Source organism: Schistocerca cancellata, chromosome 1 (genome assembly GCF_023864275.1).
Source record: "Schistocerca cancellata isolate TAMUIC-IGC-003103 chromosome 1, iqSchCanc2.1, whole genome shotgun sequence".
NCBI classification, from domain to species: Eukaryota; Metazoa; Arthropoda; class Insecta; order Orthoptera; family Acrididae; genus Schistocerca; species Schistocerca cancellata.
The window spans coordinates 416,309,223-416,453,401 of record NC_064626.1 but is presented as its reverse complement, the minus strand read 5'-3'; positions in this window follow the sequence as shown (position 1 = coordinate 416,453,401).

Sequence of the window (144,179 nt, the reverse complement as noted above, 5' to 3'; positions counted from 1 at the left end):
TCTCTCTCGTATATCGCACAAATAGCAAACATTCGCCGAATACGGCGTATCCATTTAACGTGACATTGACATGTAAACGCCACTTGACAGTTTCGCAATACAACACTAATAGGAATGTTAAGACTAATATCGTCGAATCAAGCGAATGTGAATGATGTATTCCGTCGAAGAACAAGTTGATATGCTTCTCATTTACGGAGAATGCCAACGAAATTCAATGAAAGCTAGAGCTTATACGCTGAAAGATATCCTCAACGTACTCACCCTACACGCCGTACATTTAAATATGTGAATGATAAATTAAGAACAACTGGATCTTTAACGCATCGGAAATATATCCGGCAAAGGGAAGTTACTAACGAGGAAACGGATATTGGTACTCTTGCCACTGTGGTTCGAAATCGTTGTGTTAGTTCGCGTCAAATCGCAAGAAATCTTGCATGAGCCAGAGTAGTGTTGTTCGTGTTCTGCATCGCCATAAATATCGTCCTTACCATATCAGTCTCCACCAAGAATTAACTGGTACAGATTGTATGCGTCGCATTGAAATCTGCCGAAGGGCTCAACTTCAGATTCAGAGGGATGATACATTTATTAATTTGATTTTATTTACTGACGAGGCTACCTTCACGAACCATGGAAATTTTAATATGCATAACATGCAACTGAAAATCCATGTTGGCTGCGGCAAGTTGCACACCAAAAACCGTGGTCGGTGGATGTATGGTTTGGGGTTCTGGAGAACACACTTATAGGCGCCTATTTCAGCCAAGGAAGTCTTAATGGTAAGAAGTACACCACATTCCCGCAAGAAACATTAGGTCTATTATTGGAAGAAATACCTTTAGGAGCAAGGAAATGAATGTGGTATCAACACGATGGGTGACCGGCACATTTTTCGCTGATGGCTAAAAATGAGTTGCAGAGACAATTTTCAAATGGGTGGAATGGACGCGGAGGAGATGTGTCGTGGCCGGGTCGTTCGCCAGACTTGACGCCTCTAGATTTTTTTCTTGTGGGGATTCGTAAAAGACATTGTTTACAAAGACGTTCCAACTACACCTGAAGATATGCCAGAGAGAATTGTCAGAGCATGTGCTTCGGTAAATGCTGATGTCATAAGGAATCTCAGTCCATGATAAGAAGATTGCAACATTGCATTGACACCAATGGCCATCACTTCTAACACCCTCTGTAAATAGACGTTCATGCCACCTTTGTGACCGTCGTTGACCTTCAAAGACCTTACTGTTACGCATCAGTGGATTCGTCTCGATAGCTGCTGTCAGAAAATAAGTACCAAACTATAGCATCCCATTTAAGGAAACAAAGATGATCTTCATATTTCTGAACCTAGCAACAAAAAACCAGCGAGTGATAAAAGAACGGAAGAGGGGTTCCTGGAAGAAATTCACGACTTCCATTAATCGGTCCACATCCAATGTGCAAGTTTGGGAATCAATAAGGCGGAATTGAGGCAAGGGCAGTTCACGTCCCCTTACGGCCTTGAGGTCTTGGTGCACACGCCAGAAGGAATGGCTCAGGTTTCAGCTGGACACTTTTTTGCTGTCACTGCATCATCCAAGCTCCTACTTTTCAGGTGGTCTGTAGGACTGAGGAGATGAGGCACCTCCATGTCTTCTTGCGTAATGAAGAAGTCTACAACCTCCTTCTCCATGTGAGAACTTAATCAGCTCTGTCTGCGGCCAGAGACACTGCTCCTTGTACCTGAAGAGATCAATTATACCACGCTTCGTCATATTTGCCCCGAAGCGAAAGGACAGCTCCTCTCTTGTTTCAGTTAGATTCCATTCTGGGAATAAGGCAAAGTCTGTGGCGTCCCTAACAGAATGTAGCCCTTACCAGTTGTAAGATTCTTGAATGCACGCTCAACAGCCGCCTCGTCTGGTTGTTCGAATCCCGAGGTCATTTGAGCCGCTCCCAGTGCGGTTTCCACCCTTGACGACTTCATTCTATTGGAGGCGGCGATACACAAGTCCCCTTTACGCCGAAACCATTTGGAATCTTCTACTCTTCCTCCACTGTTACACTGACAATGAGCCAGCTACAGCTGACCGTTAGGGGTCTGGAAACCTGGGCCACGGCAAAAGGTTTTCGGTTATTACCAGAGAAGACTACATGTGTCAATTTTAACCGTGCTCGCTGAAGTTTTAACCACTGCTCACAATTTTATGTTTTCAAGAAACTGTGCACTTTTTCGGTTTATTATTTGACTCGAAATTAACTTGGCTGCCACAATTGTAGGACCTACGAACAAAGGACTTCCAGTCATTGAATATTTTGAAATGCCTTAGGAGAAAAAAACACGGGGAACTGACCGGTCCCGCCTCCTGCAGTTTTATAGGACATTTGTTCGATCAAGTTTAGATTATGGCAGCGTGGTCTATGGATCAGCCCATACTTCCTAAGTCAAGATGTTAGACGCTGTCCATCATGAGGGCATTTGAATATCGACTGGAGCCTTTCGCACATTGCATGGGGGCTTAATTAAAATAAAGATATATGAATGCAATGCAAATACTTTTTAATTTTCTGTCGCTGTATGTCCGATTACGCTGTTTCGTAAACGGCTGGCCCTGACTAGTATTAGTACGCAATCTGACTGCATAGAACAACAACAAAGAATGAAATGAAAATTTCAGTTAATACAATTAATTAATTAAGTCCCCAGCAACTATAAATTCTACGAAGCCAACAAGGCACAAGTGTAGCTGTTCTGTGTGTGGTAGTGTGACTCAACGCACATCTGGCACGGTTCTTCTTCAACAAGACAAGAAATTTTAAATACCATTTATACTGACGTGATAAAAGAAAATTAGAAATACTATAATTGTGCAAGAAAACCAAAATTACACTCTAATACAAGAACACACGCCAGATGCTTTGTTGACTGAACCTGTAATAACACATTATTCAGGTCACTAAAAGAATAAAAGAATAAAAGAAAATACCTCCATATATATTGACGAAATGCACTCTGACCATTACAATATCTCCATTAGAACAACATCTGATATCTCTCCCATCAAACCACTGCATAAAACATGGAACAACACTCTCCACTACCACATCTCACTTCACGACCAGCAGTCTCCACCACAACTTCTCGGTAAGAACTGCCTGCCGCTACGTCTCAATAATCACTGCCAGTGGAGGCGGCGGAACAATACTCTCTGGCGCGATTTCTGGCGCTGTGGCTCAGTGTAGCCACCTTTCAACATGCACAGTTACGAGTCTGTGTGCAGAGGATGGTGAACCACCACTCTGGATTCGGCGACGTGTCCTTTTGGCTCGACAGGCGCTGCAAATCTCAGCGTCACTTCAGTCATTGGCATTTAGTGCAGTGGTCCAATCCACCTTGAACGGATATTCAGAAATGGGCCCCATGCGACCAAGCCATTTGGGATTCGTCCTACAAACACTCAAGTATCTGGATCTATCAGACATCCAAATACGCAGCCAGAGATGGAACGCGTTGCCACCTTGGTGTCTTCAGAGGCCCAAATTGATTTTAAGCTTGACACGGTACCAGAGAACTTGTACTCCATATTATATTTTTACAAGTTCGTTTTCCTCCATTTTAAGTACGTACCACATACCAAGCGGATAAGCTACTACGAACAGCATAGTGAACGTATTATTGTAGCCAAGATAGACGCGAAGCCCACGCCTACCACAGTAGTAAAAGTTTATATGTCAATTGACTCTGCAGATGATGAAGAGATTGAAGAAATGTATGATGAGACAAAAGAAATTATTCAAATAGTTGAGACGAAAGTTTAATAGTCATGGGGGAATGAAATTCGATAGCAGGAAAGGGAAGAGAAGGAAAAGTAGTAAGTGAATATTGACTGGGGGTAAGGAATGAAAGAGGAAGCTGTCTGGTAGAATTTTTCACAGATCGTAACTTAATCATCACTAACACTTGGTTTAAGAATCATGAAAGAAGGTTGTATACGTGGAAGAGATCAGGAGACACCGGAAGGTTTCAGACAGAGAGTTAAGAACCAATTTTTAAATTGTAAGACATTTCCATGGGCAGATGTGGACTCTGACCACAATTTATTGGTTATGAGCTGTAGATTAAAACTGAAGAAACTGCAAAAAAGGTAGGAATTTAAGGAGATGGGACCTGGATAAATTGAAAGAATTAGATGTTGTAGAGAGTTTCTGAGGGAGCATTAGGGAACGATTGACAAGAATAGGGAAAAGGAACACAGCAGAAGAAGAATGGGTAGCTCTGAGAGATGAAATATTGAAGGCAGCAGAGGAACAGGTGGGTAAAAAGACGAGGGCTGGTAGAAATCCTTGGGTAACACAAGAAATATTGAATTTAATTGAAGAAAAGAGGAAATACAAAAACGAAAAGTATTACAAATGTCTAAGAAATAAAATCGACCAGAAGTTTCCCTGTCACTTTAGCCGAGAGGCATTCTGAAATCTTTCAAGTGTCACATCCGATTTCTAGAGCCATATTTGGTCATACCAACCTCTCCAGCGACATGTTGAGGGACGTTGACCGTTAACCTTCCTTTCTTTAAATAACAAGACAAAACATGTTACATATTCTAATAGAAGGACTTGTAAGTTGTTAGCTGTGTTTAGCGCTAGTGTAGTTGTAGCATTGTCATTCTCAAGGCATTTGTTTACGGTTATTATGTATGGTATTGCTCACAAACTTGCTCAGGTAAAGGTGCTGTAAACAAATTTCTTCGGTATCTAAGATTTTGTTTATGTATTCCTATCTGCCAATTCCACCCGTTTACTAGTACGGTACGTATCTCATCTCCGTCGTGAATCAGTGACAGAAATATTAGAAAATGCATCTATATCCAGTTTATCTAAATTATTTCCGTTCAGTTACTTTGTATATGTATTTTTGATTAAAAAAGCCAGCCCGACCAAGTCACATAAACTATTTTCTGTGACAAGCTTAAAATTTATGTTAAGCCTAATGACTCAGAAGACCCTAAATAGCTAAACTGAGAGATCAATTATGTTTCAGATATTAGTTTTCATTTATGATAATCATGCAGATAAGAAAAATTCCTCTACATCGTAAACATTACAGGGCTATCAGCTGAGGAAAATAAGGCCTTAAATATTAACAATATTTAACTTCGATTCATTATTTATTCGATTAGTGCCGAGATACAGCTCTATAACAAACTGCATGTATGTTAAAATAAATATAACATGGTTATTTCAGAATGTTTGGTCAAGTACAGTTAGTCCAATGTAAGTTAGGAAAATTTCTGCTGGGAGCGATGTATTAGTTACTCTGTTAGAAAAGGATTATATGTATAGACCATACAAAGTAATTGGTTTCATTTAGTTTTAAAACAACACCTTCCATGTGCACTTTGCCCAGTAACAGAAAAACAGAAGCAGTACGTGTATCAAAAAGTTGCAAATAAGAAAAAGATACAGAAAGTTTAGTGCGAGTTCAGTGTAGCATATGTCGCCAAAAGGTTCAACTTGCGACGTAGTAACAATAAATGTATTTAACTGAACGAAGATTTTATTATTGTGCTTCATGCGCATACGTGAAATACCGTTTACCGTGTGTTGCTTTCCGCTTTTGTTTTGTTGTGCTCGAGCTAATTTTTTCTCATTTCTTTCAGTTTTACGATTTCCTGTGGCTCTGAAGTTCACTGACTGCAAAACTGAGAGAAAAAATAACAGTAACTTAATAACAGGGTACCAGATAAGGTCTACGCGGCTCGCTGTGTATTCCTTCACTGGGCGCGTAATAGTATGCAAAGCACCCTCGTTGGAGTGGAGATAAGGCCACGATTCGCCAGGTAACTTCTGCCGTCAGTTATTTAAGATATGCGGTTTCTCGCAGAACACGAGCAAGAGGTAACGGAGCGGTAGAAAATGCCAGAAAAAAAATCACAAATTTTAATATTATCTGTAAGAATTGTGCAGTCCAGTGGGAATGTTACCGCATACGTGTATAAATCTGCAAGACTTCAGATATTCCAAGCTTGTAACAGTACGTCGAGTTCTTCGGAATATGATAACACACCGCAAGGTACATCCACTTTCGGAGTTGTTACCGAGTACACAGAAAATTGTAGATTTTCGGCATTTAGCCGTCATTTGCATACCCTGCTAATTCACACATTAGATTCGTTTTCGTGCTGGAGTGTTGTGCGTTATTCGTCACTACAGGGTCACATGTCGCTGGGATTGGTAGGTTTGGAGTGAAAGAGACTAAACTGCAAGGTCATCCGTCCGGTTGCATGTCGCCCGATTTTATCGTAACTATTCCTATGAGAATATAACATCTTTCCTTCCCTCCAAGACCGTATTATTGAACGGCGTTAACCCTGCCTGGTTGCTGAAACACTGACACAAGACGAGAACAGGACATTATTGTCTGAAGGAAATTCTCGTCGTTATTTGACAGAACAGACACAAATATGTACAGACAGTGGTTCCGTAACGTTTGATTAGTATCAGCCGAAGGAAAACGTTTATTTTCATTTATTTATTGGTTTATTTAACCTGGCAAGATAAAGGACATCGGGCCATCTCTTTCATCAAACCAGGCATTATACGTATTTTGTATTACATTAGTTACAGTTAGCATGTTGTAAGCTACATCTAACACGCAGGGTGACCGGAAAGTCTGTCAACATTTGGAAATTTAATACTTCGTAGAATAATGTAGATAGAGAAGTAAAAAATTGATACAAATGCTTGAAATGACATAGGGTTTTACTGAAATCAAAAAAGTGCTCAAAATTACCAAAAGATTACCGTTCATGTGCTACAATAGCAATAATTAACGTAACAATTGTCTTTTGGCAAATTCTGTGTTCTTTATAACAAATGCTCAATATGTCGGTGGTCATTCATTAACAATTGCTATAATCGAGGGACAATGTTGTGAACAGCACTGTAGAACATATCAGTAGGTATGGTGAGAAATTGCTGTCAGATGTTGTCTTTTGGCATCCCTAATGAGGTCGCACGATTACGGTAGGCTTGCGTATTCAGGTCACCGCACAGACTATTATCACACGGATGCAGGTCAGGGGGTATGGGAGGCCAAGCATGGCGGATGTGGCGACTCTTCCTCCCCCCTCCCCCTCTGACTCTCCTACTCCTCCTGCTCCAACCCTCTCTGTCTACCTATGTCACACTCAGTTCAATGGGAGTCAGGTAGTTCTTACGCCCATAGTACTTCTTTCGAAACAATAAGTGTTATGTGTACTAAGCTTGGTAGAAATCGACCCAGTGGTTTCTTTTAAAACAATTCTACTCTCTGTCAGACATTTTATTTCCAAGGGTAGAATGTCAAAGAGCTACCAGCTAGCACACGTTACACTTCGTTAGGCTCACAATATATGTTGACTTTCGACTACTACAGCTTTGTCACCAGCGAACTGTATCACGCTGATTTCCTGTCCGTGACAGACAACTCTCACATCGATGTAGTCTTCGCTTCCTTTGTTGTTCCTTCAATAAACAAACTAATATCAATCATAAAAGTGAGCGTATCCGCCTTACATCTTTCTTGATTTTGTCCTGTCGTACCATTCCCCCGTTCGATCTACTAAATAGTGATATAATTGACATCGCGTCATCGAGAACTGCTCTGAAGGCAAAACGCAGCATGTTTTAAAACGACGAAGTTGACCCTCATATCTCGTCCATTCCTCGTCCTAAGCACAAATCATCAACGTTGCCCTACGGTGTTCCACACCCTCACTGGAGGAGACGTTGTGGACTTCATTCGAAACTGTGGCACAAAGTCTGACGTAAGGCATCGTACACTATCACCTCTCCTCCCATGCTGAACAAATGCTGGCGATGAAAACTTCCTCCAGTACTCCAATGGGGTAACCCCACCACTTCCTTAATTCCTTATCTCAATATATTCAGTTTAATAAATATTTCGTCATTACTGATTTTGGCTGATTCGATACGGCCCGCCATGGATTCCCCTTACGTGTCGAGATCTTCATCTCAGAGCCGCACATGCACCTATTCATTAGATGTATTCCAATCTCCCTACAGGTTTTACCCTCTACAGCTCCCTCTGATACCATGGAAGTTATTCACTGATATTTTAACACGCAACACATTTTTATACTATCATATCCCTTCTTCGTATCAGTATTTTCCATACGTTCCTCTCCTCATCGATTCTGCGGGAAACCTCCTCATTCCTTATCAGTCCATATAACTGTCAAGATCGTTCTGTAGCACTGCATTTCATAGCGTCGATTCTCTTGTTTATAATTTTTCCACAGTCCACGATTCGCTGCCATACAATGCTCTTCCCCATATGGACATTCTCAGAAGTCTGTTCCTTAATTTAACGCTTATGTTTGATACTAATAGGCTTCTTTCGGTCAGAAATGCCCTCTATGCCTACCACTCTGATTTTTACATGTCCTTACTTTTAGTCGTCATGTGCTCTTTTGCTACTAAGCTAGCAGAAATCTTTCACTTCGTGTACTTCGTGATCCCCAATTTTGGTGTTTAGTTTACTGCTAATCGTCTTTCTTTGGTTTACTCCCAATCCATATCCTACACTCATTAGACTTCATTCTGTTCAGTAGGATCTGTAATTCTTCTTCACTTTCTCGGCGTATAGTAATATCATCACTGAACCTTATCATTAGTATTATGTAACGTCGAATTTTAATCACACTATCGAGCCTTTCTCTTGTTTCCGTCATTGATACTTCGATGTATAAATTGAACAGTAGGGGCGAAAAGCTGCAGCCCTCTCTTACACCTTTTTTAATCCGAGCAGTTCGTTCTTGGTCTTGTTGGTTCTTGTTGTTAAGGTACTCCTTCATCTGTATACTTCTGACCGTAGTAGTTGGGTCTGCCCGTATATCTCGTAATCCATTGTTCAATACAGGATGGAAATACAGTGTTTCAATATTAGCCAATCTCTGTCCTATTACACACCAATACGTTGGAAAAGAATGAGTGAATGTCTTCATAGATGACTTAATTCCTCTTGTGTTTCGAATATCCGTATGTGGTGAAGGTACTGGAAACTCTGCATAGTCAATCATGAGCGCCGATTACCTTCATGGTCTTCTTGCGAGATGTGCGCAAGAGAAAGCAATGCATCGATTGACGTTTCTAGGAACGTACACACTCGGAATTGTAACTCATATTACCTCGTATTAAGAGAATTGTGACTGAGTTGCCGTTTGGAGCAGATGAAAATATGACACATTCTTTCGTTCACATAATGTGTTCACGTAAATTCAATAACAAAACCTGTTTCCTGCAGGCCGAAAACTGAATTTCATCAGGGAACTTAAAAAAAGTGGTTCAAATGGCTCTGACTACTATGCGACTAAACTTCTGAGATCATCAGTCGCATAGAATTTAGAACTAATTAAATCTAACTAACCTAAGGGCATCACACACATCAATGCCCGAGGCAGGATTCGAACCTGCGACCGTAGCGGTCGCTCGGCTCCAGACTGTAGCGCCTAGAACCGCACGGCCACTCCGACCGGCCAGGGAACTTCCTACACATCGTCTTAATATCAGTTACCGTAAATAAATGCGAACTGAAAAGACAGTGCAGCTTTTCCAGAAGACACTGGTGACTGTCCCATCTAGGTAAACTGAATAGTTTGCAAGTTTGAGCGAGCCGAGTGAAATGTATGTACACTATTGACCATTAAAATTGCTACGCCAAAAAGAAATGCAGATGATAAACGGGTATTCATTGGACAAATATATTATATTAGAACTGACATGTGACTACATTTTCACGCAATTTGGGTGCATAGATCCTGAGAAATCAGTACCCAGAACAACCACCTCTGGCCGTAATAACGGCCTTGATACGCCTGGGCATTGAGTCGAACAGAGCTTGGATGGCGTGTACAGGAACAGCTGCCATGCAGCTTCAACACGATACCACAGTTCATCAAGAGTAATGACTGACATATTGTGACGTGCCAGTTGCTTGGCCACCACTGACCAGACGTTTTCAATTGGTGAGAGATCTGGAGAATGTACTGGCCAGGGCAGCAGTCGAACATTTTCTGTATCCAGAAAGGCCCGTACACGACATACGGTCGTGCATTATCCTGCTGAAATGTAGGGTTTCGCAGGGATCGAATGAAGGGTAGAGCCACGGGGCATAACACATCTGAAATGTAACGTCCACTGTTCAAAGTGCCGTCAATGCGAACAAGAGATGACCGAGACGTGTAACCAATGGCACCCCATACCATCACGCCGGGTGATACGCCAGTATGGCGATGACGAATACACGCTTCCAATGTGCGTTCACCGCGATGTCGCCAAACACGGATGCGACCATATGATGCTGTAAACAGAACCTGGTTTCATCCGAAAAAAATGATGTTTTGCCATTCGTGCACCCAGGTTCGTTGTTGAGAACACCATCGCAGGCGCTCCTGTCTGTGATGCAGCGTCAAGAGTAACCGCAGCCATGGTCTCTGAGCTGATAGTCCATGCTGCTGCAAACGTCGTCGAATTGCTCGTGCAGATGGTTGTTGTCTTGTAAACGTCCCATCTATTGACTCAGGGATCGAGACGTGGCTGCACGATCCGTTACAGCCATGCGGATAAGATGCCTGTCATCTTGACTGCTAGCGATACGAGGCCGTTGAGATCCAGCACGGCGTTCCGTATTACCCTCTGAACCCAACGATTCCATATTCTGCTAACAGTCAATGGATCTCAACCAACGCGAGCTGCAATGTCGCGATACGATAAGCCGCAATCGCGATAGGCCACAATCCGACCTTTATCAAAGTCGGAAACGTGATGGTACGCATTTCTCCTCCTTACACGAGGCATCACAACAACGTTTCACCAGGCAACGCCGGTCAACTGCTGTTTGTGTATGAGAAATCAGTTGGAAACTTTCCTCAAGTCAGCACGTTTTAGGTGTCACCACCGGCGCCAACCTTGTATGAATGGTCTGAAAAGCTAATCATTTGCATATCACAGCATCTTCTTCCTGTCGGTTAAATTTGGCGTCTGTGGCACGTCATCTTCGTGGTGTAGCAATTTTAATGGCCAGTAGTGTATGTTCCATGTGGGATGGAGCAACTCGACACCGCGCCTCCATGTTCTCCTTCCACGTGTCAGTCCCGTAGTAACTGCGATTAGAGTAGAATGTACGTGAGGGTTTGCTTGCCTGTGATTGTGTACGGAGCACAGTTGATGACTTCCTCGCCATGTGCATTGTAGCCGGATCGAAGGTGCAGTGACTTGAGGAATATATGAGTATGTGTACATGCTTGGAGAGAGAGTTCCGCAAAGTCAGAGAGCGAGGGGAGTGGGGGAGTGGGAGGAAGGGGAAAGAGGGGTCTCGCATCAACGAAACAGAAAAGAAGGAAGGGACTAATCCCATGGCGGTGGGCGTGCAGACCTCGCTAACGGTGCAGACTTCCACAAGGCGAGTCCGCCGGCGGTGGTCGCGGCTTAGTTTACAAACCGAGCTCCTGCCGCTTCCTGGTCCGTGTAACGCTCCATCTCTGTACAGACGGCAATCTGCTAACAAAACGGGACGTGCTTTAGGGCCAAGCGGACGCCAGGCAGATAAGCCGACACGCTGCTCGCAGTTCTCTGGCCGCTAGAACGGCAGCCGGCTCTGGTATACTGCTGGCGCGCTATCGCGCTACCGCCATTACGCAAATGCTGCTAAAACTGATCGTTAGTACTGCTAAGTCATTCCATTTTTGGACTTGGCTGAAATATTTACTTACTGTTTGAGGCTGCTACCATATAAGCAAGTGATCTCTACCACATCCATCTGACGGTGTGTGGCGGAGGGTTTTTCTGGTAACACTAACTGATCCCCTCTTCCATGTTCCTCTCGCGAATGGCGCGTTAGAAAAATGATTTTCGGTAAGCCTCTGTATTACCTCTAAATTCTCAAATTTTCTGATCATGGTCATTTCGCGAGATGTATGTGGCACTCCGTCTTCAGGCCACGAGTGGCCTACCGCGGCCATCCGACCGCCGTGTCATCCTCAGGGATGTTGCGGATAGGAGGGGCTTGGCGTCAGCACACCGCTCTCCCGGTCGTTATGATGGTATTCTTTACCGAAGCCGCTACTATTCGGTCGAGTAGCTCCTCAATTGGCATCACAAAGGCTGAGTGCACCCCGAAAAATGGCAACAGCGCATGGCGGCCTGGATGGTCACCCATCCAAGTGCCGACCACGCCCGACAGCTCTTAACTTCGGCGATCTCATGGGAACCGGTGTAGCCACTGCGGCAAGGCCGTTGGCTAGATGTATGTGGGAGGAAGTAATATGTTGTCTGAACTCTACCCGAAACTTCAGTAGTAAACTTCTCCATGATACATAACGCCTATCTCTTAGCATCTGCTATTGGAGTTTGTTAAGGATTACAGTAAAGCTCTGGCGCCGACAAAACGATCCCATGACGAAACACACCGTTAGATTTTCTTCATCTCTTCATTCAGTCCTACTTGCTATGTGTCCCAGACAGAAGAACAATATTCAAGAATCATTCGAAAAGCACTTCGTAAGCCACTTTCTTCGTGAATCAGTTACATTTTCTTAAGATTTTTCCTGTGATTTCTGTCCGGCATCTGCTTTTCCCACTGCTAGTTTTATGCGGTCATTACACTTACGGTTGATCTGGATAATTACTTCTACAAATTTTACGATAGGTACTGTTTCCAGCAATTTGTCATCATTAGTGTAGCTGTGCAGTAGGGGATTTCTTCCCCTATTTATGCGCAATATCTTACATTTATTTACGTTCACGGTCGGCTGGCAAAGCATGCACCAATCATGAATCCTCTGTAGATAATTCTGCAAGTCGATATTGTCATCTGGAGTTGCGCGGAGTGGCTACGCGGTTTGAGGCGTCATGTCACGGATTTCGCGGCCCCTTCGGTCGGAGGTTCGAGTCCTCCCTCGTCCATGGGTGTGTTGTTGTTCTTAGCATAAGTTAGGTTAACTTAGGGTAAGCAATGTGTAAGTTTAGGAACCGATGACCTCAGCAGTTTCGTCCCTTAGAAATTTACACTTTCGTATAAGCAACCACATCATCTCCGAACGGTCTTAAAGAACTTCCAGCGCTATGTACTAGATCATCTTATTGCTGCGCCACGAATAATACAGGCGTGGATTTGGGGAATTATTTTAAATTTTACGCAGCGATGGCTGGAAGGCAGTAGTTAAGGGACCGATTAGCACATCGGATGGTAGGCGCAGGCATATTGATTCTGCAGGGCAGGTTTACGGCAGGCTAGAATGGACGGCCCGGAGGGCACTATATACAAATGTGAAGTAATCAGGGCAGTTTAGGCCACAGACATGCTATGAATAACCCATACGTTGCAGTAACAACAGCGCCCAGTGAGCTGTGTGTAGGGACCGAAGCGGACTAAGGAAAGCTGACGTAAGTAGCAAAGAGCACTCCACTTGTTCCCTCCAGAGGAACTACGTCTTAGGTGAAGGAAAAAGACTAACAAATAAGCGAGCCCGGAGGCTCAAAGCAGGTAGTTGTGTTGCCATTTTGTCTGCGTCTACTACCGGAGAGAATGACGATTATTTAAGTTGCAGGCCAACCACGACGACGTTTTGGTGATGGTTAGCGGCGGCCAACCGGCCCGCTGCGGCCATCTCCAACCTCCGCTGCACGGACGCTACATTGCTGTGGCGGGGCGGGCCGCACCTTCGAGCTACACTGGCGCGAGGAGCGAGAGGGCTGCTAGCTTCTGCTCTCTGAGTGGTATCGTCCGGGGGAACGCAGGCTGCCTTCCTCAGCGGCGGGGCCGGGGTGCGAACTCGCGGCCTCCCGGGTGCAGAGCTGTCAGCTATCACTGAACGAGCTGCCCTGGGCGGACTGCCGGAGCTGCTAAGACTCATTACAACGATGGCAGTCGGCTGCTTCCCTTCGGCGCTCTGCATGGAGTCCACGAGTCGCGCTTTTGAGCGACCAGTCAGCCGTGTTCCGGCACGGGCACAGTTGACGCACACTGTGTATCTTCGTCCGCCGCTCGTGGTCTCGCGGTAGCGTTCGCGCTTCCCGAGCACGGGGTCCCGGGTTCGATTCCCGGCGGGGTCAGGGATTTTCACCTGCCTCGAGATGACTGGGTGTTTGTGTTGTCCTCATCATTTCATCATCATCCAGGAAAGTGGCGCAATTGGACTGAGCAAAGATTGGGTAATTGTACGGGCGCTGATAACCACGCTGTTGAGCGCCCCACAAACCAACCATCATCATCACTGTGTATCTTCGATGTAATAAAGTCAATGACACACTTGTCTTTGTTTCTCTGCATGCTTAGGCGTGAGTCATCTCTATATACCAAATCATACCTCTCAGTCGTTCTGACATTTAACAACCCTTGAGCTCGGGATGTTGTAACAATTTGGTGGCAGGAAGGGGTCGTTTCTCTTATCCAACACAATACGTTGCGCCGGAAAGTGTCCGTCCTCGTCCAACACTACGTTTGGATTAGAGTGTTGGTTTTGGTGAGTGGTGAGTGAGGTAGTGGCACTTGACGTGGGTTACAGCTCAGCTTGTTTTCAATTACAATAGTACGTTAGCTAAAAACGATAACGTGTTGCAGTTTTCATCTAGTCATCTAAGAAGCGTTTCGTGGGAGATTTCCAGTGTATTATGTCATTCTGCCTAAAAATTAAATGACATTCGAAGCTGCATCGCTCCTCTGCTCGTCTCTTTTTAAATGTTAATTGCAGCTTGTCATGTCACTGCAGGCTATCTGTACCAGCTGACCAGCCAGTGCTGTCCATGTTAAATGCGACGGTAACGCTGTTGTCCCGTATTATCGCTAAGTCGATGTGCACGTAGCGCACAGCACAAAACGTAACCTTATAATTGTATTTGACAATTGTATTGTATTGTAACCGGAGACTTAGAAAGGACGGAGAGGCTCCGTCCCCGCCGCAGCTGCAGTGGTCCACAACCCCACGACGACTACCGCAGTCCACTTCACCCCTCGCCACCCCACACCGAATCCAAGGTTATTGTGCGGTTCGGCCCCCGGTAGGCCCCCCAGGGAACGTCTCACTCCAGACGAGTGAAACCCCTATGTTTGCGTTGTAGCGTAATGGTGGTGGACGCGTACGTGGAGCACTTGTTTGCGCAGCAATCGCCGACACAGTGTAACGGAGGCGGAATAAGGGGAACCAACCGGCATTCGCCGAGGCAGATGGAAAACCGCATAAAAACCATCCACAGACTGGCCGGTTCACCGGACCTCGGCACAAATTCGCCGGGCGGATTCGTGCCGGGGACCAGATGCTCCTTCCCGTCCGGAAAGCCATGCGTTAGACCGCACGGCCAACTGGGCGGGCACTAAGTTTTATTTACTTTGTTTTTTAAGTTTGCTCTCGTTGTCAGACTTACTTGTGTGAGCTGGGGTACAAGATATTTAGAGTTATTTTTGTGAAGCCACAGGAATCCGTGGGCTTATCTTTAGAGGTAATGGTGGACGTGATAATTTAGCTCAAGTGAGGTGTCCATTTTGCAGTTTGTCTGGGAACAAGTTACCGTGTACCAGAGGTGTAGCAACTGTCTAGTAGTTGTACTGAGTGTAGATGGGCGCTGATACGTCGGAGGAATTAATTTGTATTTACATTTTTTTGTGTACGGTAGAGTGGGAATTTGTGTTTTGTCTTGTTAAAAAAATCTGTTGCGTTAATGTGAAAGTAGAGCATGAAAAGTGGTGGGAACATGTGCTACTACCGCAGATGCAGCTGATGCTTTAAGTCAGCAAATGCAAGCATTAACAGAGCAGTTTGAGAGCATGAAGGACAGGAATTTCGAACTTAATCGTGAGATAGAGACTCGTAAAGTGGGTCATGATCAGTCGCAATCGGAGTCTCGGTGAAGTAAATCTGTGTTGAGAGTGCCTTCTGTTCCGTACGAACCGGCAGTGGTCGCACCGATTAATCCCTTCTCGGGTAAGGCAACGGAGAACACGACAATTTTCATGAAGGATATTAGGGACGCTGCGTAAGCGCTTGGGTGGTCGAATGAAGCAACCCTCTATGTTGCTAATATGCGTTTCGCGGCGGATGGCAAAACATATGTTGTATACTACGAGACACTGAGTAAAGCACATACATTCCAGGAGTGGGCCGCGGGGTTATGACAGCGGTACTAAAAGCATGGGTGGAAACCTACCTATCCACATTTATATTTTGGTATTGATGCCCTTCTGGCAATGCAGGAATGTCGCACTTCTTGCTAGGCGCTCCCAGTCTGTTCTGTTGTAGTTCAATAGCACCTCCCACCCCATGTCCCAGTGGCACTCTCTGCCACCTCTCGTAAATGTGATCAGATTGTGGTCACTTGTGGTGGGCCGGCCGGTGTGGCCAAGCGGTTCTAGGCGCTTCAGTCTGGAACCGCGCGGCCGCTACGGTCGCAGGTTCGAATCCTGCCTCGGGCATGGATGTGTGTGTTGTCCTTAGGTTAATTCGGTTTAAGTAGTTCTAAGTTCTAGGGGACTGATGACCTAAGATGTTAAGTCCCATAGAGCTCAAAGCCATTTGAACCATTTTGAACTTGTGGTGGTATTATCTTCTATTTTCAAATTTCTCACAATACTTACGGCATTAAGTGTGGCGAGTGTTACATCGATGTTTGTGCCTTGCCCCAGTCCTGCTGTATAGATGGGAGGGTTACCAGACTTGTTGGCCACCACAAGTTGCAAAGCCATAATTGTTTTTTCCGCCTTACCTCCGTTTGCGTCTCTTTTGCCACTGAACCATAGGGGGGGGGGGAGGGAAGGGGGGGATTTCGCAATTATGTCAGTAGTCACTATCACTTTTCGGCCTCGCAACGCTGTGATTGCCCCAGTGAGATGGTTCAGATGCCGATTAATGTCGTCTCCATACTGAAAGTACATACCGACGAGAGATAGTACTCCCGCGAGATATTGTATATCCACGACGTTGCAGTGAGTGTTTGACAGCTGCAAGAGAACTGTTAACCGTAGTACTCTGTTATTATTATCGCCGCTCTTGGCTCATCTCCGCTGCTGACTAGCTGGCACGTCGCAGCTGCAAAGGCTATTCGCCCAGCTTGGGAGTGCGGCTCCTGCAGTCAGAGCACATCTGGTCTCTTTTCCTCCACCACCCTGCGCAGCTCCTGCATCACCCGTAAACTATTGTGTGTATATAGCTGTCCAATAGTTACTGCTGTCATTATGGAAAATAGGTATGTATATGGCTTTCTGGCCAGTTCTTTCGCCAGTCGAGCGCAGTGCGCCCATTTGCCAACACTGATTGTACATCAATTTCATCTAGATAAAATTCTTCCCATCTTCTTTCGAATACTTTCTTTTCCAGATCTCGCAGGACTCCGAGTCTGTGGGGAGGTTGACTGACTTAAGCTGTGTTCTGTTACCAGCCTCCATCACCGAGAAGGTGACTTTCCTACCATATTTATGCCCCACCCGGACCACATGTCGCAACACAGTGGTCAGGGTAATCGGTTGCTCCAGCTTTGCCGGTGGCATAGCGTGTTTAAGGTTTGGGTGTACTCCAACAGGGTCTATGGGATTCCTGCACAGATAGAAGCACACTAGTGCTTGTTATTGTATTTTTCTGGATTGCATATTGTCCTTCTCTGCACCTTTCGCTCCCCTGCATAGCCACTGGTCGTGACACTATCACAGGATGCCCTTGCCAACCTTTGTCTTCTGTCGGCCTACATCCCCGGCTTTGGGAGGAGTAAGCTTCAGGCAGTGTAGACAGCTCCGTTTGTATTCCAATGTCAACCATTTCTGTTTTTTGGGTGCCTGAAAGCATCCTCAAAAAATCTTTGAATTTGATTGCCCTCATCGCCTCCCTCCTCCTTTTGCTCGGGGATTTTCTGTTCTCAGCCATAATCAATTCTTGAAATTAATCTCTGTTCAAGCATCCTGTAGGTAGGGCAGTTCCACCCAGTGACACCGCATGGTCTTTTGCCCCTTTTTTAGCATGGGATACATACCCCTACTGCATTGCAATCTTTTCTTGTGTGGTTTTCCGCACCACACTTGGAGCAAGCCGACGCCCTGGTACAATGCTTGGGTATGTGGTCCAGGTACACACAGTTGTGGAAACGAGCTACCACAAGATAGTCTCTTACGTTGACTGCATGAAAGCCTATATACAGCTTTCCCATTGTTGTTATTTTCCTCCACATAGCTCCAGCGACCTCAGCAACGTGATGGACAACATCACGTTCCCGAGGTCCTGTTCTGAATCTCAGCTTAAAGCTCTTTCTGAATTCCTCATTCTCCATGTCTTCAAAGTTCTGACTTTTTATCAGTTCATACAGTTCCTCCTCCTTCATTATAGAGGCTACATCATATAATATGAGAAGAGGAATTCGCTTTTTAGGTGGTTCACGTTTTACCACCTTACATAACTTTTGGTTGCTTAACAACTTTTCCTTGTCTTCCTCCGTTGCCACGACTACAATTAGAATTCCTGGTTTAACCTTGTTAATTTTAATTTTGTCTTTTAACGGGTTCACTACTGTTGTAAAAAACTTTTGAACCTTCTTTACGTCTTGGCCAGGCAGGGGTCTGAGGAAGACCGCAGTGTCTGGCCGCTTGGTAACCCTTGCAGTCGTATATTTTGTAGTTTGTGGTTTGGGCGGCGCTAGCGCGGCCACACCCGTCCATGTCTTTATCGGTTGTTTGCGCGGTCTCTCGTTTTCCTTGTCCAGTTCTTAAACACCGCCTTCGAGTTTTGCATCAATGGCCCATGCTTCCAACTCATTTTTGATAGCCGTTAGAGCAGCTTGATTTATCTTCCCGTTTTTAACGTTCTCGTCCAGGAGCAGTGTAATTCTGGCGTGCCTACTAGTAGCGTTTTCGTCTATCCCCTGTCCCAGCTCGTCCTGTGAGGAGGGATCAGACACCACAAATGGCTGTAAAGGTGCACTCGTATCACTTGTCTCTATGTCAGCCATCATGTAGTTTAACGAGTGAAAAAAGGTTCCGGGCCAGTTTGCTCGTCCAGTAGTTATCAGTTGTGTTAACAATGTTCTCTGGAGGAAAAAGTAAATGGCGAGAGTGATCCTTTCAATTGCTGTCCCGGATTTTTGGCGCTGACTTCAAAATTTTGTCTTCAGTTATGTCGCTGACGACCCCATTCGTCAGGGCGCTGATGACGGTGATGTTGAGCGTCCCTCACCCATAATAGTCATCATCATCCATTAGTTTATTGTGGTCAGCCATCTGCTGAAGGAAGGTTGGAGGTTCGCGTCTCGTCCCCGTGGAGGGCATTAGAGACGGAAAACCGACATGTTTAGGGACCAACAGAAAAAGAAATCGACTGTAGCCTATAACAGAGACTCAATTTGGACTCCCCTGCCGTCATTATGCTGAATTTGAGCCACTGTACGATGATTTGAACCCTGTTGCTTGAGAGTGCGAGTCCATAAGTTTCATTAGTGTCACACGAGAAAATTAGTACACAGTGTGAGGGAATGGGCGAGTCGTCGCGCCCTGAAAATATTCTAAGCACCATGCTTATAAATATATTTATTCATCTATGTCTTTGTTTATATCCGATATATACTATTGATGAAGAAAGTGGTTAAATATTTACTCTGTTTAGACGCTGGCCGAAGCCAGAGGGGTCCATCCGCGTGGCTGGGAATTCCATGGTGACGCTATGTCGATGAAGGAGACACGCCGGGAGTGCCAAAGATGGCGGACTTTGTGAAACCTTAATGGCAACATTTCACAGTTCGTATAGAAATTAATAGTAGCCAGATGAATCATGATACCTCAAAAGGAAACATGGACATTACCATTTTTTGCACGACGATTCTGATGGTGTAATCAGATTTTCAATATATTTATTAGTTTAAAGTTTAGTATCTGACGATAAATTATACAAGTAACATGCAGCAACGAATTTCCAAAATCTAAACGGTTCATCCGATTTCTTCGATCTGTGTGTCTTTCCAAAGCTATTAGTCTACACCTAAATTGGTATGAATTACAGGCATGTAACTTGAATAGTACATGAGTTATTGCGGGTCATAGCGGCCAATTACCATCGATCGTCGCAGGTCATAAGCACCCCACAGTTATACGAAAAAACGGTAGCACCATGCTTATAAATACATTTATTCATCTATGTCTTTGTTTGTATCCGATATATACTATTGATGAAGAAAGTGGTTAAATATTTACTCTGTTTTAGAAAGCACAGAGACATTAGGCTCCTGGCCTACCTTTTGCTTCTTTTCTTTCGATATATGTTTATTTAATTGTTTATGTATTTAATAATGTATGTTAGAGCGTATTTATGGTCCAGCCACAGGAATATTTATTTAATTTCAAGTATTTAAATGTAGATCCAGTAATTCGTTTGTGCTTAAATAAGTTTGTGGGTGCGTTAGCTTGAAGACATGGCGCAAGCGCTCTAGCCAATCACAGCGCTCGTCGGAGTGCCGACCTGTGCTCTTGTGTGATTTCCGTGGCTTCTGCAGTGAAGACGTAGTGTGCGTTCAGAAGTGAATATCTCGCGAGCTCTGTTGTTGTTCATAACTATTGTTTCCCTGTTATTCAACTTACATTTTATTTAATTGCAGGACCATCGACACCAATAAGTGTTTTGCAGAAATATACCGCATTCTCAAAAGCACTTCTACTATCGTACTCGTCATTTAAAGTTGTTAAGATAGTACCTGCAGATTTTATTTAATTGCAATCTTTCATTTATAAACGTCTATGTTACGTTCAAAATTCGCAATTGCCGAGTGATAGGAACTTCGACCAATCGATTCATGTGTGTATTCTTATCGTATACTGTAGACTCAGCAGTATTTGGCCTGTAACGCGGCAACTACGTGTCCAAGCCCCTAGACAACGAAACCAGCCAAAACTTTTAATATTGCAACTCTGAGTCTGTGGGTGCGTAGTTGAGGGCCACCACATCATTTTATTTTTAATTGAAAGCCCGCAACACACACCGCTATAATGCTAATAAAAGCATTTCTACTGGTTTTTATTGCTACAACGCAGACGCCAAAGTACTTCTTCAAGGCTAATATTGAAGCAGGCATCGATGGTTGACTATAGCTCTTCGCGAAACGTACGGGCCTACGCTACGGCTGTGTGACGTGCGTCGCTACGTAAGAGCCCCTGACAACGTGCACGCCCACACGTTTGCCGGGCGGCGCACGTGTAAGCCGGCGCGAGGGGACTCACACGCTGGGCGCGGCCTGTTAAAATATTTGTTGCAATTTACGCTGTTTAATAAGCGGCTCCCCGCGGCTGCACGCCAGACGTTATTTATTGTCCCGCAAATTAATACGCCGGTTATTGGCGTTTTTTATTAATGGCGAGGGAGGTGCTGGGGGGCCCTGCGGCGCTGCGCGAGGGAGATGGGGGCGCCGCCGCCTCAGGCTGCCAAGAGTCGCTGGAGACGTGTATCACTTTGCGACACGCTTTTTATTTCACTACTTAGTCTACGAGGATTGCCCAGAAAGTAATGCAAGGAATTTTTTTCTACAACAATTCTTTGTTGATCGTAATGGGAACTACACACATAAAAGAATGGTGTTTCATTTACACACCCTATTTTTCCATGTAGTCTCCGTCCCGTTCTATGGGCTTCCTCCAGCGCGAAACAAGAGCGTGTATGCCCTGACCGTACCAATCCTTGTCCTCGTGGTGGAGCCACTGCTTCTCTGTGTGAATCACCTCCCCATCGTCCTTAAAATATCTTCCACTAATGGCATCCTATAATGGCCCAAACAAGTGGAAGTCCGACGGGGCTAGGTCAGGGATGTAAGGTGGATGGAATAATACTGTCCAACCCTGTTTTGCGATGTGTTCAGCAGTCCGCAGATTGATGTGAGATTTAAAACTTCTGGAACAGTCCTCAGATTGTGTGGGACTGAGCGTTATCGTGTTGCAGCACCGGAACCGCATCTTGAGTTTTGTTAATGTGTTGACATATGCTTCTCATCACATCGATGAGAACCACACCTTCACACTCCCAGAACACGGTGATCATGACCTGAATATTTTCTTCTGTGGGCAGTGGGAAAGGCGCCATTCCATCACTGTCGTTTTGTTTCGGGCTCAAAATGGTGAACCCAGGTTTCACCTGTCGCAATCCGGGACAAGAAGGCAACAAATCAAGACGATTACTTTTTCTGTACCGTTAGACACCGCGGGACCCATCTTGCACCCACTTTTGAATATCCAAGAGTGTGGATACTTGCATCCACAATTCATTTGCTGATTGAGAGATACAGCGCCAACTGCCGAGTCGTAAAGCGTACGTCTTCGCGAATGACAGTATCACCTCTCTGCAACATGTCAGGTGTGACAGCCATGGACGGTCTCCCCGACCGCTGCAAATCGTGGAGCTCCGCCGAACCACCTTCTGATGACCTCACCCTCCATGCCCCGCGACTAACTGTCGACAGCAGATGCTCCATAGACATTGCACAATCGTTTGTGAACATTTCCCACAGTTTCTTTGTCTGCAGTGAGAAATTCAATGACGGCAAGTTGCTCGTAACGTACATCACCTACAGACGCCATTTTGAAACAGTCCTGCAACTATGCTGTCTGCCGGAAGCGACGGAAACTTGGCTTGCTCACTTAGGAGACTTCAGATAATACATACGTGACGTTTCGGATTCGTAGCATTGTTTTCGGCTGAGAAAAGAAATGCGGAGCATTACTTTCTGGGGCACCCTCGTACAAACTGCAATGAGACAGGCACGCTATCTGGTCAAAAACATCCGGACATCTATTAGTGGGCAAGTTGGGTCGTTTCCATCCTTCGCTTTTATGACGATTTGAGTTCTGATGGGGACGTTCAATGATGTGCCTGAATGTCTATGAACGAATGTCACCACATTATTCCTCAGGAGTCGAAATCAGACGCCGCGGTCTGGAGCAAAGTTTATGCTCGAACTCATCCTGAAGCTGTTCCACTGGGTTCAGGTCGAGACTCCGAGGAGGCCATTCCATTTCGGGAATATACACCTTTTTAACATGGGCACCCACAGCCGTTGAAATTCATGGTAAATTGAAAGTGAATAAAATCGCAAACAGCTATTAATCGATAATTTATTCACACGACTGGTTTCGCCGCGTTAAAGCAGCATCCTCAGGTGATAAGTAGTATCACATAGATTAGCACACAGAGACGTCCCTAACGTTGTTAGTCACAGTATGCAATCCCATGAAGAGGGAAAGTAGTCAACACATAATAACCGGCATAACATTGGGGCAAACAATGCAGGGGATGAGACACAGTAACAAACTAGTCCGAAACCGAGCCTGAATATATCATATAGTGGGAGACTCCACTTATAATGCCAAATCCTGTTTCTAATTGCCGCGAGGGTAAAACACTGGAGGCGGTCAGCTGAATATTAAAGTTTAGAGTTTAGTATACAGCTGACTGCTTCAAGTGGTTTACCCTCGCGACAACTAACTACAGGAATTGGCATTAGAAGTCGGGTCTCCTACTGTATGATATATTCAATTTCGGTTTATTTTGTTACTGGGCCTCATTCCCCGCGTTATTCGCCCCAATGCTATGCCGGTTATTATTTGCGGACTACTTGCCTTCTTCATGAACTGCAAACGTTGTGGAGGTCCCTGTATGCTAACCTATGTGACACTAATTATCACCTGAGGATGCTGCTTTAACGCAGAGAAACCAGTCGCGTGAATAAATGATCGATTAATAGCTGTTTGGGAATTTATTGAAGTTCAGTTTACCATTTCTGCCATGTTGTTCCTCGCAAACCGATGCGTTATTGATCCTGATTTATGATACGGTGCACTGGCACACTGATACAAGCCAGTCATCATCTCCGAACTGTTCCTGTACCGTACGCAGTACTCAGTGCTGAGAAACGTGTTCATGTCCTATAGCATTTAGAGTTTTCTCAAGCGCAGTAACTGGACTACACTCTAACAAAAAGAAAATGCCCCAGTACCGCCTCCTCCGTACTTCGGCACTGCACATGACGGCAGGTAACATTCTCCAGGCATTTGCGAAACCCAAGCGTGAAAGGCTATACAGCCCGAGTCGTCACTCTAAATCACACGTTTCCAGTCATCCACTGTCCAGTGGGGTCGCTCTTTACATTGCCTCAAGAGTCGTCTACCGCTGACTGCGAATTGTGTGGTTTATGAGAAGCTACTCGTACGCACAGTCACTGTGCAAGCCGGACTGCTGGTGGCACTTTGGAACTCTCGAGTGAGTCCTTCCACTGGTTTCACGCGATTTTTACAAGTTCCACCGCAATGCTCGACGGTGCCTGTCCATCAGTGTAAGGCGTCTGCCTACTCGTCTAACTGCGGTTGTTTCTTGTAGTATCACAAGAGAATCTGATATTTTTCATTGCATACTCTGTCTTACGACGCGTGTGCGGGGGGGTTGAAAGGGTCAACGCGGTGGATATGTCCTTTTATTCTTGTTTAAACATTGGATAGTCAAATATTTAATCCTCACTTGATTTGACATGTGTAAATATATAATCGTTAACATTTCATTCGATCTGGATATATCATGGAAGCTAAGCATTGCCGCGCTTCATTTTACCTACGCATATAAATTTCTCTCAGTCTACGACAATAATATTGACATTCAAAGATATAGTGGCTGCGAGTGGCAGCAGCGATACTAAAAAGAGACTGTTGTACGTTGTATCTCTGGCTTCGTTAGCCGACTTAGATGTAGTTTTGTTTCTTTGTGATGTATTCCTAGCGAGAGTAGAGAGAGGTATATATTTTCACGTGAAAGGGATAGTCGGCCATTGTAATCAGAATTGTGACTTTCATGTTTGGTGTCTATATAGAAAAAGGTGGAAGGATTAAAAACCACTGCAATTCGAAAGAGCTCATCTTAATGAATAAACGGTGAATATAATCATCGTCAAAAACAACAAAACAGGAAAAGGTAATTTAATCTTTTAAAAATCCGACGCTTCACAATGGAGATTTTACCAGCAAGATTTACATTCCGTGACGAAAATAATTTTAAGAGCCTGCATCGAATTTATAATAACATGGATCAAACCAAGCGACGTGTAGCCCGGACGTGTATTTATTCTCGCTACAGCGATTAAGGATCTGCGTCAATTTTCATTCCCCTCCCGTTTTCTTTGAGATTGGGCAGAACCATCAGTACTAAATCGGCGTCACCGCAGCTGTGGAGACCCGGGATCGACATCGCCGAGATTCAGAAGAAGAATTCTTCCTCCAGCAGATTTCTATTGCTGGAGATACATTAATAATAATAATAATTTCCGAGAATCTTCAAGGTTTTTGTTAAGAAAAGTCCTGCAATTAACTTCACAAACATTCCTGGTAATCTTGATTTTTTCCCCATTTTTTCTGCATAGTTCATCCAGTATAACACACATTCATTCAAGAGAGAATTAGTATGTTATTGTAAGTAACTTGGGGAAGGGGTAACATATCCTTCGTGTTTCCAGTTGATGATCATCAACAGTCGACTTGAGCAGCTTTAGAATGGTTTTAGTGTCCCTGATGGACTTCTTAGATGACATTTAACGACCAGTCCACGTTCGAAGTCAATGAGCTCTCCCGACTGATCCATTCCGCTGTAACTGCTTCTCCACTCAGAACACTGCCTCCCACTGCCTTTCACAATGGCGGATCCGCCTCTCGTTATATCTAATGGTCAGTTTCGCATTAAATAGCGGTGTGCGAGTATTTTTGATCAGATAGTATAGAAAGATATTTTCTTCTTCCCATAGATCCAGAAGAAATAATTCCTGAAAGGTTTAGAGCAAATCCAGATACATATTTACTTACAAAGCGAGAGAGAGAGAGAGAGAGAGATGCCAATGCTCCTCCAAACCATCCAAAGGAAATACACTTCAAGTAGTTTAACTTAGGAAAAGATCTGAAACATATTTTCATGTAAAATGTGGTAACCAGTATGTCACAAATCTGAAAATGTGTATACACTGAAGTGCGTAAGGTAAAAAAAAAAAAAAATGGAAATGAGGATGTGGCCTTGTCGCCCGGAAGGCCCCATCCGGGGAAGTTGGGCAGCCGAGTGCGTTATTTCAGTCGACGCCACATCGGGCGATTTGCGGGCCGGTGATGATGAAATGATGATGAGGACAACAAACACCAAGTCCACGAGCGGAGAAAATCTCCAACTCGGCCGGCAATCGAACCCGGGCCCGCTACACGGGAATCAAACACGTTACCACCCAGCTAAGCCGGCGGACTGGTGCGTAAGGTAATTTTACATCACTTACACAGAGCGCATCACTGCAGTGAAGATACATTGAGGTGACAGAAGTCATGGGTTAGCGATATGCGTATAAATACATGGCGGTAGTACCGCGTACACAAGGTATAAAACGGCAACGCATTGGCGGAGCTGTCATTTGTACTCAGGTGATTCATGTGAAAATGCTTCCAAAGTATCATTATCGCAAGACGGGATTTAACAGACTTTGAAAGTGGAATGGTAGTCGGGGCCAAAAGCATGGAACATTCCATTTCGGAAATTGTTAGCGAATTTAATATTTAGCGATCCACAGTGTCAAGTGTGTGCCGAGAATACCAAATTTCAGGCATTACTCCTCCCCGAGGACAACACAGTGGTCTACGGCTTTCACTTGACGACCGAGAGCAGCGGCGTTTGCGTAGTTTTCATAGCTAACAGACAAACAACACTGCGTGAAATAAGTGCAGAAATGAATGTAGAACTTACGATGAAAGTATCCGTTAGGAGAGTGCAGCGAAATCTGGCGTTAATGGGCTGTGGCACCAGACGACCGTCGCGAGTGCCTATGCTAACGGCACGATATGGCCTGCAGCGGCCCTCCTGGGTTTGTGACCATATCAGTTGGACCCTAGATGACTGCAGCACTGTGGCCTGATCAGGTGAGTTCTGTAGGAAGGAGACTACGTGCGGTCAACGCCGAGTTTATCAGCGGTGACTCCCGATTTCAGTTGGTAAGAGCTGATGGTAGGGTTCAAGCGTGGCGCAGACCCCACGAAGCCGTGGATCTAAGTTGTAAACAAGGCACTGTGCAAGCTGGTGACGGCTCCATAATGGTGTGGACTGGTTCCTCTGATCCAATTGGACCGATCATTGACTGGAAATGGTCATGTCTGACTACTTGTAGACCATTTGCAGCCAAACAACGATGGAATTTTTATGAATGGTTGAAGCGTGGCGCAGACCCCACGAAGCCGTGGATCTAAGTTGTAAACAAGGCACTGTGCAAGCTGGTCCTCGTCACCGGGCCACAACTATTGCGATTGGTTTGAAGAAGATTCTGGACAATTAGAGCGAATGGTTTGGCCAAACAGATCGGTCGACATGAATCCCATCGAATATTTGTGGGACATAATAGAGAGGCCAGTTCGCGCACAAAAGCCTGCACCGGTAACGCTTTCACAATAACAGACAGCTACGGATGCAGTATAGCTCAGTATTTCTGCATGGGGCTTCCAACGAGTTGAATCCATGCCACCCAGAGCTGCTGTATTATGTCGAGCAGAAAGAGATCCTATAAGATATTAGATGGTATCCCCCGGCTTTAGTCACATTTTGTATGCAGAAGTCTGGTCTTACGTAACACTCGCATTGCTTGATATTATATATACGTCAAATGGTTCTAGTAAGAAAGTCGTCAATGGAATACTATAAGTTGATCGTCAACAGACCTTTCAGAATTCTCTTGAGCTGTAGTTAGTAACTTAGCCTTTTATGGCTGCTAGCAAGTTGCAACATCTCCACTCATCGTTATTTCCTAAAACATAAACATGTGGGCTTGTTGTAACAGGTTGACGTTGCACACGGGAGTTTGAGGTGGATACGTGCACTTCAGGTTTAGGTCGCGAATGTTCTTTCCATTAACATTGCGTATTTCTTATGGAAAGATAGAACACGGTCTTAGTTCGTTTGAGAAAACTCACCTTGACTGTAATCAGAGCGATTAATTGGCTGTTTGGGTATTGGCAATGAATATTTAAACATTTTTGAGAATGTCGACATACTTTCCCTTTTCTCGAGATTTATCCCCGTTTAGTGCGTAGCTCTCGTATTGACAATCGCTTTGAATAATAAGCACACACAATGGAAGTAAACCAGAATGAAAATCCATACCATTTACAGCATGCGCTCACGCTATGTCTTTCTCCACCTACATTTACCCTCATATTTCCTCACCAGCTCTTGGCTTCAGGCCGTTCCGAAGTCATTATTCTAGATAATCAGAGGTCAGAAAAGGCAAAGTTTCATTATAAGGTAGTATTCTGCACAGCCGATGAGAGACGACAAACACATTGCTCAGTCGTTTCAAGTGTTCGACCATGTACGCAGTGCGTGATTAAAACGAAATAACTGTCTTACAATTGATTTCATTCCGTGTTCTACAGCGTTAAAATATTTTTGATGATACCTGATTTCGAACTGACTAGTATCATCTTCAGATCTAGTGTTCGCTAGTTGTGGTTTCTCAGTGATGGTAAGAATGTAACATAAAACTATTATGTCAGTTTCTTACCATGAATGATAGACTGAACCATGCACCTCTAGATCTCAAGATGATCTGCTAGCAATTTCGGAACCGGTCGTTATTAATAAAAAACAGTCATCAAGACGGTGATTTTCCATTACACCAGTGGAGATTACGGTTTCCTGAGACTTAGATTCAGTTATTGAATACCAGTGACGAGCTGGAACAGGCCACAAATACATAACACATTATACAGAAAAGACTATGTAATGACAAAAGTAATCTATCTTTTTTTCTTTTAAACACATGTTCTTTAACAGCTGCAGTTAAATGTAAGAAAACAATGAAAGGAATGGAAAGATTTAATAAATGCAAACTAAGAATCTTTAAGTTGATGTTTGAAAGTGTTTCAACAATTCAAATTAAATGTAAGACAACTAAAGTAGCAGGAAGCTGGATGAAGATTGGTAAGGTGCAGGGGAAATTAAATCGTATTTCCATAAATAACAATTTATTCTCGCTTAAACGAAAGACTCCAAGCAAAGGCTAACAGTTAAGGTGGAAGAATCAATGACATTTAACCAAGGAATTAACTCAAAAACTATTATGTACAGTTCTCTAAAATTTTAGAATCTGTGGAAGGCGCACGGATCAATAAAATTCAAAAATTTTAATAACTCAAAACAGAGAAACTTTCAGTTGATGTTTGGAGGCACTAGATAGCGTGGACCTTCCATCAAAACAATTTCAAGTGGTACAGCATGAAGTCCAGACCTTACTAAAACACACCAAGAAGGCTTGAATAAACAAGTGTTGCAAAGGAACAAGTACGTCAATAGTCCACATATCAATTGAGGCCTGTAAGCTCAATAAATGAAAATAAGGCCTGGACAATCGTAAAATACGTATAGGCCTAGCTGAATCATGAAAATATTACTTGACATCTTTGTGTAAAATAAGGCGACTCAGGCTGATTGCATAAAAGAACGCATAAAATTTAAACATAGTGCCAACAAGGTTTCCACTAAAACAACAAACGTTCTTCTTTATGGAATATACTGTCGGTTCTTGGAGAAGTATAGATATATTAAAACCTTGAATTCACGGTGTTAATGTTTCACAATAATATTTATTTAATAGTTCGTTAAACCGACTTTCGGTTTTCTAGGCCCTTGTCAGATATCGTAATACTAAACAGTCCACAAAACTTCTGCCAGAGTTCACAGCTGTGCTAAGATTATTTTTCGAATATATGTGACAAAAAAAAATAATGGTTCAAATGGCTCTGAGCACTATGGGACTTAACTTCTGAGGTCATCAGTCCCCTAGAACTTAGAACTACTTAAACTTAACTAACCTAAGGACATCACACACATCCATGCCCGAGGCATGATTCGAACCTGCGACCGTAGCGGTCGCGTGGTTCCAGACCGTAGCACCTAGAACCACTCGGCCACTCCGGCCGGCTATATGTGACAAATTGGTTCAAATGGCTCTGAGCACTATGGGACTTAACATCTATGGTCATCAGTCCCCTAGAACTTAGAACTACTTAAACCTAACTAACCTAAGGACAGCACACAACACCCAGTCATCACGAGGCAGAGAAAGCTATATGTGACATTTCACGTCTATATCAATACAAAAACACATACATAATGTAAAACCCAAAGCGGCTCTTAACAAATAAATTTATATCACAGTACATTCAAAGAATGCGCAACAGTCTGGATGTTTGATCTGGCCTTGTAACATCAACCAAAGCGGTCTTGCTGTGCTGGTACTGCGAAGGGCTGACAACAGGGGGAAAGTACAGCCGCAATTTTTTCCGAGGACATGGCAGCTCTACTGTATGCTTGTATGATGGCATCCTCTTCGGTAAAATATTCCGGAGATAAAATAGTCCCCCATTCGGATCTCCGGGAGCGGAGTGCTCAGCAGGAGAAACAAAACTGACGTTCTACGGAGAGGAGCGTGGAATGAATGATCCCTTAATCGGGCAAGTAGGTTAGAAAACTTAAAAAGGGAAATGGATAGGTTAAAGTTAGATATAGTGGGAATTAGTGAAGTTGGGTGGCCGGAGGAACAGGACTCCTGGTTAGTTGAATACAGGGCTATAAGTAAAAAATCAAATAGGGGTAATGCAGTAGTAGGTTTATTAATAAGTAAAAAAATAGAGCCGCGCATAAGTTACTATGAACAGCACAGTAGCCAAGATAGACAGCATTGTAGCCAAGATAGACACGAAACCCACACAGTAGTAAAAGTTTATACGCCAACTAACTCCGTAGATGAGGAGGAGATTAAAGAAATGTATGATGAGATAAAAGGAATTATTCAGATAGTTAAGGGAGCTGAAAATTTAATAGTCATGGGGACTGGAATTCGACGATAGAAAAAGGAAGAGAGGGAAAATTAGTAGGTGAATGTGGACTGGGGGAAAGGAATGAAAAAGGAAGCCGTCTGGTAGAATTTTGCACAGGGCATAATTTAATCATAGCTAACACTTGGTTTAAGAATTATGAGAGAAGGTTCTATATGTGGAAGAGACCTGGAGACACCGGAAGGTTTGAGATTGATTATATAATGGTTACACAGAGATCTAGGAACTAGATTTTAAATTGTAAGACATTTTCAGGGGCAGATGTGCATTCTGACCACAATTTATTGGTTATGAACGGCAGATTAAAACTGAAGAATCTGCAAAAAGGAAGAAATTTAAGGAAATGGGACCTTGAAGAACTGAAAGAACCAGAGGATGTAGAGGGTTTCACAGACATCATTAGGGAACAGTTGACAAGGACAAAGAACAGGATAAAGGAATCCAATAGAAGAGGAATGGGTAGCTTTGAGAGATGGAATACTGAAGGCAGCAGACTATCATGTAGGTAAAAAGACGAGGGCTAGTAGAAATTGAAAGAGATATTGAATTCAATCGATAAAGAGAGAAAATATAAAAAAGTAATAAATGAAGCAGGCGAAAGGGAACACAAACGTCTAAAAAATGAAATCGACAGGCAGTGCAAAACGGTTAAGCAGGAATGTCTAGAGGACAAATATAAAGATGTAGAAGCATATATCCCTAAGATTAACATGGATACTGCCAATAGCAAAATTAAAAAGACCTTCGGAGAAAAGAGAACCACCTGTACGAATGTCAAAAGCTCAGATGGGAAACAGTCCTTAGCAAAGAAGGGAAAGCAAAAAGATGGAAGGTGTATATAGAGGGTTTATAAAAGGGAGATGTACTTGAGGGCAATATTATGGGAATGGAAGAGGACGCAGATGAAGATGAGATGGGAGATACGGTAGTGCGTGAAGAACTTGACAGAGCACTGGAAGACCTTAGTCGGAACAAGGCGCTGGCAGTAGACAACATTCCGTTAATGCTACTGATAGCCTTGGGAGTGCCAGCCATGGCAAAACTCATCCATCTGGTGAGCAAGATGTACGAGACAGGTGAAATACCATCAGACTTCAAGAAGAATATAATAATCCCAATTCCAAAGAAAGCAGGTGTTGACAGGTGTGAAAATTACCGAATAACCAGCTTAATAAGTAACGTCTGTAAAATACTAACAAGAATCCTTTACAGAACAATGGAAAAACTAGTGGAAACTAACCTCGGGGAAGATCAGTTTGGATTCCGGAGAAATGTAGGAACATGCGAGGCAACACTGACCCTACGACTTCTCATAGAAGATAGGTTAAGAAAAGGCAAACCTACGTTTCTAGCATTTGTAAACTTAGAGAAAGCTTTTGACAATGTTGACTGGAAAACTCTCTTCAAATTCTAAAGGTGACAGGGGTAAAATAGTGGGAGCGAAAGGCTATTTACAATTGGTACAGAAAACAGATGGCAGTTATCATAGTCGAGGGGCACGAAAGGGAAGCAGTAGTTGAGAAGGGGATGAGACAGGGTTGTAACCTATCCACGATATTGTTTGATCTGTATATTGAGCAAGTCGCTAAGGAGACACAAGAAAAATTTGGAGTAAGAATTAAGGTCCAGAGAGAATAAATAAAAACCTGGAGGTTTGCCGATGACGTTGTAATTCTGTCAGAGACAGCAAAGGATTTGGAAGAGGAGCTGAAAGGAATGACAGTGTCTTGAAAGGAGAATATGAGATGAACATCAACCAAATCAAAACGAGGGTAATGGAATATAGTCTAATTAAATCAGGTGATGCTGAAGGAATTTGATTAGGAAATGAGAAACATAAAGTAGTAAATGAGTTTTGCTATGTGGGAGGGAGGTTATAAAATGTAGACTGACAACGCAAGAAAAGCGCATCTGAAGAAGACAATTTGTTAACGTAGAGTATAGACTTAAGTGTTAGAAAGTCCTTTCTGAAAGTATTTGTATGGAATGTACCATGTATGGATGCGAAATATGGACACTAAAGAGTTCATACAAGAAGAGAATAGAAGCTTTTGAAACGTGGTGCTACAGAAGAATGCTGAAGATTAGATTAGTCGATCAGGTAACTAATAAGGAGGTACCGAATAGAACTGGAGAGGAGACAAATTTCTGGCAAAACCTGACTAAAAGGACTCAAGGGATCACCAATTTAGTACTGGAGGGAAGCGAGGCGGGTAAAAATCGTAGGGAGAGACCAAGTGATGAATACACTAAGCAGATTCAGAGGGATGTAGGTTGCAGTTGTTACTGGGAGATGAAGAGGCTTGCACAGATAGAGCAGCATGGAGAGCTGCATCAAACCAGTCTTTGGACTGAAGACCATGACCACAACAAAAGCTCACATGAGAAACTGTCCTAAGCAAAGAAGGGAAAGCCAAAAGATGGAAGGTGTATATAGATGCTCTATAGAATGGAGATGTACTTGACAACAACAACAACAACAACACTAACACACTCAAAGATTAAAAGTTTATGATTGTATAAGCTAAACATGTTGTAGAAGTGAGTAATGGCACAGACTGTATGTTACGTGGACAAACCTCGCGAATGTGATGAACAAGTCTTGTCGAACATATTTGGCTTATACAGTTATGTAATTTTAATCTTTGACTGTACTATAATACGAGATATTTTTCTTAAGTACCTGTTTGGCTTTTACATTATGCTTGTGTTTTTGTATCAATATATGTAGTAAAATGTTACATGTCTTCTCAATACAGTATTTGTACAGCTGTGAGCTCTGGCTGAAGCCGTGTGGACTATCTATTTATTATTAAGTTATCTGACGATGGCCTAGAAAGCTGAAATCCGGTTCATAACGAACTGTTGAACAAATACTATCGCTGAACATTAATACTGTACATTCAAATTTTTAACAAGCAGTCAGATGAATCCTGAGTACATACTTAAATCATAGAAAGGCAGTCAGAATACTGATAAATTAATAACTGGGATCCAGCCCGCTAAATAAATTGACTGTGCCATGAACATAAAGAAACTTTAAAGAATGTGGGTAACTTAACCCTAAAAACACACGACATAATTATCTCTCCAAATATTCATACTGCCTACAGACTTGCGAGCTCATTGAGCAAGTCAACCGGAGCCAATGCTTACAATCCGCAATTTTGCTTTGTCTGCGAATCCTGTAGCCATAAATAGCAGGTTACGTTCCAGGGTTGTGATCCATCAAATCAGAGTGACGTGCTACTAGGGCAAATGAGGTGATATAGTAGCGCCACCCACTCCTCCGAAATAACATTCTATTCCTTCAACTGCTCATAGCGTCCATGTTCACATGACTGCCAACACTTGCCCTTGGACGCCCCCCTCCCGCCCTCCCCCCCCCCCCCCACCCATGGCTATAGATGGTAAACTACAAAGGGTGAGCTACTGAGGGTCGGCGCCATAAGTCAATGCGCTAGAGCGCGGATGTCCACTGGAGAGACGCGAAGCAGGCCGTTGCTTGACTAGGGGCATGTAGAAACAGCGCACGGGTCAATAATGAAGCAACATTGTTTTCATGTACCGCATTATTTTCTTGGAATGACTGTGTCTCAACAAATCAGCATCAATCATGTTTCAATGTAGCCGACATATTCGTCTTGAGAAATTCAGCAACTGTATTGATACTTAGAATAAGTCTCATTTATTGTTCTGTCTTAGTTGCACATGTCAAATTAGATTATATGTTTCGATAACTCAGAATCATCTTCAAATCTAAGCGGGTACGTTAGCAACGCGTCGTATCTCCTTAGAACCACGTATCAGAGTAAAGTACTCTGATATGTGGTTCTGAGTGATCGTCTTCAGATCTAAGTAGTTGCGTTAGCAACCCCTCTTGTCTACTCAGAACCACATATCAGAGTAGTTTACCCTGATATGTGGTTCTAAGGACATACGACGCGTTGCTAACGCAACTTCTTAGATCTGAAGATGATCCTGAGTGATGTAAATATGGAATCTAATTAAATATGTCCAACAGAGACGGAACAGTAAGTGAGAATTATCTTAAATCATGTTTCTGTTTGGATGGTCTCAGCCTAATGTCATCAGTTAGCCAAAGCGACTAATTTTCTTGACTGAGCGAAGGCTAAATACGATGTCTGACAAGGCAGGCTGCATCTCTTCTCTCTCTCTCTCTCTCTCTCTCTCTCTCTGTCTCTGCTCCTTGTCGTCCCTCTTATTTTGTCTGATTCTCTCTTTCTCTCTCCCTGTCTCTTTCGTTGCAGATCATACGCAGGAGCTATCAGAGCAGATTTTTACTGTGAAGAGGGCCATGCCTGCGTAATCACATTTAAGGTAGGTAGTCGGGGAGCGACTTTATTTAATTACCTGGCGGAGGGAGGTGGGTTTATAACTGCATTAAGTGCAGTTACTTATTTGTTACGGAGCAATTAGGCGGCCGGTATGTTCGGCGAACGAGCGACCAGATAGATGAGGCCGATAAGTGGAACTAGCCCAGGGCTGTCCACAGACTAACTTTGCGCTACGTCGCTCAAAGACTCATATGACGGCACTACGGAGGCCACGCTTCGCATACACAGTGCTTGTTGCAGAGCTAAACAAGCAAGACAGCTAGGGGTCCACCACCTATTACAGTAGCTGTCTGCTCCACAAATTAACCTGCAGCTTACTCTTGTCAAATACCTTTCCCCCATCACTTTTCTGTCGCTCTTGTCACAGAGTCCTCTACTGACATTTCTTTCTTGACAGCTGTTATCACTGTCATTTCCATCTTATCGTCTTTCAACCTTCCTATTAACTAAAGAAGGATTCAAATGTTCTAAACTAATCAATCTTGTTAACCTTAACGCCCTTTCTTCTACTTCTTATTATTATTCTTGTTGTTATTAGAACTGTCCCCGTAATTATGTACATAATTGAACCATAAGTGTGTATAGAAATTGAGACAGTTTCTCCTGGTCCTATGTAAGGGAGAACCTTAAGACACTAATAAGTTCAGGCTATGTAAACAATAAATACATATTCATCTGAAACCCAACTCTCTGTTTTCAGTCAAGGTATTATAAAGGCAGGACGGGCAATTCTGTATAGGCGAATTCAGCAACCACCTAGGGTGTGAAAATTTCGGGGGCCGTCTAATTTTGAGAGGTTGTCTAGAAAAGATCAAGAAATTTGGTTTTCCGTTCTTTTAAGCAGCTGGCGGTTTAGCCTCTTGTTCAGCATAATGTAATACGCTGCTTGACCTATGCTCAAAAATGGTTCAAATGGCTCTTAGCACTATGGGACTTAACATCTGAGGTCATCAGTCCCCTAGAACTTAGAACTACTTAAACCTAACTAATCTAAGGACATCACACACATCCATGCCCGAGGCAGGATTCGAACCTGCGATGGTAGTGGTCGCGCGGTTCCAGACTGAAGCGCCTAGAGCCGCTCGGCCACTGCGGTCGGCTGACCTATGGTAAGGAACAACTGACACTTGCTAAGGAACAACTGCCAGTTGTTGCCGAACAACCGACAATCAATACGGAACACCCGACTCATAACAGATAAAGGGAATGTAGAGGGTTGGACGTGTTGAATGCAGTGTCTGCCGTACACGAACTCTCTGCAGGCATTCGATAGTTCGTGCAGTACGGTGTTTGACGAAGATGGTTGTGGAACTGATTAGTGCGACATTCCGTGTATTACGGCAACATGTCTGCAAGACATCATTTGAGTGCTTACGATCGTGGACGAACAGTTGAACTGCTCGAAGCCGGTCAAAGTGTCACTACTCTGGTCACAGTAATGAGTGTGACCAAAACTATTATCTCGCGATTAAAAAAATCCACTGGAGCTGCTATGTAAAAGCGTGCTTGGTGATTGTAGACGGACCACCAAACCGTAAGAGGATAGATAGGTAGCCCTAGTGGCGAAAAGGAACAGACATCTCACACCTAGGTAGATCGATGCAGACCTCGCAACAGCCATCAGTACACACATGTTTGTCAAAACCATCTCGCGGCGATTAAATAAGGCTGGTCTGTAGGCTCGTTAGCATGTTAAAGGTACTCCGCTTCAACCACGCCATCATCGAGAAAGAGTAACTTGGTGTAGGGAACACGTCGGTTGGGGCCAGCAGGAGTGGTCTAGAGTGATGTTTTCGAATAAAACCTGCTTCACTGTGGCAAAAGATTGGGCCAACAGTTAGTGTTGAGAGAGGGGATCACGTTACACACCACAGAATATTCATCAACGTCATCGGTAGGGCCAGGGTTTGTGGAGTGGCCAGCCATTATACACTATGACCGAACACCGTTGCATATCTTTGCACAAGGTGCCGTTACAGTACACCGAAATTGCAACGAGATTATTGTGGACTATATCTGTCTGTTTAGGGGTGCGAATTTATGTTTATTTACGACAATGGCCGCCCACACAGGGCCGCTGATGTGCCGGACACACAAGCGAAGATACTGAACGTAGGGAATGGCCAGTTTACTCCCCGGACCTAACCCTTAAAGGGCAGGCCTGGGATGCTCTTGACAGACGTGTTTCTCAGCGAACACCGCTTCTCCGAACCGTGCAAGAACTGAAAACCGCTTTGAGAGATGGTTGGTACAATATCCCCCCCATTACTCCTCAACATTTTGGTAACCAGCATAAATAACAGGTCTAAAACTTGCATTAATAGCCATCATCATCATCATCATCATCATCATCATCATCATTTAAGACTGATTATGCCTTTCAGCGTTCAGTCTGGAGCATAGCCCCCCTTATGCAGTTCATCCATGATCCCCTATTCAGTGCTAACATTGGTGCCTCTTCTGATGTTATACCTATTACTTCAAAATCATTCTTAACCGAATCCAGGTACCTTCTCCTTGGTCTGCCCCGACTCCTCCTACCCTCTACTGCTGAATCCATGAGTCTCTTGGGTAACCTTGCTTCTCCCATGCGTGTATCATGACCCCACCATCTAAGCCTGTTCGCCCTGACTGCTACATCTATAGAGTTCATTCCCAGTTTTTCTTTGATTTCCTCATTGTGGACACCCTCCTGCCATTGTTCTCATCTACTAGTACCTGCAATCATCCTAGCTACTTTCATATCCGTAACCTCAACCTTGTTGATAAGGTAACCTGAATCCACCCAGCTTTCGCTCCCATACAACAAAGTTGGTCGAAAGATTGAACGGTGCACAGATAACTTAGTCTTGGTACTGACTTCCTCCTTGCAGAAGAGAGTAGATCGTAGCTGAGCGCTCACTGCATTAGCTTTGCTACACCTCGCTTCCAGTTCTTTCACTATGTTGCCATCCTGTGAGAATATGCATCCTAAGTACTTGAAACCGTCCACCTGTTCTAACTTTGTTCCTCCTATTTGGCACTCAATCCGTTTATATTTCTTTCCCACTGACATTACTTTCGTTTTGGAGATGCTAATCTTCATACCATAGTCCTTACATTTCTGATCTAGCTCTGAAATATTACTTTGCAAATTTTCAATCGAATCTGCCATCACAACTAAGTCATCCGCATATGCAAGACTGCTTATTTTGTGTTCACATATCTTAATCTCACCCAGCCAGTCTATTGTTTTCAACATATGATCCATAAATAATATGAACAACAATGGAGACAGGTTGCAGCCTTGTCTTACCCCTGAAACTACTCTGAACCATGAACTCAGTTTACCGTCAACTCTAACTGCTGCCTGACTATCCATGTAAAGACCTTTAATTGCTTGCAAAAGTTTGCCTCCTATTCCATAATCTTGTAGAACAGACAATAACTTCCTCCTAGGAACCCGGTCATATGCCTTTTCTAGATCTATAAAGCATAGACACAGTTCCCTGTTCCACTCATAACACTTCTCCATTATTTGCCGTAAGCTAAAGATCTGGCCCTGACAACCTCTAAGAGGCCTAAGCCCACACTGATTTTCATCCAATTGGTCCTCAACTAATACTCGCACTTTCCTTTCAACAATACCTGCGAAGATTTTACCCACAACGCTGATTAAAGAGATACCTCTGTAGTTGTTACAATCTTTTCTGTTTCCATGTTTAAAGATTGGTGTGATTACTGCTTTTGTCCAGTCTGATGGAACCTGTCCCGACTCCCAGGCCATTTCAATTATCCTGTGTAGCCATTTAAGACCTGACATTCCACTGTATTTGATGAGTTCCGACTTAATTTCATCCACCCCAGCCGCTTTATTGCACTGCAATCTATTGACCATTTTTTCCACTTCCTCAAATGTGATCCTATTTCCATCATCATTCCTATCCCATTCTACCTCGAAATCTGAAACATTACTGATCGTATTTTCACCTACATTGAGCAACTCTTCAAAATATTCCCTCCATATGCCCAAGGCATCCACAGGATTCACCAGCAGTTTTCCTGACCTGTCCAAAATACTTGTCATTTCCTTAGTCCCTCAGCCGTTAGGGGTAAAACCCAATGGGACTTGGGGCAAGTAAGGCTAGCAACCTGCTTCCCTGGTACTTTAAATATGATGCTGGCAATAATCAGTGCATTAATAGCCGTGGAGGGAAAATTCCTTACTGAGAAGCTGATATGGACCGTTACGTTGTGAGTCTGTCCTGTGTGAAACATGAACGTTATTTATATTTGTCATCGTGCATTCACAACTGGTAAAATAAACACCATTTTTTCGTCAAAAATATATCACTACACCTCTGTCACGCATAGATCTATGTTTCATGTGGTTGCCTGTGATTATTCCTGTCCAGAATGTCTTTGTTTCTTAGCAACTGTACAACAGTGTACCATTGTGCTGAGCGAGATGCCGCAGTACAAGCATATGTCGGTGCGTATCTGATAGGGTGGAGTGGCCTGGTAAGGCTGAGTAATTCCAAGGCAAGTGAGCGTCTGCTACACACGACCAACTCATACGATTGCGTTGACTGACTTAATGTAATTGGTCGTACCAAGAAGGAAGGAAGCTCGGGTTTAACGTCCGTCGATATCGAAGTCATTAGAGACGGAGCACAGATTCGGATTCTGACAAGGAAGGGGAATGAAACCGGCCGTGCCCTTTCAAAGAAACTCTCTCGGTATTTGCGTGGAGCGATTTAGCGAAATCACGGAAGACTTAAATCTGGATGGACGGACGCGGGTGTGAATAGTATTCCTCCCGAATGCGAGTCCAGAGTGTCAACCACTTGAAACTTCTTAATAAAATTTTCCTTACTTTGACTGAAATAACTGAGATGGTTTTTAGTTAAATTCCTTAAGGCAACTGAACCTTCTTAAATTGCTGAGTGAAACTGAACGCACCGAGTCTACTTTCTGTTTACTTATTCTTATTATCTCAGAACTGACCCACAATATCCTGGCGCAACGCAATCTGACGGCTCAAAAATGATAACCTGACTTCAAATAATTAATACAGAAGAAAGGCCCTGAATAAGAAGAAATCCTAGCAATAACCTATACATTTCATAAGTCACTTACCTCACAGAAAATCTTCATTACACCAATTACAGCAGTGCAGCAAACACCAATAAAGCCAGCTAAGTAAAACATTTTAACTACTGATGGCTCTAGCTACTAATAGACATGTGGTTAGCAAAGGAAAGATTTTGTTGCAGAGCAAACAATGTATTTACCAGATTTTACATTAATCACGTGACAACCAGTTCAAAAAATTCTATAATAATCAGTAATAAATCTTTATGACGGATACACATTCAGACCGTCCGCTCGCGCTAATACTGCAAACCTCCAACACTGCTAATTATTAACCTCTAACCTCCATCACTGCTGACTACTCACTGCCGACTTCCATCACTGCTGGCTGCTCACCTCCAACTGCATCCGACCAGCCACAGAGTCTCTTACGGAGTGCGCACAGCGCTGTCAGGGTTATTAATGTAAAGCGCTGCCAACATACAAACACATAAACGCCATACTTACACACTGCGCAACCTCGCTCGGTGTGGTCATATCAAGCTACATAAGTTGATACAAGCGGGCGTCTGAAGCTGCTTGTGTCTGTGTTTCATACGTAGTTATTCATCATGAAAGCATTACTTAAACACAAAATCGAGGAGAATACAGGTAATGGGGCATACATGCTATATAAACAGTAATGTGTAAACCACTCAAATCACCGAGCGAGGTGGCGCAGTGGTTAGACACTGGACTCGCATTCGGGAGGACGATGGTTCAATCCCGCGTCCGGCCATCCTGATTTAGGTTTTCCGTGATTTCCCTAAATCACTCCAGGCAAATGCCGGGATGGTTCCTTTCAAAGGGCATGGCCGATTTCCTTCCCCGTCCTTTCCTAATCCGATGAGACCGATGACCTCGCTGTCTGGTCTCCTTCCCCGAAACAACCAACCAACCACTCAAATCGAGTTCATGGTTTCGTTCCTGCGTATTAAGGAAACTAAGTATGTCGAGAGAAACTAATTTGACAGAAAGAAATAGACTTAGACATCGAAGTACTGAGCTTGGTTTATGTTACCCAGGTATGGATGTTGTAATGTGTAACTTCTCCTTACGTTGTTGCAAATAAAGCACTTGCACAAGTAGAAAAATAATTATGCAAACATTCTGCTGCACTAGAACATGGCAAATGTTTTGTCTGTGAGTCACCACAGTGTAAACAACCTCAGTGTAAAATTTATGTTGAGCCACGTGCGGCTCGCGTTGATGCCGTTCATAGCTTGGTATCTTGAAATAGCGATAGTGGCGTCTCGTTTTCTTAGTGTGTTGACTGGCGCCACCACGTTTGCTCGCCTTGTCTCTCCGTGAATGGCAGCAGCAGCGCTTATCGGTAGCGCGTACTGCGGTACCATCTTTGGAGCAATATTTCCAGCTCGTCGTGCGTCGAGCGAGAGGAGTTGGGACGGAGCAGCAGTGTGGTCCGGATAGCCAGTACCCGCCCGACCGCTGGCGCCACGCGTTGACTGTCCGACGGAAGGATGTGGTCGCGAGAGTGCACGACCACGTCAAGGAGCGGATTCAGCGAGTTTCGTTGAATGGACCGTGATATTCGTGTAGTGCAATTTTCACCTGTGTGTGTATGTCCGCCCGTCGAAGTGCCCTTATGGCAATAAGTTGTCAGTCGACGATTTATACTGGGATCTTTCCGGTGCCTGACTTGAGTGGGGACGACCGTTGGTTGGTCGGTCGTCGGCCGTCGCAGCGGATGACGTGCATTTTGTCTTCCGACCGCTTCTGGCTTCTCTGTGTTTGTGTCGACTTGTAATTCGTCCGTCTTGTTTCACCGTGACTGGTTTTAGTATTGTGAGTTGTTGGCGGAATTGCTTTCCCTTATCCGTGTGTATCTTGTGGTTTTGAAGGAGCAGTTATTTTAATGCTGTCTGTGTACTGCATTCGGTGAGGTGATGGCGAACGGACATCAGTTCTGTTGTGGCGCAGCAGCGAGCAGGTCCGTGCAGCGCGAGGTTTCCTGAAGACGTAGTGCTGTCTGTCTGTCTCTTCGCCCTTGCCGAAAAATATACCATCGTTGTACTGGTTCTAATAATGTGTGTGAAATCTTATGGGACTTAACTGCTAAGGTCATCAGTCCCTAAGCTTACACACTACTTAACCTAAATTATCCTAAGGACAAACACACACACCCATGCCCGAGGGAGGACTCGAACCTCCGCCGGGATCAGCCGCACAGTCCATGACTGCAGCGCCTAGACCGTTGTACTGGTGATCAGACGTTAGGCGGATTGGTTGGTCGGTCGGCGCTTAAGCTGCCCCTAGTTTGAGTTGCCATCCTGTTACGTGAGTACAACTCTTGGCTGCCTGTCTCACCTTACCTTATGTTTGAGTTACCTTTCCAGGCCGACCCTTGGAACACTTGTTGAGAACCGCTTGTCCTGATTCCCTAGATTGTGATGTTTGTTTGTTTTAAGGATATCTGTAATTTTCTAATTATTGTTGGTGTGGCCTTCAGCCGAGCAATATTTTCACTTCTTTCATGATAAAGCATTCAGCCGTGTTACAGTAAGTTTTTTAAGCTAACTTGTTTTAAATGCAAGGTATTTATTTTTAAAGGTGCTATTTGGAATTGTTTTCCTCACTTCTAATTCAGGCCTTCAGTCGAGTAATAATTTCATTTCCTTTATAATAAGGTCTTTAGCCGTGTTACAGTTTGTTTTAAAATCAATTATTTATTTTAATATATGCTATTTGTAATTTGTCTTCTGACTTCTAATTCAGGCCTTCAGCCGCTTGTTGTTTGGGATTATTGTTGGTGGCCTTCGGCACCAAAATTGTCGAATTTTTTCCCTGTGATAAGGCCTTCAGCCGTGATTGTGTCATGTTGATACACAAGTGCTAGAATCTTACACCAGACCATTACCCATATGTGCCAAGGTTTTACTTTAGAATTGAAATTGCCTGTCATATGATTTATGAGTCACTTTAATGTAAGAAACCAAATTAATTGCGATTCTTGTTTTGTTTAGTAGTCACTGAATACCTGATTCATTATTTTTGAGGGATTATAAGTAATTTATGTTAGATGATAGGGCCAATTAGCATACATTTATACTACCTGAACCACATCGCCTTTAGAGTGCTGCAACGCGCAGTGTTTGACCGGTCACGGCTCGCCTGTTGACGTGGGGACCGAGCCGCTCGTGTCCGGCCCCATACGACTCGGCTCGGTCACGTACTCGCCCCATGTCTGTTGTCCGGATGCCGGACACGCGGATAACCGAGCATGACCGGTCACCGCTGACGTCTCACCTCGCCTCGCCCCTTCCCGGCTCGCTGCTCTGTACTTTACTGTACAAATCCAACGCCTGTCTCTCTCTCTCTCTCTCTCTCTCTCTCTCTCTCTCTCTCTCTCTCCCACACACACACACACACACAAAATGTATTTATCTCTGTCTCTCTCTCTCTCTTTTAATACAAAAGTAACGTTTCCGAGAACGATTACGTGACACAGCTAAATTCATAAAGCACTTGGAAAGTAAAATGATATTTCAATACAATCGCAGATAGGGCACGTAGCAATTTTATGTCTGGAAGTGACTCCTCATAAACGAAAGTCAAGGGTCGATTTTTAATCCTTTGTACCTCCTCTTAAAAAATACATATCTGTTAGTACACATCAATTACGCTAGTTAATTATAAATCTATCGCGTATCATAATGAATCAGTGCTTTTAACTACAGTAATTACTCACCTGACAGTCAGTGTCATTGACACTGCAAATTTGTTGCAGTTTGTGAAACCAAAGAACAACTAACTGGATTGTCGGTTCTTTTTCGCCTTCTAATTCATATGTGGCCTCTTTAAGTGGTTTCAGAAAATGCGCAATTTTTCCTGCAAGCTCACTATCATATCCTTGCAATCTGTAAGCGGAGTCCTTTTCCGCCAACAAAGCAGCAACTTCGTTATACTGGGTGAGTAAGGATTCCAGCATAGTGTACAAGCTGTTCCAGCGTGTGCAGACCTCTTGTTTCAACGATGATTTCAAAGACGAGCAGATACCACTTTTCTTAATGAACCTTACAATGCATTTTGCAGTATTTATTGTGGATGCGATGTTCGGGGCATGATTTAACAAGACGTTTTCTTCATCGAAAGTACGGCTAAGTGCTCTGTTTATACAATGACCAGCACAAGGAATCCTTTCGTGATTTTCCAAAGCCTTTATTACATTAGCAACCTGGTCGGATATAAAAATGAAACTGTACAACATGTGCGGCGACATGTCCTAATTAGCCATCCTCTCTTCAATATCTTTCATAATTTTTACTTCTGTCTTCGTAACGTTAGGGAATTTTGTTGTAAATAAAACATTGTTCACAGCAGATCAATCTGTGTTAATGTAATGTGTTGTAAGTAACAAACAGTGCACCTGATTATGCGAATCAGTCCACATATCAACTGTAGCGGCACTTGTTTTATTAATAACTTCCGCAATAACAGAAGGCATTATGCTGCTTCGCATTGCATCAGCTTGTTCTTTGACATGTCTGCTTATAGTAGAGGGTGTTAACTTCTCCATGATGCGCACATAGATGTATTAATTCTTGGCCTAGTTCTCTGAAACCTTTACGAGAAACAGCATTAAAAGGTCTCATATCTTTAGCACACATTGTAACACATTTTGCTGTAATACTAGTTTTTATTACTGCCGGTATCCCTGAAGGAGCTGTATTTTTGTGAGGTTTCCTGCAACTGTGTTTCTTTAAATGAGGGGTTCCCGACTGGGAACACAATAATGTGGAGCAATTTATGCACGATACGTACCCAGTAGACGCACTATTTTCGTCTACAACCAACAGAAATATACTCCATACTTGGATTTTTAGACCTACCCGTTCCTTCAATGTGTAAACATTGGTTTCAGTCTAAGGTCTTACTGCACTGGCTTCCTCGCGCTGCATGATTACAGAGGCAGACACACTACAAATGAGAAGCCCGTACTGGCTACAGTCTCACACGGATAGTGACACGAGTAATGTGTTTGAAGTTACGAGCTACGTATTCGGTCACGGCTTCTACGCTCGGTCACTAAAACTAGTGCGGGCAGCCTATCCAGTTAGGGTGTGCTCGCCCCATCTCGTATTTCGTGCTCGCGTACTCGGTCATGCAGGACTCTAATCGCCTTACAATCATAGGAACGTTTCGTCTCAGCTAACGGAATTGTTGTGCAACAATGCTGATAGTAGCGGGAGGGAGGTCAGACACTTGCACATCAACAGTCTCACATGGGTTACTTTCTTCAAATGAGAACGGCCTAAGAGATCAGCGTAAGTTACTAATAACAGCTCACTGATATGTAAAAGCAGTAAATGTTAGAACAAGCACGGAAGACAACGCATTGTGTATTTTTGAATTTATATTCGTAACTGCTTCTTAAAAAAACTACGTTAAACCAAAATAACTAATGTGGTTGAATAACAGTCGAGTACATTCACAATACAAGGCACTTTTTTATCTCATATGTACTAAATTATTGACATAACATCGAAACTCTGTTGCCTTGCTTTACCAATTTGAATTAGGGTAGGTCATTTGGAATTTAAGTACTGTAAAGTGTATCGACTAAGCAGCAAGCAGAGCATACAGCATTTGCCTTGAAACGTATGAACAACCGAATGGCGTGCCACACATGTGTTCATGGTGTACGAACGGATGGCGGTGCGGCAGCCAGTACTCTGCTTACGGCAATATGAGTTTGCTCTCAGAGCAGTTTCAATGCAATTTTAGATGGGAGGTGAGTTGAATGTTTAAATTATTAACTACATTGTGTATGTCAGATGTTAGAGACAGACAAAGATAACAGATCAGCGCAATATGTATTGCTTACTGACAACTGCTGTGATCCTTAGTTCGTGAGAGCAATTTCCTGTGTGACAAGTACAAAGTAAGCTATATAAAAATCTTGAAGGTAGGATTGTATTACCTAGAAGTTTATGTAGTCGCCTACAGACAGTCACATTTGGAATGGGATTTACAAGAAACTTTGTTAGCCAAAAATGGTTCAAATGGCTCTGAGCACTATGGGACTCAACTGCTGAGGTCATTAGTCCCCTAGAACTTAGAACTAGTTAAACCTAACTAACCTAAGGACATCACAAACATCCATGCCCGAGGCAGGATTCGAACCTGCGATCGTAGCGGTCTCGCGGTTCCAGACTGCAGCGCCAGAACCGCGCGGCCACTTCGGCCGGCCTTTGTTAGCCTTTCGAGCATGTTTGTATCACTATCATCATCAATTCGAGTTTTACATTTACATATATACATTTACCTACAAATACATACATTTACAAACGATTCGCATTATACAGCTAACTACGTATATGAAGAAGTACACAATTCTCCTTTCCAGTCTGAAGCTATAAATATCTACATATTATTTTAGAAAATGCATGATGTGAATAACCAATCAGTACATAATAAACATACCTTATAATAGGTAGATACCCTGCAAAATAGTTGGTCTCTGAGCTTCAAGCGCTTGCATAGGGAGTTGATAAGACTTATAGAACCAACGTTTCTCTAACTGTTACACATGAAGTTCAAACAATGTATGAAGAAAGTATTAAGCATTATATATGTGACCTTTCATTAAAAAATACCGGCAAAAAGCAGCGTGTGGATCATTGTCATCTACAGATAAATGTTTTCTCTATAATGCATCAGTCAACTATTAAATCGTACCTCGTCACAGCTCCATCTCAATCGATCACCGTGCCCACTCTCTGTTATCCTATAATTACTTGATATGCATCGCAGTTCTTGATCCAGTAGATAAAGCTGTCTGTATCCATACAAAGCAACTTTGTTTCTACGAAATGAGGTTCCTCAAACTCGTAGTGGAAGCGGTACATGTAGAATTCGGAGATATCCATTATGCACATCCCCAAATAAATAGGCTTCATAAACTGTACTGCAGTCTTCGAAATCTCCTTTGCCTTATATCCATATCTTTCCACAGTAAGGGTAGATACAATTTTCATTTCGTTATTGAGCACTTGGTTCATTTTGGTCCAGGCAATGACGCGGTTAGTCTCCGACATGAGAGCACAGAGAAATATATTTAGTTTTGAAGAGCACCACCAACATATAACCATGCGCTTCCCAGATTCCTTAAGACTCACCCATATACCGCTTCAGGAACATGCTGTAGCTCTAAGTCAGGAGGGTATAAATTTGTGATGAGCTGCACATCCTGATGATGGAAATTTCAGCTCGTTACGAAGAGGGTGATGTTTCTATAGTGATACTGTATCTGTATTCAATGGAGAGACTCTGCCATACCACACTATACTGTACCACTATACATGGGTGTTCAAGCAAATATAAAAGCGTTGGCATAACAGATGAAGAGTTGTGTTGATACACACTTCATAATTGTTCAGCACCTCTGTTCTTGTGGGAAACATTTCCTCATGTAAAAGAACCTGAACCTTCAAGTTTTACAGTTGTTCTCCTCTTTTCTCACATGAAATATGTTCTCATTTATTATATCTAAAGTGTTCGAAATAACGTTTATGATGGCTTTTCCAATATAAAATAAAAAACTCTCAGCAATATGTAAGGATTTTTAGCAGACATATATTGTTACAATCTTTTGTTTATCGAAAAATCGAAAAATGTTGAATATTTTATGTACATTACAGACTGAAAATATATATTTTTAAAATGTTTGTCTCTTTTATTATTAGTTTCTAGATCTGTCCCATTCACCTAATAATTATTTTTTATATGGATATAAACTCCACTGATGTACTGAAGCAATTACAAAGTGTATGCATGGCAACATACAAGATGGATGCTGCCTACTACTTCACCATACTGGGTTATCGTTTGATATGATGCTCCAAATCATGTGTCGAACATATTGGAGCACTGATAGATTTAAGGTGTGCCATCTGTAAATTCTGTTTGCATTGAATTCGAATCTATAGGAGTAATACTATCAGCACGGCTTTCCAGACTGGGAAGGAGCGCCTGGTCCACGGGACGAATACGTCCAGTGGACTTGTGTCGAGGTCCGGTGAACCAGCCAGTCTGTGGATGGTTTTTAGGCGGTTTTTCATCTGCCTCGGCGAATGCGGGCTGGTTCCCCTTATTCCGCCTCCTACACTATGTCGGCGATTACTGCAGAAACAAGTTCTCCACGCCAAACCGCACAATAACCCTGAAAGAGTGGTTCGGTGAGGGGTGGCGGAGGGGTGAAGTGGACTGCGGCGGGGTGAAGTGGACTGCGGCAGTCGTCGTGGGGTTGTGGACCACTGCGGCTGCGGCGGGGACGGAGCTTCTCAGTCGTTTGTAGGACTCGGTTAACATACAGTACAACACAATAGAATACTATCAAGCACACACACATACACATCAGTTTAATAATTCATCATCATCCTGAACTTTTTGGTCTAGCGAATACCTTACATCATCATTGAAGAGTGTGTTGACATAAGGTCGCTACAAAAAATAAAAAAAAAAGTAAAAGTCCCAGTTATTACACATCTATGAAACAAATAACGCACTAGACTAATTTGGGACATCAATTGAGTGGGCATGCGAAATTCCGTTTTAAAGATAGTTTTGGTCGTAAGGGGAAACGAGCAACGCTTTCCTTCAATAACGGCATCGCATGGAAGATTTGGTAAGTATTTGTCTGCGCTGACTCCAGCTACAGATTCCAAAAACAAAATAGCAAGTATGTCCCGAAAGACCATAGGAAATGCGCCTGACGGCTCTTAGGAGAGACACCTTGTGTATCACAGCTTAAAAGGCGAATGACAATAAGTGCCAGAACATTAAAATACACAAATCAAAAAAGTTTTGCATCACTCCGGTTCCCAGAACCCCTGAATATAGTCGTTGACTGTGGATATTGTATCACAGACACAGTCCCTTTGACTGTTCAGAGGTGTCACTACCCCCCCCCCCCCCCCAAAGATGTAAATAACCATGCATGACCAGCGCCTATTAGACGCAGGGGATCCGACAGCAGATTACTTCTACATCTACATCTACATCTATACTCCGCGAGCCACCTTACGGTGTGTGGCGGAGGGTACTTATTGTACCACTATCTGATCCCCCCTTCCCTGTTCCATTCACGAATTGTGCGTGGGAAGAACGACTGCTTGTAAGTCTCCGTATTTGCTCTAATTTCTCGGATCTTTTCGTTGTGATCATTACGCGAGATATATGTGGGCGGTAGTAATATGTTGCCCATCTCTTCCCGGAATGTGCTCTCTCGTAATTTCGATAATAAACCTCTCCGTATTGCGTAACGCCTTTCTTGAAGTGTCCGCCACTGGAGCTTGTTCAGCATCTCCGTAACGCTCTCGCGCTGACTAAATGTCCCCATGACGAATCGCGCTGCTTTTCGCTGGATCATGTCTATCTCTTCTATTAATCCAACCTGGTAAGGGTCCCATACTGATGAGCAATACTCAAGAATCGGACGAACAAGCGTTTTGTAAGCTACTTCTTTTGTCGATGAGTCACATTTTCTTAGAATTCTTCCTATGAATCTCAACCTGGCGCCTGCTTTTCCCACTATTTGTTTTATGTGATCATTCCACTTCAGATCGCTCCGGATAGTAACTCCTAAGTATTTTACGGTCGTTACCGCTTCCAATGATTTACCACCTATGGCATAATCGTACTGGAATGGATTTCTGCCCCTATGTATGCGCATTATATTACATTTATCTACGTTTAGGGAAAGCTGCCAGCTGTCGCACCATGCATTAATCCTCTGCAGGTCTTCCTGGAGTACGTACGAGTCTTCTGATGTTGCTACTTTCTTGTAGACAACCGTGTCATCTGCAAATAGCCTCACGGAGCTACCGATGTTGTCAACTAAGTCATTTATGTATATTGTAAACAATAAAGGTCCTATCACGCTTCCTTGCGGTACTCCCGAAATTACCTCTACATCTGCAGATTTTGAACCATTAAGAATGACATGTTGTGTTCTTTCTTCTAGGAAATCCTGAATCCAATCACAAAGCTGGTCCGATATTCCGTAAGCTCGTATTTTTTTCACTAAACGTAAGTGCGGAACCGTATCAAATGCCTTCCTGAAGTCCAGGAATACGGCATCAATCTGCTCGCCAGTGTCTACGGCACTGTGAATTTCTTGGGCAAATAGGGCGAGCTGAGTTTCACATGATCTCTGTTTGCGGAATCCATGTTGGTTATGATGAAGGAGATTTGTATTATCTAAGAACGTCATAATACGAGAACACAAAACATGTTCCATTATTCTACAACAGATTGACGTAAGCGAAATAGGCCTATAATTATTCGCATCTGATTTATGACCCTTCTTGAAAATGGGAACGACCTGCGCTTTCTTCCAGTCGCTAGGTACTTTACGTTCTTCCAGCGATCTACGATAAATTGCTGATAGAAAGGGGGCAAGTTCTTTAGCATAATCACTGTAGAATCTTAAGGGTATCTCGTCTGGTCCGGATGCTTTTCCGCTACTAAGTGATAGCAGTTGTTTTTCAATTCCGATATCGTTTATTTCAATATTTTCCATTTTGGCGTCCGTGCGACGGCTGAAGTCAGGGACCGTGTTACGATTTTCCGCAGTGAAACAGTTTCGGAACACTGAATTCAGTATTTCTGCCTTTCTTCGGTCGTCCTCTGTTTCGGTGCCATCGTGGTCAACGAGTGACTGAATAGGGGATTTAGATCCGCTTACCGATTTTACATATGACCAAAACTTTTTAGGGTTCTTGTTTAGATTGTTTGCCAATGTTTTATGTTCGAATTCGTTGAATGCTTCTCTCATTGCTCTCTTTACGCTCTTTTTCGCTTCGTTCAGCTTTTCCTTATCAGCTATGATTCGACTACTCTTAAACCTATGATGAAGCTTTCTTTGTTTCCGTAGTACCTTTCGTACATGATTGTTATACCACGGTGGATCTTTCCCCTCGCTTTGGACCTTAGTCGGTACGAACTTATCTAAGGCGTACTGGACGATGTTTCTGAATTTTTTCCATTTTTGTTCCACATCCTCTTCCTCAGAAATGAACGTTTGATGGTGGTCACTCAGATATTCTGCGATTTGTGCCCTATCACTCTTGTTAAGCAAATATATTTTCCTTCCTTTCTTGGTATTTCTTATTACACTTGTAGTCATTGATGCAACCACTGACTTATGATCACTGATACCCTCTTCTACATTCACGGAGTCGAAAAGTTCCGGTCTATTTGTTGCTATGAGGTCTAAAACGTTAGCTTCACGAGTTGGTTCTCTAACTATCTGCTCGAAGTAATTCTCGGACAAGGCAGTCAGGATAATGTCACAAGAGTCTCTGTCCCTGGCTCCAGTTCTGATTGTGTGACTATCCCATTCTATACCTGGTAGATTGAAGTCTCCCCCTATTACAATAGTATGATCACGAAACTTCTTCACGACGTTCTGCAGGTTCTCTCTGAGGCGCTCAACTACTACGGTTGCTGATGCAGGTGGTCTATAGAAGCATCCGACTATCATATCTGACCCACCTTTGATACTTAGCTTAACCCAGATTATTTCACATTCGCATTCGCTAATAACTTCACTGGATATTATTGAATTCTTTACTGCTATAAATACTCCTCCACCATTGGCGTTTATCCTATCCTTGCGGTATATATTCCATTCTGTGTCTAGGATTTCGTTACTGTTCACTTCCGGTTTTAACCAACTTTCCGTTCCTAATACTATATGTGCACTATTTCCTTCAATAAGAGATACTAATTCAGGAACCTTGCCCTGGATACTCCTGCAGTTTACCAATATTACGTTAACTTTTCCTGTTTTTGGTCTCTGAGGACGGACGTTCTTTATCAACGATGATAATGTCCTCTCTGGTAAGCCGTCAGGTATTTTATCGTTTCGCCCAAGGGGGGTCCCTCTAACCTAAAAAACCCCCGTGTGCACGCCACACGTACTCTGCTACCCTAGTAGCTGCTTCCGGTGTGTAGTGCACGCCTGACCTGTCTAGGGGGGCCCTACAGTTCTCCACCCAATAACGGAGGTCGATGAATTTGCAACCATTATAGTCGCAGAGTCGTCTGAGCCTCTGGTTTAGACCCTCCACACGGCTCCAAACCAGAGGACCGCGATCGACTCTGGGCACTATGCTGCAGATATTAAGCTCAGCTTGCACTCCGCGTGCGATGTTGGTTGTCTTCACCAAATCAGCCAGCCGCCGGAAGGAACCAAGGATGGCCTCAGAACCCAAGCGGCAGGCGTCATTCGTTCCGACATGTGCTACTATCTGCAGCCGGTCACACCCAGTGCGTTCAATAGCTGCCGGAAGGGCCTCCTCCACATTACGGACGAGACCCCCTGGCAAGCACACCGAGTGCACACTGGCATTCTTCCCCGACCTACCCGCTATTTTCCTGAGGGGCTCCATAACCCGCCTAACGTTGGAGCTCCCTATAACTAATAGGCCCGCCCTCTGTGACTGTCGGGACCTTGCCGGAGAATCGGCCACTGGCCCAACAGGCGAGGCATCCTGTGGTGGCTCGGAAACGATGTCATCACCACTAGGAAGCACCCCGTACCTGTTGGAAAGGGGTAAGGCAGCTGCCACGCGGCCAGATCCCACCTTCGCCTTTCGGCCAGGCACGCGCGAGCCCACCACTGTCCGCCATTCACCCTGGAGTGATGGCTGACCGGTAAGATGCTCACTGCCGGAAGACGCAGCGACATCAGGGGTTCCATGTGATTCCAAGGCCACCGAAGTAGGCATAGGTCTCACCACAGTTGCCCCAACGCCACTACGAGCCGACGCCTGCGCCTCGAGCTCGATGAGCCTAACAGACAAAGCCTCCACCTGCCCCCGAAGAGTGGCCAATTCTCCTTGCGTCCGCTCACAACAACCACAGTCCCTACACATGACTATGTTTACCCTACCCTATACGGTGACAAATTCCCAAGATAATCTTCTGATGAGCTACTCTGATAATCAAGAAACACTCACTGAAATACCAGACGCGAAAACTACGCTAGGTTTTCCCAGAAAAACTATTTAAAAGCTAAGCGCAGCAAATAAGTACAAAAACGCTTTATACAAACAGTACTCGCTGCTGCTGGTGCTCTCGCTCTGGCTGTCACAAGACAACTGCTGATTCAAGTGACTAGTGGCTAACGGCCGCGAAACAAACAAAGACGGTTTTAGGGCGCTTTCTGTTCTAAACGATCAAGAAAACACTAAGAAATCTAACACGAAAACTACGTAAAGTTTTATCAAGAACTGTTAGTTACTATGCAGAGCAGATAAACACAAATAGAATCCCTTCCTTAGTGGAAGGTCGTAAACAAAATGCAAAATAAACGCTTTATACAAACAGTACTCGCTGCTGCTGGTGCTCTCGCTCTGGCTGTCACAAGACAACTGCTGATTCAAGTGACTAGTGGCTAACGGCCGCGAAACAAACAAAAGACGGTTTTAGGGCGCTTTCTGTTCTAAACGATCAAGAAAACACTAAGAAATCTAACACGAAAACTACGTAAAGTTTTATCAAGAACTGTTAGTTACTATGCAGAGCAGATAAACACAAATAGAATCCCTTCCTTAGTGGAAGGTCGTAAACAAAATGCAAAATAAACGCTTTATACAAACAGTACTCGCTGCTGCTGGTGCTCTCGCTCTGGCTGTCACAAGACAGTCATTCCACCAGAAAGAAGGTACACGACTCTTGTTGTCTGTAGTTCAACCATGCGTAGACGGTCAACACCGCGGTTCGATGGCGTTTGCCTTGTTACTTTGCGCCAGGAATGGCTCTCAACAGGGAAGTGTCCAGGCGTCTCAGAGTGAACCAAAGGGATGTTGACATTGAGGAGATACAGAGAGAGAGGAACTGTCGATGACATGCCTCGCTCAGGCCGCCCAAGCGCTACTACTGGATGACCGCTACCTAAGGATTATCGCTCCGAGGAACCCTGACAGCAACGCCAACAAGTTGAATAATGCTTTTCGTGTAGCCATAGGACGTCGGTTTACGACTCAAACTGTGCGCAATAGGCTGCATGATCCGCAACTTCACTCTCGACGTCCATGGCGACGTCCATCTCTGTAACCACGACACCATGCAAAGCGGTGCAGATGGACCCAACAACATGCCAAATGGACCGCTCAGGATTGGCATCACGTTCTCTTCACCGATGAATGTCGCATATGCCTTCTAGCAGACAATCATTAGAGACCTGTTTTGAGGCAACCCGGTCAGGCTGAACGCCTTAGACACAATGTCCAGCGAATGCAACAAGGTGGAGGTTCTCTGCTGTTTTGGATGGTCATTGTGTGAGTCCGACGTTCGCCGTTGGTGGTCTGGAAGGTGCCGTAACGGCTGTACGATACGTGAGTGCCATCCTCCGAGTGATAATGCAGCGATATCGGCATCATATTGGCGAGGATTCGTCTTCATGGACTACAATCCGTACCCCCCTCGTGCACATCTTGTGAATGACTTCCTTCAGAATAAAACATCGCTCGACTAGCGTGGCCAACTTGTTCTCCAGACATGAACCCTATCGAACTTGCCTAGGATAGATTAAAAAGGGCTGTTTACGGACGACGTGACCCACCAACCACTCTGAGGGATCTACACCGAATCACCGTTGAGGAGTGGGACAATCTGGGCCAACAGTGCCTTGATGAACTTGTGGACAGTATGCCACGACGGCCGGCCTATTCGATCGTGGCAAACATTACCTTACCACCTGTTGAGCATTTTCAACTTCTGTAATTACATAAAATGCTCTATCAGGAGATAAGCTGACATTAACAAAGTTCAACCAATGAGGAGTCAAATTATATGTAGTAGTAAACATAATTTTGAACCGAACGGGCTATATGGGCTAACTGCTGAAACTCATATACTCGGATGGTGGTGATAGTGGTGGAATCATCTAACAACTACAGTAATTGGGCTAAAGCACTATCAGTTGCACGTCTATTTGGCATCGCGTGCAGAGAAAGCTTTCCAGTTCTCGTAGACCGTTTTTACAATCTCGCTCGTATTCTGGCTATCGTGTGGGTCAAAGATGCCACACTAAGTAAGGGTCAGAAAGGGAACTGAAGATCGAACTGAGCGGCATGTGTAACCTCGACAGAAGTAGTTAATATTGCGCTCCAGATGTATTATACTGGCCGCAAACAGGAAGAAACGGGCCGCTGTCTCACGCATGTACGAAGAAGTCGTCACCTTAGGTCAGGGGTTCCCAAACTGTGTTCCACAGAGCACTGGTGTTCCGTGGAAAGTGAATAGGTGCTCCGCGAAAAACTTTTAATAACATAGCATTTGTTTTTCTATATTTTTACTTATTTTTTTAAAAAAATTATTATGATTCCCGTGCGGTTAATTAGGATTTAATATTCAAGTAATCACAGAATAAAACGAATTTTTCTCATTTTTTAAAGTTTTGTTACTTTTATTAGCCTTTAAAATAGGCAAGGTGTGCAATGAAATTACCAGGATTCTCAAAGTGTTCCGTCAGAAGAAAAGTTTAAGAACCCATGCCTTGGACTGGTGATGATGGTGTCGCTCTGCAGTATCTATCTATACATGCCATGCCATCCAAAGCTTGCGCAAGGGAGAGGGAGGGAGAGGGAGAGGGAGGGAGAGAGAGAGAGAGAGAGAGAGAGAGAGAGAGAGAGAGAGAGAGATTATAGATCTCCTGTCATACCAACTATTCACTCACATTTAATATATTGATTCACGAAATTAATAACTAAATTTTTCCCCTGGATGTACCTTCTAAGCAGTCGTAGCACCCATCCGACCAGTTAGTTATCACGTTACCTTACTTATTCACGTTAAAAATTCTTTGCCATGCAATATTTTACTATCCTTTATTTCTGTGCGTGTAGTACTTGGTGAGATATTGTTCCAAGATTCTGACTGGAGTTTTTTCCCTTGTTTTATTGAGTGAATTCAAATGCTATTAACGTAGATGCATTACGGATATACAGGATTATCAGAAAAAGTCTGAAAAGCTAGAAAGTTTCTTATAGAGTAGGTTGTACTGACAGAAAATTATTTATAAAAAATTCGATATGTTGCGCCGTTTTCGAGTTAATTGACGTTTCTGTTAGCCAATAAGGCCGTTGCGCGCGCCGATTCAAGCGGCCGGCCAAAGACAGTGTCACCAAACGAGTTCTTCGTTTGATTTCCTAAAACGGAACAAGAGAGCGATACAGAATTTGGATGTGGGACGGCAGTAATGATCAAACCGGAGCGGAAGGCTGAGCAGTCTCGTGCGCTGTCATCTGTACTATGAGAACAACTGACGCTACACGTAACTGACTATATATGGCGGGCAGCTTGACTATGCGCCCGCAATAGTGTGACTGGCTAACTTCAGCGCTAATTAACTCGAAGGCGGCGCAACGTATCGAAATTCCCTTGCAAGCTTTTCAGACTATTTATGACCATACTGTATCAAAGGGGCAGTAAAATGAAACCGAGACAGACAGAAAAAAAAGAAAGCAGACTGTTATTATTTCAAAAGTAGTTGCCATAACTGTTCTTCCCTGTGAGACAAGACGGTCAGTGCCTTCACGGAGGCCGGCCGCGGTGGTCTAGAGGTTCTGGCGCTGCAGTCCGGAACCGCGGGACTGCTACGGTCACAGGTTCGAATCCTGCCTCGGGCATGGGTGTGTGTGATGTCTTTTGGTTAGTCAGGTTTAAGTAGTTCTAAGTTGTAGGGGACTTATGACCTAAAGATGTTGAGTCCCATAGTGCTCAGAGCCATTTGAACCATTTGCCTTCACGGAAAAATTTTTGCATTTGTCTACGAAACAATGTTTCTACCCAGGCCTGTGCCTCTTCGTCCGAAGTAAATCGACGGCCACGGTTGTACTTCTTCAGGGCTCCAGAAATAAAAAAAAGCCACTTGCGGAGGGATCGGGACTGTGTGGAGAATGTGTAATGCCTTCCCAGCGAAACTTCTGCAGCGTGCTCGAAGTAACAACCATGGCCCACGCACATTTTTAGAGACCTGAAGAGAGACATTCATGGCCATCGAACCGCTTCGGACGAAGCATGGGTACCATCACCGTTTCGCAGGCAACAGCAAAAGTTGTTCCAGGAAGGCTCTGGAAGACTTGTCTCACGGTGGGAGAAACGTATTAACCAGTTATGGCGGTTACTTTTGAAATAATAAACAGTTCACATACTTTTTTTCCATTTGTCTCTCTTTCATTTGACTTTCCGCTATATCTGGGAGTATGCGCATGGAGCAATTTAAAGTGGGACGACCACAGAAAACTAGTCGGAAGTAAGACAGATGCCAGATAAGGATTCGTTAGGAGAAACCTCAGAAAATGTAGTCGAACAATTAAGGGTGTAACTAACAAACCCCTCATTCGACCAATATTGTATACTGGTCGTCAACATGGGATCCTTACCACATAGGATTGATAGAGGAAATAGAGAAGATCGAAAGAAGAGCAGTAAGTTTCGTTTCATCCAGTATGTGCGAAAGCATCACGGAGGCGCTGAGGCAGCTCCACCCGCAGACGCCGCAAGAGGGAGTCCTGCATTACGGCGCAGTCTACGTTTCGGAGAGTGAACTGTCCTAGAAGATTCAACCAATATTTTGCTTCTTCCTGCACGGAAAGACTATGAAGATAAAATAAGAGTTTCGAGCTCACACAAGGAGTTACCAACAATTGTTCTTCCAGCGAACCATTTGCGATTGCAACAGGAATGGGGGCGAGTGACAGTGTAACATTAAGTAAGCTCTGTCACAGTTTCTTCTTTCGGACTACATACAGTATGCAAACAGGGTGACCCACCTAAAACCCGCACCGCAGATATTGCAGAAATGAAATGTTCTATTGATACTGGTAGACAGGGGCACGTATTGTTAACCAATAAATAGATTGTAATAATAGTTAGAAAGTGAATTTTTGCGCAAACATACACATCTTAAAATGTAACATTGCCAACTGGCATTAGACTAAAGGTGGGTTCAAATGGCTCTGAGCACTATGGGACTCAACATCAGAGGTCATCAGTCCCCTAGACCTACAACTACTTAAACCTAACTAACCTAAGGACATCACACACATCCATGCCCGAGGCAGGATTAGAACCTGCGACCGTAGCAGTCGCGCGGTTGCGGACTGAAGCGCCTAGACTAAAGGTGGGGTAAATGACAATATCCAGTGGTGCTCTTTGCAGGATTCTAGTGCGAGCCAGTTATGAGATATCGTGTTTTGAGAAGTTCTTACACCGACACTTTTACAATACCTATGGTAACACACGCTAAAAAACAACGCAAGTGCCTGCACTAGTTATGTGGATTCTAAGCGGTAACGAGGGAATTGACCATCACAGGCTGTGTTAAAAATAGCCATCGCCTGCGCCAATACACGCTTCCAGTCTGCTGCAGACGACTGCTGTACACGTGCTAGCATATCAGCGGAAATGTCCGAGCAGGTTGCGGAATACATCGTTGCATATCATCGTGTGTAGTTGGCATGTCCTTGTAGACACAATATTTCAGCTTTCCCCACAGAAAAAAGTCTACAGGCACCAAATCCGGGGAACGAGGTGAACAAGCTACAGGTCCATTGCGTCCAATCCAAATATTCAGAAACAAATCATAAAGACAGGCTGTAGTACTTGGGCAGCCATCATGTCGGTACGACAGGTTCCTCCTAGTCTGCAGAGGAATGCCATCTAGCATCACTGGAAGATGATCTGTTACGAAGGCTGCGATACTTGTGCGCCTTCAGTGTTCCGTCTACGGAAAACGAGCCTAGGAGCTGATGGTTCACTATCCCACACCACACGTTTACATTCCGTGGACGCTGAAGATCCACCTGACGAAGCCAACGGGAATTGTCGACAGGCATGGCCGTGACTGGTAAATATGGTTTCGTCACAAAACGAGATACATGATACATCCCGTTTTAATGCCCATGCGCAGGAGTTAACACGATTCTCGTAATCGTTTCCATGCAGATCTTTATGAGATTCCGTATTTTGACGAGTTTCCACACCGACACTCATTTGTGCCATTCAACTTGTGTAGCTGTTAGGCACGATATTGTTATGTTTGCTTTCAGTGTGCTTATGTGCTCGTTGAGTGCACTGCGATTTTCTAGTCACGTAGTGTGTCACAGTTCAAGTAGTACGTCGTGAGTGGACGCCAACTTGCTGCGGTGTTTGGAGAGTAGGAAGATTGGTTCAAGTTCAATTGGCTCTGAGCACTATGGGACTTAACTGCTGAGGTCATCAGTCCCCTAGAACTTAGAACTACTTAAACCTAACTAACCTAAGGACATCAGACACATCCATGCCCGAGGCAGGATTCGAACCTGCGACCGTAGCGGCAGCGCGGTTCCAGACTGTAGCGCTTAGAGAGTGTGGGAAGAATTCAATTCGTTCTTGTACGGTGTATGCGGCAAGGTATCCCAATAGACGTTACCATCCCTGCAGTTCTTTATCAACATTTTCAACCAGTTATATGAAAGTTGTAGTGTAACACCTACACACGTAAGAGAAGGAATGAAGTGACGATAGAAGAGGGGGAAATTAATGTTCTCGCTGCTGTAGCAGTTGATGCGCACGTTAGCTCCCGCGAAATGGCACGAGGCAATAGCGGGAGTTAGCAAGTGTACTACACATCCCTACCACATCTCTCTCCATCAGAAGCTCTCTGGAATGGAAACGATTAAGAATCGTGTTAACTTACGTACATCGGCATTACGACAGGACACTCTAGATGTATCATGTATCTGGTTTCGTGATCAAACCATATTTACCAATCACGGCCAGGTAAATCGCCGAAACATGCACTGCTGGTTTATTAACAATCCCCGCTGGCTTCGTCAGCCGGAATGTCAGCGTCCAAGCAGTGTAAACGTGTGGTGTGGGGTAGTGAAACATCAGCTCATAGGCCCGTTTTCCTTAGACGGAACACTGAACGCGCGCAGGTATTGCAGCCTTCGTGACAGACTACCTTTGATGGATGCCAGAAGACGTTCCTCCGAAGACTAGGAGAAACCTGTGGTACCAACACGATGGCTGTCCAGCCCACAGCGTACCAAGTATTGCAGCATCTCTTCATGAATTATTTCCAAGCCGGCCGGAGTGGCCGTGCGGTTCTAGGCGCTACAGTCTGGAACCGAGCGACCGCTGCTGTCGCAGGTACGAATCCTGCCTCGGACATGGATGTGTGTGATGTCCTTAGGTTAGTTAGGTCTAATTAGTTCTAAGTTCTAGGCGACTGATGACCTCAGAAGTTAAGTCGCATAGTGCTCAGAGCCATTTGAACCATTTTGGACTACTCCGATTAAATGCTAGCACGTGTGCAGCAGTTGTTCTGTAGCAGATTGAAAGCGTGTGTTGCCGCTGCCGGTGGTCATTTTGAACACAACCTGTGATGGTCAGTTGTCTCGTTACTACTCAGAAACCACATAGCACATTTGTGTTGTTCTTTGGTGTGTGCTACCATAGACACTGTGAAAGAGTCGGTGTGGGAACTTCTCAAAATACGTTGTCTCACAATTGACTCGCATTAGACTCCTGCAAAAAACACTACTGACGTTCTGATTTACCCTACTTTTACTCTCTTAATATCAACAGGCATTATTCATTTTAAAAAATTGTATGTTTGCGCAAAAAATTCACTTTCTAGGTATTATTAAAATCTGTTGATTGGCTAAGAATACGAGACTCCGCCTAACAATACTTTCTGTGAATACTGCACTCCATAGCACTTTCCATTTCCGCAATATCTGCGGTGCAAGTTTTAGGTGATTCACCCTGTACATAGATATGTCGAATACGACGGAGTGTCTGCATGCTCGGTCTATAGAGTTACCTGTATATAGTATGTCATACAATTTCCTTCCGATACACGTTCCGTTTTTGAAATTGGTCGTCGTGATTTCGTTCCAGGCATGAGATAAGCCTTATTACCCAAAGCTTTTTTCGTGGAAGGCACTACATTCGAGGTCTGTTGAATATGTGTGCATTTAGCTGACCTAATTCTAGTGTTGTTACCCGGCGTGGGTCGCAACACACTTACTCAAAAGCTCACGCTCAGATCAGAGGCGACGCAAGATTTTTTTGGTCATCCATGTCTTGCTACACGAGCGGCTGTGTGCTGGGTGAAACGACGACGTGATCAAACAGATGTTTTTCAGATCTCTATGGCTAGTGACAGTACAGAATTACTCGGTTGTTAGGTAAAGGAGGTAGATATCGTGCTGATAGGGAAATGAGACTAAAAATGGCTCTGAGCACTATGAGACTTAACTTCTGAGGTCATCAGTCCCCTAGAACTTAGAACTACTTAAACCTAACTAACCTAAGGACATCAAACACATCCATGTCCAAGGCAGGATTCGAACCTGCGATCGTAGCGGTCGCGCGGTTCCAGACTGTAGCGCCTAGAACCGCTCGGCCACTCCGGCCGGCGAAATGAGACTGTTGGTTTGCTTACTGGTTAGCTTTTCAGTACTTCTTCACGCGTTCTCCGTGAACATGCAGATGAACATAGACATTAGTTTATAAAACATAGACGAGGCTTACTGGACTTTCTAACCATTATCAGAAGAAACTTTGTTGACATTTGCTATACACAACAACTTATCGTACTATAGATTATATTGTTATAATCGAACCCCTCACGATGAAAGTGTCATGCAGATATAGGTTCATGTTGACAAATGTACGATGAAAACCAATAACTCTGATCTCTAGCTCTGTAAGTCCTTTTTAGTGTAGAAACTTGACTGAAGACAATGCACACTCACGTAACATCTGGTGTAGGTTCGTACTTCTGAGATTGCTGGAGCTCTCCTGCTCCTTAGAAGCTAGATTTGGAACTTTACATTACTTGACGTTTGAGGACTTCCATATACGGAGTTTGGGTATGTTTTTTTACAGATGGGATGTGACTGCGTCGCTTTTTACCTTCAATTCGCAGTCAGCGTGCTTGAAATTAGCTGTTTTTCACTGCACACGTCCTCTTAATAGACTGACGAAAGCAGCTCGTACCGTACGTCTCTACCTAAGTTACAAGGCTTACAGCTAGTACTGATACTTAAATGATTTTTCTTTTTGTTTCAGGCAACCCTTCATGATTCGTTCATTACACTATTCTAATTCTGGAGCGTGAGAATAATGCACTCGTATTTTCTTTTCTTGGATATTGTTTATCTATATCGAAACTGATATATCTAGCTTTGGGGGTCATGACTTACCCTTTTAGGCATGTTTACTGAGTCTTTCTGATTAATCTATTGGTGGGTAAATTTGTTTTCTGTTGTGCCGACATAGTCTTTTTGTCAGACATAACGTATTTTCAATATCAGTCAGCTGTGCTTGCATATTCAGTATCAGTCAAATGTGCTTGAATATCCCATATTAGTCACAGCAATCTTCAAATTACGATATAAAATTGAACTTCTAATTTCATATAACGTCCAACATAAAATACAATATCTTGATACCATTTAATAGCCTTAAATATGCATAAAGGTCCCTCGGATTGCATACTGTGCTACAGAATTTTTGAATCTCTGGAAAGGTTCTGCTGAGGATACGTATGACTGTAATACAGACTAACTCTTTACCGTCACGTATGTGTACAGATCTCAGGATCTTAGAAGTGTCGCTAATAATGAAATGAGGGAAGCAAACTGACAAAAATAAAGGTCAGCCAAGTGAGTTACATGAACGTAGCCAGATCTCACGTTCCATAGTTAACTGGGTGTTTCCACGTCTCCTGCCTTATGTTCCGAATCCACAACAGTCAGCCGACTCGACATGTGAATACCAATAGCTACACTGGAATCAAATAGTGCAGCTTTTACATTTTAAGCGCGTGATGTGATCGTAATGTCTACAAACAGTGCCACTATTTCTTAAAGCGGGTGTCTAGTCTCGCCTCCGACTCTGAGAAGAGAATATTCTGGGACGCGTGGCGCATCTACAAAATAAGCAGCTTGCGTTATTGGTATTCGGCCGTCTAAGTCAAGCAGAGAGAAGTTAAGCTCCCAACCGCTCATTTCCACCTGTTTTTGTCCAGCGCAAGACGACCTTCTTATGGCGAAACACTTCTGTGATTGTAGTATCAATTTTTGAGACAGAAACTATTCTATCGCCGGCCATGGTGGCCGCGCGGTTCTAGGCGCTTCAGACCGGAACTGCGTTACTGCTACAGTCGCAGATTCGAATCCTACCTCGGGCATGGATGTGTGTGATATCCTTAGGTTACTCAGGTTTAAGTAAGTTCTGGGGTACTCATGACCTTAGATGTTAAGTACCATAGTGCTCAGAGCCGTTTGAACTATTCTATCTCCAACGTATATCTTGCGTAAGGGTAATGAAAACAACTTATGAGAAAATAGGATACACACTGGTGTGCAAAACGTATGGACGAAAGTAACATTCGCATGATGCCAACTAACATAGCTCGATGAAACTCTCACCATCGACAGAACAACAGCTACAGTATAGAAGAGAAGGTAACTGAAGTAAACACTCAATGAGAAATGACACTATTATTCAACGACTACAATTACACTGAACTCACGGCGATGCACGATGATGTTGTTGTTGTGGTCTTCAGTCCAGAGACTCGTCTGATGCTGCTCTCCATGCTACTCTATTCTGTGCAAGCTTCTTCATCTCCCAGTACCTACTGCAACCTACATCCTTCTGAATCTGCTTATTGTATTCATCTATTGGTCTCCTTCTCCGATTTTTACCCTCCATGAAGCTCTCCAATACTAAATTGGTGATCCCTCGATGTTCAGAACATGTCCTACCAACCGATTCCTTCTTCTAGTCAAGTTGTGCCACAAATTTCTCTTCTCCCCAATTCTGTTCAGTACATCCTCATTAGTTATGTGATCTACGATACCCATTACAAAAGCCGGGACATTGATCTTAATGGGGTGCGCCATCACTACAGACCACAATGCATGGTCTGCAGCATGCTCCCACACTGGCCAAATGCATGGCGAGGACTTCCTGTGGTAGGGTTTCCCTTTCCTCCATCAGCGCTGTTTCCTAGTGCCAGATGGTCGCTGGTGCATGTGGACGTGCTGCAAATCGTCTCCCCAAAGAACCCCGCACGTGCTCGATAATATTGAAGTTGGGGGATTGGGCAGGCCAGCCCATCCACCAAATATCATTTCATTGCAAGATCTCCTTCAGCAGCGCTGTTCGATGTGGTCGCACATAGTCATATATAAAACTGAAGTCTGGGCCGAATGCACACGAGAAAACGTGCAAATGGGAAACGAATACAGTGTCACAATAACTGACTGATGAGTGTACTCTATCAAAGATTTTGATGTCAGCACATCCAAGCAACATTACTCTCCACACAATAACACCTGGACCACCAAAACGATCATGTCCATCAATGACCCAGGGAACATTACGTTTTACCCGCGTCTTACCATATGATGGTGTTTACAGCATTGTCAAACACAATCAGATGGTTCAAATGGCTCTGAGCACTATGGGACTTAGCTTCTGAGGTAATCAGTCCCCTAGAACTTAGAACTACTACAACCTAACTAACCTAAAGACATCACACACATCCATGCCCGAGGCAGGATTCGAACCTGCGACCGTAGCAGTCGCGCGGTTCCAGACTGAAGCGCTCTGTACCGCTCGGCCACACTGGCCGGCTGTCAGACTCAATCGTTTCGGTGGTCTAGGTGTTATTGGGTGGGGAGGCATGGGAATTCTGACTTCCAAATCTTTGAACACGAAATACTAACTGGTCAACGTCATTGCTAAACGGTTCTCCTTCCCCATGTGCGAGTCATCAGCGGTGCATGCGACCCTAATTTCATTTTTATGGCTGACAATGCGCGACCGAATCAAACAAGGTAGGCGCATAAGTTCTTGGAACGATAGGATATTTGGCGAATGGATTGGTCAGTCCATCCTCCGACTTCAATTCCAGCGAGCACTTGTGGGATGCATAGGGTAGAAGTTCTGCGGTATGTTCACAAACACCAACGACCCTCTAGTACTTGTCAACCGCGCCGGTGGAAGAATGGAACGAATGTATGAATTCCCCGCCCTGCCAACTTTCCGCCCCATCAGAAATCTGCGAACTCTCCGCCTCGTACCTGCGCCCATTGTGTCCCGTACTACCTGCAGCCGGACGGTCCTAGTCACCTTGCTCTGCCTGTTCCCTGGACTCGGCCGAACTCCACCCGCACAGTCCCGTCTGCCTGTTAGTATCGCTCTACTTTTCGTAGACTTCACATCGTTTCACTTGAATATTACCATCTCAGTAGTTGTGATATGGTAGTTTCAACGACAATTCGTGGTAAGCATATTTGCCACTACGGAGGTTATTCTTACACAGTAAAGAAAACGAAGGAAGATGGGACTGTGATTTGGCGCTGTTCAAAACAGAAAGAGAAGCATTGCCGAGGAAAGTTTAACTACTTTTGAAAACAACTGTGTGTACTTACTTTTGTCGTCAGTAAAAGGTTGGAACTGTGTTCTCTTTATGAAACTCTCTTCCACGGCCAATTCCGACCTTTGAGATACTGTCCCCACAACTGAATCGCCGTGAGTTCAGTGTAATTGTAGTCGTTGAATAATAGTGTCATTTCTCATTGAGTGTTTACTTCAGTTACCTTCTCTTCTATACTGTAGCTGTTGTTCTGTCGATGGTGAGAGTATCATCGAGCTATGTTAGTTGGCATCATGCGAATGTTACTTTCGTCCATACGTTTTGCACACCAGTGTGTTACAAACTACAGTATTTCATCCGGTTAAGTTGCTCACATTTTGTGACATAATCCCTCGCGGAATGTTACATGGGTTCTGTTGTCGCAAACCGTTTGCGTAATTGTCAACATGTGTAGGCCTATGTTCACAATGGAAAATATTAGCGTTGCCATACCTATCTGCATTGGCTGTGTGAACATTATTACCCCGTCTGTTGCTATTAACACAACATGTATCTAGTTCTACACACTGTGGTACTTAGCGTTACTACAGAGTAGTATTATTTTTATTTTTTAACACTGTGTCTTACGATACAGCATTTGCTAAATTGCTGTTTGCCATAGGTTTCCAGGATTATCTCCAACTAAATTCTGTATTACATCCTTCACCTTCTCCTTCTCCTTTATGTGATGAATGATTTCGCCATCCTTGGCTTGCAGCCATTGGGTGAAAGTTTTGTCACGCGTCTTAAGTTCTTCTGCATATTTGTGGTCTACCTTTTCGTTGGCTTCGACCGCTAATGTGTCGAATCTTTGTGGAAATTCTGACATATATTTTACGGGTTACTGCTGTGTCTTCAGGACAGTTATTTGCGTGGACAGGGTACTTACCAATTCTGGTAGATCCTTGTACGCTTCTTTCAACTGAGGAAATTCATCTTTTATTTCTTTTAAAATCTTGGTATCTCGCTCTTCTTGTACACGTTCGTGTTCTTTAATTTCATTGAGAGCTCCCAACACGTTGCTACCTCACTCTCGGTCACGCTCTTGTAATTTATTGTCTCTCTCTTGGCCACTCTCTTGTGGTTTGCGTAACAACTCTGCAAACGGGTCAACAATTAGTGAACCCATTGCTATGCTCGGTAAGCTATCAGTTTTGGTTTGTTCAAACCGCCTTTTAGACGTAGTTTGACCACTCGTGCGTACCATTGTAGTGCCAGTAGCGAAATACGGTGTCCTAGTTCACTTATAGTTTTGGTTTGTAAGTTACTATTGGTATCAGACATTTCCAACAGATTGTCGGGTTCCTGCACTGTGTGTGGCACCACAGTTTCTGCTTCAGACAAGCCTTGGCTATCTTGCTTTTCTGCCCATTTCCTAACCATATTTGTCACACGAGGAACAGCAAGACTCCCTGTACACAAACACAAACGAAATCACAATAAAACACTACACAAGGACTGACACAGGGACAAATATACACATATATAAATGATTTAGTGCTAGATACACACTTCACTACGCTTACCCTAGTTCTGCTATGTACGACAGTAAATCTCAGTTACTGCCGTTGTTATCTTAATTATATACAATTTATTTATTTATTTTCGTTTTAAGAGTTTCCCTGTAGCTTGTCGAGAATGTCCTCTTTCTCTCAGTCTTGCGTGAAACTGATTTATACATATACAATTACTAAGTATTGAAATATTTCATGCATTTTGTTGTTAATGTTGTAAGCTACAGAAACCCACGTTTTGACGGTGTAAGACATAAAAAGCTGTGTCGACGTGTTTGGTAATATGTTTGAGTTGACAGAAGTGCACAGTCGGTGGTGTACACTTTGTTCGTACTACTGTCGCTCGTAAGTAGTGAAAATTTACGCTAATGTCAAGCAGTCAGTTTCACGAACTACATGGTTCATATTAGTTGGCATCTAATAAAAAAACTATATCGTTGCACTTGATATACATATATTCTGTAAGTCATATATACAGGGTGAATCACTAACTATTCCCACCAAGAATAACTCCGAAAGTATGATAGTAGCTGAAAAGTTTGTGGGACAAAAGTTGCATGGGACAACAGGGGCCATAGTATGATGTTGGTTTTTTTTGTTGCTATGTGGGGTCGCTTCAGAGATATGAGGGTCAACTTTGTTTTTTTTTTTTTTTTTTAAATGGGATACAATACTTTGGTACTTATTTTCTGATAGCGACTATCGACACGAATCCAATGATGTGTAACGGTAAGGTCTTTGAAGATCAACGAAGGCCCCAAAGGTGGCATTAACGTCCATTTACAGAAGGTGTTCGAAGTGATCAATGCAGTGCTGCAATCTTCTTATCATATATTGAGTTGTATTCCTTATCACATCGGCATTTATCGAAGCACATACTCTGACAATTCTCTCTCGCATATCTTCAGGTGTAGTTGGCACATCTTTATAAACAATGTCTTTTACGACTCCCCACAAAACAAAAAAAAAAAAAAAATCCAGAGAAGTCAAGTCTGGCAAACGAGCCGGCCACGACACATGTCCTCTGCGTCCAATCTAACGATTTGGGAATTGTTTCTTCAACTCATTTCTAGCCATCAGCAAAAGATGTGCTGGACACCCATCGTATTGATACCACATTCTGTTCCTTGTTCCTAAAGGTATTTCTTCCAGAAACAGACCTAATGTTTCTTGTAGGAATGTGGTGTACTTTCTACCATTAAGATTTCCTTCGATGAAATAGGGGCCTATAATTTTGTCCTGCGGAATCCCACACCAAACATTCACAGACAACGGTTTTTGGTGTGCAACTTGCCGCAGTCAACATACACTCCTGGAAATGGAAAAAAGAACACATTAACATCGGTGTGTCAGACCCACCATACTTGCTCCGGACACTGCGAGAGGGCTGTACAAGCAATGATCACACGCACGGCACAGCGGACACACCAGGAACCGCGGTGTTGGCCGTCGAATGGCGCTAGCTGCGCAGCATTTGTGCACCGCCGCCGTCAGTGTCAGCCAGTTTGCCGTGGCATGCGGAGCTCCATCGCAGTCTTTAACACTGGTAGCATGCCGCGACAGCGTGGACGTGAACCGTATGTGCAGTTGACGGACTTTGAGCGAGGGCGTATAGTGGGCATGCGGGAGGCCGGGTGGACGTACCGCCGAATTGCTCAACACGTGGGGCGTGAGGTCTCCACAGTACATCGATGTTGTCGCCAGTGGTCGGCGGAAGGTGCACGTGCCCGTCGACCTGGGACCGGACCGCAGCGACGCACGGATGCACGCCAAGACCGTAGGATCCTACGCAGTGCCGCAGGGGACCGCACCGCCACTTCCCAGCAAATTAGGGACACTGTTGCTCCTGGGGTATTGGCGAGGACCATTCGCAACCGTCTCCATGAAGGTGGGCTACGGTCCCGCACACCGTTAGGCCGTCTTCCGCTCACGCCCCAACATCGTGCAGCCCGCCTCCAGTGGTGTCGCGACAGGCGTGAATGGAGGGACGAATGGAGACGTGTCGTCTTCAGCGATGAGAGTCGCTTCTGCCTTGGTGCCAATGATGGTCGTATGCGTGTTTGGCGCCGTGCTGGTGAGCGCCACAATCAGGACTGCATACGACCGAGGCACACAGGGCCAACACCCGGCATCATGGTGTGGGGAGCGATCTCGTACACTGGCCGTACACCACTGGTGATCGTCGAGGGGACACTGAATAGTGCACGGTACATCCAAACCGTCATCGAACCCATCGTTCTACCATTCCTAGACCGGCAAGGGAACTTGCAGTTCCAACAGGACAATGCACGTCCGCATGTATCCCGTGCCACCCAACGTGCTCTAGAAGGTGTAAGTCAACTACCCTGGCCAGCAAGATCTCCGGATCTGTCCCCCATTGAGCATGTTTGGGACTGGATGAAGCGTCGTCTCACGCGGTCTGCACGTCCAGCACGAACGCTGGTCCAACTGAGGCGCCAGGTGGAAATGGCATGGCAAGCCGTTCCACAGGACTACATCCAGCATCTCTACGATCGTCTCCATGGGAGAATAGCAGCCTGCATTGCTGCGAAAGGTGGATATACACTGTACTAGTGCCGACATTGTGCATGCTCTGTTGCCTGTGTCTATGTGCCTGTGGTTCTGTCAGTGTGATCATGTGATGTATCTGACCCCAGGAATGTGTCAATAAAGTTTCCCCCTCCTGGGACAATGAATTCACGGTGTTCTTATTTCAATTTCCAGGAGTGTAGATTGTCAGTTGCCCAATAATGCATGCTATGCAAATTAACATTTCCATGGTTCGTGAATGTAGCCTCATCAGTAAATAAAATCAAATTAATGAATATGCCATCCCTCTGAATCTGAAGTTGAGCCCATCGGCAGAATTCAATGCAACGCATACAATCCGTACCAGTTAACTCTTGGTGGAGACTGGTATGGTAAGGATGATATTTATGGCGATGCGGAACACGAACAACACTACTCTGACTCATGTCAGATTCCCTTGCGATTTGACATGAACTGACACAAGGATCTCGAACCACAGTGGCAAGAGTACCAATTTCCGTTTCCTCGTTAGTAACTTTCCTTTGCCGGATATGTTTCCGATGCGTTAAAGATCTAGTTGTTCTCACGTGAGTACGTTGAGGATATCTTTCAGCGTATAAGTCTCTAGCTCTCACTGAATTTCGTTGCCATTCTCCGTAAATGAGAAGCATATCGACTTGTTCTTCGAAGAAATACGTTATTCACGTTCGCTTGATTCGACGATACTCGTCTTACAGTTCCTATTACTGTCGTAATGCGAAACAGTCCAGTGGTATTTACACGTCAATGGCACGTTAGATGGATACACTGTATTCGGCGAATATTTACTATTTGCACGAAATACCAGAGAGAATTGTCAGAGCATATATTCGATAAGTGACGAAGTGATAAGGAATACCACTCAAACCATGATAAGAAGATTGCAGCAATGCACTGATACCAACTGTCATCACGTCGAACACCTTCTGTAAATTGACGTCCATACCACCTTTTTGACCTTCATTGATCCTCAAAGACCTTACTGTTACACATCATTGGATCGTCTCAACAGCCGCTATCAGAAAATAAGCACCAAACTATAGCATCCCATTAAAAAAACCTAACTTGACCATATCTCTGACGCGACCTCACCTAACAATAAAAAACCAACGTCATATTATGGCCCCCGTTGCCCCACACATCTTTTGTCCTACAAACTTTTCCGCTACTATCATACTTTCGTAGTTATCCAGGTGGTAATAGTTAGTGACTCACCCTGTTTACTGCATATATTCACGACAAAACACACCTACTTAAAAATGATTTGCAAGAACTGTGGTAAAATGATTCAGTCCTCACTATCTGTACAATTGGAAATTAAATGTCAATTACCTATAGTTTCCTACCGTCAAGCTAGGACCGAAGGTTATTCCCTTTCTGCATACGTCAAGGTCTGGTATTTAAATCAAAGTTTTTTTATTTAAATCGATGCGAGGATCATTTATTCCGTATTTTAAGCATTTTTTGCGCCTTGGTGATCACTGTTGGTGTTAAACACGCTGAAATTTAAAACACGAGCCATTAGGCTTAATGGTGGATTAAATGGCACTCGGCGATAATCCTTTTCCCCTTCGCAGCACCTGCGAGAAATTTTTGAAAAATCTCAAATAAGTGGCTTATGAAGGTTATTACGTAATAAATGAATTCATGTACACTCATTGTTGCTTTACTATGTATTGGGAAATATAACCATGATACGTTTACCACAATACCGACCTATAAGTCCAGATAAGAACAATCGCTTTTATAACAAATGAAACAAAAGTAGCTCAATACGAAATACGAGCAACAAGATCAACACCAAACGAGCAACAAAAGATCAGTAGATAGAGATTCTAATTGTGAGTTGCTATTTATACAGTGTTTACAATGGCAGTGATTCTTACATGTCTGCTTGCATCTACATCTCTTCAATTGTCTTTCACATAGTTAATATCTGACTTAATTACACAAAATATCCCTGCATTCCAGTGTTCATTTTTGCACGTTTAAAAATATTGTTTGCTAATTCTTAATGTCAGTTTTTGTAAACGTTATGTACGATTTATTTAATTCACTACCATAAGGCCGAAACATGAGCCTGACATTTGGGATTATTTTTCGTCTCGGAATGCTACTCATAACGTGGTTACAGACAGCTACTCTCATAACATAACATTGTTTTTTCATTATCTATACCTGCAACGATTTTTATGGTCGCAATTCGTCTGGTCACTTCTTGGCGCATATCCTTGGTAAATACAACTTTCACTTGCTTTGCTGGATCTCGTGGCTTATTCCTGACTAGGCTGGTTGGTGATAAATATTAAAAACAAGCATGCATCATTAGACGCTCTCTGGACGGGATAGTCCGGACAACCGTTCTCAGACGTATCAGTATGATGCAGTTCCTGGACAAGTAGTACCTGGATAGGATAGCATGGTGTATGGCTGGAGGGGCGGTCAGTACATTACCAGGATGGGATAATAAGACGTGATAGCACTATAATGTGGTTTAGAATGTGGCTGCACTTGAGTAGAGCAGCTTCCTTCCTATAGACACCTTGAATGGTTCACCCGTATATATTTTAATTCCATTGTGTTCTATACATATAATTGCGGTTATGCATGTTTGTGATTCGCCTTGTCACATGGTATAGCGTACAGGGTGGGTGTGTATATACAGAGTGTTCATTTGAACTGAAGATATTGAAATATCTGAAAAACTTCACATCGGATTAAAAAAAAGTTATAATTCCAATTTGTTTGTCTCGGAGGATGACATCCAACGATACCACACTCGATCCACCACCACACCTCATGCGTGGGTGGCGGGGAGCAATTTTGTAATCTTGAATTGGAATCTTCGTTTTTTATTGCAGATTACGATTCTACGGAAAAATCTACATACGTTTTGTCTGAAGCTTTTTTTTCGTTTCGCCATAGATGGCGCTGTAATGGGAGGAACAGAAGTGAGTACACAATCGTAATTTACGTCTCAACGGCCCTTAAATATCCAGTGGCACCTGGAACCCTACCTCCCGGCTGTGAGGATAGGACTGGTCAGGTCAGGTCAGTATTTCACAAATTCTAATCGGGAACTCCATTCGCAACGTTATGTTCCTCCGACATATCGAACAGGGGACTACCCGACGACCGACGAGCCACCGTTGGCGTGTAGCGAACTATGACGTATGATAGCAGGCAGTACACTGTGACCAGAGCTCAAGCATCGTGCAGACGTAGCACAGATAGCGGCATTAAACATTACAACACTTATGCAGTGTTTATTTCCTGCACACCTACCTGTCATTTGGCGAACAGGTGTGCAAGTGGACGATGAATGTTGCAGCCACAGAAGAAAAAATTGAAATGATCCTGATTTATGGAGAATCAAGGAGAAATGATGAGACTGCTGTCGCCTTGTATGTCGCGAGCTTTCCAGAGAAATCCCGCTCTCGTTCGTTCTTTTGCAAGATTGTAAACACTTTCATGTCCGATGGCAGCGTACAGACCGGCAAAAGAAATCGAAGCAAACGTGTTACAGGAGAAACTAATGAAATAGCTGTACTACCAGATGTGCACCACAACCCACAAGCGCCCGGCAACTACGCCGCAATTCCGTTATGTCCGTAGATAGAATTATCACAATACCGAATCGTCATAAGTATCATCCATACCATGTGTCATTGCGTCAAGAACTTCATGGCGCTGGTTCCATGACCGGTTAGTGTTTTATGAATAGTCACGTCAACAAATGAAAACAACCCCCACGTTCTTTGCCGAGGTATTATTTTCTGATGAGTCTACATTCCCAAACCATGGTAACGTTCATCAGCATACAGCATAACTTGCAGTACTGGGGAGTAGACCACTGCCACTTGTTATGGCAAGTTGAGTATCAGATCATCAACATCCTTGGTCAGTTAACGTTTGGTATGGCATCAAGGGGAAAAAACTAATTGGTTCGTATTTTATCTACAGCAAGTTGAATGGATGCTAATATCGAACATTTTTGGAGCAGAAACTACTGGTAGTACTGTAGGATGTTGCTCTGCGGGTTGGACAACGTAGGTGGTATCAGCACGTCGGTTTATCAGCGCATTATACAATTGACACTCGGGAGTTGGTTGGCTGGTTTAAAAGAGGGAGGAAGGGACCAAACTGCTAGATCATCGGTCCCTTGTTCTGAGTAAAACAACGCCACAAGGGTGAGAATAAAACAACCGAGACTGACAACACAAAACGGAGAGATAGTAAAAACCAAAAGAGCGACGGAAGGGCAACAAACACTTAAATGGACAAAAGGGGACAAGAAAACCACAGAAACGCAAGAAAGAGGTAGAAGAGATTAAAACGACGAAAAAGATTACCATGGCTGTCTGACCAAGAGAATAAAAAGGAGAAGCCAGCCACTCTGCAACACATAGAAACCTCCACCCTAAAAGCACTAGGGTGGAGGACACAGAGGGACAAAAGGCGTGAGCTGAAACTTATACCTAATAATAAAACCCACGCTCACGAATAAAACGTAAAACTAAATCAGCCGATGAGGCGTTGTCAGATAAAATTAGCGGCAACGAATCCGGTAACCGAAGATTTCGCCGCAGGGCAGTCCAAGTGGGTCAGTGCACCAGAATATGGACCACTGTCAACCGGGCGCCGCATCGACACTGAGGCGGGTCTTCACGGCACAGGAGGTAGCCAATGCGTACTGAGACTACGCCATTCCGTCTCCCAAAGCCGAAAAACCTGGCGGCCCAAAAACGAACGCAGGTCAGTTATTGGAATGCCGATCTCCATAACCGGTTTCCGTGTAGCCTGTTTGGCCAGCCTGTCAGCAAGCTCGATGCCTGGGATTCCGACGTGTCCTGGGGTCCACACAAACACCACTGAACGACCGGGCCGTTCCAAGGCATAAATGGACTCCTGGATGGTCGCTACCAAAGGATGACGAGGGTAGCACTGGTCGATAGCTTGTAGGCTACTCAAGGAGTCAGCACACAGAAGAAACGACTCCAAGGCATGAACGGATGTTCTAAAGAGCACGACATATAGCCACTAGCTCTGCAGTGAAAACACTGCAGCTATCTGGGAAGGAATGCTGCTTAATATGTCCTCCATGGACATACGCGAAGCCGTCGTGTAAACCACTTCATGGCCTCGGTACATGTCAAGAATCGAGAGGAAGTGACAGCAGACAGCCACGGGGTGAACTGAGTCCTTTGGACCTTGTGAAAGGTCAAGGAAAAACCGTGGCCTAGGTCTACACCATGGAGGTGCACGCGAATGGACCTCGAGTGATAGAGGTAAGGACTCCAGTTCGAAAAGAAGGGATTGGACACGAAACTGCAATTTGAAGCCCTGACCTGGGCCGGCGATGCGAGAGATGAACCGCCGTGGGTGGGAAAAGGAGATGGTGATTCGGATGCGCAGAAGAACTACGAACGTGTGCAAGGTAACTGGGGACCAATTGTGCACTCCTAACCTGGAATGGAGGGACTCCGGCCTCCAAAAGGACGCTGGTCACCGGACTCGTCCTAAAAGCTCCTATCGCAAGGCGAACGACACAGTGGTGCACTGGGCCGAGTAAACGCAACGTTGAGGGCGGCGCTGAACCATAAACCACACTCCCATAGTCAAGGCGGGATTGAACAAGGGCTCTGTAGAGCTGCAGCAGCGTAGAGCTATCTGCACCCCAGTTGGTGTTGCTCAAGCAGCGGTTGGCATTTATGTGCTGCCAGCACTTCCGCTTAAGCTGACGAAAGTGAGGAAGCCAAGTCAATCGGGCGTCGAAAACCAATCCTAAGAATCGACATGTCTCCACTACAGTGAGTGGATCATCATTAAGGTAAAGTTCTAATTCTGGATGAACGGTACGACGCTGACAGAAGTGCATAACACACGACTTTGTGGCAGAAAAACTGGAAACCGTGGGATAGAGCCCATGACTGCGCCTTGTAGATGGCTACCTTGGAAGCATCGCTCAGCAACACCAGTACTGGTGGAGCAGTACGAAATGCCGAAATCGTCTGCATACAAAGAAGGTGAGGCGGACGATCCTACAGCTGCTGCTAGACCATTAATGGCCACTAAAAATAGTGAGTTGGTCCAGATTTGGGAAGGTGATGTATGGCACCCAATAGTCGAGACATATCTCTCGCAACACCGCTGCTTCCGTCGTTTGATAAGTTGGCGAATGCGGGCACGGAGCCGTTTGTAGGCTATGAGGTGCTCCAGGGAAGAGTGCGGCTTATGCCGCTGTAGAGCTCGCCGACGCTCCTTAGTTGCTTCAGCAACTTCCGGCGACCACCAAGGGACTGCCTTCGCCAGGGGCACCCTACAGAGCGAGGAATCGTGTTTTCTGCCACAGGAACGATTGTTGTAGTCACCTGACCAACTATTACATCGATGGTACCATGTGGGGGGATTCAACGGTGACAACACAGGTGAAATTTTCCCAGTCCGCCTTGTTTAAAGCCCATCTGGGTAGGCGACCGTGTGCCTGACGCCGGGGCAGTGACAGGAAGATGGGGAAGTGGTCACTACCACACAGGTCGTCATGTGCTCTCCGGTGGATAGATGGGAGAAGGCCAGGACTGCAAACGGAGAGATCAATGGCCTAATATGTGCCATGTGCCATACTGAAATGTGTGGGGGCACCTGTATTTAAGAGGCAGAGGTCGAGTTGTGACAGTAAATTTTCGGCATCTCTGCCTCGGCCAGTAAGCATGGTACCACCCCACAAAGGGTTATGAGCGTTAAAATCTTCCAAGAGTAGGAAAGGTTTAGGGAGTTTATCAATCAGTGCTGCCAATGCGTTCAGGGATACTACACCATCTGGAGGAAGATATAGCTTGCAGACAGTTACTACCTGCGTCGTCCTTATCCTGTCAGCCTCAGCTTCAAGAGGGGTTTGAATCTGTGGAGGGCATTGGTCCGCGTTTTCGGGAACCAGGTTTCCTGCAGGGCAATGCAGAAAGCAGGTGTAAAGCTTAAGAGTTGCCGTAGCTCTGCCAGGTGATGGAAAAAACCGCGGCAATGCAGGTGGAGGATGACGGCGTCGTGAGGCTGGGAAGGCACTAAGCGCGCAAGGAGGCAGGTTATGCTTCAGGGCCACCTACTGCCACCGATTGAGTATTTGTAGTCATTTCTATGATGGATGAGGCATCCAGGAGATCCAGGTCCTCAGCGGACGCTAAGATCTCAACTGTATCCTCAGATGCAGAATTGATAGGGAGTGATGGTATTGGGACCACCAAAGGTTCCTGTTTCTTAACAGACTACTTCTTAGTTTTCTTGCTCTCTCACTTCTCCTTAGGGCCTTTCTGGGAATATTATTCCGAAGCAGCTTCAGGCATGGAGGAAGACCGTGAAGCTCTTCGTCCTGCAGCTTTTGGCTAATTGAGCCACTTGCGAGTGTCTGCCGTGGCATTAGTGGAGACCTTGAGAGAGAGGGTCCCGAGGGACCCCTTCTGCAAGAGAGGAACCAGAGGAGGCTGTTGCTTCTCCAGCAGGGGGAGGAGACTGATGACCCCTGCGTTTGGGGAGGGGGGGGGGGTCCTTGCTCCCAAAGTAGGTACTTTGGGAGCAACGAAGGAAGATTTTTGAACAACATGGTTATGGATTAACAGCGATTAATATAAATTAACTTAATATTAAGAAAACAGTCTTAATCGCGTTTTTTATTTATTTAGTGCCGACCGGTTTCAGCCCATCGCAGGGGCCATCTTCAGGGAGAACATACTGTGAAATTACGATATATGTCTTAGACAAGACTAATGATAACTATTTTAAAAAGTGTGTTACGTAAATATAATGTTTTACCCAATGATCGACTGCTGGTGGGATCACGTCTACCAAGGTGTGACAGGAAACTGTGAGGAATTAACCTTATGTCTGGATTTATATAATAAGCTATGAGCACGTGAGCGTAAGCCACGCCTCCAGTGGTGACCGATGGTAGACGTCTAGGCATAAAAACTGAAATATAAATATAATTTGTGTTAAGATTTCAATGCAAAGAAACCATGTTCATTTTAAAAGACACTGTTAGATAAATAAACATTAAAAAGTATGAGGAAAAACTTTTCAACGTCAGAACGTTAGTAAGTTACCTTATCTTCATTCGTAATATACTATGGGAGAAGGATAATAATTTCCTGTCTGTATTCTATTTACTTTGTACTTATTTATATCCTATTTCTATTATTTAATAACGTAACAATTTTAAGTGTGCCTATCTGTAATCGTATATACAGAGCCCTCTAGTCCAGTTACTATGGACGCCGTCGCCATGGTAGTAGCCCAACATGGCTGCCCTCTCTGCTACGATGTTATCTGTTGCCTAGTCCAGGCCCTATGGACGCTGTTGTCATAGTAGCGGTGAAATATGGCTGCCCCCTTTGCCACGCTGCTGTCCGTCGCTTAGGCAACGTTAGGATCGATACACACTTTGGAGAGAATCCATCGTCATAGTGCAAAAGATAGTGGCAGCCTACAATGTGTATAGAGGCACCCACCAAATATACGAACATTTTGGCTATATATTTAGTATGATTGTATGAACGATATTTAGTGAGTGACGATGTATTGAGAGTTATTTTAACGCGATTAAGACTGTTTTCTTAATACTAAGGAAGATCTGCCCCCTACAACCAAGTGGCGGCCGTATTCTGGTGGCCCGGAGGACCCACTGTTCGTGACACAGAGTGAGGAACCACTGGCACTTGGGACGGCGATGGCGACGTAGCTGCAGCGTGTGTCAATGGGGTGTAATCTTTCAGATTTACGTTTAGCCTCTGTGTAAGTCGGCAACGGCCTTGCCGCAGTGGATGCACCGGTTCCCGTCAGATCACCGAAGTTAAGCGCTGTCGGGCGTGGTCGGCGCTTGGATGAGTGTCCAACGAAGCCGCCATGTGCTGTTGCCATTTTTCGGAGTGCACTCAGCCTCGTGATGCCAGTTGAGGAGCTACTCGACCGAATAGTAGCGGCTTCGGTCAGGAATACCATCATAGTGACCGGTAAAGCGGTGTGCTGACCCCACGCCCCTCCTATCTGCATCCTCCTCTGAGGATGACACGTCGGTCGGATGGTCCCGGTAGACCACTCGTGGCCTGAAGACGGAGTGCTTCTGTGTAAGTCAGTCAGTCCAGGGTCTTGTACTCTATGATTTTTCGCTCCTTTTGGAGTACTGGGCAGTCTGGCGAGCAGGGGGAGTGGTGCTCTCCACAGTTGATGCAAGTGGGAGGTGGTGCACATGGAGTATCTGGGTGCAGTGGACGTCCTCAGTCTCGACATTTGCGCTGGAAGTATAGCGGGATGACATATGCCCGAACTTCCAGCACTTAAAGCACTGCATAGGGGGAGGGACGTATGGTGTCACGTCACAGCGGTAAACTATCACCTTGACCTTTTCAGGCAATGAATCACCCTCAAAGGCCAAGATGAAAACACCGGTAGCAACCTTGTTGTCTTTGGGTCCCCTGTAAATGCGCTGGATTAAATGAACACCCCGCCGTTCTAAATTGGCGCGGAGCTCGTCGTCAGACTGCAAGAAGAGATTGCAATGGAAAATGATCCCCTGGAACATGTTGCGGCTTTTATGGGGAGTGACGGAAAAAGTAATATCACCCTGCTAGTCACTGGCGAGAAACGTTCGGGATTGGGCTGGTGATACTGTCTGAATCCAGACTGCGCCATTCATCTTTGACACCGCTGTCACTTCTCCAAACTTATCCTCAAGGTGCTCAACGAAAAATTGAGGCTTTGTAGGTAGAAAGGAGTCCCCATCTATTCTCCTACAGACTAAAAACCGAGGCGAATAAGGCTCTCTCTGTTCTGTAGCCCTACATTCCTCCTATGGTGTAGTGAGAGAGGGAAACGATTTAGCGTCATATCTGTCGGCATTGTATTCGATCTTGCCCTTCTTAGAGACTGCTGGTGCCGTATGGCCACGTGCAAGAGATGACTTAGTCCGCTTCATTGCAGGTCATCCGCCCTGATGCCACCCACTCCGATCAGAAGCTCCCCCTATGGGCGCCACCCAGCCACAGCAAATATCACCTGGCATTATGGCCGTTGCTGGGAGTCCTCTCGCCCCAGGATGACAGGCATCTACTCCTTGGCATACTTGGGGAGTTTAAAGCTCAGGCATCAGCAGTGCGACACCTGTGTTGTCAGGGGGCTACCACTAAAGGGATGCATGATGGCCCCACCACAACGGGTGGGCTACCAACTGGATATTGGGCGCAGAGAAATCGAATATTGTCATGGGGACGAAAGAGGACAGGAGACAACAGAAGAAGATGACACACTCCAGAAAGCATCCTCGCCCAAATAGTTGAATCGCAGGTGGAGACACAAAGCCATGTCAAGAGATTCAGAAGATCGAATCTAAGGGCACTATGAATAACTCGTGCACCACGTAAGGCGTCCTTCCCCATATGGCCCTCACCTCTGTGGAATTTTGGTAGTGGCAGGTGAAACCATAGAATGCGACCTGAACTCATAAGACCGCAAAATGTGAGACTCCTTTTATTCGCCTCTTACGACAGGCAAGTATACTTGGGCCTATTCTAACCCCAGACCCGCACGGGGTTGATTCTCGGGAGGTACTAGACCTTGTTTACGGGTCGGTCGACTGTCGGAGGTGGCCCTATTAATTGGCCAACTAGGCCGGGATGTGAGTTAAAAAGCAAGGATGGTAATTTTAAGAGTACAACGGGAATTCCACTGTCAAATGGAGTGGATAGGTGGAAGGAGTACATCGAAGGACTCTATGAGGGGAAATATTTTTCTGACGCGATAGAAGGAGAAACAGGAGTCGATTTAGATGAAATATGGGATCTAGTATTAGAATCAGAGTTTAAAAGAGCTTTGGAGGAATTAAGATCAAATGAAGCAGAAGGGCTAGATAACATCCCATCAGAATTTCTAAATTCATTGGAGGCAGTGGCAAGAAAACGACTATTCACGTTGATTTGTAGAATGTATGACTCTTACGACATACCTGAGCCATGGCTGGCTCGAGTCATGCTTGTCTTGGGTTAAACCTCGGTTGCAGTCCTGTGGTTTTATTTCTCCCGCGGTTATCGTGATAATGTTGCTGTCCTCTCCGTAAATGGCAGCAGCAGCGTGTATCGATACTAGTACTGCTGTACTATCTTTCGTGTGGCGGATATTGTTTCCTTCTGGGCGGTGTGTGACCAGTCGGTCGGTTGGAGTGGAGCAGCAAGGAAGTCTCCATCGCGGGTACTCGGGCCGGACCTGCTGACAGTGTGCATGCGCGATTGGAGCGTTAGGTGCTGCTGGCGAGTGCTACGAAGTTCGTCGCCCACCGATCTTGAACATGAAAGTTGAGTCCTCACTTAACCTACTTTGCAGATAGTTGTTTCCTCTGTCGTCCTTGTTCTGATAGCCACAGGTTCAAGAGGGGTTTGAAGGGGCACAGTTTCGCTTCAGACTGAATTTAGGACATAAACGCAAACTCCACCTGATACTCGATTGTAGCTGCTATGGTTCCTGTAGTATCCCTTATAGCCATAGAGGGCTGGGGTGTGCATTGCTGGGAACCAAGTTTCCTGGAGGGCAATGCAGAAAGCAGATTTAAAGCTTAGCTGTTGCTGTGGCTCAATCAGGCGGTGGAAAAAACCGCCGCAATTCCACTGGCAAGGCATGGAACATTCAGTGAGATAGTTTAGCCCTCAGGGTCACCTGCTGCCACCGACAGTGTATGTCCATTGTGTCTCAAAGTCCGGCTAGATTTAGATCCTCAGCGAATGCCAGAATCTCCACCTAATCCACAGACTCGCAGCTTGTAGGTAGCGGTGGTGTGGACGCCACCGCAATTACCTTGATCTTTGGGACCTCCTTTTTGGATTTCCCTCGCTGCTCCTTGGGTTTCCAGGCTGTGAGGATTTCACTGATCCAGTCTCCGAGACTGAGGATGAGTGTGAAGCCCTACGACTGGCTGCTTTTGGTCTCTTCAGCCACTGGCGAGTATCTTCTTTCCCACAAACAGAAACCTGGGAAGGGAGTGACCCAAGGGACCTCTTCTTAGCGAGAGGAGCCGAAGAAACGCTTCGTTGACTCAGAAGTGGGGACTGATGTCCCCGATGGTTGGGGGTGTTGCTCCCAAAGTAGGTGGTGTGGGATCAACAGGGAGGGAAATACCCCCCACCACCAAAGGGGCAGGTGTAGTCTTCTGGTTCTGAGAGGCGACAGGAATGCAAGGAACTGATGGAGCGACAACTGTTCTTGTAGCGGCAGTGTAAGAGAAGGTCATAGCCACAGAAACGCTCAGTGTAGGTCAGTCAGTTGGCAGGGTCTTATATTCCATGATTTTCCTCTCTTTCTGTAAAGACCTGCAGTCTGGCGAGCAAGGTGAATTATTCTCTCCGCAACTGACGCAGATAGAAGTATTGGGTTGTGATGGACGTTCACAATCTCGACATGTGATGCTGGAAGTACAGTGGGAAGACATATGGCCATACTTCCAGCACTTAAAGCACCGCATCAGGGGTAGACTGTCACCTTGATCTTGTTGGACAATGTGTCACCCTTGAAGACCAAGATGAAGGCACTGGTGGCAACCTAATTATCCCTTGGACCCTGATGGACGCGCTAGACGAAATAAACATGTCGCCGCTCCTTGACAGACTGCAAAAGAAGTTCCCTGTGGAATAATATAATACCCTGGACCATATTTCTTATGGACCGTGATGATAACAGAAACATCCCCCCCCCCCCTTGTCACAAGCGAGTAATGCCCATGACTGGGCAGAGGATGCTGCTCTTATCAAGACTGACCTAGACTCATTTTGGACAAGCCCTCCACCTCCCTAAACTTGTCCTCCAAATGTACCACAAAAAACTGAGGCTTCATGGACATGAAATATTCTCCCTCAACTCTCATACATATGAGGTACTGGGGCGAATAAACTTCATTGCCATCCTTAGCCTGACGTTCCTCCCATGGTGTGGCCAGGGAGGGAAACGATTTGGGGTAATATTTCTTAGCATTGAAATTAGACTTTGCCCACTTAGAGACTACTGGCGGCGGACCACCAGCAAGAGACGACATACTACGCTTCATGGCATGTCATCTGCCCTGATACCATCCACTTCAACCAGGGGCCCTTCCCACGGGCGCCACTCAGCCGCAGCAAAGGACACCTGGCAGGATAGCCATTGTCAGGAGTCCCGATCCCCAGGGTGACAGGCATATACTCCTCGCTATACGTGGAGAGTTAACGGCGTAGGAATCAGCAGAGCGATCCCTGTGTTGTCAGGGGGCTACAACTAAGAGAGTACATGGTGGTCCCACCACAGCGGACTGGCTACCGTGCTGGATATATGTTAAGAAGTCCATGGTCATCGTTGCATGGTGAAAAACGCGCCCAGGAAGATGTCTTTGTCCAGAAGATGGAGAATGAGCGGACAGCAATGCGACGACAAGAAAGTGGGCTAAAGATCTCAATACGCGATGGACATTATGCACCATGTAAGGCGCCCTTGCCCAACTGGCTCGCTTTTCGGGAAAATTTAGAAAGGTGGAGGTCAAAACCAACAGGGGACCATCACATGAAGGCCGAAACGCGTGAGACTTCTTTTAGTCGCCTGTTACAACACGCAGCAACACCTCAGACCTATTCTAAGCCCTGGACCCGTAGGGGGCACCCTAGTTATGTACAGAGATGAAAAAACAGTCAGCAGTGTCAGACTCAGAACTAAAGCCAAAGGCTGAACGGCTGGTCCAGCGTATCACACGGCAAATGGCGCTCTGTCTAAAACCATAGGACCGCCCCAAATCCTGCCAATTCACGCTATGAGATGCGGAAGAGTCCCACTCCCGTCATCTTGGAGTCCCTCCAATAGAACAACTGCCATCTTGTTTTTTTTTTAGTATACCACCAGTCTGTATTTACACCAACTGGGCTCCGTGCTGTGATGCCATAAGAGTAGGGCAAAAACCGTCTAGCACAGCTGAGCTACTTCTATTTTACACTTAGCGCAACTAGCCTTGGACATAATAGGTTTGGGGCAGGGGAATCTGGCAAGTTGCACTGCATGACTGACGTCATCAGCAACCTAGCCAAAGTGCAGAGTGAGCCCGACTATTATAGCCACCCACTAATTCATAGCAATGACAGATTTTCCAATGATGGCGTTCACACACCAGTACTCAAATGATTGTGACACCAAGCGGACATCTACTGTCGAGGGACTGAACGACTGGTGGAAGTCTCGTACTGTTGTTTAGAGAGATTGGTAACTATGTTGAAAAATATTGTCAGGTGTCTGTGTCACTAGGAAGTGTAGTACAGCATTCAATCGAAGTTACTCAGCATGTGATAATAATGTGTAACTCAATTGTTGAAGTCCGCTCATATTAATACTGTTACCGTGAAAGCCTCTATGTATTTAAAACTGTTTACAGTAGAATGATCTCAGAATAGTTTCTGTATAATAAGTGAAACAAGGCCCCGGGAGTAGACAACATTGCATTAGAACTACTGACAGCCTTGGGAGAGCCAGCCCTGACAAAACTCTACCATTTGGTGAGCAAGATGTATGAGACAGGCAAAATACCCTCAGACTTCAAGATGAATATAATAATTCCAATCCCAAAGAAAGCAGTGGTTGACAGATGTGAAAATTACCGAACTATCAGTTTAATAAGTCACGGCTGCAAAATAGTAACACGAATTCTTTACAGACGAATGGAAAAACTGGTAGAAGCCGAAATCGGGGAAGATCAGTTTGGATTCCGTAGAAATGTTGGAACACGTGAGGAAATACCGACCCTACGACTTAATTTAGAAAACAGATTAAGGAAAGCCAAACCTACGTTTCTAGCATTTGTAGGCTTAGAGGAAGCTTTTGACAATGTTGACTTGAATATTCTCTTTCAAATTCTGAAGGGGGCACGGGTAAAATACAGGAAGCGAAAGGCTATTTACAATTTGTACAGAAACCAAAAGGCAGTTATAGGAGTCGAGGGGCATGAAAGGGAATCAGTGGTTGGGAAGGGAGTGAGACAGGGTTGTAGCCTATCCCTGATGTTATTCAATCTGTATATTGAGCAAGAAGTAAAGGAAACAAAAGAAAAATTCGGAGTAGGAATTAAAATCCATGGAGAAGAAATAAAAACTTTGAGGTTCGCCGATGACATTGTAATTCTGTCAGAGACAGCAAAGGACGTGGAAGAGCAGCTGACCGGAATAGAGAGTATCTTGAAAGGAGGATATAAGACGAACATCAACAAAAGCAAAACGAGGATAATGGAATGTAGTCGAAATAAATCGGGTATTAGATTAGGAAATGAGACGCTTGAAGTAGTAAATGAGTATTGCTATTTAGGGAGCAAAATAACTGATGATGGTCGAAGTAGAGAGGATATAAAATGTAGACTAGCAATGGCGAGGAAAGCGTTTCTGAAGAAGAGAAATTTGTTAACATCGAGAATAGATTTAAGTGCCAGGAAGTCTTTTCTGAAAGTGTTTGTATGCAGTGTGGCCATGTATGGAAGTGAAACGTGGATGATAAATAGTTTAGACAAAAAGAGAATAGAAGCTTTCGAAATGTGGCGCTACAGAAGAATGCTGAAGATTAGATGGGAAGATCACATAACTAATGAGGAGGTATTGAATAGAATTGGGGAGAAGAGACATTTGTGGCACAACGTGACTAGAAGAAGGACATATTCTGAGGCATCAAAGAATCACCAATTTAGTATTGGAGGGCAGCGCGGAGGGTAAAAATCGTAGAGGGAGACCAAGAGATGAATACACTAAACAGATTCAGAAGGATGTAGGTTGCAGTAGGTACTGGGAGATGAAGAAGCTTCACAGGATAGAGTAGCATGGAGTGCTGTATGAAACCAGTCTCTGGACTGAAGACCACAACAACAACAACAATAAGTGAAACGCAGATATTCCAAGGTTTTCAGCCTGTGTTTAAAGTTAAGTGCTCGTCAAAGACGACAGCTTCATCTCGGAAGCCCCCGGGACCACCAGGAAACTACCAGCTCTTTGGGTGAGGGACAACTTGAGAGACATTTTCATTTGCTTCTTCCTTTGTAAGTGAAGGTCCTCTGAAGCAACTTTCTCCGCGCTCACTACGATTATCTCGCCAGCTGACGAGAACGAGTAGTCGTGAATCCCCGAAGTGTGTGTGTGTGTGTGTGCTTCTGTGTGTGTGTGTGTGTGTGTGTGTGTATGTGTGTGCGCTCGAAAATTACAAGGCGGTGGCCGCGGTGACAGCTTCTCGTGATTTACCACTCCATTTACAGCGGCGATGCTACAAGGAAATGTCGGCAATTAGCGAGTTGCCGGCCGCAGGAAAGACGGGAGGACACTACTGGCGGACCGCCGGAACCACCCACGAGCGGAGGCGCACCTCGCAGCTACTGTCTGTTGCCGGGGAGAGGGCGCCGCGTGGGAGGTGTCGATATTAGCACTTCCAGTAATGATACGGCCAGAAAGGAAGAATGGACTGATTGTTGGTGTTACTGCAGATGACGTGTCACTGAGCATGCAGTACACGTGAGGCGCTTAGTTATGTTCTGTTATAGATCACTAACCTGCTGTCTTCAAGTTGATGACCCCAGCGCAGAAAACAGCACGCAGGTCATAGGTTCTGTATCTTGAGGCTGAAACTGACTTTTAGCGAGGTTCTGTTCTGAAATAATGTATCACTTCTTTGGGATGCCACTCGCATATTTTAATATAGCCCCACGAGAAGACTACATCATCATAATACAACACCTTCTGATACAGCAAAGTACATGATCAAACACAATGTTCACGAAAATGTATCTTTACACTATTTGTGGCACGTGTCTGTGTCTCATGACTCCCGGAGTTAATCTTTTAATACTGAATCTGGCAAACATATCCTGCCATACACAACCTGACTGTACATCTCGACTGCCTAATCCAGACTGACGAACAGGAAGTTAAATAAAAATTGGAAACATATCCTAGTAAAGGAGTTTTGCTATTTAGGGAGCAAAATAATTGATGATGGTCGAAGTAAAGAGGATATAAAATGTAGACTGGCAATGGCAAGGAAAGCGTTTCTGAAGAAGAGAAATTTGTTAACATCGAGTATTGATTTAAGTGTCAGGAAGTCGTTTGTGAAAGTATTTGTATGGAATGTAGCCATGTATGGAAGTGAAACATGGACGATAAATAGTTTATACAAGATGAGAATAGAAACTTTCGAAATGTGGTTCTACAGAGGAATGAAGATTAGATGGGTAGATCACATAACTAATGAGGAGGTATTGAATAGAATTGGGGAGAAGAGGAGTTTGTGGCACAACTTGACTAGAAGAAGGGATCGGTTGGTAGGACATGTTCTAAGGCATCAAGGATCACCAGTTTAATACTGGAGGGCAACGTGGAGGGTAAAAATCGTAGAGGGAGACCAAGAGATGAATACACTAAGCAGATTCAGAAGGATGTAGGCCGCAGCAGGTAGGTACTGCGAGATGAAGATGCTTTCACAGTGTAGAGTAGCACGGAGAGCTGCATCAAACCAGTCTCAGGACTGAAGACCACCACACACATCCTACGACAGACAACACGTCTGTTGTTCTCGACTGTCTAATCCAGAGTGACGAACAGGAGCTTAAAGAAAAGTTGAGAACACATCTTTAGACAGAAAACATGTCTATTCTTCTCGACTGCCTAATCCTGAGTGACGAACAGCCCGAAACACTTGGCGCGCCATACCAGAAAAGACGTGACCCGAACGCTTCCGAAGTGCTTCGTGGGCAATTTCGTCACTCTTTTGCTTTTGATTTAAATTGTTTTTAATAATTCTAAAATGACTGATTGATAGTCAGATGTTGAGAGATATTTATATTAAAAAGTGAAGTCATTACAATGAGTAGTTTAACTAATAATAATAACTATACTTTCACGTTTTGGCGCCCTTACTCCGAACACAGCAGCCAATCACAGAGCCGTAGCATTGTGCAGGCGGGCTTTCTCACGGGAATGGTACCGAATCTAACATCTGTCACAGGTATCTCACACCACATTTCGTCATCTATACAGGGTGTAGCGTTCTCGCTTCCCACGCCCGGGTTCCTTGGTTCGATTCCCGGCGGGGTCAGGGATTTTCTCTGCCTCGTGATGGCTGGGTGTTGTGTGCTGTCCTTAGGTTAGTTAGGTTTAAGTAGTTCTAAGTTCTAGGGGACTGATGACCATAGATGTTAAGTCCCATAGTGCTCAGAGCCATTTGAACCATATACAGGGTGTTACAAAAAGGTTCGGCGAAACTTTCAGGAAACATTCCTCACACACAAATAAAGAAAAGATGTTATGTGGACATGTGTCCGGAAACACTTAATTTCCATGTTAGAGCTCATTTTAGTTTCGTCAGTATGTACTGTACTTCCTCGGTTCACCGCCAGTTAGCCCAATTGAAGGAAGGTAATGTTGACTTCGGTGCTTGTGTTGAAATGCGACTCATTGCTCTACAGTACTAGCATCAAGCACATCAGTACGTAGCATCAACAGGTTAGTGTTTATCACGAACGTGGTTTTGCAGTCAGTGCAATGTTTACAAATGCGGAGTTGGCAGATGCCCATTTGTTGTATGGATTAGTACGGGCCAATAGCCGTGGCGCGGTACGTTTGTATCGAGACAGATTTGCAGAACGAAGGTGTCCCGACAGGAAGACGTTCGAAGCAATTGATCGGCGTCTTAGGGAGCACGGAACATTCCAGCCTATGACTCGCGACTGGGGAAGACCTAGAACGACGAGGACACCTGCAATGGACAAGGCAATTCTTCGTGCAGTTGACGGTAACCCTAATGTCAGCGTCAGAGAAGTTGCTGCTGTACAAGGTAACGTTGACCACGTCACTGTTTTGAAGAGTGCTATGGGAGAATCAGTTGTTTCCGTATCATGTACAGCGTGTGCAGGCATTATCAGCAGCTGATTGGCCTCCACGGATACACTTCAGCGAATGGTTCATCCAACAATGTTGCCACATTGTTGGATTCAGAGTTGGATTCCTCATTTCAGTGCAAATGTTCTCTTTACGGATGAGGCTTCATTCCAACGTGATCAAATTGTAAATTTTCACAATCAACATGTGTGGGCTGACGAGAATCCTCACGCAATTGTGCAATCATGTCATCAACACTGATTTCCTGTGAACGTTTGGGCAGCCATTGTTGGTGATGTCTTGATTGGGCCTCATGTTCTTCCACCTACGCTCAATGGAGCTCGTTATCATGATTTCATACGGCATACTCTACCTGTTTTGCTAGAACATGTGCCTTTACAAGTACGACACAACATGTGGTTCATGCGCGATGGAGCTCCTGCACATTTCGGTCGAAGTGTTCGTAAGCTTCTCAACAACAGATTCGGTGACCGACGGATTGGTAGAAGCGGACCAATTCCATGGCCTCCACGCTCTCCTGACCTCAACCCTCTTGACTTTCATTTATGGGGGCATTTGAAAGCTCTTCTCTACGCAACCCCGGTACCAAATGTAAAGACTCTTCGTGCTCGTATTGTGGACGGCTGTGATACAATACGCCATTCTCCAGGGCTGCATCAGCGCATCAGGGATTCCATGCGACGGAGGGTGGATGCATGTATCCTCGCTAACGGAGGACATTTTGAACATTTCCTGTGTGTTTCCATTCCTTGATTAATGTGATTTGAAGAGAAGTAATAAAATGAGCTCTAACATGGAACGTAAGCGTTTTTTGACACATGTCCACATAACATATTTTCTTTCTTTGTGTGTGAGGAATGTTTCCTGAAAGTTTGGCCTTACTTTTTTTTAACACCCTGTATACATCTTGCATCTCCACTGCTCTGGGACCAGCTTCTTGGAGCCTAATATGATGGCTTACTAAGCCAGAAATATTACAATGAGAAACATAATCTACTCACAGTGAACAAAGTCAGCTTACCAACGTCGATCGCGAAATTGCAACTGATCTGCGCGCACTATCGATTTCTGACCGATAGCGCGAGGCTGCATCTTCGGCGATCGCTAAGCGACTCCTTCCTGGCGTCTCACGAGAGAGCACGCACGCGAGCGGCCGCGGTGGCCGAACTGCCTCGGCTCTTCACCAGTCCCGTCATGCCGCTAGCTGGAAAGGAGAGTTCCTGAACTGCTAAAAGTGCTCGTTCCGCTGGGCTATAAGCCGACATACGTTTCTTGGCACTGCGCTCTCTTGTGAGCGTGTCTTGCATTGCTAAGCTAGCTTGTTTGAGAAACGTGGCGCTCGAATTCCAACACGGCCTCGGTTAGCCTTTGCTGCTCGGTTCGTGTGTATACGGACGGAGAGGAGCAGCGGGCGGATATGTATTTGTTTGGTGAGCATCTTGTGCTCAGCTCAGTGGTTATGTGTACCCACTTCCAAGGGAGGTGTACCGGTAGTAACGTTGTTGGATAATTTTGTCGGTGTGCAACGGCAGCATTTGCCTAATGGCATTTGTGCGTTAAACGTGTCTGCCATATGTGAAGCGCATGGGCGAGCTCAAGAAGTTATTTTTATTTTTTATTTTCACTTTTTTATTTTTTTTAAACTCACGGAACTGGGACACCGCAGCAAGTGAGGCTGGCAACGTGGCGAGAAGAAAACGCGCACCTTGGGGAATGGTTAGTCACAAACGAAGAACTCCCTCCCGGCCATATGGAAGGATGGACGACATGGAAATCTCTTAATAGGCTGCGCTCTGGTGTCACACGATCGAAAGAGAATATGCGCAAATAGGGCCTCTCAAATGAACCGGCGCTGTGTGACTGTGGACACACTCAAACCACCCCCCACCTCACGCAGTGTGTGCCGTGCCCAAGCAGCTGCACCATGAAGGATTTGATGAATGCCACCCCGGAAGCGCTGGACGTGGCCAGGTTATGGTCCAAGACTTGATTAAAAAAAAAAAAAAAACTACTTGACCCTGCTTATACAGGGTGTTACAAAAAGGAACGACCAAACTTTCAGGAAACATTCCTCACACAGAAAGAAAGAAAATATGTTATGTGGACATGTGTCCGGAAACGCTTACTTTCCATGTTAGAGCTCATTTTATTACTTCTCTTCAAATCAAATTAATCATGGAATGGAAAACACAGCAACAGAACGTACCAGCGTGACTTCAAACACTTTGTTACAGGAAATGTTCCTCCGTTAGCAAGGGTACATGCATCCACCCTCCGTCGCATGGAATCCCTGATGCGCTGATGCAGCCCTGGAGAATGGCGTATTGTATGACAACCGTCCACAATACGAGCACGAAGAGTCTCTACATTTGGTACCGGGGTTGCGTAGACAAGAGCATTCAAATGCCCCCATAAATGAAAGTCAAGAGGGTTGAGGTCAGGAGAGCGTGGAGGCCATGGAATTGGTGCGCCTCTATTAATCCATCGGTCACCGTATCTGTTGTTGAGAAGCTTACGAACACTTCGACTGAAATATGCAGGAGCTCCATCGTGCATGAACCACATGTTGTGTCGTACTTGTAAAGGCACATGTTCTAGCAGCACAGGTAGAGTATCCCGTATGAAATCATGATAACGTGCTCCATTGTGCATAGGTGGAAGAACATGAGGCCCAATCAAGACATCACCAACAATGCCTGCCCAAACGTTCACAGAAAATCTGTGTTGATGACGTGATTGCACAATTGCGTGAGGATTCTCGTCAGCCCACACATGTTGATTGTGAAAATTGTGTTTGATCACGTTGGAATGAAGCCTCATCCGTAAAGAGGACATTTGCACTGAAATGAGGATTGACACATTGTTGGATGAACCATTCACAGAAGTGTATCCGTGGAAGCCAATCAGCTGCTGATAGTGCCTGCACACGCTGTACATGGTACGGAAACAACTGGTTCTCCCATAGCATTCTCCAAAGTTACCTTGAACAGCAGCAACTTCTCTGACGCTGACATTAGGGTTATCGTCAACTGCACGAAGAATTGCCTCGTCCATTGCAGGTGTCCTCGTCTTTCTAGGTCTTCCCCAGTCGCGAGTCATAGACTGGAATGTTCCGTGCTCCCTAAGACGCCGATCAATTGCTTCGAACGTCTTCCTTTCGGGACAGCTTCGTTCTGCAAATCTGTCTCGATACAAACGTACCGCGCCACGGCTATTGTTGCCACGTGCTAATCCATACATGAAATGGGCATCTGCCAACTCCGCATTTGTAAACATTGCACTGACTGCAAAACCACGTTCGTGAGGAACACTAACCTGTTGATGCTGTGTACTGAGGTGCTTGATGCTACTACTGTAGAGCAATTAGTCGCATGTCAACACAAGCACCGAAGTCAACATTACCTTCCTTCAATTGGGCCAACTGGCGGTGAATCGAGGAAGTACAGTACGTACTGACGAAACCAAAATGAGCTCTAACATGGAAATCAAGCGTTTCCGGACACATGTCCACATAACATCTTTTCTTTATTTGTGTGTGACGAATGTTTCCTGAAAGTTTGGCCGATACCTTTTTGTAACACCCTGTATATCTGTATACTTTTATACACTTTTTGTGTTTGTTATATACTTGATATGTATGTGTTAATCATCCTGATTTTATGTACGATGCTTCTGACACGATTAAATAAAACCTGAAGAGACATCATTTTGTCTGTTGGACAACAAGATCATTTTCACTGCTTTTGGCGTCCCAGGTCACTAAACCTCATACACTGGGATTTTTTTCTTTGGGGGTACATATTCCACCTATAGCAGCTACTTTTCAAGCGCTGAGAAATCGAATTGCTAAAGCTGTCTATTCAATAAACAGGGAGCCGTTGATTCGTGTGTGCAATGAAATGGACTGTCGGTTCCACGTCTCTCGAGCAACGCATTGTGCTGATATTGAGTGCATGAAATAGTGTCTGTGCGAAAATAAAACTTTGATCCTTCCTCTATCCAGTGACATGCGCAATGTGTAGTTCATTTGAAATAAACATCTGAAATCTCTTCTTTCTTTTTGAATTATCGGTGTTTATTCACAAATGACATCTTGCAAAGAAAATATGTGGAACAAGAGTAGATTCCGATCCCCTAGATTACCGAAAGGCGTTCAGTTCAGTTCCCCATCGTCGACCTCCAACCGAAATACGATAGTACGGAATACTCGTACCTGCGTAAATATGTCATTGGCTCGAGGAATAAATAACTAATACAAAAGAGTAAGTTCTACTGAACGGCGAATATGCACAAAAACGACACTAAGATCGGCTGTACCCCGAGGAAGTGTAACTACACCTTCAATGTTTACAATATACGTAAACACTTATCAGACAGGATCAGTAACAGTGTAACATTGACGCTGATAATTTCGTTATGAAGAGGGCAGTGGTGTCGTTGGACGGTCGTATGTAATTCCAAAATGGTTTGAACAAAATTTCGACTTAGTATAGTAGATGACAGTTCTCTTTAAAGGTGGATGAATGTAAAATAATCCATAAACATAAGATAAAGAACCTTCTCGTATCTGACTGCAAGCTTACGGGTGAACAATGAACATATCACATCGTATTAAGTATTTAGGGACAATACGAGAAAGTGATATTAAAATGAGGTGATGACTTAAAATCAATATTAGCGAACGCAAACTGAAGACGTATTTGGTGGAAGGGTTGTGGTAAAAAGTAAGTGCTTCCGCAAAGGAAACCACACCACACACAAGACGCTAGTGCGTCCAAATCTAGAGTCCTATTCCAGTGTTTCAAATCCTGTGGACATGGACATGACATGCTTATACGATCGTACGAGGTCACTATAGCTCCGGGAACTCATATGGGAATCACTGGAACAGAAACGACGTAGTTCTCGTGAAACCTTGTTGGTTTAGAAAACTTATATTCGAGGATGATTGACAAGGAAACGACAGTTTTAGGGGAAATAACCCACGCTTGCAAGACATCAGCTGCAGCAATCGAACCAGTGCGAAAATTTTGGCCGTAATTCTGACAGTACGCACTTATCAGCTTCTGAAAGCACAGATTTAGGCAGTCGCTCCGCCCCACTGCAGCCACCTAGTGCCCGAGCGTGTACTGCTACACACTAGAGCGAGCAACGGGTTTGTGAGAAACTGATGATGATGATGATGTGTGGTTTGTGGGGCGCTCAACTGCGTGGTTATCAGCGCCCGTACAAGTTCCCAACCTTTGCTCAGTCCAATTTCGCCACTTTCCTGGATGATGATGAAGTGATGAGGACAACACAAACACCCAGTCATCTCGAGGCAGGTGAAAATCCCTGACCCCGCCGGGAATCGAACCCGGGACCCCGTGCTCGGGAAGCGAGAACGCTACCGCGAGACCACGAGCGGCGGACATTTGTGAGAAACTGTTTCGCCATTATTGTTACGTTTTGTGTGACGTCGCTTCCCTCCTCCTGCACTCGTCGGGAGGAGACGCGACAAGGAAGATCAAAGAGTGTCTTAGATCGGCGAAGGAGAAAAGAGACCCACTTGCAATGTCGGGAATATACCGCATACCATGCACATGCGGAAAAGTTTATGTCGGAATGACTGGACGATCCATTAACACCAGGATCAAAGAGCATAAGCGACATTGCAGGTTGGGGCAGGTGGAGAAATCGGCTGTGGCAGAGCACGCACTGAATGAGACCGACCACGTAATAAAATTCGCCGACACGGAAGTTCTGGCTGTAGAGAAGCACTATCACACGCGCTTGTTCAGAGAAGCCATAGAAATACAAAAACACACGAACAGTTTGAACAAGAAAGAGGAAAGCCTGAAGGTAAACGGATCCTGGCTTCCCGTACTGCAGCGAACGACCGTCGCAGGTAGCAAGAGGAGAACCGCGCCGGAAATGACCGCTGAGAAGCCCTCGGACGTTGGCGCACCAGGGACATATAGTCTGCGCCCGCGAGCTCGGCTCCAGTTCACCACCGGAAATGGAGGGTGAAGCTTTGACAATGCCAGCCACTCGTGCTGGCGAAACGTCAGAAAAATCATTAGATGAACGTCGGCCGAAGAACCTGAGACAGAAGCCAATAGGCAGTTTGTTATGCGTAATATTATTCCTTGAATCATGTAGGCGACACATCTGATTTATCTCTTGACTAATAGTTTATTAATCTTTTTGTAATTAATTGTTTGTCCCTATCACGTACACACACTGATATGTCATTCGAGATTATCTTCTCACCAGTCCAGTTATCGTGACGTTGACAACAACTTTTGATTGAACGGCTTATTGGTTTTTCTTCATGACTTTGTATTATTGAGTTCAATTGGTTCAAATGACTCTGAGCACTATGGGACTTAACTTCCGAGGTCATCAGTCCCCTAGAACTTAGAACTATTTAAACCTAGCTAACCTAAGGACATCACACACGTCCATGCCCGAGGCAGGATTAGAACCTGCGATCGTAGCGGTCGCGCGGTTCCAGACTGTAGCGCCTAGAACCGCTCGGCCACTCCGGCCGGCTGTATTATTGTATCCTGCTCAAGACTACGAATAGTTTTCGTGTCACTGATCCATTACTATCAAGTTCGCAACTGTTCTTCAGTCCGAAGGTTAAGTCCAGTAAATCAGCATAACGGTAAAGATTACTTTACTCAGTCGAATGACTGAGTATGGCTTTAGTGTCTCTCTCCAGAACTATCGAACTTTCACAACTGAAACAATCTAATAGCTTTTGCTTCTAGAAGACTATCGCAATAGTATCGTAGAGCGACTCAAGAGCAACTAACTAAACATTTCCATATCCGAGTTGCATTGTAGGCGTATTGAATTTCCTTTTCGGTGCGGCTACAACTCTCTTCCATGGTAGATGTTATCTTTGACCGAATGACCTCCTTAGATTTAACCTACGTTCATATAAATTTAAATTTATTCTATAGATCTTTAAATGATAATGCATGACAACCCTTTCCTTTTATCTCCTCTTTTGTATGTTACTCTCAGTACTTAACTGTTATAGTTGTTAATCAAAACATTATCAGTGTAATTAATTTTTTTATCACCAATAGTTGTTGTCACTGTCAAGATGACTCACTTCCCTACTTTAAGTTTTCACAAAGTTTGTTACTTGGGGTTTTCTGTCCTTGGGGCGTTACATTTGGTAAGTGCGCTTTTTATAGCTGGTGCCACAGATCCCTTTGCTTTGAACATTTTACATTGCAGTTCACAAATGCATTCTAAATTAATGAAACAAATTGGTGTGTCATTAGTAAGTACCGTAGTGCTACACTCATGTTCATAAAAGAACGGAACATATTGAACGACTAGAGATAGGAGATTCATATGCACAGGACACGCACAGTAGTATGTTCTGCAGAAATTATTAGAGTTTGAACCAGGACCCGGGTTCAAGGTCAACATCGATATCGCGGTGCATCACCTGCTGGTAAAATATGTCTGCTGCTCTCGTTGTCGCTATAAACCGAACGTAATGGATCAGTGTGACTTGAGCAGACATTCGGGATGCCCCGCACACATATGCGCGACTAGTGCCGGTGAATCAGTGAGTCTGAAAGAGGGCGTGTTATTGGCATGAGAGAATGTGATGCACCCACCCTACGCATTGCTGCTCGTATGGGACCAAGTGTTTCGGCAGTCCAGAGACCAACCACAGGGAAGATCGACACTCATTGGAATGGCACAGCAAGACAAATCTACGTCATCCTCGGCTCTGGCACAACAGTGTAACACATCGTACACTACCAAGGGCGACAGTCTGTCGCCGCGTCCGCCGCTCGTGGTCTCGCGGTAGCGTTCTCGCTTCCCGAGCACGGGGTCCCGGGTTCGATTCCCGGCGGGGTCAGGGATTTTCACCTGCCTCGAGATGACTGGGTGTTTGTGTTGTTCTCATCATTTCATCATCATCCAGGAAAGTGGCGAAATTGGACTGAGCAAAGATTGGGTAATTGTACGGGCGCTGATAACCACGCAGTTGAGCGCCCCACAATCCAAACATCATCAGTCTGTCGCCGTTTAGTACGGCATGTGTTACGTGCACGTCGTCCACCTCTCCGCCTACCTTTGACGAGTGTGCAGACACACGCTAGACGGCAATGGTGTATGGAACGACGTCAATGAGGACAGGAATGGCATCAGACAGTGCTTACGGACGAATCCAGGCTATATTTTATTGAAAATTATGGCCGCATTTGGGTTCGCCACGCGTATTCAAACACATATTTAAACAGGCAGATTTCGATTCTGCGGTCGGCAACGCCTATATAAGACAACAAGTTAAAAAAAATGGCTCTGAGCACTATGGGACTTAACTTCTGAGGTCATCACCCCTAGAACTTAGAACTACTTAAACCTAACCAACCTAAGGACATCACACACATCCATGCCTGGGGCAGGATTCGAACCTGCGACCGTAGCGGTCTCGCGGTTCCAGACTGAAGCGCCTAGAACCTCTCGGTCACACCGGTCGGCAGACAACAAGTGTCTGGAGCATTTGTTAGATCGGTTACTGTTGCTACAATAGCAGGCTATCAAAAAAATGGTTCAAATGGCTCTGAGCACTATGGGACTCAACTGCTGTGGTCATAAGTCCCCTAGAACTTAGAACTACTTAAACCTAACTAACCTAAGGACAGCACAAAACACCCAGCCATCACGAGGCAGAGAAAATCCCTGACCCCGCCGGGAATCGAACCCGGGAACCCGTGCGTGGGAAGCGAGAACGCAACCGCACGACCACGAGATGCGGGCTAGCAGGCTATCAAGATTTAAGTTAACTTCAAGGTGATGTTATAGTCGCCGCACGAGCGATGGGACACAGCATCTCCGAGGTAGCGATAAAGAGGGGATTTTCCCGTACGACTATTTCACATGTGTACTGTGAAAATCAAGAGTCCGGTAAAACATCGAATATCTGACATCGCTGCGGCCAGGAAAAGATCTTGCAAGAACGGGACCAACGACTACTCAACGTGACAGAAATGCAACCCTTCCACAAATTGCTGCAGATTTCAATGCTGGGCCATCAACAAGTGTCAGCGTGCGAACCATTCAACGAAATATCATCGATACGAGCTTTCGGAGCAGAAGGCCCACTCGAGTACCCTTGATGCCTGCACGACACAAAGCTTAACGCCTCGCCTGCGTCCGACAACACCGACATTGGACTGTTGATGACTGGAAACTTGTTGCCTGGTCCGACGACTCTCGTTTCAAATTTTTTCAAGCAGATGGATGTGTACTGGTACGGAGTTCAACCCCATAAATCGATGGACCCCGCATGTAGTAGGGAACTGTTCAAGCTAGTGGATTCTCTGTAATGATGTGGGGCGTTTGCAGTTGGAGTGATATGGGACACCTCTGATGAGATGCGACTCTGAAACGTGACACGTACCTAAGCGTCCTGTCTGATCACCTGCATCCATTCATGTCCATTGAGTATTCCGACGGACTTGGGCAATTCCAGTAGGACAATGCGACAACCACACGTCCAGAATTGCTACAGAGTGGCTCCAGGAACACTCTTCTCATTTCAAACACTTCCGCTGGCCACCAAACTCCCCAGACGTGAACATTATTGAGTGCATCTGCGATGCGTTGGAACGCGCTGTTCAGAAAAGATCTCCACCCCCTCCTATTCTAACGGATTTATGGATAGCCCTGCAGGTAGCAACTCCCTCCAGCACTACTTCAGACATTAGCCGCGTCCATGCCACGTCGTACTGCGACACTTGTGCGTGCTCGCGGGGGCCCTACATGACATTAGGCAGGTGTACCAGTTTCTTTGGCTCTTCAGTGTAGTTACCTACTTTAACGTGCTACAGGTGTATAAGACTCATCCAGTTTTGGGCCTATTTTTGAAGTAAAAAATGCGTCTTGTACGCCGGAAAATACGGTATACAGGAAATAAAATCATGTGAGAATCAGAGCTGAGTCATTTTTGGTATTTACTTGTGAATGGCTGACAGCTGAATTACGTCAAACGATGACTAATAGGGATGCTGCCCACAGGCGTTTCAAGGCAGATCCGAAACCCGAGCGTTTCGAAGAATATAGAAAGCTACGGAACAGAGTGAAACAATGCATTCGCAATGCTAAAATCAGGCACGCTCGCTCCCTTGTATGCAGCGATCTGACGCCCACGACTCTATGGAAGAATCTCCGTAGCTTGGGGGTCGGAAAGGCAAAATCGGAAACTACTTTTCATGTGTCAGCTAACGAATTAAATGAATTCTTCTCTGCACCTCTGAATACCAGCACGGCTGATAATTACCGTCCACAAGAATCCCCAAACAGGATAACTAACAACGATACCTTCCATCTAAAACATGTAACAACAAATACGGCAAGAAAAGCAATAGTGAGAATCTCTTCTGATGCAATAGGCAACGACAGTATCGGTATAACCATGATTAAGAATGATGCCGATATCTTAGTACATGTCTTAACTGACATATTTAATTTTTCCCTCGTGAACGGAATATACCCCACTGCGTGGAAAAGAAGCATAATTCGACCCATCCCTAAGATCGAAAACCCGCAACTGCCTAGCGATTACCGTCCAATTAGCATACTGCCTGCTGTTTCCAAAGCACTGAATATATTGTTCATGACCAAATCACTGAACACTTGCATGAATTCAGCCTATATGACAAATTTCAATCCGGTTTCCGTAAACATCACAGCACAAACACTGCTCTAATTAAAGTAACTGATGACCTAAAATATGCCATCGACAATCGAAAGGCAACAATATTGACGCTACTGGACTTCAGCAAAGCTTTTGACACTGTTAACTTTGACATATTGCTCAGAAAAATGCAACAGCTTAATTTCTCTGATAGTGCAATGAGATGGTTTGAAAGCTACTTAAAAGACAGACAGCAATGTGTTGTCTGCGTAAATGAAAAATCTTCCTGGAAACATGTTTCCTCGGGAGTGCCACAAGGATCAGTCTTAGGACCACTTTTGTTTTCTTTATATGTCAACGATATTTCGTCGGTTCTGTCCTCCTGTAAATATCATTTCTATGCCGACGACCTCCAGCTCTACCTAAGCGTCAGACCTGAAGATGTAAACACTGCAATCGCTCAGATGAATGATGATCTGTCTTCAGTAGTGACATGGGCGAAAAACCTGGGGCTTAAACTAAATGCAAAAAAGACGCAAGTAATCTTAATAGCCCATCAGAAATTAATAAGTTCAGATTTCCGCGAACGGCTACCTCCTATTCTGCTCGACGGTACTCCAATACCATATCAGAAAACAGTGAAGAACTTGGGTGTAACTTTGGATGAGCATCTGAACTCGGCGGAGAATACAGTCGCAGTGTGCCGAAAGACGTCTGCTTGTCTCTATGCTCTCAAAAAGTTTCGGAACATATTTCCACAGGACTTGAAACGCCAGCTCGTGCAAGCACTCGTTCTACCGAACCTCCACTATTATGATGTGATTCAACAAGGCACGAGTAGTGAAAACAAAAGACGGTTAGAGCTAACCATGAATGCCTGTGTGCGTTACACCTGCAACATTCGCCGATATGATCATGTTAGTGCTTCATACTCCGAGCTAGGGTGGCTGCGGCCGGACAAATTGCGTGACTACCACACTCTATGTCTACTTCACCGACTCCTCGTCGCGCAAGCACCCCAGTACCTTGCTTCAGAGATTAAAAACCTGTCATGCCATCATAATCGAAACACGAGGTCACTCTTATTTGGTATCCTAACTGTGCCCACTCACAAAACAAAAACTTTTGCAAACTCCTTCTCAGTTGCCGTTGTCCGCCTCTGGAACAAACTGCCCCTTACCTTGCGCAAAATTCAATCTCCTGCTGGTTTTAAGAAGAAGTTGAAGCATTTCCTACTATCATCCTCATAAAGTTCTCCACAAAATTAATGTACAAGGCCAATCCTCTCATCTGTCAAAGCTAGCGTCTCCTATCTTGCTCCTGAGATGCCTTCCTCTTCATCTATCTCTATTAGCTACGCAATCTTCTTTTCCTTTATATTTCCTTAATTATGTTTCATCATGTCTCTCTATACTTCTCCTCCTTCACCATGAGTCTCCCTCATACTCCCTGCTGCCAGCACTCCTATCTAAAATCTCTCTCTTCATTAATGTCTACTTATAACAGTGCTTATGACCTACGAATATAAACTCTATATGTATGTATTTTTCCAGGTGTACCTTTCCAATTGTTTATTTCACTTTTTGTACTAGATGTAGTTTAAAACATGCATACTAAAACATATGAATGTAATATAAGTAGAATGCCTGGTTAGATGTAAGAGAGGGCCTGATGGCCCTAATCTTGCCAGGTTAAATAAATAAATAAATAAATAACCTGCCAAGTTCGCAAAAGTTAAGGAAGTTAAAGTGGCGAGTGCAGAGGAAACAATTGAGTAACCCGCTCAGGAATGAGTCGACAGCTGCCCGCAACTGAGGAAGGGCGCCGTCGCGTCGAATCGCTGCAAAGCGGCAGAGTGACAGAGTGAAACGGTAGACGCAGCTCGCGACAGCAGGCGGCATTAAAAGCGAGCAATTACGGTGCGCGAGCCGGCGGAGGCGCGCAAATTGCCGCCCTCGGAGGCTGCGGGCGCTTAACTCGATTTGCGGGCCTGCAATCTGGCTGTCGCCAGCGCGGCAGCCGGCCGCCATTATGTGTCATTTGGCGGCGCCGATTGGCTCTGCTCAGGCCGGGACGTGCTACCGTCACCCGGACTCCCGTGCTACGCCACCGCTACCGCCAGCCGGATCAGCGCTTGGTTCCGCCTCCGAGCGGTATCGAGGTTCTGCTGGAAGGCGCCGCTTCGAGCCACTGTGCATCTTACACGCTAAGGCACGCATGCGAAACCTTTGCTGACACGCGGTCCTGATTCACTTACTTTCTAAGCCAAAAAAAAAAAAAAAAGAAAATAAAGAAGCACCGCCTAGGAATTATCTGAATGGCACGGAAACTGATGGATGTGTACAGACAAACAAATCAGCATAATTTCAGAAAAACTGGAAGATTCATTCGAGAGAAAGAACACAAATTGAGCAAGACAATAACGCCCTTATGGAAGCTTTGGCTTGGCATTATCTTACTGGCATGTGAGCCCAGGACGGCTTGCCATGAAGGGCAATAAAAACTAGGCGTACCACAGTGGCGCAAGAGTGCTGCTGATTCTACGAAAAGAAATGGCACCCCAGGCCAACACTCGCGGTTGTCGGGCCTCATGGTGGGTGGCAGTGAGACTGGTATCCCACCTCTGTCTGGGGCGTCCCCAAACACATCTTCATTCATTACGGAGGCTCAATTTGAAGCGCAACGCGACACTGGAGACAAGTCTACTCCAGTCATTGGGGTTCCAGAAGATGAAATGTGTGGAGATGAAGCAGACAGCGGTGGGATATGAACCTGACTCTTGTCCGCCATACGGACTGACAACCAGGAGTGCCACTTCCTTTCGTAGCAGGACCCCTTCGATTATCATCTGCAGCACCCTTATAGCACAGCGAAAAGTCAACGATACTTTACGGCCCGTTTCGTTGCCCTTCATGGCAAGCCATCCGGGGCTTCCATTTCGCCAAGGCCGCCCGCGGCAAAAATTTCTGCTGCTTGGCTTCGGGCTTGTCAAGCTCTACCTTGGCCAGCAAGGTCGCAGGATCTCTCCCCAAACATCTGCAGCATTATCGATAGGGTGCTCCAACCAGGTCGGGGTTTTCATGACCTAACGCACGAATTGGACAGAATTCGACATGATATCCCTCTGAAGTACATGCAACAACTCTATGAATCAATGAAAAGCCTAATAACTACTTGAAAAATGGCCAGAGGTAGCTCAATGCGTTATTGACTTGTTCAGTTTGGGAAATTCTTCCTGTTGAATAAGTCATCCAAATTTTCTAAAATTCTAATCATTTATTTTTCTACACATGGACGTCACATCAAACGATTTCCGTTCGATTCCAAAACTTCTTCGTGGTGCGTCGTTTTTTTTTTTTTTGTCTTATCTTAGAGTCTTATCTTTGCTGGCAGCCTCCTTTAGTGCTTTGGTCATTTGCTCCAACTCCTCTTCCGACCTAGAGAATAAACAGATGTCGTCTGCATAGGGTAAGTATGCCAGTCTCTTTCCTTCGATTTCAGTCCCTTCGTTCTCCTGGAAGGTCTCGCGTACGATCTTCTCGAGGACAAAGTTGAACAGGATAGGGGACAACCCATCTCCTTGCCTGAGTCCTGTCACAATTTCAAACTCCTCAGTTACGCTATTTCCCATCTTCACCTTTGCACGTGTTTCGTTCAGACAGATCTTTATCAGATTGATGAGTTTCTCTCCTATGCCAAACTCCCTTAAACAGTTGAGCAGGCTCTTGCGATGTATGCAATCATAGGCCTTCTTAAAATCAACGAATAAAATATGCAAATCTTTACCATATACACCCAGTTTCTCAGTGAGCTGCCGGAGACTGAAGATGTGATCTACTGTTGACCGTCCTGGCCGGAAACCTCCCTGGTACTCCCCAATCACCGATTCTGCCACTGGCTGAATTCTATGTATGAGGCAATTGGACAGGATCTTATAGCAGACGTTAAGCAGGGCGATTCCTCGATAGTTTCAGTTTGTCGCCCTTCTTATGTATTGGACAAATCAGAGCTGTTTTCCATTCTCCTGGTAGTTCTTCTTTGGTCCATATTGCCTGTATCAGTCGGTGTATTTTTTCTGCAAGTTTCTCTCCTCCTGCCAGGATCATTTCAGCCTGTATTCCGTCATCACCTGGACTCTTATTCTGTTTAAGGTGTCTGATTCTGGTTTTTATCTCATCCAGGGTAGGTGGGGGATAGTCTGCATCGGTTGTAATTGGGTACTGGAAATCAAACTGCAGTTCGGGTTCATCACAATTTAGCAGCTGTCGAAAGTACTCTTTCCATCTCTCAGCTATGTCCCTATCGTTCGTCAGGATCTTATCACGTGAATCTTTGACAAATTTCTGATCCAGCCTGTTGTTCTATATGGCTGTGAGACATGGAGTATCCGGAAACAGGACTTCCATAAGCTCCTTGTTTTTGAGAGAAAAGTGCTTCGGAAGATCTTCTGTCCGGTTCTGGATGCAGTTACAGGGGAATGGAGGATCAGATACAACCAAGAGTTTGAGGAACTATACCAGCAGCCCAACATAGCAGGAACTGTCAAAGCCAAACGAATGCAGTGGGCCGGCCATGTGGCCCGGATGGAGGATTACAGATGGCCTCGGAAGCTCCTGGAGTTCACACCTACAGGAAAGAGACCGCCACGGAGACCCAAGAAGCATTGGAGTGATGGACTCCATGAAGATTAAAACCAAGTGTCAGTAGATGTGGACGAATGGCGGATAGCGGCAATGGACAGAATACAGTGGAGAAGGAAACTTGTAGATGCGTGCGGTCCACTGGGCCTGATCACGTAGTGGTAGTAGTAGTATCTTAGAATGTACTTTCTTAAGCTCGCTGGCCGCTCTGTCACATGAAGCGACAGCAGCACTCCTAGCGCGTCAAATCAAAGCCATGCCATCCGAGACATAAATGTTTATGGATCAACGCACTGATACGAGTGGCAACCCTTTCCCGACATGTCGCGCTATCATTCCAGATGTTTGTATTTATTTGCGCGCAGTGGACATTGTTTCTGTAGTTACACTTTTTACAACAGCTGTCTTAAAAGCTTCCTTCGCAAAATTCTGCAACGCAGTTAGCAAATAAGCAATGTTCACGACACCTAAATAAATGTAAATATGTGGACATGGGAACATTGGCATCTTGGAAAAATGAACGCTAGTAAAAGTACCTGGTTGCGGCGAATTCATTATACGCCGACGAAAAAAACATCCAAGCATCAAGCAATAATTAATGTGTTGTTATTGTTGTGGTCTTCAGTGCAGAGACTGCTTTGATGCAGCTCACCATGCTTCTCTATCCTGTGCAAGCTTCTTCATCTCGCAGTACCTACTGCAGCTTACATCCTTCTGAATCTGTTCAGTGTATTCATCTCTACGATTTTTACCCTCCACGCTGCCTTCCAATACTAAATTGGTGGTCCTTGATGCCTCAGAACATGTCCTACCAACCGGTCCTTCTTCTAGTCAAGTTGTGCCACAAACTCCTCTTCTCCCCAATTCTATTAAATACCTCTTCATTAGTTATGTGATCTACCCATCTAATCTTCACCATTCTTCTGTAGAACCACATTTCTAAAGCTTCTATTCTCTTTTTTCTAAACTATTTATCGTCCATGTTTCACTTCCATACATGGCTACGCTCCATACAAATACTTTCAGAAACGACTCCCTGACTCTTAAATCTATACTCGATGTTAACAAATTTCTCTTCTTCAGAAACGCTTTCCTTGCCATTGCCAGTCTACAATTTATATTCTCTCTACTTCGACCATCATCAGTTTTTTGCTCCCCAAATAGCAAAACTCATTTACTACTACAAGTGTCTGATTAACTAATCTAATTCCCTCAGCATCACCCGACTTAATTCGACTACATTCCATTATCCTAGATTTGCTATTGTTGTGTTCATCTTATATCCTCCTTTCAAAACACTGTCCATTCCGTTCAACTGCTCTTCCAAGTTCTTTGCTGTCTCTGACATAATTACAATCTCATCGGCGAACCTCAAAGTTCTTCTCCATGAATTTTAATACCTACTCCGAATTTTTCTTTTGTTTCCTTTACTGCTTGCTCAATATACAGATTCAGTAACATCGGGGAGAGGCTACAACCCTGTCTCACTCTCTTCCCAATCACTGCTTCCCTTTCATATCCCTCGACTCTTACAACTGCCATATGGTTTCTATACAAATTGTAAATAGCGTTTCGCTCCCTGTATTTTACCCCTGCCACCTTCAGAATTTGAAAGAGAGTATTCCAGTCAGCATTGTCAAAAGCTTTCTGTAAGTCTACAAATTAATGTAGGGTAACGAAAATTTGGGTACGCGTTTGTCTAGGTAACGTATTTGAGTGATAAACGTTGCAAAATCACAGATTAATGTAAACGTGAGAAAAGCTATAGTAAATGTGTAATGCTAGCACATTAATAACCTATGTAACCACTAGAATGTTGAATGCAAGTATGCAGAAGTGCATGCATTGTGTCGTACAGGTGCGGGATGTCAGTTTGTGGATGGAGTACCACGCCTGTTGCACTTGGTCGGACAATACAGGGATGGTTAATACTATTTATGGACGACGCTGGAGATGTCGTCCGACAGTGTCCCATACGTGCTCTTTTGGAGGTAGCGGGCCAAGGCAACGTGTCGGCACTCTGTGGAGCATGTTGGATTTCAACAGCGGTACGTGGGCGAGCGTTATCCTGTTGGAAAACACCCCCTGTAATGCTGTCCATGAGTGGTATCACAGCACAACAGGCCGAATCACCAGAATGGCGTACAGATCACAGAGCTTGGGACAACAACGAGAGTGTCTCTGCTGTTTGCAGATGACGCTGTCATTTGTCGTTTAGCAAACTCATCAGAAGATCAAAACAAACTGCAAAACGATTTTGAAAACATAACTCAAAGGTGCGAAATTTGGCAATTGATCGTAAATAATAAAAAGTGCGCTGTCATCCACATGAGTGCTAAAGGGACTCCGTTAAACTTCTGTTACACGTAAATCAGTCTAATCTAAAGGCCGTAAATTCAGCTAAGTCCCTAGGAATTACAATTTCGAAGAATTTCAATTGGAAAGAACACACAGAAAATGGTGTGGGGAAGACAAACCAAAGACTGCGTTTTACTGGCAGAACACTCAGAGAATATAACAGATCTACTAAAGAGACTGCCTACACTACGCTTTTCCGTCCTATTTTGGGGTACCGCTGCGCGATAGGGTAGCCTTACCAGATAGGATTAACGGAATACATCGAGAAAATTCAACGAAGAACAGAACGTTTTGTATTATCGCGAAATAGGGAAGAGAATGTCACGGGCGTGATACAGGATTTGGGATGGACACCACTGAAACAAAGGCGTTTTTAGTTTCGGCGGAATCTTCTCACGAAATTTCAGTCACAACTTTCTCCTCCGGATGCGCCGACCTACATACGGAGAAACGATCAGAATAATAAAATAAGGGATATCAGAGCTCGCACAGAAAGATATATAGGTCTTCGTTTCTTCCGCACGCGGTTCCAGCATGGAATAATAGAGAATTATTGTGAAGCCGGCCGAAGAACCCGCTGCCAAGCACTCGAGTGTGATTTGCAGAGTATCCACGTAATGTAGATGTAGATATGGAATCGCATCTCGAATCAAAACCCCAGGTGTCGGTGCAGTGCATCTAGGCTGCAAACAGATGTGTAGAGGCCGCAGAGAGGTTGGCTGCAGACATTCAACTGGCCTCCTTGACACCGAAGCAGAACTGCCTTTCATCAGAAAACACAAACTTCCAAGCGTACTCCACAGAACTGTCGCTTGACACCACTTAAGCCGCAAACGGTGCTGGTTTGGGGACAGTGGAAACCCTTAAAGTACCTTAAACTAGGGCTACTTGAGTCACGAGGGGTAACTTGAGCCCAAAGCGAAGAAAAGATGATCTGATCTTTTGTCAGAGGCAACAGCAAAGCACGAGAGTGGTAGTACCATGATTTTCCGGTAGGCGGCAGTATTGTCTGTAGCGATAAAAGATTTTGTACTTCATATACTGTCCACCAAAGGCGATATTCTGATTAATTATAGAGCTGAAAATTTATTGTTTACTCCGCAAAGTTTAGTTTTTATACCCAACTTCAAAGGGCACAGGGTCTTGGTATTTTTCAAATATCATAAATTCTGCAACTTTAAAGACTGTTAGTTCAATGTATTTTATAACATGAATGATGTAAAAAAATAGTATATGAACTTTTGAACATAACCTATAAATGTCGGTAGCTTGAGCCCAGTATTTTTCACGTGTAATTTGGATTCAAGTAACACTGAACCACGCTACTGTCTTTCAAATAGTGTGTAACTGTGGACTCAACTAGGAAGCGAAAAACATTTCTTTGCTAAGCCATACTACTGTTTGTTAAATATAGTTTATTAAAGGGTTTTGCAGTACAGTAAATGTAAGAGAGTGGACCTACAGTACATGTACGTTTTCAGCGATCAGAAGAAGATGTCTACCAGTTACCGAAGACATCGTGGCAGCAGGGCATACGCTGACCACTTGGATGAAAAATTGCAATTGTTTCTGGATGCTATAAGGAGTAAGCAAATGACCCAAAGACAAACTGAGATTCATTTCAAAATCATTGGAGCTACAATGAAAAGAAACCTGAAGAATGAACACATGAACAGTCCAGGACATCCAAAGCTGTTTATAACAGAAGAAGAAAAGGCTGTTGTAAGTCATCTTGGTAAAATATGTGTCTTTGGGTTTTCATGTTAAGAGCTAGACTTTAGGTTCATTATAAAATCTTATTTAGTTAGTCAAGGAAGAATTGTGACATGTTTCAAGAACAATGTTCCTGTAAAAGATTGGGTGAAGAATTTTCTAAAAAGACATCCACAATTGTCTATTAGATTTGCAAGTAACGTAAAATGAACAAGAGCTGCCATAGATGAAACCATATCGCTAACCTTACGCATATACTTAAAGATGTTATAATGAAAGAAATATGGGCGATGATCTGGAAAGAAAACGATCATATGCAGAAGAGGTTCTAAATACCCGGAAAGAGTCGTAAATTCTACAAAATCTAGCATAGTTGTAAGGTTTTAAGGAAATGTTGCTGGAACTACATTCCCGCCATGTATTAGGCAGAAGGCTGAACACCTCTGGGATACATGGACGGAAAATTGCCCCGCTGGGTGCACGATACAGTCGTAGTAAACATGAGTGGACGGACTTAGCTCTTTTTGAGGAACGGTTTGCAAGTCACCTGCCACCTTTAATAAGAAAACAAGAGAGAAATGAGGTTATGCTAGGAGATAATCTGAGTTCTCATTTACCAGGTGTAGAAGTATAAAACTGGAATTTCACTATAGATGATACGTAGCCGTCAGTGTAGGGCCCGTGAGACCGCGTCTGCAGCGCCATCTGCTCCCTGTAACGGCTGACAACGAGTGTCAACACACAGTAACTCAAGTTCCATACATCGGTATCTGTTTCAAACCCGTAAACATGTCTTTTGTGCCTACGAAATACTATTTGTGGACAGCATTGGTTTTCTGTTATCCTTTGAACAAAACTGCTGCAGAAACGCATCGAATGCTTCTCGAAGCTTTCGGCGAACATGCTCTTGGGAAAACACAGTGTTTCGAGTGGTTCAAAAAATTCAAAATTGGTCATTTTGACGTGACAAACGACGAGTGAGCGAAAACACCGTAAAAGTTCGAAGACAGCGAATTGCAGGCCTTATTGGATGAAGATGATACTCAGTCTCAACACGAACTCGCGGAACAATTGAATGTGACGCAGAAAGCCGCTGCTTTTCTGTTAAAAGCTATGGGAAAAGTGCAGAAAATGGGTTCCGCGTAAACTTAACGAAAGACAGAAAGCAAATAGAGAGACCACTTGTGAAATGCTGCTCGCCAGATACAAAAGAAAGTCGTTTCTCCATCGTATAGTCACAGATGCTGAAAAACGGATATATTTTGATAATTCCAAGCTTCGTAAATCGTGGGTGAATTCAGGGTAATCTTCGACATCCACTACAAGTCCAATGCTCTGTGTTTGGTGGGATCAGAAGGATGTCATCTATGACTGCTAAAATCCGGTGAAACCGTTAACACTGATCGCTACCAACAGCAAATGATTGATTTAAATCGAGCATTACGTAAAAAACGGCGGGAATATGGAAAAAGGCAACAGAAAGTCATATCGCTCCATGATAACGCCCCATCACACACAGCAAAACCGGTCAGGGCCGGCCAGGGTGGTCGAGCGGTTCTAGGCGCTGCAGTCTGGAACCGCGCGACCGCTACGGCATGGATGTGTGTGATGTCCTTAGGTTAGTTAGGTTTAAGTAGTTCTAGGTTCTAGGGGACTGGTGACCTCAGAAGTTAAGTCCCATAGTGCTCAGAGCCATTTGAATCAAAACTGGTCAGGGAAACGAACGTGGCGTTCAGTTGTGAAATACTAGGACATGCGGCTCATTCTCCGGACTTGGCTTAATCCTGAGAGGTGGGAGAAATGTATAAATAGCAATGGAGACTATTTTGAATAAACTATTGTTTATCAGTTTCGAACAGCAAACATCTAATTATTGTTTCATACTTCTGCACCTGGTAAGTCTCAATGTAATATTGCGGAGGAAACAACGTTCATTACGTTTAGTTGCCTGCAAACTCTACCTATTTGCCTCAGCCTTTAGATATTGTTTACTTTAGACCTCTAAAACTTAAGTGAATAGATATTCTTGGCAAATGAAAAGAGGCTGGTGCAGGCAAACAACTTGGTTAGCTACCCAAATCCTAATTCCCGATGTTGTTAAAAACTGTTTTGGAAGAAATGGAAACGAATAACGCTCAGAATTTGGTACCTGGTTTCAAGAAAGCAGGAATATACTCTCTTGACAAAGATTCTTAAGAGATGGCCAAATCAACATAGACATTTAAACTTAGTCGTGGAAGGGGAAACATTTCTGGAGAGGCTACATCATAAGCACGAAGAGTCTGTCACATTTCGTTCCACTAGGAAGAGCAAGTGGCAGGCTCCTTCTGGAAAGAGTATTTGTGTGATCAATCTACAAGAGTCTGAGTGTAATACCAAAGATCCTTCTGGATCTAAGTCACCAACATCAAATAATAAGAACAAATTGAGAATGTTGAGTGAGTTCAACTTAGATGACAAGGGTGACACCTTTAGCCTGCACTTTGAAGACAATAGTGATTTTTCTACAAAGAACAGCGACAAAGAATGTATATGAGACTGGCCATTAAGTTTTATTGATACATCGCTTGTTTCTGAAAGCAACAACGAAGTGATTTTATCAACTTCTTCAAAACGGCCACCTAAACTAATTTGGACAAAGCAAGCTTGAATGTAGGAAACTTTGTTTGCGTGAACTGGAAAGATACTATTTAAACAGGACGGGTTCTTCAGATCTAAGATAATGGTGCCCTAGCCGGGTATATGGAGCCCACCAACAAAGCCTGGAAATGGCCAACATTAAAGGATATTCTATTCTACAAGTTGGAAAACATGGTTGCGAAAATCAAGCCTCCTAAACTTGTAAACAGAGCCCTATTTACTGTCACTTTGGGACAAAACAAATAAGTCCTCGAGCGCTTGCAAATTTCGTCAGAGTTCCTGTACATAGTTTTGTGAGGTGCAGTACACTACATTTGAACTTCAAAACACATGTTAAGATTGCTTATCAATATTTTATATAAATCATTTTCCAAGAAATATGCATGTTTTCTTACTTGTTGCTTTTTATGCTGTTGAGTAAACTTTTGAAGGAAAGTATCACTGTTCTTGTAATTTGTAATAAGAAATTTCATTCTTGTTTCCAAGCTTATCACTTTTCAGTAAATCAGTAGGAATAAGGATTAGACTGAAGCAACCCAACTATAAGTCTAACACAACCCCAAGATATATTAATCTTAAAATAAGTTAATACGGGGAAAATAAGTAATTTGTGAGGGTTCTTTAATTAGCAATATTCTGTAGTTTTGGAAAAAGTGTATCTGATGTACAAAATTTTATCCATTATGCGTGATATTTTAAGGCATTAGGAGGAATTGAAATTTAAGGCCCAAGTAGCCCTAGGTTGCGGTAACCGATTTGTAACAGTTCTTTGTGTCACTGTTGTGCCAACTGCTGCTCAAATTGCTGCTGCAGATGCTGTACGATGAGTTTGAGACATTCGCCGAACATTACAGCCATCCCTCTCTGCCGGAGCCCGGTCTCCCCGTGGCTGTACATTCTCCTGTCCACCGCTGCCAGCAGTCATAGACAGTGGTCACATTCCTGCCAAGTCTTTGTGCGATATCACAGAAGAGACATGCAGCTTCTCATAACTCTATTACACGATCCCGTTTAAACTCAATGAGGCGTTGACAATGGCGTCCTCGTCATCTTAAGGGCATTCTTGACTCGCAACAACTCACTAGGTCCAATCTCTAACTCTCATTATTTACTAATGTTAATATGAGAAGGGATATAAATGAATACAGTAATCAGCTAGGCAGTTCCAGTCGACAAGCAATTGGGTGTAACATTACGATTTTTGGCTGCAGGAAGCTCATTCGAGTGTTTGAAATGCAACACTATTAGCAAGCATTTTTAAATATTTATCAAAAGTACTTAAGATGAGTTATCGCATTTGCGTGGGTTGTTTCTGTAATACTAAACAAATACAAAGCAAGCGCTTCGCTCTCTCTCCCACTAATTTCTGCCGCTTGCCCGATTGAAACCAACTGCCGACCGGATCCAGTCCACGGGCCGCTCTTTGTCCACCCAACGCTAGTTGAACATGAGAAATGAATATCGTGAAGTAGTAGATTAAAGATATTTTGTGAAAGTTGACTTTTACCTGCGTGTACAGCTCTCCAGCTTCCAGCCGGGAGGCAGATTAAAGATACCACGACGTTTCGACGATTGTTAATACCCATCTTCTTTTGGCAAAGTGTCGAGATATTGCGCATGTCCCAATGTTTAGACTAGTTTTATTCACGTACGAACAAGTTGTGCACGGTATATGATTATACTACAGGATCGTAAGCTCGCCGTTTGACGCAACAGGTATTTGAGAGTGAATTATATAACCTAAAATATTTTCACTTTTTACAGCTTTTCAGTAAACAAAAAACCCACTGACGATGGCACAGAGGTGCTGGAACATGCTGGGGTAAGAAGAAAAATTAGTGTGCCTGCAAAAACGCGGAACCCATTTCCTATAATTTAAATCCAAATGCGGAAAGAAAGAACGAGAGCTGCACATCCAAAATATGAATGGATTGTATTTATGAGAGCTGGTTTCTCAGAGTGGGGCAGGATAAGGTTACGATGTGGATGGAGCCGTAATCAATTACTCTCGGTTGCACAATAAACACGTAAACTTTGTTTAAAGAAATTAAAATTTCAAAACAATCTCTTAAAAATACAATTGACTTATGACGGCTGAAGGCCTTACCACAAAAAAATTCCACAATTTTAGGGCCACCAAGTATAACCTCAAACAACAAACGGCTGAAGGCCTGAATTAGAAGTCAGGAGAACAATCCCAAATAGCACATATCTCAACAAATACCTTGCTTTTTAAACAAGTTTGCTTTAAAAAAAACTTAGTCTAACACGGCTGAAGGCCTTATCATGAAAGAATTGAAATTATTGCTCTGCTTAAGGCCATACCAACAATAATTAGAAAATTACAAATATCATTAAAACAAACATCACAATCTAAGAAATCAGGACAATCCGTTCTCAGCAAGTGTTCCAAGAGTCGGCCTAGGAAGGTAACTCAAACATAAGGCAAGGTGAGACAGGCAGCCAAGAGTTGTACTCACGTAACAGGATGGCAACTCAAACTCGGGGCAGCTTAAGCGCCGACCGACCGACTAACCAGTCCGATCACCGGTACAATGATAGAATATTTTTTGGGCAAGGGCGAAGAGACAGACAGCACTACGTCTTCAGAAAACACCCAAGGCCGAAGGAAACACTAGAACCAAGGTAGACCTCCCAAAAAATATGCACAATACAGTACAAGAAGCTGTCGAACCACACGCCATATCAGACAGCATCAACACAATGAGGAAAGGTACACTGCCGGAAAAGTACGCTAACCTCCAGGACAGGTAACTGGGGCATTAGCGACCACAAAGCAGAAAATACCACTGGTAGCACTTCAATAATAAGAATAATACTAAATTCAATAATGAATAACAAACAGAGAAAGATGGCATCAATATTTCACGCCTCGAAACATTTCACTCGTTGCCGCCAGACTCAGTGACCCTGGGAGCAACAACCCGCCGACCAAAGGCGAGATCTCAGATGCTGGTCAACTTCAGACAATTTCCCAACGAACATTTCGAAGAGGACTGTACACAATGAACTTCTGGAATCGACTTCCTCGCAAAAGACCATAAAAATGACATAAAAATGCAATTCTTTAGTGGGCCAAACAACACAGGAAATGGATTGTTGCTCGAGGGGTGTGGTGCGGTAGGTCGAGTTGCCGTTTTGCTTCTTTTAGAATGATGCAGCGAGCCGCCAGCGCAAATGAGGCGTTCAACACGCAGTGTGTGGAGAGTGTGAGGTGACGGTGACATTTTGGGGGGTGCTTATCGTTCCATCACTTCGGCACACTCCTTCGTGTTACCATGAACATGATCCGTGATGCTTATTTCAACATTCTCGGTGATCCAGTGTTCCCTTTCTTCTACACTTTCATGATAATTATCCTGTGGACACTTTCGTCTTTTTTTTTTTTCCGGCCGCGGTGGTCTAGCGGTTCTGGCGCTGCAGTCCGGAACCGCGGGACTGCTACGGTCGCAGGTTCGAATCCTGCCTCGGGCATGGGTGTGTGTGATGTCCTTAGGTTAGTTAGGTTTAAGTAGTTCTAAGTTCTAGGGGACTTATGACCTAAGATGTTGAGTCCCATAGTGCTCAGAGCCATCACTTTCGTCCTCCAAGATGACGACTGTCTTGTTCACAGAGCTGCAACGCGTACTTTCCTGGTTTCTTGAACTCTGAGATGCCCTGTTACATCTCAACTGGCCTGCTAAATCACCTGATCTTAATCCCACAAAAAATGTCTGGCATCATTTCAAGCAGCGAATTAAAGATAATAATTAACGTTCCAGCAATTTGCTTCTATTTTAGCTGGACATGACACACCTAAAGGAACTTGTGGACTTTCTGTCTCGCCGAATTGAAGCCATTATTGAGGTTATAGGTGATGTTGCACTGTATTAGCGTGATATCTCTTGAGAGGTGGGGGCCCGGGTGTGACAGATTATTATACAGTGTGCTGGCATGACTAGATACACTGTCTTTGATAATACCATTATTTTGTCTCCTATATCTTAAACACAGACCTGTAATTGTACATCGAGACAATCATACGTGAGCTGTGGCGCCATATTTTACTTCTCTTGGGTCTTGTTAGGCGCACTGGGTCGAGTTTTGCTGTCGAGTTACTATTTGTTCAGTAAGCATCTTTGGTCGAAGTCTGCCTAAGAGGAAAGTATCTGGCTGTGTGGTGTTCAAAAATGTTCAAATGTGTGTGAAATCTTAACTGCTAAGGTCATCAGTCCCTAAGCTTACACACTACTTAACCTAAGTTATCCTCAGGACAAACACACATACACATGCCCGAGGGAGGACTTGAACCTCATCCGGGACCAGCCGCACAGACCATGTCTGCGGCGCCCTAGACCACGCGGGCTGTGTGGTGTCTCGTGGTAGGAAGACAGTTGGTCTGTACTGGGGAGCACGGTTAGAGCTGAGTTTTTTGGGACATCGGATTACTATGTGAGAGCTGAGTTGCGCTGTTTGAGCCAAGTTCGTCTGCGAACGCCGCATCCGTGCGAACACAGGAAATTTGCTGTTGGACGAATGGTATGCTGGACGTGTCTGAGGGGTTGGTCGCATCCGCCAGCTAGCGCTGGCCTCTGGCTGTGGAAAGGGGCAACTTCGTGGCCGTCCGATCGTTGGTTAGTGACACCGCAATCCATCGGGTTGTGTGGACTACCGCTTCACCTTGCTTGCAGCCTGGTTCATCTGCGTCACCCTGGACCGATCTGGCGGATACGCCATCCCATTGTTTCTTTAAAAATTACCATCTCAAAGCAACTCTTGAGTCCATGCAGCGCCGACGCCTTACACAAGATGAATACAAGTGTTGGCTTCCTTTGACTACAGTAGCTTGAAAAGAATAACCTCGTAGTCACGTTTATCTAAACTGTGGCCATAATATTTAAATTGCAAATTTCACCTGAACTTTTGCATAGCTGGCCCTTTTATTATTATTCTTATTATTATTATTATTAAAAGCATGTGGCCTTCAGATTTAAATTGCAGTATTTATTTCTTTGATTTAAGTTAAATTTGAACTTATTTGCATGAAATAATAACCAGTTGATCTGTTGGCCGGGTGCTTCCCGTTTTCGGTAACTCCCGATTGTGCAGTTAATTACACATTTTTTTCCTCTTATTGTGACTTCATTCCCCTGCCCCATGTGGGCACGGAAAGGCTGGTGCAGCACAATCCGACGCTCTTCAGCCGAGTTATACGTTCAATAAAAAGATGAAAAAGATAGATGTAAAAGGCGGCCGGCCGGAATGGCCGAGCGGTTCTAGGCGCTACGGTCTGGAACCGCGCGACCGCTACGAACGCAGGTTCGAATCCTGCCTCGGGCATGGATGTGTGTGATGTCCTTAGGTTAGTTAGGTTTAAGTAGTTCTAAGTTCTAGGGGACTGATGACCTCAGAAGTTAAGCTCCATAGTGCTCAGAGCCATTTTTTTTTTTTTTGTGAAATGCGATAAATGGGGACATCAGAACATAATAAACGGAGACAGTGGGGGTTAAAATATACACGTACACGGAGACGTTCATTGTGGGAGAGTTAAAAATGTCTACATAAAGATAAAAAGCATAGTTGGCTATTTTCGTAGCACATAAAATACGCTGAAGTCACATGTACAAGTTAGAGGTTGGCCATGGTATTAATCCACACCAGAACGACGACACTAAAACTACCGCAGGAGACGGAGCACAACACGGCAAAGAGTAGAAATTGCCGGGAGGGACCTGCCGAGGAAAGGGAGGCCTGAGAATAGTGGTCAGGGAGGGGGCGGCAGCGGGAGAGGGGGCGGGGGGCGGAGAGGATGGGAGGAAAAGCAAGGGGCTCGGAGGATGTGCCAGGAGCAGGAGGCGGGCGGGATGGGAGATGGAGAGGGAAGGCTGGTCAGGAGGGAGCGCAGAGATGCAGAAGGGGTGCACGGGAAAGGGAGGGGGCATAGGAGGGAGGAAGAAACCGCTCAGGGGAAGGGAAGACTAGGGGAGAGGGAGCCCACACACATTTGATATTTGGATATAGATACCATGTGTTAATCTTACTTTTTGTTGCAAATGGTCTAGGGACGCTATAGCAAATGCAGGCTGAACCACCAACTTTCTTACACAATCTTGCCTGATAAACAGTTATGGCGATTAGTTTTGAAATAATAAACGAAAGCCATGCGCAGGGTTGCGTCGATACCTGTGCTAGTGGAAACCCATTGCCTAGCGTTGCTTAGTTACCGTATCCTTGGCGTCTCGTGTGGTGACTCCTTGGCTGTTCGAGAAGGAATTCGGGCTCCCGCAGAGCTCACACGTCAGCGGCTGGGGTTTGGCCGTTTCCATGGTTTACATCTCTGGCAGAACTTTTGCCCACTTAGAAGTTGCAGTTGCAGGTCTGGCACTGGGACAGATTCTAGAGTTGGATTTTGGTGGTGTACCTGCTGCTTTAGCTGGTGCACATGGTATCACACTCTGTCCATGATTCGCTTTGCCCTAATACAGCAACGAGAGTGAGCAGCTGTTCTTGTGGGCGTTATATGTTGCTCATGATTTGTGGGACAGTACCTCCTTCGTGCAGAAATTTCTGAGTCGTTTGTCACTTTGACAGTAAACTGATTCAGATCGCTCTACTGGCCGTGTTCAACGGATTCCTTTACGTGGGACAGCATCCTGGAGACTAAAACAAATACTTTCAGAAGCCGTCTGCGTTTCCTAAATTAAAGTTTCAGTGTCTGCTACTTCCTAGTTTCAATGCCTTTTATGTACAATTTTCTTAATTTTTTTTATTTTTGGTGCTAGTAGCCCAAATGGATTCAGTTGTACACCCTCTTGTTTCAATTGTGACTGGGGGTTCACGTACAAACTGTCATTCACTTACCGAATAAATTTGCTTAGTACTCAGTGTTTTAGAGCATGACGGGCAAATGTGTGAGAGGTCGGCCGAAATCGAACCGTTACTTTATTTGCTTAATTTGTGTGCCAGAGGCCACTCGCTTGCCTGGGATTTCGTTGCCCGAAAAGCGCTTGATAACAACCTCAGACTGCTTCACAGGCGTGTACAGTGTCTCAGATTTTCTGCATTCTGTGATTATGAATATTAGTGAAATAGCAATTCACTGTGGCTGCTTCGCAGCCTTTGCTGTAAAGTTTTAAAATTTTCTGTAATACTAATTTGTTATCTATTGATTGACATTTTGTTGATGCAAGGTCTGCTTTACAGATAGTACATTATTTCTAGTTTTCTGCTTTCGAAGATCACATTCTATTCTGTATTCTGGCTGCTTCACAGGTGAGTGTATGTCATCTCCTGTGTCAGCTATTTAAGAAAAGTTTTGGGTACTTTTCAGGATTTAACGATTTGTTTTAAAACTTGGCCTCTGCGGCGTACGAATATTATTTACTTTTGTAATTCAAGGATTACCGTTTGTCATAAATCAATACATAATTTTTTTTCAAACTTTATTTTATTTTCGATCACCGCCTTACTACTCCCAGATCCTGGCTTCCTACCAGTTCAAAACAGTTTATTTGCTTTTTTCCATCTGTCTCGATTTGACTTCCCCTTACGCTAAACTACCCTATCAGTTATGTACATATTTCCCAAATGAACATCTATTTATTACGCTAAACACAAAACTAAAAAATACTTTAGACAATTTACAGACATGTTTCGTACTGTTTATGGTTTTTTTCTAAAAAATACATCGTCTACTAGGTGTACTTAATATCGTTCATTTATACCTAAAATTTTTTATTTCACATACATGTCTATTACCAACCACCTGGTATTCCCTAAGCATCTTGTCAGAAATATATATATATATATATATATCTCTGGGGAGCTCATCGGGATGTTTCCACGCTTTTACACGACCTGTTGTAAACGTTGAAGCTCAGGACTACACTTAGGAAGTACCATTTACTCCTTATGGCGATACTTCTCTCTGGGCTTCGTCCCCTAAATATGAGGGGGAAGAATCGTCCTCCATTGATAACAGTGCTATTTCCAACTGAGTTTGACCACTTCCTGATTCTGCAGAGAGTTAAACTTCTATCCTTATTTCCTTACATCACCTTCACTATATAACTAGTAACCACGTTTCAAAGCTGCATCTTGTTGTCTGCGCAAGATTTGGTGGCGCTCTAGAGCTCGTCTAAATTGCTCATTTTCAGCCAATATACGTCAACCACGTAGCCAATATTCAGATCTATCTGTTGTAATCCGAGCATCACACGTACATTGAATCCAATGGTTTGCCTTGTAAAATAAAGTGTGTTAGTCATTAAGCCTCGCAAACAAGTATTTTGTACTACCCTCTTTTCGCCGTAAATACTGCTCGTAACATTGACTACATGGCTCGATGTCTCCGTTTCTCATCAATGTTGTTAAAGTACTCCTGTCTTTAAAGTAAACACCGACTAGAAATCATAAAATCCAGTACTTTTGCTTTTACTCCCACGTAGATTCACCAAAGAGTAGAGTAAATTTTTCTTTAAGATACTTCGCATAATTCATTTCATTTCAAAGCAATTTCCATACGTAATCAGCTAAGGAAATTCCAGACATTTCCCACTGCTGTTCGTTTTCCTCAATACTTAAAATGAGTTAGTGTTGGTACACATTAGATTCAGTAGCCGGAGCACACTTGTTGAGTCCCGGACTTTTATTATTTGTTAATTGTTTTCTCCGTACTGCAGGCACGCTATTCTTGATTAATTTTTACAATGAGAATAACAGAAAACAGCTGCTACATTAAGGAAAGGCAAGAGTGACGTACAAAAAGAAAAAGCAATGATCATAGTCCATTAAAAATGTATTTCAGATGTCTATATTTCTGACAAGAAAATAAAATATTAATCTCTGAGTACAACCTAATCTTCGAGTGGATCCTGTTCGTCAGTGTTTCTAAGATGAGCTGAGATACCAGAGACACGAGAGCAGTAAGATGATGCAGGCCCGCAAAATAACTTCTGGACGGTGTCGCATTCGTTTTGTGACGCGCTCTTCCGTGTCGGAAATTCCCTGTGGTCCACGCTCCGTGAAGCAGCGACTCTGCTGGGGTTCGTTCTTACGGAAGCGTAGCTCCGCACAATTTGCAGAATGTCGACTACTGTCGTCAGGTTTGTGAATGTTTAGTAATGGTGGGCTGAGTTTGTAACTTCAGCGGTTGACCTTTAAAACGTTACACTATAGTCCTACAACACAAAAGCTAGTCCCCCTTCAGTGTTCCCCCTTAACATCGTTTAGGCTAAGTCCGGGAGAGCTAGACCACTGGATGAGACGGACCAGTGGGGTATTTCGAAAATGCGCCGTTAGAGGGCAGCTCCCACAACTCGTGGGAAGCTCTTTTGTGAAAAAACTCGGCGCAGACCTATTGTCGTTACTTTAGTGTTGGTTTTGGAGAAAAATAACGTTCTTTGTTATGGTAAGCCGAAATGTTTTATCGTGTACTTGCATAACGTTAATATGACGGCTTAATTCGCATAATATCGATGCAGGTTTTTTACTGTGAGCTTGTCAGATATGTAGGCATGAAACTAATCTAAAATGACAACGGTGTTAGTTACCTGAAGATAGATGCCAGCGTAGTCCATCTCTCCCAGCCGAGGGTAGAGATGGACCACAATGACATTAAACTTCAAGGCATGAGTAATAATCCCGCTGAATATGGCCGCAGTTCCACACTATGCTTATTTATTGGAAGATTGTGCCGACGAATGGAAGAGAAGAAGCTCACACATGGGCCATCCGACCACTCCAAAGCTCATCAAAAGAACTAGTGATTCAAACCACATCAAAAGAGCGGTACAAGTCAAATTCCTTCCCTGAACCAACTTCGGACTCCACTTCTACTAAACCTTCCAAATTAAACCTTCCAAGTTACCTCTTCCAAACTGATTACTACCATAAGCCAACACAGGCAAAATTTCTGCAAAGAAATGTCAGCTATTCTTCCTACTGATAAAAGAAGAGGAAGGCAGCAACCGTATCCAAAGTGTTAAAATCTCCTGAAAATATTGAAACTGTAATGGACAAAAGAGATAAGAAAAGAAAGGAAACGGAAAAGAGCCACAAAAAACATCACCAAAAGAAAATACTAGTGAAAAGAAAAACAGACAGAGAAAGATTAAAAAAACCACTGCAAACATCTCACGATGTTTATCAGATGCAGAAAGCTACAATATTTCAGGCATAGTAGAAGATTACGAAAGTAACTTTCATGAAAGGGATGAAGATGGATGTTTTTGGTGTGGTGAAATCTATTACGAAACTAATAAAAAAGACGATTGGATTCATTGTGTTTCCTGATCATGATGGTCACGAGAATATTGTTCGACATTTGGTAATAAGTGTTCCTTCTGTGCTGAGAGAAAGACAGGCTAATGCTTCAACCAAACCAACAGCTCATCAGAAAACCCAATGTTAAATCAAGATTTATAATAAACTGATAAAATTGTTTTGGGCTAAAATATTTAATAATATAATTCTGTATTTATTACAACGCATACCAAATAAAAATATATAGTTCTGATTGCTCCCCCATGAGCCGTGGACCTCGCCGTTGGTGGGGAGGCTTGCGTGCCTCAGCGACACAGATGGCCGTACCGTAGGTGCAGCCACAACGGAGGGGTATCTGTTGAGAGGACAGACAAACGTGTGGTTCCTGAAGAGGGGCAGCAGCCTTTTCAGTAGTTGCAGGGGCAACAATCTGGATGATTGACTCATCTGGCCTTATAACACTAACCAAAACGGCCTTGCTGTGCTGGTACTGCGAATGGCTGAAAGCAAGGGGAAGCTACAGCTGTAATTTTTTCCGAGAGCAAGCAGCTTAACTGTATGCTTAAATGATGGTGCCGTCCTCTTGGGTAAAATATTTCAGAGGTAAAATAATCCTCATTCGGAGCTCCGGGAGGGGACGACTGAGGGGGATATCGTTAGCAGGAGAAACAAAACTGGCGTTCTACATATCGGAGCGTGAAGTGTCAGGTCGGGTAGGTAGGATGGAAAATTTAAAAAGGGAAATGGATAGGTAAAAATTAGATGCAGTGGGAATTAGTGAAGTTCGGTGGTAGGAGGAACAAAATTTCTGGTCAGGTGAATACAGGGTTATAATATCAAATGGAGGTAATGCAGGAATTGGTTTAATAACGAATAAAAAGATAGGAGCGTGGGTGAGTTACTAAGAACAGCATACTGAAGTGAAAGCATTATTGCAGCCAAGATAGACACGAAGCCCACGTCAACCACTGTAGTACAAGTTAAAATGCCAACTAGCTCCACAGATGACGATGAGATTGAAGAAATCTATAATGAGATAAAAGAGATTATTCAGATAGTGAAGGGAGACGAGAATTTAATAGTCATGGAGGACTGGAAATCGGTAGTAGGAAAAGGAAGAGAAGGAAAAGTAGTAACTGAATACGGAATGGGTGTAAGGAATGAAACACGAAGCCGCCGGGAAGAATTTTACACAGAGCATAACTTAATCATAGCTAACACTTGGTTTAAGAATAATGAAAAAAGGTTGTATATGTGGAAGAGGTATGGAGACATTTGAAGGTTTCAGATTAATTATATAATGGTTAGACAGAGATTTAGGAACCAGGTTTCAAATTGTATGACATTTCCAAGGGCAGATGTCGACTCTGACCACAATCTATTGGCCACGAGCTGTAGATTAAAACTGAAGAAACTGCAAAAAGGTGGGAATTTAAGGAGATGGGACCTAGATAAGCTGAAAGAACCAGAGATTGTTGAAAGTTTTAGAGAGAGTATTAAGGAACGATTGACAAGAACGGAGGGAAGAAATACAGTAGAAGAAGAATGGGTAGCTTTAAGAGATAAAATAGTGAAGACAGCAGAGGAACAAGTAGGTAAAAAGACGAGGGCTATTGGAAATCCATGGGTAACAGAAGAGTTACTGAATTTAATTGATGAAAGCTGAAAATATAAAAAATGCAGTAAATGAAGCAGGCAAACAGGAATAGAAACGTCTCAAAAATGAGATCGACAGAAAGTGTAAATTGGCTAAGCAGGGATGCCTAGAGGACAAAAGTAAAGAAGTAGAGGCATATGTCACTAGGGGTGAGGTAGACACTGCCTAAAGGAAAATTAAAGAGACGTTTGGAGAAAAGCGAGCCACTTGTGTGAATATCAAGAGCTCAGATGGAAAACCAGTTCTAAGCGAAGAAGGGAAGGCAGAGAGGTGGAAGGTGTATATAGAGGGTCTATTCAAGGGCTATGTACTTGAGGGTAATATTATGGAAATGGAAGAGGTCGCATATGAAGATGAAATGGGGGATATGATACTGCGTGAAGTATTTGACAGAGCACAGAAAGACCTAAGTCGAAACAAGGCCCCGGGAGTAGACAATATTCCATTGGAACTACTGACGGCCTAGGCAGAGCGAGCCATGACAGAGCTATACCATCTGGTGAGCAAGGTGTGTGAGACAGGCGAATAACTTCAGACATCAAGAGGAATATAAGAATTCCAGTCCCGAAGAAAGCAATTGTTGACAAGTTTGAAAATTACAGAGCTATCAGTTTAATAAGTCACAACTACAAAATAGCAGCACGAATTCTTTAGAGACGAATGTAAAAGCTAGTAGAAGACCACATCGGGGAAGATCAGTTTGGATTCCGTAGAAATGTTGGAATATGTGAGACAAAACTGACCCTACGATTTATCTTAGAAGATAGACTGAGGAAAGGCAAACCTAAGTTTGTAGCATTTGTAGACTTAGAGAAAGCTTTTGACAATGTTTACTGGTATACTCTCTTTCAAATTCTGAATGTGGCAGGGGTCAAATACAGGGAACGAAAGGCTATTTAGAATTTGCGCAGAAACCAAATGGCAGTCATAAGAGCTGAGTGGCATCAAAGAGAAGCAATGGTTGGAAAAAGAGTGTGACAGGGTTGTATCCTATCCCTGTTATTATTCAGTCTGTATACTGAGCAAGCACTAAAGGAAATAAATGAAACATTTGGAGTAGGTATTAAAATCCATGGACAAAAAATTAAAAAAATTGAGGTTTGCCGATGACACTGTAATTCTGTCAGAGACAGCAAAGGACCTGCAAGAGCAGTTGAACGGAATAGACACTGTCTCGAAAGGAGGATATAAGATGAACATCAACAAAAGCAAAATGAGGATATTGAATGTAGTCGAATTAAAACAGGTGTTGGTGGAGGAATTATATTAGGGAATGAGACACTTAAAATAGTAGATGAGTTTTGGTATTTGGGGAGCAAAATAACTGATGATGTTCGAAATAGAGAGGATATAAAATGTAGACTGTCAATGATAAGGAAAGTGTTTCTGAAGAAGAGAAGTATGTTAAGATCGAATATAGATTTAAGTGTCAGGAAGTCTTTTCTGAAAGTATATGTATGGAATGTATGGAAGTGAAACATGGACGATAAACAGTAGCTCAGACAAGAAGAGAATAGAAGCTTTCAAAATGTGGTGTTACAGAAGAATGCTGAGGATTAGATGGGTAGATCACATAACTAATGAGGAGGTACTGAATATAATTGAGGAGAAGAGGAATTTGTAGCACAACTTCACTAGAAGAAGGGATCGGTTGGTAGGACATGTTCTGAAGGATCAAAGGATCACCAATTTAGTAATGTTGGACAGCGTGAAGGGAGACCAAGAGATGAATACACTAAGCAGTTTCAAAAAGTGGTTCAAATGGCTCTGAGCACTATGGGACTTAACTTCTGAGGTCATCAGTCCCCTAGAACTTAGAACTACTTAAACCTAACTAACCTAAGGACATCAGACATATCCATGCCCGAGGCAGGATTCGAACCTGTGACCGTAGCAGTAGCGCGGTTCCAGACTGTAGCGCCTAGAACCGCTCGGCCACTTTGGCCGGCTAAGCAGTTTCAGAAGGATGTAGGTTGTAGTAGCTACTTGGAGATGAAGAAGCTTGCACAGGATAGTGTATCATGGACGGGTGCATCAAACCAGTCACTGCACTGAAGACCACAATAACAGTAGTTTTAATTGACTCTTTTCTTCCTCCATAGGAATTTTTATGTGGTCCGTCTGTCCTAGTACACTGGTACATCTTACACATATATCTATGGGTGAGATGGATCACTCATGTGTATTTCATTTTAATATATCTCTTGTATTTTAAGTGGCAATACCCCAAAAACATATTGTACTTAAGTTTATACGACACTATATGACCATGCTGCTACAAATCTAGAAAAGTTGAGAAACAGACAAGCTTTATGTTGAAGAAAATAAGATCTAACCATCTCGGACTTACCCTACGTTCACTCACAGCAAACCACAGTACGGAGCATGTTGCACAGTACCACACACCCTTACTTGTAACTCCTGTTCCATTGCCGAAAAAAAGTCCACGAAAAAATAACTGTAGGCCTTATTGTACAATGGCGTGAGAAATTTACAGACGAAGGTAATTTCCAAATTTTGTCTCACTGCCAATTAACACAGCTCTATAAAGTTATGACCGCACAAACTACTGCTGCAGTGGATTACAGAAGGCAAGTGAATAAAATACACTGCAGGAAATGACACTTTTATTCAGAGACAGTAATTACACTGAAGTAACTGTGTTTCATAATACACTCCTGGAAATTGAAATAAGAACACCGTGAATTCATTGTCCCAGGAAGGGGAAACTTTATTGACACATTCCTGGGGTCAGATACATCACATGATCACACTGACAGAACCACAGGCACATAGACACAGGCAACAGAGCATGCACAATGTCGGCACTAGTACAGTGTATATCCACCTTTCGCAGCAATGCAGGCTGCTATTCTCCCATGGAGACGATCGTAGAGATGCTGGATGTAGTCCTGTGGAACGGCTTGCCATGCCATTTCCACCTGGCGCCTCAGTTGGACCAGCGTTCGTGCTGGACGTGCAGACCGCGTGAGACGACGCTTCATCCAGTCCCAAACATGCTCAATGGGGGACAGATCCGGAGATCTTGCTGGCCAGGGTAGTTGACTTACACCTTCTAGAGCACGTTGGGTGGCACGGGATACATGCGGACGTGCATTGTCCTGTTGGAACAGCAAGTTCCCTTGCCGGTCTAGGAATGGTAGAACGATGGGTTCGATAACGGTTTGGATGTACCGTGCACTATTCAGTGTCCCCTCGACGATCACCAGTGGTGTACGGCCAGTGTAGGAGATCGCTCCCCACACCATGATGCCGGGTGTTGGCCCTGTGTGCCTCGGTCGTATGCAGTCCTGATTGTGGCGCTCACCTGCACGGCGCCAAACACGCATACGGCCATCATTGGCACCAAGGCAGAAGCGACTCTCATCGCTGAAGACGACACGTCTCCATTCGTCCCTCCATTCACGCCTGTCGCGACACCACTGGAGGCGGGCTGCACGATGTTGGGGCGTGAGCGGAAGACGGCCTAACGGTGTGCGGGACCGTAGCCCAGCTTCATGGAGACGGTTGCGAATGGTCCTCGCCGATACCCCAGGAGCAACAGTGTCCCTAATTTGCTGGGAAGTGGCGGTGCGGTCCCCTACGGCACTGCGTAGGATCCTACGGTCTTGGCGTGCATCCGTGCGTCGCTGCGGTCCGGTCCCAGGTCGACGGGCACGTGCACCTTCCGCCGACCACTGGCGACAACATCGATGTACTGTGGAGACCTCACGCCCCACGTGTTGAGCAATTCGGCGGTACGTCCACCCGGCCTCCCGCATGCCCACTATACGCCCTCGCACAAAGTCCGTCAACTGCACATACGGTTCACGTCCACGCTGTCGCGGCATGCTACCAGTGTTAAAGACTGCGATGGAGCTCCGTATGCCACGGCAAACTGGCTGACACTGACGGCGGCGGTGCACAAATGCTGCGCAGCTAGCGCCATTCGACGGCCAACACCGCGGTTCCTGGTGTGTCCGCTGTGCCGTGCGTGTGATCATTGCTTGTACAGCCCTCTCGCAGTGTCCGGAGCAAGTATGGTGGGTCTGACACACCGGTGTCAATGTGTTCTTTTTTCCATTTCCAGGAGTGTAGTTCTCTGGACATTACAAAAGGTGGGCCACTGTTATTTACAGAGTGTGTGATCAGCTCGGATGCAATATACGCACTACAACATGGTTCCATACTGACCACGACGTTGGTTAGGAGTTCTTGGAGTAGGGTGTTCCATTCGGTGTCATGTATTCTCCGCCCTGTGAATTTTCCCCACTGTGAAATTTCCGCCCAGAAGAGGTCGAGGAAGGGCCCACTGTGGAAGCGAGCAAGCATGCTCAAGCCGTACGGTACTAGCCATACTATATGTTGCATGTAACAATTTCAGGGTTATTACTTCTGATATGTATATATTTTTACGTAGAGAGTTCTTGCTGGGAAAAGGAAAACAAATGATTCTATTAATTTATGCAGAAATTTGGTTTAGAACACATACACAGTGACGAATTGGAGCACAAAATAAGTAAAAAATTTATAAACAAGGAAATTGCGGTCAGATTTTTGAAGGGCCATTTATTGGCTGGTCCAATGTTGAAATTTGTTAAATTTACTCGACCCAAAGGACATGAAAGAAGGCGCAAAAATATTATAGTTCAAGAGTGCATTTGTAGATGATCTAAAATCCACGAGACTATCAAACATTAAGACCCTATTAAGGAGGTGGTTCTTGATAAAACTGAAAGACTTAAAGAAAACGTAGAAGATCTTGCACTAACTGTCAATCAAAAGAAGACAGTCTATTTGTTGAAGAAAGAGCAAATGAAGAAGAATACAATGAAAGTAGTAGTAATATTTTCTTTCCTGACACCTGTCAGTGACCTTTGACTGTCTTGGAAATCTGACAATTGAATCATCAAAATAATAATTGACAAGAAATTAAAAAAAAACAATACTCATTCATTTTTGTTCAACAGACAATGAGATATAAAAAAGCGTTAACTAACGGTTAACGTCTGACTCCTTCGATATCAGCCACAGCGTGAGAATATTTTTAGAACCTGGATGGCACATTCAACTAAAAATCACTTTTTGTACTATTCTTGTTGTAGTATCTTTACCACAGGCATGAGTTTGAACAACACATATAAATTTAAGAGTTCAAGCGTGGTTGAATTATTAAATCTTAAAACCTTAGGAACAAGTCTAACTGTAAACAGAAATACCTTACCTAGACAGCACCTCAAATGGAAGGACGGTCCTATCGGAATTAGTAAATAAATAAATGATTTTGTGAGGATGGTAATTGGTGAGGTTGACAGATGTCCGCGTTGGGTTCTAAAATACATAGCTAAACCACTGCGTAAACGTAAGTCTGAAGCAGAACAAAATATTCGACGTATAGGTAACAAAATAGGAAATTAATACAGTTCTGTGTGAGCTCGAAATTGATCATGGCAAATATCGCCAAGTCATTCAATAACTTAATATTTCAATAGCTCAACATCATTAGTGAGTGCCTTTCTACAGTGGATGGGAACTCGCGAAAAGCAAGTTTACATTCCGAAGATATGCTCAATTTTAGCTCAGTATATGATCATTCATCATTACAACCTAGAGAAAACCAATTTTGCGTTAGGTGTTTCATGTCACGTCCACAGTTGTGGTCATTATAGATTTAGATTTCAATCGGATTGTTGGTTATGGGAGAGGTGGGGGGGGGGGGAGAGGGGGGAGGAGGAGGCCACCATGACCTATTTAAGGAACCTTCACAGCATTTGCTTAAACAAGGAAAACCAAATACAGTATAGAATGGACGGCCAGATGATTGAGCCCTGGTTAGCCACTGAGCTAACCTCACGGTACAATAAACAACAAACAGACAGTAGATAGAACAAAATAAGACTTCACAGAGACTTTAGAACATTTCAGTACATAAAGAAGATTCGGTTCTTTTACAGCACCAGACAGCAGTCATTGTCAATAGACACATTTTCATAAAAGTGCACTTATTAAATACACGGAAATATTAAGTGGCATTATGTTCACACATGTGTAGTGTAACTTAATTTTAACTGTTAATTTTTAAACACTACTGAGGCATGGGACTAGTGGCGCTTTAGGTTTGGATGCGTTAGAAATCACATACCTACACTTTTAAAAATAATCTGATTCCCATCGCACTTTATTCAGGCTTTGGACTGGCTAAATGTCAAAAGTAATTTTATTGCCATTTAAGCGAGTTTAAAGGTTCGTCAATTGTTTTTATCTTTTTTTGTTTTTGTTTTTTATTTTTTAAACATTTCTATTTACATTTCATATATTTTTTATTTATGTACATATTCTGATACATTATTTAGACTAGTTTGTGAAGGTAGTAGATATCCTTCAAGCAAGCCCTTATCTCACCATCCTCCTCGTACTTTTTCAACATTTTCTCCAGTTTTTCATCCCGCTTCATGTGCACTGTTTTCTTTCTTTTACCTTCCATACTCAGCTCTGTTTTCATTAGCGCGCACTTAATTTTCTGCTTCTGTTTTCGTGCAAGTAATTACATCACTAATTTTAGGATTTGGTTTGGGAAGCATATTATTAATTTTGTTACGCCAGCCCTCTCCGGAGTTAGTTGTTCGATTGAGCCGTTTGTAGCAGCTCCAAAGGCTGATAGGGTTTTCTTCGTTTTCCCACCATCTCTCTCCAAAATAGTCGAAAAAGTCAGAAAGCCTAGGAACATCCGGTGTCTGTGAATGTATCTCCAGCCAGCCATCAAATACATCTTCAGGCCGTAGAGACGCCAGCACAGCACACATGCGAATTTGTTGTCTCACTTCTTCATTTTCTTTATATTCGCGAGTGAGTCCAAGATCCCGTACTTTCCTCCAGAGAGACTTTCTCATTTGGAAATGGCATCCATACACTGAGGAAGTTGATAACATATGTATAATTGCAGAAATCGCAGATGACTCAAAATCTACAGTCACACTTGCAGGGTTCCATTCATTTTCTAGCACATTTCTGTAAATCAAATGTATGTCTCTTTCCTTTTATTTGGTAATAATTCAAATACAACTGGGTAGATTTTAGTCTCATTTCTATTATTTCCAAAATCTGCATGAATTGTACATATCTGTGAAAACTGTTTGCTGCAACACTTGAAAGTATCATCCATAAAAAAGTCTCGTTTACTTCTAAGAGCCTCTCTCCCTGCTCTTCCACAAAAAACTATTATACTGTCTCCTGATTCATCGTCGCTTAACAGGAAACTGCTGCCATGATTCATAGTAAATAGCTCTGCTTTAAGTTCAGTCTCTTCTCTTGTCTCTGGATCCCGCTCACTTTCTTCCGACTTTGCCTTTTGCTTGTATAGTGCCCCCTTCGTTGTTCGCTGCTCTGACATTTCTGTCACAAATTCGTACCCTCCTCGATTATCCAAGCTACCTAGCTCCTCTGAATAGATTTTGGAAATAGACGTATTTTCCTCTCGTGCCTTCTTCTTTACCTGGTTCAGAGTTCTCTGTACTTACAACCTTGCGTCATACGGAGATCCACATTGATGCTCGTGCGAAAAGAGTACTGTAGAATCCTTGGTTTTAAGCTTTCCTCCGCAATGCTTCTCTTTCTGTTTTGAACAGTGCCAAATCATAGTCCCATCGTCCTTCGTTTCATATATTCATATTACCTACAACTTGGAGAGAGAGAGACAAAAGATTCGTTTTTACCATCTCACATCCAAGGTGAACCAGCCTTGTGGGCTACGCAAGTCTCTTAATCTTGCGAGATGCAGGAGATGTTTGAGAAAGCATTCCTTGCGAATGTTTGGTCCACTGGCATTCAAGAAAGACTTACGAAACAGGTTTATTTAACAATATAAAAGAGGATACGTTAATAAAAGTATTTTGAAAAGGACATCAATAAGACTAGATTGGGACGAACGATTATCTAACTTTGATGTTAAAAGGTTATTGAAGGCAAGACTACCGCATCACCTAAAAGAAAAGTTAATTAACGTGTCAGAAAAGGACACAGAACAATTTCTCAGTATTAGATTAAATCGATCTCATACAGCAAGGTTTGAAATACGATAACGGTTACAGCAATGGCTACATGTCGCCATCAAACTGAAACAAGGGAAACCATTCGCCACAATACAACGGAAAAGGTAATACAAAGGGTTATTATGGTAATAATAGTATGATAAATCACAAATCGGTTACAGCAACACCAATGAGAGTAACCAGTCATTCAGCCTAAAGAGAGGTCAGGAGAGCAGAGATAACTATAGTCCTAGCAAAAATCGTAAGTGGAAAAATTCTAAACAAGGATATGTTGGGTACCGTGGAGCATTAATCAAGACCAAGGACAGAGTAATACTCCAAATAATAACCGAAGTAATGTTACAGCCTTGAATCCTCAGGTTCTGCAATGGATTGATAATAACAATCAAGCAGTAAGAAAAGTCGAAGAGCAGAAGATGTACATCAGCCAGGTCCATTGCTGGCCGTGGAGAACAAGAGGAGTAAACTTACAATATTAGTCAAGAATCACAATTACTGAGATACAATGACGGATGCGACTTGCAATTATTAGAAGAGCATAGTTCTTGGTCAAGTACGGAGAAAGAGATAGAACAGGCTATGGTGAGAGGTAGTGTGAATGTAATAATAGATACTGGAGCTTCCACAAACTTGATGAGTGTGGAGTTATTCCACTAACATCACTCCGCGCTGTGGAGGTAGTAACACACGCTGCCTCATGTCGTACCCACGTATAAATTTAACGCACAGGCATGGATTCTGCTATAACTACCATCAGTCCGCGCTGTGCAGGTAATAATACACGCTACCTCATGTCACACCCACGCATACATTTAATGCACAGGCATGGATTACATTATCCGAGCCTTCCAAAAATTTGTATGTGTTCTAACCCAAGTGCAAAGAATACCCACTTTGCCAGTGAAAAATTATGGGGTAACTGGAGCCATAGGAGCACATTACCAATTGATTAAATATCAAATACAAGTCGTAACTGACGTGGGAATGGAATCTATATTAAGTAACTTTCTTGTCATATGGGGACTCTGTCGCTTGTATTTGGAGTTGTGAGTTTCTCAGAGAGAGAGGGACAAATTGACCTATCTCGTTGAGAAGTCACGTTGATCAATAAAGGCAAATGAGTAGGTTTGGCATTAGTGAGGACCGGTAGATATTGACAGAATGTAAAAGTTTTATGTATGGGGCCTCAGGTATTGCACATTTGTGATACCGTTGAAAAGGAACTTTAGCACTCTGACAATACGGAAGGCACTGCAGCTTATACTGAGGAAGAAATTGAATGAAAATATGAGAGTCAGAACACTTAACCACCAAGCACCAGGATGAGCTGAAACACTTGTTGTGTGACTGTCGAAGTGTTTTCAGGTAAGCCTGGAATAGTCAAGTGATGTCAGTACAACATTGAGGTAATACCTCATGAAACATACTGCCATGCCAGTTATTCTGTACATTGGAATAAGAAGGATTAAGTAACCAAGGAAGTACGCAAAATGGTTGAGAGGGGTATAACAGATCTTTCACTTTCATTATATAGCAATCCTTTGGTTGCAGTAGCTAAGACTGAAGGCAAATTATGCCTAGTCTTAGATGATTGAGAAATAACTATAATAATAATACCTGTATGAACCATGAAACGTCCCCTTTGAAAAATTTATACACGACTGTGCTTAAACATCCACTACTGCTGGCGGCTCACCTCCAACTGCGCAACGCTATGCGCTGTTAACATCCAGCTGCCCAACACTACAATGGCAGACAACAATGCAAACTAGCCACAGACTGCACACAGCGCAGCCAGTGATTTTCATACAGAGCGCTACGTGGCGTTACCAATAAAAAAACCTAAACATCCTACTTACAATCAGACTTAAGAATTTGGAAGAACTAATCCAAACGATCAAGTTAGAAGCCTCGTATTGGCAGATACTGTTAATAGAGGAATCTAGAAAATATATTGCATTTATATTTCGTCGACACAGTTATCAGCTGATGTATTACCTCTGAGGTTGAACACAAATGCTGGAATTTTCATTACAGCTCTCGACATCATTTTAGGCCCAGATTTGCTAGACAAAGTTACTCTCTATGTGGATGACTTGATAACTGCTATGTCCACATGGGAAGAACACTTGAAAGAGTACGGCAAAGATTAGTCGCAGTCGGGGTGACGGCTGACTCAGAAAAATCAAAATTTGGTAGACGATAAACAAAGTTTATTACTTGACATCTTGTCTTTGCGGTACTGCCATCCCGTGCAGCCGTCATAAGTTGCTGGCTTGGCTGCCCGTGAGTAGCAGCAGTAGCGCTTACCGATAGGAGCACTGCCATACTACCTTTGGAGCGACCGCTAGTATTTCCGGGTTGTCGTGTGTCAGAAGTTCGGTGGGGACGGAGCAGCAGTGAGGTCCGGACAGCCTGACCATTGCCAACACACATGACTCGAGTGGGGACGATCTTGGTTGGTCGTTCGGTCGGTCGTCTCATCGGACGACGTGTATTTGGTCGCTGACCGCTTCTGGGTTCTCTGTGTCTTTCGACTTGTGATTCGTCCCTGCTGTCCCTCAGTGACTGGTTTTAGTATCGTTCAAGTTGTTTGTGGAAGTGTTTCCGTGGAACCATGTGTAGCTTGTAGTTTTGACTGGTCAGTTATTGTAACACGTCTGCATGTTGGATGCAGTCGGTCGGTTGGGACAGAGCAGCGAGGAGGTCTCCGTGGCATGAGGTCAGGCTGGGGCTGCTGGCGGCATGCACGCGCCATCGGATTTGTGAGGTGGTAGCTGCAAGAGCTACAAAGTTCATCGCCCACTTGTTATGGAACCTCAACTGCTGTGACATCTCTTCCTTCATTGCCAGTTATTCCTTCCTGGGCCATTCCCGCAAGCAGCAAGTATGGTGTGTTGGAGGTGGCGGAATTTTGCAGCCGTCTTCCTGTATGGTGTTTAACTATCGAATTTGTTGTTACTTATTAGTGAAGTGCACCAGTTGTATTTTCTGCCTTGTGGTCGTTAACATTCCAGTTGCCTGCCCTGGTCGTTAGTGTAGTTTTCCGGCAGTGTGTTTTTCCTCGCCATGTTGATGCTGTATGGCACGGCGTGTAGTTCGACAACCTTGGTGTTGTTCATTTTTGAGTGGTTATTGTGCGTTGACTGTATTTAGACGCCAATTTTCAAGACGTAGTTCTGCTGGTATCTTCGTTCTCACGGATATTTTCCGTTGTTGTGCCGTTGGTCAGGCGGAAGGGAATTGGTTATGTTGTTGGCTGGTCCTTCAGCCATCCGTGGTTCAGGTTGCCATACGATTATTTAGTCTTACTCTTGGCTGCTTGTCTCACTTAAACTCAAAACTCATGTTAGAGTTACCTGGTCAGGCCAACCCTTGGAACACTTCTGAGCACCATTGTTCCATTGTTTTTAGATTGTGATTTTCCATTAGTCTCAAGTACTGTGCGAGGCCTTCAACTGTCTATTAATTCAAAGGCTTTCAGCCAACTTAAATTAAGGTTTCAAGACTGATTTGTTTAAAACTGATTTTTAAAAAGGGAGATTTTGCTTTAAAGTCATATTTCAAGAATGAGGTAAAGTTTAAAGTGATGTAATTAGTAGTGAGGGAAATAGAAAAGAGCTGTTGCTTCATTGTTAAGTTTCTGTAACAGTTTTACTGTATTTTCCAATTCTTCAATGAGATATGAATATTTGATATTGATGCAAATAAATTGAAGATTAGCTCAGTGTAAGTGTGTGAATAATGCTTACTATGTATTGCACTATCAGGAATTGTGGAGGGTCGGTGTATGACCTCAGCATACACAAAGTTACCTTGCTATTTAATTCCTTTCCACATTTGGGGTTTTATTGAAACTTAGTTTCAGGATATATAGGTATGTGTTAATAGAACATACACTGTCATTCTTAAGGTCAATGAGAGTATTTAAATGTAAATATGTATTAGTGTATTCCGAATTGTAGAGTCAAGCGAGTATCTGCAGCCAGGATCATGAAAACCTGTATTTCAGCAATTAGCAAATGGAAGGCAGATGCTTAAGCAATCTAAAGGTCTGTGACCAATGTAAATTGGTAAAGCATTAATAATGTATAGTGACAAGGTTTCATGTTATAGAACTGTGTGTCATGTAACAAAGATGTACACCATAAAACATGTTTATGGCACTAACTGTAGTAACTGAAAGCACATTACTTGAAGTGAAACGGTTTGTGGAGGAAACAAGACAGTGTTCAACGTTTTTTAAAACGTCAATACAATTTGAAGACTCGTAAAACCCAACTACGTTGTGTTTTGCATGTGTACAAGTCTCTTCCTTAGGACCAGTCACAACTGTGTAAGTAGTGGTGATGTACCACGAACGTAGACCGAATGTATGTAGAACTGCTGATAGTTATCTGCAGGTAACAATCCAGCATATTCGCTAACGGTCAGTGAGACTGTCAAAAACAGTGTACGGTCTCGAAATCAATATTTGTGGAACGCTTAGTACCAGCGGGCAGCCGCCAGAAAATAAAGTTTTCGATTGCGAGTAAAGGGCGTGTACGTGAGATACATGAACTTTGTAACGCCTGCCGCAGTGAACTGATAGAAAGTAAAGATGATATGGAAGACGCATCGCCAAGGAACCGGAACTGACCTTGATAGATCAGATTCGTGACTAACTACTGTGCGTTCTTTCCCTAGCAAACAAGTATATGGCTTATGCAGAGCATCCATCCCCCGCCGACGAGGTCGCGGCTTCGACTACCGTTCCTGCCGGGCGTCCCTCCACCGCCAAGAATCAGCGCACCATGCTCCAGACTTCGGCCACGGCGTCGGCATCTACAGCCGTCGAAGAAGCCTTTAGTTGATTTTGCGTTGTATAATGGTAGAAAATTTTAAACAAAAAATTTCGTAACATTTTCATCGTATTCAAAGACATTTTACTAGAGTGCACGTTGCACATGGGCTAGTGCATACTCCTTTGCACCAAGAAGAATGAACATTGAGACTTTGGTGTTTATCTGCAGTATTACCAATGTCCGCGAATGAGAGGTGAGTTTTTCGGGCTTTCACAATAATAATGAAATGCGGTGTTGTGGTGGCCCTCAACTACGTACCCTCCGACTTGAAATATTAAAAGTTTTGGCTGGTTTCTTTGTCCAGGGGCTTGGATACGTAGTTGCCGCATTATAAGCCAAATACTGCTGAGTCTACAGTATACAATATGAATACACACATGTATCGAATGGTCGAAGGTTCTTATCACTCGGAAATTTCGAATTAATATAGAAATTTATAAATCAACGATTGTAATTTAAAACATCTGCAGGTACTATTTTAATGAGTTTAAATGATGAGTACTATAGTAGAAGCACTTTTGAGAATACGGTATATTTCTTCAAAACACTTATTGGTGTCGATGGTCCAGTAATTAAATAAAACATAAGTTGAATAACAGGGAAACAATGGACTCCTACTGCACGTAATTAATTATGAACGACGACATAGCTCAGGAGATATTCACCTCTAAATGCACACTACGTCTTCACTGCGGACGTCACGGAAATTTCACCAGTGCACAAGTCGGCACTTTGAAGTATTTCTATCTGCCGCGACCACGCGCAAACTGCTCCACACTCTCCAAGTCTCTCTCGCGACCGGGTGTCAGTCGCGCCGTCAAGTCCAGCACTCCCCGTGTCGTGTGCCGTACTGCCCTGCCCTCTCACCAAACGATGCTCTTCTCCCACTTCCGTCCAGTCTCCCCATTTACGAGCGCTGTGATTGGCTAGAGCGCTCCCGCGATATCTTCAATCCAACGCACAATCACAAACATAATGAAACACTTTCGAAATACTGGATATACATTTAAATAACTTGAAATTAAATAAGTATTCCTATGGCTGGACCATAAAATCGCTCTAACACACGTTCTTAAATACACAAACAAATTAGATAAGCCTATACCAAAGGAATAGCAACAAAAGGTAGGCGAGTAGTCTAATGTATCTCTGCTTTCTAAAACACAGTAAATATTTAACCAATTTCTCCATGAATAGTATATATCGGATATAAACAAAGCCATAGACGAATAAATATATTTATAAGCATGCTGCTACCGTTTTTTCGTGTAACTGTAGAGTACTTATGGCCTCACGCGATAGATAGTAATTGGCCACTTTGACCTCCAATAACTCATGTACTATTCAAGGTACATGCCTGTAATTTATACCAATTTAGGTTTACACTAATAGCTTTCTAAAGATATGTCTATCGACGAAATCGGATGAAGCGTTTAGATTTTGGAAATTCGTTGCTGGGTGTTACTCGCATAATTTACTGTCTTTAAGCTAATAAAGATATTGAAAATCTGATTACACCATCAGAATCAACATGCAAATAATAGTAATGTACATGTTTCTTTTTGAGGTATCATGATTCATCTGACTACTATTAATTTCTACACGAACTGTGAAATGTCTGCCATGATGGTTTCACAAAGTCCGCCATCTTTGGCACTCTCGACATACAAGTCTCTTTCATCGACACAGCGCCACCATGGAATTCCCAGCCACGCACTCGGGCTGGACCCATCTTGCTGTGGCCAATGTCCGGCACCACACGGTCGGCTTGCTGAGTGGTCCGCTCCCGCCGAGCTTAGAATATTTTTAGGGCGCCACAGTTCGCCCGTTACCTCACCGTTGATCCAAGCAGGGTTTCTTATAGAGCCGTTTTTCTTGTGTACCGCGATTAATTGCTCAAGTTATTGGACCACCTTTCCATGAAGTTAAGGGTAATTAAAACTGCAAACAATTTAATCAAAAACTAAGCACCAAAAATTAGTACAAAGAACCCATTAACTGTAAATGATTTGTAGAAACTGAAAGTGAACTGTGTAGTGAACGTGTGACATTCACGAACTGTGATAAATAAACCTATTTACTGTGTGATACCCCCGCAAGTTATATATCCACAACGACATTACACTTATTATGGACATCCCAGGGGGCAATGAACAACCACAGGTGGAAGCACAAGCGGCAAAAGACACTGCTAGCTAGGGCATAGCCACCTATGGTAAACTAACATACGCAAACAGCGACAAACGTCGGCAAGCCCCTGCATATCAGCAACACTGACTGGCAACTACCAGCTGCTATTAGAGCCGACCAACAGGCCACAGCAGGGACACCGACGAGCTCGCCCACAGACGCATAAACAATCTGCCAACATTCCCTCACACTGTGCCTCCGGTATATGACCTATCGGACACAAGATCGATAACAAACCTAACTGTTGCAGGTTGCTGACGCTGAACGAGGACTTTGTACCAGCACCCAGCGCCAGCCGCCGAGCAGCACAAACGCACAACGTCAAGGTATCGACATGCATGATACCCACTACTAACAAAGCCTATCCTTGCACAACCTATCGCAGGCAGCAAGACAACCGCTACTGCTCTTACTACCCGACCTAACTTTCGCAGAGGTTTTTTTCCCTTGGCTCTTGCCTTGGCACTTTTTTTCCTCTGCCCTTCAAACCGCTACCCTTCATCAGATTTCGACCAATCTATCTCCAGATGAGCGCGTATTAATGGTTAATCCTAACCAGACGTACGCAAACATCGCAGTACCCACATCCTGCGAGACCTCACTTTAAAAAAAATTCAATAAGTCGTACATATCGCATAGAAATAGTGACATTCAAAATTAACGAACAATATTTTTAAGCATATAAAAATGAACAAACTCTGATATAGGGATGTTTTGTGTAATTGTGTCAGATGTTAATTATATGAAAGACAATCAAAACGATGTAGATGCAAGCAGACATATGAGATTTACAGCCATCTTATATAGTGTATAAATAGTAACTCACAATTAGAATCTCTATCTACGTCATTACTCTGCTACTCACAATAAAGTGTCTGGCAGAGGGTTCAATGAACCACCTTCGAGCTGTTTGTCTCCCGTTCCACTCTCGAACGGCTGCCGGGAAAAACGAGCACATAAATTTTTCTCTGCGAGCCCTGATGATCATTTCTCCCCACCTGGGGTGGGTGCCAACAGAATGTTTTCGCAATCGGAGGAGAAAACTGGTGATTGAAATTTCATGAACAGTTCCTGTTGCAACGATAAACGCCTTTACTTTAACGATCACTACTCCAATTCACGTATCACGTCTGTGGCACTATCTCCCCTATTTCGCGATAATACAAAAAGACCTGCCCTTCTTTGTACTTTTTCGATGTCATCCGTCAGTTCCAACTGATGCGGATCCAACAGCGCACAGCAATACTCCAGAATAGGGCGGACAAGCGTAGTGTAAGCAGTCTCTTTAGTAGACCTGTTGCACCTTCCAAGTGTTCTGCCAATGAATCGAAGTCTTTGGTTTGCTCTACCCACAACATTTTCTATATGATCATTTCAATTTCAGCATACTCGGAAAGGAATCTGACTGGTATACAATCTGGACCGGACGCCTTGCCTTTACTAAGAGATTTAAGCTGCTTTGCTACACAGAGGATATCTACTTCTATGTTGCTCATCTTGGCAGTTGTTCTTGATTGGAATTCAGGGATATTTACTTCGTCTTCTTTGGTGAAGGATTTTCGGAAAACCATGTTTAATAACTCTGCTTCAGTGGCACTGTCATCAGTGACTTCACCGTTGTTATCGCGCATTGAAGGTATTGATTGCGTCTTGCCAGTGGAATGCTTTACGTAGGACCAAAATATATTTGGATGTTCTGCCAGATTCCGAGACTGGGTATCGTTGTGGAAATTATTAAAAGCATCCCGCACTTAAGTACGCGCTATATTTCGAAGTTCTGCAAAACTTTGCAATCTTGGGGATGTTGCATTCTTTTAAATTTGGCATGCTTTTTTCGTTGATTCTGCAGCAGCGCTCTGACTCTCTTTGTGTACTACGGGGGATCAGCACCATCACTTACTAATTTATGTCGTATATATCTCTCAACTGCCTTCGATACTATCTCTTTAAAATCATTCCACATCTTTTCTACGCTTACATGATCAGATCGGAAGGAGTGAAGACTATCTCTTAAAAATGCGTTAAGAGCATTTTTATTATCTTTTTAAAATAGGTATACTTTGCATTTCTTTTTGATGGTTGTACGTGTTGCGGAATTCAGCCTAGCAGCAACTGTCTTGTGGTCGCTAATCCCTGTATTCGTCACAATACTCCCTATTTGTCCAGGGTTATTTGTTGCTTTCGCAACCTATTACTCTTCGAATGGGCATAAGAACTAATTGTTGAAAATAATTTTCTGAGAAAGCATTCAGTACAATTCCGGATGACGCTTTACGCCTGCCGCCGGCTTCAAACGTATAATTTTTCCAGCATATCGAGGGTAGACTGAAGTCACCACCGACTATAATTGTATGAGTGGGGTACGTTTTTGAAACGAGATTCAAGATTTTTTTTGAAGTGTTCAGGAACTATATCTTCTGAGTCGCGCGGCGGGGGGTCGGTAAACGATCCAACTAATAATTTAGTCCGATTGTCAAGTGTAACCTCTATCCATACTATTTCGCAGGAACTGTCTACTTCAATTTCACTACAATGTAAACTTCTTCTGACAGCAATAAATACTCCACCACCAACTGTATTTAATCTATCCTTTCTGAACACTGTTAGATTGTTTGAAAGAACTTCGGCTAAACTTGTTTCCGTCTTTGGCCAGCTTTCTGTACGTATAACTATTTGAGCTTCAGTGCTTTTCTATTAGGGCTTGGAGCTCTTCCTGTGTGTAGTGGACTTCTGACCTATTAAATGGAACCCGGAAACCCACCACCCGATGGTGCAAGTCAAAGAATCTGTAGCCCACACGGTCACAGAACCACCTGAGCCTTTGATTCAGACTCTCCACTCGGCTCTGCCCCAAAGGACCATAGTCGGTTCTATCGACGATGTTGCAGGTGGTGAGCTCCGCCTTAATCTCGCAAGCAAGACTGGCAGTCTTTACCATTTCCGCTAGCCGCCCAAAACCAGAGAGAATCTCCTCCGATCCAAAGTGATACGCGTCATTGGTACCAACATGAGCCACCACTTGCAGTTTGCTGCACCCTGCACTCTTCATGGCATCTGGAAGCACTCTTTCCACATCTGGAATGACTCCCCCCGGTTTGCACACGGAGTGCACACTGGCTTTTTCCCCTCCTTGGCAGCCATGTTCCTAAGGGCCCCCATTATGGGCCTAATGGGCCCCATTATGGGCCTAGCACTGGAGCTCCCAACTACCACCCTCTGTGAATTCCCACACCTGGGGGGCCGAGAAGATTCCTCTGGAAAGGGCTGGAGGACTACATCCGGCTTAGACATTCGTCAGCCACGGATAACGCCCGAAACATGTTTTTCAAACGAACCGGGGAGGCCCTACTATCGGCCCCTCGGAAAGTTTTCCGCTGCCTGCGAGACTTTGGAATGATATCCCACTCGACCACAGGTGATGGGTCAACATCAGTGCAGGCTGTACCCGGGGTGGCCACAGCAGTGGACCGATCGGGTTACACATGGGACTTGCTCGACGTCCCTCGCATCCCCGCGTCCGGCCATCCACAGTGATGCCTCTTGGCAGCAGCCTCAAGCTGTGTGACGAAAGCCAACACAGACTGGAGATGTGAGCAAAGGGTCACCAACTCAGCTCGCATCTGTACACAGCAATCACAATCCCTATCCATTACTGAAGTCGCTCCTGCTAGAAGCTCATTAAAATATGTGAACAAACGAACATTGCATTCGGCTTATAAGCAGCAGGAATTCGAAGTGCTCTCTCACTGACGGTCTATGCGACACTGAGCTACACTAACCAAAACAAACAAAAGCCTGTACGATACGGGGGTCGATATAATGGTCGATAACATCCATGGTACTGTGTGCTACACTGTTATTAGAATAATAGGTTGTGCCTAGCAAGCACTCGAAGACGCACGAAATTACAAAAATAAATTAGTAACCAAACAGTTATCTGTAAATATAAGTCGCTCCTGTTGGAAGCTCATAAAGATATATAAGAAACGAACAGTGTATTCGCTTTATTACCAGCAGGAACTCGAGTTGATTTTCCACTGACTGTCTATCCCACACTGTATATTATTCTTGTCAGCAACTTGGATGCATGAGCTGTTAGGCTGATTGTGCGGTAATTCTCGCACTTGTCAGCTCTTGCAGTCTTGTGCATGATGTACCTGCAAAAGTCTTACGGCATCTTATCAGTTCCATACATTCTATACACCAACGTAAATAATCGTTTTATTGGCACTTCGCCCAACGATTTTAGAAATTGCGGTGTAATGTAATCCATCCCTTCTGCCTTATTTGACCTTAGTCGTCGAAAGCACTTTTAATTTCTGACACTAATATTGGATCACCTCTCTCTTTCCTCTCAATTTCTCTTCGACCACGTCATAAGGCAAGTCCTCCCCCTCAAAGAGGCCTACAATGTACTCTAGCACACCGCTTTACCAAAACCTCCTAGACATTACAATACAAGGGATACATTGCCTGAAATGTATACGTCGGAAAATTTCAGGTTTAAGTGTGTCATGTAGTTAATTTAAAAACTACAACAATGAACTTTTTCCATTCTGACAACGTCATAATTCCAGAATGAAATTTTCACTCTGCAGTGGAGTGTGCACTGATATGAAACTTCTTCGCAGATTAGAAATGTGTACCGGACCTAAACTCGAATTCTGGACCTTTGCCTTTCGCTGGCAAGTGCTCTAAAAACCGAGCTACCCAAGCATGACTCACAACCTGTCATCACAGCTTCAATTCCGTGAGTACCTCATCTCCAACCCTCCAAACTTCACAGAAGCTCTTCTGTGAACCTTGCAGATCTAGCACTCCCTCAAGACAGACAAAGAGCCCGAGATCGGGTCTAGGTCAGGCACATAGTTTTAATCTGCAGTGAAGTTTCATATCAATGCACACTCCGCTGCAGAGTGAAAATTGCATTCTGGAAACAGCCTCCATGCTGTTGCTAAGCCATATCTCCACAATATCCTTTCTTCCAGGAGTGCTAGTTCTGCAAGGTTTGCAGAAGAGCTTCTGTTAAGTTTGGAAGGTGGGAGATGAGGTAATGGTGGAATTGAAACGGTGATGAAGGGTCGTGAGTTGTGTTTGGGTAGCTCAGTTGGTAGAGCACTTGCCTGCGAAAGGCAAAGGTCCCGAGTTTGAATATTGGTCTGGCACACAGTTTTAGTCTGCCAGGAACTTTCAACGTCATAATGTATATATTATTAAAAATTAAAATGAGTGTGAGCACACAGTATTGTAAGTATTCACTTAGCACTATCATTGGGAAAATAATTTGCAGACGGTGGCCATGTGAGCATGTAAATGGGAGAAGGAGGGGGAGAAGAGCAAGAGGGGAGGTGATGCTACCTATTTCAGTTCTTCCTGCCAACATTTGTTTAAGTGATTCTTTTATTTTATTTTATTTGTAGTGGGTCTTTCCCCTTCTGTCTTGCCTCACTCGGCTGTTGTTTGGGGATTCTGCTCTATGGACAAGAACAGTGTAGTACTTGTTGGTAACATGAATGGAATGGAAGCCTTTCATTGGCTGGAATGTTCCCTGCAGCAGTTGAGGCTGCAAGCTCATTGACGTGGGCTAGCAACTGTATCATGTGTTCAAAATTGCTTTTAATTTTCTAGAATCTGTGCTATTTTGAGTCCAGATTTTTGATGATACTTCATTCTCTATTAAAGTAGGCTGAGAAATTTGGAAATGGATATGTGTAAAAACATATATGAATTTAGTAAAATGTTGTTTTGGGGCCCCATGATACCCATGAGCTCCGCCTCCCCCTTCCTCTGCCAAACACCTCTCTGTGGATTTGCACCTGTGTCAAGAGAGAGATGCAGAGGCTGCAGCAGTGAGATGTAATACTGCTGAACTAGCAACACTGCCCTTTGTGAGGCAATCAAGGCGCACAAGAAAAACATGCCGTGTCGCTTACGTCACAGCACGTGACACTGCAGGTGTTATGAGTGCCAGCAGCCATTTCCAGCAGGGAGCGAGTAAGCATTTAAAACGAGTTTAACAATGCTTGACTGCATTAAAGCTCATGATAGCACAGAAAAAGTTGAGACGTATTGACTTCCCGTTGGTGTGCATGGAGCAGAGCGTCTGTGAAGTATGGCGGACAGGGCGACTAGTGTGACGTCACAAGTTCGTTGTGGGGCCCCTATTTCTCGTGGGCCTCAGGAGGCGGTGTGCTGACGCGCACGGAGCGCCGCGCCGAGTGCACGGCCGGGCAGCGTTTGTTGCCGGCGCCGTAATGGAAAAATTAGTATTCGCTTGGCGCAGGCGCGATCTAATGGCGCGATTAGGGCAGCCCATTAGCGGCTCCGCGGCGCGTAATAAGCGACGAGCCGAGCCGAGACGGCC